This window comes from Pseudophryne corroboree, chromosome 10 (genome assembly GCF_028390025.1).
Source record: "Pseudophryne corroboree isolate aPseCor3 chromosome 10, aPseCor3.hap2, whole genome shotgun sequence".
NCBI classification, from domain to species: domain Eukaryota; kingdom Metazoa; phylum Chordata; class Amphibia; order Anura; family Myobatrachidae; genus Pseudophryne; species Pseudophryne corroboree.
In genome coordinates, this window is record NC_086453.1 from 367,302,496 (window position 1) to 367,446,674 (window position 144,179).

The window sequence follows — 144,179 nt, forward strand, 5'->3', positions numbered from 1 at the left end:
TAGGGTGTTCGGTGCCCTCCTGCAAACTATAAATTTGCATCCTCCCATATTTTACAAAAGGACAGCGTGCATTTAAAAAAGGGATATGGTCTCACCATTGCATGGCCACACAATTGTACACCGTAAAGTAGTACAATCTTATTCACATTACCCTGTGCCTAGTAGTGCTGCTTATACTCATATTGCATAGGAGGATACATACAAGTGTAAACCTCCTTGCATCCAGCAGCAAGTGATGCTTTATCTGCCCTGAGCAGGAAATGAGGAATGGCAACCATAGATTTTATCCTTGGCTGCCAAGGATAAAATTAGTCCCTAGCCCCCCCCCCCACACACACACACACACACCACCACCACCACCACCATTATCGCCTTCACCTCCTTTCTCTCTGTCTCTGTCTCTCTGGTAGAGGGTGGGGGTTCTGAATGACTGATGGGCACTGCGGAGGGGGAGGCGCAGGAGGAGGGGGAGGTTTTCTCACACTACTCTCTCCCCCTCACCCTTCCATAAACACACACACACACTTCACAAGCAGAAGAATACTTCTTTCTGTTCCTCTCTGACAGCCTGGTCAGGGTAGCTCTGCCCCCTCAGTGCTGTGAATCTCCGCACCAGTGCTGAGCAGGAGCACTGCTACTTTGTCAAGTGGGGGAGGACTTGAGAGTCTTGAAGCTGCCGGCATCGTGTCTGTCACACAGTGTGAAAGGCGCAGCAGTAGGCAGCAGCAAAGGAGACAGGCTCAGCAGCGGTGATGCAGAGAAGGGAGAGCACCTCTCCAGCCTGATGTCTCCCTGCTTTGCATTCCTGTGATCTCATTAGCACATCAAACAAAATAATAACTTTGGTGGTTGTGGTTAAAGTCTATACCGAGCAGGGTGCTATTCAGTAAACCTGCATTCCTGCTTACGCCACTATAGCAACTATGGGGGGTATGTCCCGTGGCAACAGGGGTGATCACAAGCAGAGGGGTTATTATATTACCCAAGTCCACAGACGACACTGTATGGCTCCTTTGTGCATCTTCACAGGATGGGCGGATGGCGATCTTCCTAGTCATTGCCTGGACTACCGCTATCCAGCGGGTCTTCAGCCTCTTCTGCTGGGTCCTCTTGCTGAGAGTACAAGCAGTTGCCCAGGTCACCGTGATCCCGCGGACCTCAGGGCTACTCAACTCTCTATCTCACCCAGCCGTTCTCTCTCTCTCTGCTCTGGTCCCTGGCTACAGTCTTCGGTTCAGCTGCATACACGCCACTCACTGTTGCTGCGGGAAGAACAGGATCCACACTAAGCTGCTGCCATCGCTGCACACACTGGCCAATGCTCCGCACTGACTCTCTTTCTCAGCAATACTTGCTGATACACTCCGCACTGACTCTGCACACCTTCTGCCCTGTGCAGAAGCTATTAAACTTCTCTGCAGATCCAGGGTAGCATTCTATAGCAGGGTTTCCCACCCTTAGGGCACCCAATCAGTTGCAAGCAACAGGCAATGTAGCTAGCAACATTGTTTAACCTGGAAGCCACATTAACCCTTGGTATTCCTGAGAGAGTAAAAAGGCTGTGTTATTACCTTTTCAGTTTTGGTTTATGCAATAGAGAAAGGAAATAACATTAGTCCTTCCCAGGCTTAGGAATATTCCTGGGGTGTTACAGAGCACTGTAAATGCTACACATTATATGGGTTTAGTATGAAATATCTACAATCAAAATCACGACGGTGAAAATCACGATAACAATAGATCGACTGTCAAAATCCCGACAAGGTCTAAATCCCGACATGGTCAAAATACCAACATTTAAAATATCGACAAGTTAAAATACCAGCAATTAAAAAGTTGACAGGGCAAAAAGTTGAAACTAGTTTTTCATTGGTTTTTTTTGGTGTATATGTCAACATAGGTCAACATGGACACTGTATAAGTGTACTGTGTCACCTCAAATGGCTCACTGCGCTTGACATGCTTCGTGCACGGTGCCCTGCTGCACTCGGCACCCTATTATATTCACCCTCCTCCGGGTCCACTGGGATGGTAAAGTATGAACAAGTTAGTTTCAATGAAAAAATCATGAAAAACTCATGTCAACTTTTTGACCTGTCGACATTTTAAATGTCGGTATTTTGACCTTGTCGGTATTTTAAATGTCAGTATTTTGACCAGGTCGGTATTTTGACTTTTGGCCAATGGTTGTCGGGATTTTGACCTGGATTTTGATTATAGGTAAATTGTCTGCATCCCTATTATATTGCACTCTCTAATCTCTGTGATCTTTCCCTGCAGGACAAATTAAGGGAGACCTTTTTATTGACATCAGTCCTGGATCCTTCATTCATCATCTCTATATAGCCTGTGGATATTTCAAACAGATCTGCGTGCTGAAGTGCTCTGAGAATTGTATTTTGGAGCTGAACAAATGGATTAACAAATGTACTGACGCATTTGATTGGTCTCACATAATTCCATATATTAAAAGCACAAAAGGAAACAGGTAAGAAAATTAATTTTCCAAAACATCTATCAAGCGAAAATCCACTGTCAGTACACAGTAAACTTTTTGAAATGCTTTACACTGGGCCCCATTTAGTCTGGGCTGGAAGAAATATCTCTGTTGTACAGCGCATGAAATGGTCTCCTGTTACATGTAGTTCAGCAGACTTTGCTTATATTACTAAACCCCTTACTGTTTAAATCTTTCATTTGAAATAAACAACTTGTCCAAATCCCTGAGTTCAATTTCATTCTTCACCTAAAACCATATGGATTCTTCTTCTCTTCTCTCCTGAAGTAGTACAATTGGTAAGAAGTGCATTGAAGGAGGGGGGAGTGCATTGAAGGGAGATGCTGTGAGGCGGACATTGAAAAGGTTACGGAGTGATGTGAGATTGACATTGTAGGGGGGTGCTGTGTGGGGTGGATAGTGAAGGGGGAGTTCTGTGATAGGTGCACAGAAAAAGGGGAGGAGTGCTTCGATGTGGACATGGAAGAAAGGAGATTGCCAGGAGGTGTGCATTGGAGGGGCAGGGGGGCTGTAAGGTAGTTATTAAAGGTGGGGAGTGCTTGGGATGAACAGTGGAGGCTCTGGTGGGAGTGCTGTGAGGTGAACATTGAGGGGTCGGGGTGCTGTGGGGTGGTTGTTAGAAGGGGCTGGGGAAGGAGGGGTGCTGTGAAGTGGATAGTAGAGGAAAAGTTAGGGCTGTGAGTTGAACTTTGACAGGGACAAAGGTGACATATGATAGACAGTGATGGAGAAAATAAGTGCAGTAAGGGGCCAGTGAGGGTGTCTCTGAGGTGGACACTGAGTGCTGTTGTTGGTATAGTGAGGTCAGTGTGCGCTGTGCAGTCAGTGAGTAATCTGTGGGGGAGGGGGTCAGTTGGTAAGCTATGAGATTAGTGAGTGCTGCAAGAGGCTCAGTGTTATATGGAAGGAACTGACTGAGACTGAGAGCTATAGAGGGGGTAATGAGAGACAGCTTTGGAGGGGAAAACTGAGGATATATGCAGGGAGGACTAAATGAGGCAGCTATGGAGGGGACAGTATGGGAGATATGTGGGTAAGTGCTCATAGGAAGCAGGTGCCAATTGGTTGCATTTTTTCCCAGGCTGAAAGTTGCCAGCCCCTGGATATAGCATTCTGCATTAGTGGGAACCAGTATATGAGGTAAGCATATAATCTGCACAGAATTTACAGTAAATATCTGTTTCCCCATTTATGTATTTAGTAATATCATAAATACTTTCTAGGTGGTGCTCCAAATAATGTTTTTAAAGCATGTGGCAACAAAGAAAGTATTCTCAAGGGTCCTCTGGCTCAGAGTCATAAGATGATCCCAGAAGTGCTTCTACATTTGTCTCTGTTACAGCCTCTAAACCTTAAGATCCACCACAGATTACACTGTGCCTGTATAATGAGTCCTTCCATGGCCTGAGACAGTAGTGCATCACATAGATGGGTCTCAGGCATAACTTGTGTCTTCAAAGTACTGGGAAAGCATCTAACTTCCATTCCAGACCAACACCTTCTGACCTCACCATAGGGACCCTCTTCATCATGAAGCATGCTAACTCTCAGTCTTGTCAGTACTGTAGACAATATAGAAATCTCTCTGGTACTGCTATCATGTATACAATTTATTGAGGTATGCTCTTTGTTGTGATCTACTGTAAATGATGACACCTACTAAAGATAATGTCCCACTGCTAAGTGCTTATTTAAGTGAGGAGGTAGTCTGTGACTGACTAAAAAATTTAAGGATTAATAAGCCACCTGGTCCCGATGTAATTCACCCAAGGGTTCTTATGGAGCTTCACTCTGAACTAGCAAGACCCCTATTTTTGATGTTCAAAGATTCAGTAATATCAGTTATGGTTCCCAAAGACTGGAGTATAGTGGAAGTAGTACCAATATTCAAAAAGGGAAGTAAAGCAAAACTGGGTAATTATAGACCAGTTAGTCTTACATCTGTAGTGGGGAAAGTATTGGAAGGTATTCTAAGGGATAGTATTCAGAAGTGCCTTGAAGCCAATAAGGTCATTAAAAGGAACAAACAAGGATTTGTGAAGGACAGATCTTGTCAAACCAACTTACTTGACTTTTATGAAACAGTAAGGGTGAACTTTGATCAGGGTAAGGAGATGGATGTAATCCTTTTAGACTTTGCCAAAGCTTTCAACATAGTACCACATATGCGACTTATCTACTGTATAAGCTACAAAATATAGGGCTAGGGAGCACAATATGCACTTGCGTCAGAAATTGGTTAGATAATAGGGAGCAGCGCGTTGTGGTAAATGGATCATTTTCAAATTAGACTGAAGTGCTAAGTGGTGTGCCACAAGGGTCTGTACTTGGACCACTATTGTTCAACATTTTCATTAACGACCTAACAGTAGGTCTAGAGAGCATGGTGTAAATTTTTGCAGACAATACCAAATTGTGTAAGGTAATAAATACGGAGGGGGATGCTGAGTTTCTTCATAACAACTTAGTTAAACTAGAAGCATGGGCAGCAAAATATAAAATGAGCTTCAACACAGACAAGTGTAAGGTAATGCACTGTGGTAGCAAGAACAAAAATAACACCTACATACTGAATGGGGTAATATTAGGGGAATCTGTACTGAAAAAAGACTTAGGTGTTCACATAGATAGCAAACTAAGCAGCATTACCCAAAGTAGGATTGCAGCAAAGAAACGTAATTAACCAAATTGGATAATTGCTTTGGCGCTAACCAAGGGACTCATCTCTAATAGCTGCTGCTATATAAGAAAAGTCAATTTAAAATGGCATACACAATAAAAAACAAGTAGCAGCGCTATTGAAAAACAGAATCAGACTTAGCATAAAATTATTATATTTTAATAAAATTGATATGAGCACGATGATAATTAAAAGTGTGTAAATTGGTAAATCATTTCTCACATAGGAACCTAGTGACCTGTACGATCGTACGGTCCAATAACACCCCTATAAACAAGGGGCATGGGCCACCCTTATTATCTACCCCATATCAACTTTATTCAACCAAGTGGATGTTTCTTTGGGTGACTCATATCACAATCCAATAATCTTTACGCTTATAGGTCCTACATAGAGACCATATTGAATTATAGCTCAGATGCATTATCCACAAAACACACAACAGGATTATTTTACAAAGATGTGTCTGGAGAGAATACAACAACAGGGCACTCGATGGACTAAACACAGGATTTATAAAAAGAGCAAGAGCAATGGCGCAAAGTCGTACGGTGGAATTACTGGGCCCACTACACTGCAACCTTTTTCATCAACATAAGCTAATCTTAAACGCAGTTGATTTGAAGATGAAACTCACCAGAAACAAAGACTCATTCTGCTTAATGTTAGCAGAGCCGGACCCCTTTAAAATTCAGATTGTCACGGCGTCCATGTTTGTGAAAGAGTTTAGGTCTCACCAGCCATCCGGATTGGACACGCACAGGCATTGTTAAACGGCAACACAAAATACGCAATTGATGGTGTTGGTATGAAAATATACAGCGTACCAGCGGGAAGTAGAGTATTTAATTTAGAAAATCTGTTTTTAGGCCAAGTACCAAAAACTGTTATAGTGGCGTTTGTAGATAATGAAGCGTTTTCAGGAGCTTAAGACAAGAACCCTCTGTGTTTTGAAAATGAAAACATAAACTTTGCATTCCTTTATCTGGAAGGAACCCCGCATCCAGCCAAGCTATTTCAATCCGACTTTGAACATGGTAATGTGGCTTGTGAGTACATGTCACTCATACAGATCACAAATAAGCAGAAATCAAATTCAGGTATACTAATTGACAGTGAATATTACCTCAACGGTTACGCGCTATTCGCTTTTGATCGTTCACCTGGACAGGAATTTGCTGAGGATCTCTTGCTAATCAGAACGGGGAATCTACGCACTGGATTCCACTTTGCTGAAGTGCTAGACCAGACAGTCAATGTAATAATATACTCATTGTTTGATAATATCATCGAAATTAATCAAAGGAGTGATGTGCTGTACAATTATCTATACATGAAATAAATAAAATAAATAATTTTAATATTAATCGCATATTTTAACACATTTATCGCTTATTTTTACAATTATCATTACACAACAGCAAGATGAACACATTGCAAATAAACTGTATAATGTACGCAGGCCCAATAACGTGGCTATTTTTAAAAGGGACCTATCTGTGTGATATGTTACCGACTGGTAAACTGATGCTATACCTCTGCGCATTTGCAATCAATATGCATAGCAGCAGACTTACGGGCTCACTCCTGACAGTGCCCATTTTCCAAAGACTATAATACAATTTTTAAACTTGAATTCAAAAAGTATTTATCACCAGAAAAAACAGTTGCAAAATTTTAAAAGTACTGTTTGCGGTCAATATTGTGAATAATTTATTTTTTTCATGTGTAAAAATTACAAATATACAGATGTGCTGGCCTGTTTTAGTGATTATACAAAACGTAATAATTGTTTTGTTTAAAATTTTGTAAGACGTCTCCCAAGAAGCCATTGTTTGAGTCATTATATGGATAAATATATACAGGCTTGTGTAACTTGTAACCAACATTGTGTTTGAAACATTTTATGTAAAATGCGTCATAACTATGATGATTTTCTAATAAACAATGTTGTTTATTAAAATGACTGTGTTTCTTCCATGTACGTCGATTAGAAACAAAGAATAAAAATTATGTTTTATAAATTAAAAGTATATTTTATTGATATATGCAAATTATAGTTACAGAAATATAGTCTTTGAATAACATAGTAAAGCTTTACATTTAAAACATTACATAACATTTTCTTGACACAATACAAGTTAAACATTGTGGCACAAAATACATTGTACAAAAATAGTATAAATTAGTTAAATGTTATAGTTTCAGCCACTGTGATTCTTGAAATAGATTTACAAATCTTTTCCTAGGTAGTAAGTAGCCATACGGTGATGTTAGTCCCAAGGAACTTAAAACATTTATTCAGCTTTTTTTTAAGGGTTTGTAGTGGTACGGGCGATGTTACATTAGCATCAAAGTCGTCCTGCTTCTCAGATTTTAATCGATCTAGGTACATTCTATTTACAGGATTGCCAAAGACAGTGGATGGGATATTTTATTCAGACATAGCACGCATTCAGGTCAACCGTTCAGTGTATTATGATTCAAAACACCGTGGTTTTGTGTGATGCTTCTTATTAAATTCAACAAGTTGGAAACTGGTACAGCACTGCCTTTATACAGAAACTCGCCTTCAGTGTTCCAGTCTGTGTTGTTTTTAGAGCGTGTCATTTTACTCAATAGTATTTCACAGTTTTTTTTATACCTAGCATTAACACCACTCAAAATTTCATGATAAACACCATCGGTAGCATCAGGCTGTGCAGAGTTATTTGGTTCATCAATAGCATTTGCAAAGGGTGAAAAAAGAGCTAAAGTTTACATTTCACTATCAGGCTGTTTACTTAACACCAGATACCTCTGCGACAATGCCGTATATCGTTTTGCCATTTCATACTCTGATAAATTGTTATTCTGTAGTATTTTCACGAACTCTACATCTAGACCTTGCATGGCTGTTTTTTACAGATGCTAATTTGCATATACCAATAAAATATACTTTTGATTTATAAAACATCATTTTTAGTCTCTGTTTCTAATCGACGTACATGGAAGAAACACACAATAACACAATATAAAGTTTAGTAAACAACATTGTTTATTAGAAAATCATCATAGTTATGACGCATTGTAAATAAAATGCTTCAAACACAACGTTGATTACAAGTTACAAAAACAATGCCGCATTGTACATAAAATGCTTCAAACAACATTGTGTTTGAAACATTTTATGTAGAATGCATCATAACCAATGTATATTATAAAATCATCATAGTTATGATTCATTGTACATCAAATGTTTCAAACACAAAGTTGGTTCCAAGTTACACAAGCCTGTATATATTAATCAATATAATGACTCAAACAATGGCTTCCTGGGAGATGTCTTACAACATTTAAAACAAAACAATCATTACCTTTTGTATCATCACTAAAACGGGCCAGCACATCTGTATAATTGTAATTTTTACACATGAAAAATATAAAGTATACGCAATATTGACCGCAAACGTAACTGTTAACATTTTGCAACTGTTTATTTTTGTGATAAATACTTTTTGAATTCAAGTTTAATTTTTTTTTATTATAGTCTTTGGAAATAGGGCACTGTCAGGAGTGAGCCCGTTAGAATAAAAAAAGTAACATTTGCACCATTTGTTAAAATAAACGGCCAACCAGTGTTCCCCCGGTTGTCCGCTGCTATGCGTATTGATTACAAATGCACAGGACTATTGCATCAGTTTACCGGTTGGTAACATATCGCACGGATTTTTCCCTTTTAAAATAGCCACATTATTAGGCCTGCTTACAGTATACAGTTTATCTGCAATGTGTTCATCTTGTTTATGTGTAATGATGATTGTTAAAATATGCGATAAATGTGTTAAAATATGCAATAAATATAAAAATTATTTATTTCATGTATAGATAATCATACAGCACATCACGTCTTCAATTGATTTCGATGATATTATCAAATAATGCATATATTATTACATTGACTGTCTGGTCTAGCACTTCAGCAAAGTGGAATAAAGAGCACTGATTCAACGTTCTGATTAGCGAGAGGTGATCAGCGCATTCCTGTTCAGGTGAAAGATCAAAAGCGAATAACGTGTACTTGTCGAGATACTCTTCACGGTCAACTAGGAGTCCTGAATTTGATTTCTGCTTATATGTGATCTGTATGAGTGACATGTACTCACAAACCACATTACCATGTTTAAAGTCAGGTTGAAATGGCTTGGCTGGATGCGGGGTAAAGGGATGCACAGTTTATGTTTTTATGTTCAAAATGTAGAGAATTCCTGTCATAGGCTCCTGAAAATGTTTCATTGTCTACATATGCCGCTATAACAGTCTTTGGCCTAAAAACAGATTTTCTAAATTAAATACTCTACTTCCTGCTGGTACGCTGTATAGTTTCATACCAAGATGATCAATTGTGTATTTTGCTTTGCCGTTTAACAATGCCTGAGCGTGTCCAACAGATGGCTGGTGAGACCTGAAATCTTTTCACTAACAGGGTCGCTGCGACAATCTGAATTTTAAAGGGGTCCGGCTCCGCTGACATTAAGCAGAATGAGTCTTTGTTTCTGGTGAGTTTTATCTTCAAATGAACTGCGTTTAAGATTAGCTTATGTTGATGAAAAAGGTCACAGTGTAGTGGTCCTAGTAATTCCACTGTTCAACTTTGCGCCATTGTTTTTTTAAATAAATCCTGTGTTTAGTCCATCCAGCTCCCTGGTGTTGTGTTCTCCAGCCACATATTTGTAAAATAATCCTGTTGTGTGTTTTGTGGATAATGCATCTGAGCTATAATTCAATATGGTCTCTATGTAGGACCTATAAGCATAAAGATTATTGGATTGTGATATGAGTCACCCAAAGAAACATCCACCAGGTTGAATAAAGTTGCTATGGGGTAGTTAATAAGGGCAGCCAATGCTCCTTGCAGTATCAGGGTGTTTTTGGACCGTACATAATGTTCAGTTCGTAGTAGTGCTTGCTGCTGGCCGCTATATAGAATTCAAGAGGTGCTGTCTCAGATAACGCCGCTAAAGGTTGAACTTCGACGTATAGAAATTTCTGTATGCTGGTTTGCATCGGGGGTATATCAAAAAGATCAAGCTCTGATTTTGCCATTCCATAGATTCATTGTGTATGAAAGACATGCTTAAAAAATATCACCAACCCTCCGCTTCAGGTTCCTTTTTTTATTTAAGTTGAGAGTGCCCCGGTGTATGTTTAACAGGTGCATGCACCAAGTCGGAAGTTGTGTCGAACACTTCTGTTTAACATAGATACATAGAAACATAGAATTTGACTGCAGATAAGATCCACTTGGACCATCTAGTCTGTCCCTTTTTATCTTTTAGGTAATCTCAACCCTTTTTGAACCTTAATTATTTGTAAGGATATTCATATGCCTATCTCATGCATGTTTAAATTGCTCTACAGTCTTAGCCTCTACCACCTCTGATGGAAGGCTACTCCAATTGTCCACTACCCTTTCTGTGAAGTAATTTTTCCTTAAATTTCCCCTGAACCTGTCTCTCTCCAGTTTCAATGTATGTCCTCGAGTTCTAATGCTCCTCTTCCTTTGAAGAATGTTTCCCTGCTGAACTTTGTTAAAAGCCTTGGTATATTTGAAGGTTTCTATCATGTCACCCCTTTCCCTTCTCTCCTCCAAACTATACATGTTAAGATCTGTTAGCCTTTCCGTGTAAGTTTTCTGATGTAGGTCATGCACCATTTTAGTTGCCCTTCTTTTTACACTCTCTAATGTATTTATATCCTTCTGGAGATATGGGTGGTCATTCCGAGTTGTTCACTCGTTGCTGATTTTCGCTATGCTGAGATTTGCTGCTTAATGCGCATGCGCATGGTATGTAGCACGCATGTGCTTATTATTTGACTAAAAACTTAGCAGTTTTGCTGTTGTTCGTGCGGTGCTTTTCAGTCGCACTGCTGACCGGTGAGTGATTGACAGGAAAGGGGCATTTCAGGGAAGTAACTGAGCGTTTTCCGGGAGTGTGCTAAAAAACGCTGGCATGTCAGGCAAAAACGCAGGAGTGGCTGGCCGAACGCAGGGCGTGTTTGTGATGTCAAAGCAGGAACTAAACGGACTGAGGTGATCGCAATCTAGGAGTAGGTCTGGAGCTACTCAGAAACTGCAAGGAATTATTTATTAGCAGTTCTGCTAATCTTTTGTTCGCTATTCTGCTATGCTAAGATACACTCCCAGAGGGCGGCGGCCTAGTGTTTGCAATGCTGCTAAAAGCAGCTAGCGAGCGAACAACTTGGAATGACCACCATGGTCTCCAGAACTGGACACAGTGTTCAAGATGAGGACGTACCAATGACCTATACAGTGCCTTGCTGAAGTATTCACCCCCTTGCATTTTTCATGTTTTGTTGCCTCACAACCTGGAATTAAAAAGGAATGTTTGAAGGTTTGCATCATTTCATTCACAGAACATGCCTACAACTTTGAAGATGTTTTTTTTTTTATTATTGTGAAGCAAACAACAAATAGGACAAAATAACAGAAAACTTCAGCATACATAAGTATTCACCCCCCTAAAGTCAGTACTTTGTAGAGCCACCTTATGTGGAAATTTTAGCTGCAAGTTGCTTTGGAAAAGTCTCTATGAGCTTGCAACATCTTGCCACTGGGATTTTTGCCCATTCCTCAAGGCAAAACTGCTCCAGATCCTTCATGTTGGATGATTTCCGGTTATGAAAATCAATCTTCAAGTCTGACCACAGATTCTCAATTGGATTGAGATCTGGGCTTTGACTAGGCCATTCTGACACATTTAAATGTTTCCCCTTAAACATCTCGAGTGTTGCTTTAGCAGTATGCTTCGGGTCATTGTCCTGCTGGAAGGTGAACCTCCATCCCAGTCTCAAATCACAGGCAGACTGAAAAAGGTTTCGGTCAAGAATATCCCTTTATTTACCACCATCCATATTTCCCTCGACGAGAAACAGTTTCCCTGTCCCTGCATAAAAACATCCCCACAGCATGATGCTGCCACTGCCATGTTTCACTGTGGGGATGGTGTTCTTGGGGTGATGGGATGTGTTGGGTTTGCACAAGACATAGCATTGGGTTTACACCAGATATAACGTTCAATTTTAGTCTCATCTGACCAGAGGACCTTCCTCCATACATTTGGGGAGTCGTCCACATGCCTTTTAGCAAACTCAAATGTGCCTTCTTATTTTTATCACTAAGTAATGGCTTTTTTCTGTTCACTCTTCCATAAAGCCCAGCTCTATGGAGTGTATGGCTTATTGTGTTCACATGCGCAGATACACCAGTCTCTGCCGTGGTACTCTGCAGCTCCTTCAGGGTTACCTTTGGTCTCTGTGCTGCTTCTCTGATTAATGCCCTCCTTGCCTGGTCTGGTGGCCGGCACCCTCTTGGCAGATTTGTTGTGGTACCATGTTCTTTCCATTTGATGATGATAAATTTGATGGTGCTCCGTGGGATCAACAAAGATTTGGATATTTTTTTATAACCAAACCCTGACTTGTATTTCTTAACAACTTTGTCCCTGACTTGTTTGGAGAGCTCCTTGGTCTTCATGGTATGATGCCTCTTGCTTCGTGGTGTTGCAGCCTCTGGGGCATTTCTTAAAAGGTGTGTTTATACTGACAGATCATGTGACACTTAGATTGCACACAGGTGGACTTCATTTCACTAATTATGTGACTATTGAAGGCAATTGGTTGCACCAGAACTTTTGATGGGCATTATAATAATAATTATGCACATGTCAATTTTCACATTTTTATTTTGAAAAATTATTTTTTATATAATTTTTTCTCATTTCACTTCACCAACTTAGACTTTATTGTGCAGATCCATCACATAAAATTCAGAATAAAAATAAATAAATGACAGGTTGTAATGTAAAAAAATAGGTAAAAAGCCAAGGGGGTGAATTCTTTAGCAAGGCACTGTACAGTGGCATTATTACTTATTTTATCCTGCTACTGGTTCCTCTCACTATGCAACCAAGCATCTGACTTGCTTTTCTCATTGCTTTGTTGCATTGATTTCCTGACTTTAAGTCACTTGAAATAGTGACTCCTAAATCCCTTTCCTCCTCATTAGTTTCCATTATAGTACCCTTGATACTATATTTAGCCTTTGGGTTTTTGAGACCCAAGTGCATCATTTTGCATTTTTTAGTAGTAAACTGTAGTTGCTACGTACTTGACCATTTCTCAAGCCTAGCTAAGTCATCAATCATTTGTTTTACCCCTCCCGGTGTGTCTACTCTGTTGCAAATCTTTGTATCATCTGCAGAAAGGCATAATTTCCCTTTAATACCATTTGCAATGTCACCAACAAAGATATTAAAGAGAACTGGTCCAAGTACAGATCCATTGGGTACTCCACTGGTAACATTTCCTTGCAAAGATTGCACTCCATTTACTACAACTGTCTATTTCCTATCCTGCAGCCAGGTTTTTATCCATTTAACTGTTTCATAATACACCCCCATGCTTTCAAGTCTATTTAGCAGTCTGCGATGTGGGATAGTGTCAAATGCCTTACTAAAGTCTAGATATGCTACATCTACAGCTCCCCCTTGATCTATTATTTTCATCACAGAGTCAAAAAAATCAATAAGATTTGATTGGTATGATCTCCCACCAGTAAATCCATGCTTTTTTTGGATCCTGTAAGTTGTTTGATTTAAGATTTTTGCAAAGTCAGCATTCCTACAATCCAACACCTTGGTGATCCCAGGTGCTCACACACATATATGTCTGATAACCTGCCACCATTTGTGAGAATTAAATCTAATGTTGAGTCTGTGTGAGTGGGCTCCCTTACCAATTGCTTGAGAGATGCTCTGTGTAAGAAATTTAGAAATTTGCCACTTGTAGCTGAACTTTCAAAAGACCCCTCCCAATTTACATCAGGTAAATTAAAGTCTCCCATGATTATGACTTCTCCCTTTAAAGCCATTTTAGTGATGTCCAACAATATATTCCTGTTAAAATCCTGCCCCTGGCCTGGAGGTCTTTATATCACCCCAATGCGCATAATATCCTTCTCCCGGTTTCTGTGGTGACCCAAAGGGCCTAAGTTTTGTCTTCAATATTTTGTATGAAAGTAGCATTTATGCTTTTTTTTCACATACATTGCTAACCCTCCTCCTATTCTTCCCATTCTATCCTTCCTAAATAAATTGTATCCTGCTATAGCTATGTCCCAGTCATGATTCTCATTGCACCATGACTCTGTAATTGCTACAATATCCAGGTTATCCCTTGTCATTATTGCAATTATCTCTGGAATTTTGTCTCCTAAGTTCATATCATTTGCACACATAGCTTTAAGAATTTTGCCTGTGCATCTGTTACTAGTAACCATGTCGAGAAAGTACAAAATAAATGACAAGTTTAAAGTTGAAATGACCTTTTTGGTGATGTTGCGCAGTGTTTGGTATTTATTTTTTACTAATCAGTAATCACACTATGTCCTTTACACCATGACTACACCTCACTAAATATAAAAATATAGTACGCCTGACCACAAATGGCCAAATGATCAAAAGAGGTAAACACCAGTCAGCATGCAATAATAAACTGTTTCACTGAGCAACTTCCCCACACATGCAATGACAATTACAAGCAAATCATTTCATCAAAAAACATACATTTGTTTGAATAAGAGAGAACTGTAGTGAGCAGATTGGGGATGCCTTTTCATAGGTTAAAAAGACAGATAGAAACATAGAATTTGTCGGCAGATAAGAACCACTTGGCCCATCTAGTCTGCCCATTTTTTTTACATTATTTTTTATCTCTGACCTTAATTGATCCTTATTTATTTGTAAGGATATCCTTATGTCTATCCCATGCATGTTTAAATTGCTCTACTGTCTTAGCCTCTACCACCTCCGATGGGAGGCTATTCCACTTGTCCACTACCCTTTCTGTGAAGTAATTTTTTCGCAAATTTCCCATGAACCTTCCCCCCTCCAGTCTCAGTGCATGTCCTCGTGTCCTATTGCTTCTTTTCATTTGGAGAATACGTAAGATAATATGCATAAGATTAATTACATACTTTTGAGGCATTAAGGCAGTCCATTTTAGGTAGTGTTGGTGTGTTGATGTTTCCCTCCTGTTTTCCTTCAGATTAACGCAGGTATAATGTTAATTTTATAATAACACTTTTATGTCAGTACTTCTATGGGAGCACTACCAGCCGATGGCTACCAGCCTTATACTTGACTTTAAATAGGAAAAATTGTCATGTGAATGCAATGATTGCAAACTCCTCCCAATACAATCCCACTTCAAAGCTAAGGCAATAAATTAGCATAGACAAACAAGTAGACAACTAAATCTTTACAAAGGGAAAAAATACAAAACTATTTATCAATGAACCTAAACTATGCAATCATGGTATTCATTTGAGATAATCAGCAGATGCAATACAACTTGCTGGTATGTGTAGTTCCATGAATTGTACCTAAACTATGCAATCATGGTATTCATTTGAGATAATCAGCAGATGCAATACAACTTGCTGGTATGTGTAGTTCCATGAATTGTACCTAAACTATGCAATCATGGTATTCATTTGAGATAATCAGCAGATGCAATGCAACTTGGTGGTATGTGTAGTTCCACAAATCATATCTGTTGAGGACAAGAAGTGATGAGTCAGTTCCCAGAGTTCACAATCGATAACAGCTGATAGTATAACTTAACGCAGGTATAACGCTAATTTTATAATAACACTTTTATGTCAGCACTTCTATGGAAGCACTACCAGCCAACGGCTACCAGCCGCCCCTTTCCTGATATAAATTAATATGGATCTGAAGTGTAGTTTCACATTAGCTTTCCCAAACTTAAATGCGATGTTCTCATTCTGGTCATTCTTTATCTCTATGGCTATTGTCTCAAAATGCGTTATGCACAGTGGTACGTAATCAGGATTCTCGTATCATATAATGACCATCTCGTTCTTACAACCCTTTATTTCAACAGTCCACAGCAGCGGTACATAACGGTCATCTACCCTCTTGTGCTCGATAATGTCTGTGTACACGTACAGTGTATATTGACCACCGTTGATGTCTGCGCACGGTTTTAAAAACTTGGTTTTAGGCTGTAACCCCAGTATTCTTGTCAGTTTAGCGCTGGTGATGATTTGATATAGGCTTGCTATTGAATGATACCGTTTGATCCAAGGGCTGACAGCGTAGTGTTAGCCCTCCCTCCAGTTTATGTCATGCAATTTCAGTGTTGATTACCTCGAGTAGCGCCTCAATTGTTTCATAAAAGCTGGGTTTCACCAACACGGTCATGATACGCACAATAGATTCATCCCATTTTGTTATTTACATCATACAATCTGTACATCCAATGTATTCCATGTGTGCGGATATTGTATTTCTGTAAGAGCTACTTCCCATTCACCGTTTAAGTCTATCGGCCTAGCCAACTTTGTCGTATAGTTAGAAATCTTCTTTTGTGGAAATGTAGCGGCTGAGGCTTTGTTTATATATCTTTTATCTCGTTACTGCGACCCAACTGTTACATTTTGCGGGGTATCCACGCCACTTGACTAACGCGTATTTCCAACGTCTGACCGTCTTAATTTTTCAAATCTTTACCACTTTGTAAATCCTGTTATAGTTGTTTGGTACGCCTTGAAGCTCTTTGGGGTAAAAACTGCCTGTAATAGTCTCACCGTAGAGATCATCCAATGTGTAAAGAGGCTTAAGACCTTTCGTGCTCACGCCGTGTATTATAAATATTTCCTTAGAAAACCTCCGTTCGTAGCCTTTCTGAAATATGTCCATATTTTGGAAATACAGATGTGGTCACCAAATCCTAAACAAACAGGTGTGGAGCGGGGGGAGAGATGTGTGATGAGCGGTCTGTGTTTAGATCACTCAGCACACTTCTCTACCGTCATTGCCCGCCTTTTGTTAGCAGTTGGGCAAAACCATGTGCACTGCAGGGGAGGCAGATATAACATGTGCAGAAAGAGTTAGATTTGGGTGGGTTATTTTATTTCTGTGCAGGGTAAATACTGGCTGCTTTATTTTTACACTGCAAATTAGATTGCAGATTGAACACACCACAACCAAATCTAACTCTCTCTGCACATGTTAAATCTGCCTCCCCTGCAGTGCACATGGCTTTGCCCAACTGCTAACAAAATTCCTGCTGCGATCAACTTGGAATTACCCCCTTAGTGTTCTTTAGTTTGCATAAAGGGTAACAATTGTTGCAATTGATTCTGGTATGATAAACTCATACACAAACTCTTATAGTGGGGCTATCAAAAATGTGATAAGTTTCCCCAAAAAAATTCATCACTTATTATTATAAATTATTAATTCATCAACTATTTTTTTGGCTTTTTGAAATATGTATTATTTTTTAAACCAAAAATATGTTTGCGATAAAAGCCCAACAATGAGATAATATCAGAATCTACTTTCCAGTGGTTTTATCACATCTCAAAAAAATTAAATGAAGTGCACATGCTCTGTTTCAGAGCTGGAAAAAAGGGATAGCTATTTTACCAGGGGACACTTTAAGAAAACAATGAAAGGGGAGTGGAAGGGAACTTTAAATAATACAATTCTATAAGTTATTCAAATGACTGATAACTAACATCATGTTAATAAGATAAAATTCATCTGGCCTTTAGTAATATCTGCTGTCTACTTCCAACAAACTATTGAGTCTCACAAACAAAAATGAATACACACACGCACACACACACATACACACATATATATATATATATATATACACACAGTATCTATCTATATATATATATATATATATATAGAGAGAGAGAGAGAGAGAGAGAGATAAATTTATATAAATACAGTATAATATAAATTTATAAGTATACATATAGTAAATATAAGTACAACATTTTTAAACTAGTTCAACATTTACAGTATATGTATAATTAAAACAAAAATATTTAACCATATACTTTTAAGTAAAAAACACATTTTACATGTGTAACTACAAGAACAATCATGGCCTATTGCAAAACTAACCAGTAAAGTTGGCAAAAAATAGTCCTGAAAAGTTTCAGACAATGGAGGTCATTCCGAGTTGTTCGCTCGCTAGCTGCTTTTAGCAGCATTGCACACGCTAGGCGCCGCCCTCTGGGAGTGTTTCTTAGTTTAGCATAATTGCGAATGAAAGATTAGCAGAATTGTGAATAGAAATTTCTTAGCAGTTTCTGAGTAACTCGAGACTTACTCCTACACTGCGATCAGCTCAGCCCGTTTCGTTCCTGGTTTGATGTCACAAACACGCCCTGCGTTCGGCCAGCCACTCCCCCGTTTCTCCAGCCACTCCTGCGTTTTTACCTGGCACACCTGTGTTTTTCCGCACACTCCCAGAAAACGATCAGTTTCCGCCCAGAAACACCCACTTCCTGTCAATCACACTCCGATCACTTCAACGATGGAAATTCTTTGTTCGGACGTGAGTAAATAAACTAAGTTTTGTGCTAAAATACTTAGCACATGCGCACTGCGTATCATGCGCATGCGCATTTTTGCCTTAATCGCTCCGTTGCGAAAATTGGCAACGAGCGAACAACTCGGAATGACCCCCCATGTACATGAAAAACCAATGATATATAAGGTTGCCATTAATTTTCAATAGAAGGTGGAAAAGTATGAAAAAAAAAACAAAAAGTAATATTTAGTAGGAAAAACCCAATAAATAAAATCTAAAAAATGTACATAGATTCAGCCGATACTTGCTTAATGCATAAGTGTAGAAAAGTGAAATTTAATGCAAATAACTGTTGATATATCAGGTCCAATACCTGAAGTATTTAGTTGTCACACAATGTATCTCTCAGTGGGGGTCATTCTGTGTTGATCGCTAGCTGCATTTGCTCGCAGCGCAATGATCAGGCTAAAAAAATGGCAGTTTTGCGCTTGCGTATGCGGCGCAATGCGCACGTGCGATGTACGGACACAACGAAATATGCAGTTTTGCACGGGGTCTAATGATGCATTTCAGTCGCACTGGTTGCCGCAGAGTGATTGACATTAAGTGGGCATTTCTGGGTGGCAACTGACCGTTTTCGGGGAGTGTTCGGAAAAACGCAGGTTTGCCAGGGAAAACGTAGGCATGGCTGGGCGAACGCTGGGCAGGTGTGTGACGTCAAATCCGGAGCTGAATAGTCTGAAGTGATCGCAAGCGCTGAGTAGGTTTTGAGCTACTATGAAGCTACACAAATAATTTTTGCATGCACTCGGCGATAAAATCGTTCGCACTTCTGCTAAGCTAAAATACACTCCCAGTGGATGGCGGCATAGCGTTTGCACGGCTGCTAAAAACTGCTATCAACTCGGAATGACCCCCAATGTCTGATATTACTATAGGTTATGTGGGTGGCTTTTATTGGGAGCATCTATAGTCACAGTCAGTTAATGTAGCTGCTATTTGATGATATATATAGTATACTACTGTATCCGCTCACTTTATTTCAGTAACAACTTAATTGAGTGAGTATGGAGTATGGAGCCCTATAGTGTCTCCTACTTCCACGTGACGGCTCATTCAGTCTTTAGCAGCGGTCTTTTGAGTTCTTCGGCCACGTCTCTCAGTGAACATTCTTACAGCTCCTTCCAGAGTATTATAGCCTAGCCCTAAGTTCTGTGCTTCAGTTACTCATCCTAGAATGATGAGTTATATGAGAAGGATTTACATCCAACCTCCCCAGTTCCTCCCTGCTTCCACAGCTACTCCTCCAGTGAACGCAGAGCCTATGGATTCTCTACTTCAGCCCGCTGTGACAGTAAGCACTGGCCCCATGGATCCGATGGGTGAGCAAGCGTCCAGAGGGGATGCAACAGCCGACATCTTGGTTCGTTTGGGCAAGCAGGAAGCTGCACAGTTGCAGTTAGTTCAATTCATGCTGAGCATGTCTGCTTCTTCCTCTTACAGCAATAACTACTCCGCAGGTTTCAGCAGCTACAGTTCCTCCACCTGCACCAGCTTTTCCAGTGCCAGTTTCTGTTTCACAGTTACAACTTCTGATTCTGAGCAAGTTTGATGGAACCCCAAACCTATGCCTGGAGTTCCTCAACCAGTGCGAAATTTAATTTGAATTGCAGGCAGCCAGCTTCCCAACAGCCCGTACGAAGATAGCATACATAATCTCCCTCCTGACCAGACAGGCATTGGAGTGGACATCACCTCTGTGGGAGAAGGCCGATCCCATTCTCTCTAATTACTCTAACTTAATATCCTCCTTCCGCAAGATCTACGCTGAACCGGGTAGAACTTGGTCAGCTTATTTGGAGATCCTATGCCTCCGCCAGGGGAGCCGCTCTGTCAGTCAGTATGTGATACAATTCCATACTCTCTCTTCAGAGTTGAATTGGAATGAAGAAGCGCTCATTGCTGCCTTCTGGAGCGGTCTCCCTGAAAAACTCAAAGATGACTTGACTACTCGGGATATCCCCGGGAAGCTTGACAGTCTTATATTTATGCAATAAGCTAGACCTACGGTACAGAGAGCAATGCTTGGAGAAGTCCAAAGGACAGTCCCAGGGCAGTCATCCCCTCCACATGATGAACCTATGTAGGTTAATTGGTCACGGCTTACCAACGAAGAATGCCAGAGACATCGTTAGGGGAATCTGTGTATGTATTATGGCTCAGTGAGCCATATTGCTAAATCCTGTGATCTTTGGCCGGGAAACTCCCACTCCTAGCTTATATGGGAGAGGTTAAGCTAGAAGTATTCTCTGAATCACCTCCAAGAAAGCACTCTTTTCTTATAATGCTTCTTGAAGTGCCTCCTACCTACCTCCACATCTCTGGTTTAATCGACTCGGGGCAGCAGAAAGTTTTATCACCTCTGACTTGGTCCGGCACCATAAGATCCAAACAGTGCACTTAGATTGGTCTGTTTTCGTTACAGCAATAGATGAAAATAACATTCCCAAAGGAGTGATTACCTGTCGAACCCTTCCCCTCAGGATGCTCCAAATTCCGAGAACCTTTCTTTCTTTGTGATTCCCAAAGCCTCTCATAGCATTGTTCTAGGATTCCCATGGCTATGAAAACATAATCCCCAAGTAGACTGGCATGCCATGGAAATACTCGCCTGGGGAGACTCTTGCTTCAAAGGTTGCCTTACTTCCGTGAGACCTCTTCGTTCTACCACATCTTCTGGATTGCCTTCTGCCTATCAGTCTTTTCAAGATGTCTCTAGCAAGCAAGGGGCAGATACCTTACCTCCACACCATAAATGGGTCTGTCCAATAGACCTGATGCAAGAAAAGGTACCCCCCAGAGGTCTAATTTACTCCTTGACCCTACCCGAGACATGGGCCATGTTGGATTATATCCAGGAAAATCTGGAAAAGGGCTTTATCAGACCGTCTTCTTCACCCACCGGGGCTTTTTTTTAGAAAAGAAGGATGGTAGTCTGCAGCCCTGTATCAATTACCGGGGTCTCAACCAAATTACCATCAAGAATCGTTATCCATTACCCTTCATGACCGATTGTTCTCCCGAGTGAAGGGGGGGCCACAGTCTTCACTAAGTTAAATCTACACGAAGCCTACAACTTAATTCGACCCAGGGATGAATGGAAGACAGCCTTCAATACACGTGATGGGTATCTCGTGATGCCTGTCAGGCTGTGCAGTGCCCCAGCGGTTTTACAAAACTACATTAATGAGCTCTTTAGAGATCTGCTCTACAAGTGTCTTTTGGTCTTATATTCTCTAAAGACCTTGAATCTCATTGTGCCCAAGTTAAGAAGTTTTGTCCCATCTGAGGAGTAATCAACTCTTCTACAAGCTGGAGAAATGTACTTTTGAGGTACCTTCTATACCTTTATTTCGATATGTTATTTGCAGAGTTAATCTTCAAATGGATCTGGCCAAAGTGCAAGCCACTTGGGATTATACTGTTCCCTCCACACTTAAAGACATCCAGTGCTTCCTAGGCTTCTCTAACTTCTACGGGAAGTTCATCAGGAACTAATCCTCCATTGTGGCTCCCCTTGCAGTATTAACTAGAAAGGGAGCAGACCCGGTGGCCTGGTCGCCAAAGGCAACTGAGACTTTCCTGACTCTGAAACAGGCATTCAAGTCCGCAACCATTCTCTGACAACCTGACTTAAGATGTCCATTTCAGGATGAGGTTGATGCATCTTTTGTGGGAGTGGGAGCCATTCTCTCAAATTTCGAGGACAAGAAAGTACGTCCTTGTGGATATTTCTCCTGGAGGTTCCTAGCAACCTTTTATTTCCCTGACTCCTCAGCCTGTGAAAATCTTCTTAGCTTCTAATCTTTGGAAGAAACTTCTTACTTGGGCTCATGCTTCTCCATTCATTGGTCAAGCTGGTGGACCTAAAACTCTCAAATTCATTTAGCAATCCTACTGGTGGCCACATCTCAAAACATATATGCAAGAATTCATTGCTTCCTGTTCAAAGTGTGCTCAACACAAGAGCTCAAAGGGATCACATCTGGTCTTTTACACCCACTGCCTATGCCCACCCGACCATGGACTCACATCTCTATGGACTTCGATACTGATCTACTATTGTCTAAAGGTCGGAATACCATGTGGATCATAGTAGACTGATTCTTGAAGAAGGCATATTTCATTCCCCTCTCAGGGGTCCCCTCAGCACCCCAGTTGTCTAAGTTGTTCATTGCAGAGGTCTTCAAGTTACATGGTCTACCATTGTTGGAGATAGTGTCCAATTGAGGTCTGCAATTCACCGCCAGGTTCTGGAGATCTCTTTGTACTTCATTGGGAATTAATATGAATCTCTCCTCAGCTTACCATCCTCAGACAGACGGGCAGACTGAGAGAGTAAGCCAGAACCCAGAGACTTTTTTGCAGTTATTCGTATCCTCTTCCCAAGATGACTGGCTGGCTTTTTTTCCATTGGCAGAGTGTGCCTACAATAATTTGTACCATACATCCTCCAAATCAACTCCGTTCTTCACTTGTTATGGTCGCCCCCCCACCCCCCCCACCCCCCCACCGGTGACATAGATTTAAGTTTTGCCCACTCTTGAGGTTCCAGCTGCAGATCAAGTTCTTCAACAATTCTCAGCCATGTGAGGGCATATACGTTAAGCTCTGACCATGTACAAGTTTGCAGATAGGAACTGAAAGGGAGTCCCAAGTCTCAAGGTTGGGGACCGAGTATGGGTGTCAACGCGCAATTTGAGACTTAGAGTTCCATCCAAGAAATTTACTCCCAGATTTATCGGTCCTTTGCCCATCAACAAAGTTATGAATGCTGTGGTGTATAAGGTGAGATTGCCACCCAACCTGAAGATACCCAATGCTTTTCATATCTATCTCTTAAAACAACTCTCAATCATTTTCTGGTTGCCTGCCAATACCTCCTAAAGCTTTGACTCAACTAGGGGAAGAATTTGAGGTCAAGTTGATCATTGACTCTTGCAAAGCGCTATGGACGTCTACAATACCTTGGAAAGGGTATGGTCTTCAGTAGAGGTCCTGGGTTTTCGTTGAGGATGTCCATGCTCCTAGATTGATTTGAATCTTTAATGCCAATAACCCTACTAAGGCTTGGGGGTGCCACCTTGAAAGGGGTATTGTACTGTCAGGCTCTGGGGGCATACCTCTGGAGCTGGGGTCCAGGGATTGCCCGTCCGGCTGCTGGCAGTGCTGGACAGACGTGGTGGAGCTGGCGGCGGTGATGGTGAGACAGGGGACCTGCTGGGTAAGAGGACGTGCTCCTGCATGTCTGCAGCACTGGGAGCCACCATGTTGGAGACCAAGGTTCTCTGTGTCTAAATGCTGTTTTCTGTGGAATGCTTAGTCCAATGGAAGGCAGCTTCCTCTTACAAAAGGGGTCAGCCCACTCTCACATGCTGCCAGTGCTTTATGTTACTGCCTAGAGCAGAAGCACCATCTCTGAGCTCCTCCAGGTTTCCCCTGTGGTTTCCCATGATCCAAAGGGTCTCCAACTCCACTGAGGCTGTCTGTCACCTTCCACTGCACCTCTGCCTGCGGCTTCTTTGTTCCACAGTCCACTGCTGTCCGCCACCTGGATGGCACCACCGCAGCATTCATTCTTCAACAATTATATTCAGTGTTCTTCAGTCATGCCTCCGTAGCATTCATTCTTCAACAGTTACATTCAGTGTTCTTCAGTCACGCCTCCGTAGCATTCATTCTTCAACGGTTACATTCAGTGTTTTTCAGTCATGCCTCTGCAGCATTTATTCTTGAACAGTTACATTCACTGTTCTTCAGTCACACCTCCGCAGCATTCATTCTCAACAGTTATATTCAGTGTTCTTCAGTCATGCCTCTGCAGCATTAATTTTTCAACAGTTGAATCCAGTGTTCTTCAGTCATGCCATTGCAGAATTCATTTTCCAACAGTAATATCTAGTGTTCTTTAGTTACGCCTCATTGGCATTCAGTCTTCAGCAGCGATCTTTTGAGTTCTTCAGCCACGTCTCTCAGTGAACATACTTACAGCTCCTTCCAGAGTATTATAGCCTAGCCCTAAGTTCTGTTCTTCAGTTACTCATCCTAGAACCTCGAGTTATATGAGTGGGATTTACATCTGGCCTCCCCAGTTCCTCCCTGCTTACACAGCCACTCCTCCAGCGAACGCCCAGCCTTCAAATTCTTAACTTCAGCCTACTGTGACACTTGCAGAGTGAAACCCAGCAATGAAGGAAGACACAGGAATCTAGGAAGACTGTAGCAAGCTGGATAAACAGTAATGCAAACAGAAGCCAAAGAGTCCTCACAGGGAATATGTAGAAACTGCAGAGCCCTTATTGGCTGATAGGATCAGCTGAGGCAGGATCACTCAAGCTGGAAGAAAGCAGTCAGCTGACAAGCTCCCAGATGGGGATGTCAGTACATCATGTTCTCAGACAGGGCAAGCAGAAATCCTGACCTGTAGGACAGATAGTAGAGGTAAGTAACACAATAATGTTCCAGAGTTACTGAATAAAAACAGAATAAAAACATATTTCAAAGTGACTTCAGTCTACAGTATCTCAGTAGCTGATACCTTTCCATATCATGAAGTTTCAATTTGGTACGCTTAATAACTCAATCTGACAATAGAGGCAGTCGCAAACGCAGGATTTCTAGAGGGGTGTTTCCAAATGCAATCCTCAATCTCCCTCTCTGTGGAACACTGGAGCAAGTGCGGGAATCTGGGGGAGCAGTAGAAGGTCCTAGTAATGACCCTGGACATTAATGTACACATTGGTCTTTTTATACACCGGATACTGTGTGGAAAACAGTATTAATATTTAACACTATATATGGTCTTTAGTATAAGCTGTATCAAACATTTTTAAATAATATAAATACGTGGTCTGGAAAATTTTAAACATACCATAATAAATAAATAAATAAATAAATACATACAAATAATAGAACCAGGACTGCCCTAAGTACACATTCTCCCACCTCATGGTAAGACTCCTACCTTTTATACTGTACCTGGCAGCTAATCTCTGGTCCAGTGCTGATTGAGGACTCAGATCCACACACACAGCAAACTTGGTAGAAGAAGCTGCTACCACCGAGCATGTGCAGCAGCTCTGCTCTGTCCCTTAAACTGCATGGTGTACTGATAGAAGTAGTAATCGTATTATGGCCCTCATTCTGAGTTGTTTGCTCGCTAGCTGTTTTTAGCAGCCATGTAAACGCTAAGCCGCCACCCGGTGGGAGTGTATCTTAGCTTAGCAGAAGTGCGAACGAAAGGATCGCAGCGCTGCTACAAAAAAAGATTGTGCAGTTTCAGAGTAGCTCCAGACCTACTCCTACCTTGCGATCTCTTCAGACTATTTAGTTCCTGTTTTGACGTCACAAACACGCCCTGCGTCCAGCCAGCCACTCCCCCGTTTCCCCAGCAACTCCTGCATTTTTATCTGGTACGCCTGCGTTTTTCAGCACACTCCCCGAAAACGGTCAGTTGCCTCCCAGAAACACCCACTTCCTGTCAATCACTCAACGATCAGCAGTGCGACTGAAAAGCATCGCTAGACCTCGTATAAAACTGCATCGGCTTTTGTGAAAGTATGTTGCACGTGCGCACTGCGCATCATAAGCATGCGCAAAAGTGCCGATTTTTTGCCTGATCGCTGCACTGCGAACGAAAGCAGCTAGCGATCAACTCGGAATTACCCCCTATATACCATTGCTATTGTTTATTGTTGTCATAAAATGAGCCACTTGCCAAGAGGAGGGGGGTTTCCGGGTATCCAGAACCCCCCCCCCCTTCCCCCGGCATTTGCCTATGAGAGGAAATTCCTAAGGTCAGTCTAGATGGAGTTAAAACAATCCACATACACAGTGACCTTTCAGGCATTCATTTGATAAATATACAGTATGTGATATCCTTCTTGATGGAGCTCAGCGTGACAACCCAGAAGATATAAATAGTGCCACATTCTCAGTATCCTCAGAATACAGATCATTAAGCACTATGGAAATGCATATACCACATTGCACATTTTTTTCCATCCTCCGTAGAGACATAAAAGGCAACTTGTCTGAATGGAAGACACTACAAATCATGTGGTTCATAACATACCTCAGCTGTAACATAGTAACATACAGTAGTTTCTGAGGTTAAAAAAAGACAATCTGTCCATCGAGTTCAACCTATTTGTGGTCTCCTACGCTGTATTATTTTAGGACTAATTTTGTCTGTTGCTGATGTCGGATGTTGTGTTTGTTCCTCTTTTTTAATAACTATAGTGCGTGACTACGCACCATAATCCTGTATAACCTTATCCATTCGTAATTTATCGAAACCATTCTTAAAGGTGTTGACCAAGTCTGCCATTACTACTCTCTCAGGCAGGTAATCCAAACATGTATTGTCCTTACTGTGAAAAAAAACTTTTTACCGCTTTGTGCGAAATCTCCTCTCCTCTAACCTAAGCGGGTGTCCACGTGTCCTCTGTGTTGATCTTACCAAAAACGGGGTTCGGGGTTCCCTGTGTTCCAGATGTTGGCCCCATAGTGTTAGGGACTTGCTCAACAAGAGGTCACCAGGAGGATTGGTGGGCAGGCTGATATCATTGGCCAACGATATACCAACAACCTCATATGATATACATTATTATATTTTATTATATTGTAATGATCATTTAGTGCATCTGCACCCCCTTTGTCTGTGTATACTTCTTTATTCTCAGTAGCATAGCAACTTTCATTACTGGAGGGTGTGCAATTTAGAACCATTTCCCCTACTATTTATATGTGTAGAAATATACACCTGAAGTCTGAGAATGCCTCAAATCTAGATTGGCACCCCCTCCCCCCACCATCCTCTATGTTTTTAAGCAGGGAACCAGAATGGACTGCTCTGTAACACAGGTATAATCCTAGGGAAGTCCTATTTATTTGTATATAGTGTCAGAAAATTTTGGGTTGGCATTTGGAAGTGGGTGTTATGATTCCTGTACTCCAGACCGGAGGAGATCTTATGGCAGGGATCTGAGTACAGGAAAATAAGCTGGTTGTGGGAGCTGGATAGCCTAGTAACCCCTGGCGCCCTAACTCCGTTGTCTCGCCCGTGTTATCAGAAATCCCCTGCGAGACTATGGTTGCTTGAGCCCATGGCAGCCGCGTTCGAAGGGCGGATTATGTCTGCCCAACCCCGATGCCCCCGCAGGTCTTAATGGGAGACAAGGGGAAGTCCGAGACAGGGTGATAACAAGGGGCCCTCTGACTAAGCAACCAGGCCAGGGGTCACAAGCTAACTAACTAAATCAAAAGGTATGTGCGGACTAGCCGCCAGGAAAAAGGACAACCAAGGATCCACTGATCCGACACTCCTATCCGGCACCGCCGGACACCAGAGTGGATCTGTGGAAGCGGAATCCTCCGCAAAGCTCCAGAACACAATTAAACAAAATAATAAACAGAAGCGGACAAGCCGCAACACACGGCTGCGCCGCGACTCACGAACACCACCAGATGTTAAAGGTGCTCGGTCAGACTCCAGGAACAGATGGTAACTTCCGAGTACAGGATCTCTGAGGACAGGAACAACCGAAAAGACCGGGACTGGGAACTCTCTGCAGCAGACACAGGCAAACAGGAAGCTATCACCGGCGTCTGTAAGAAGTCCTGAGGGTGCCTTTATTCAGGCACCCTCCAATCAGGATCCAGACAGGACAATCAAATAGAAATGCCGTGCAGCTTGCATGCTGCACGGCCAGCACATAATCAGGGTAATGAGAATAGACCCAGCAACGGGGAACGCGGCTGAACGTGGCGTCCCCGTTGCTAAGGTCAGAGCGGCTCCGTGCGCCCGGCGTCTTAGCGTTGCCAGAGAGCCGGCGGCTGAACGCGCACGGCGTCCCTGGTTGCTAGGCGCCGGGCCGCACGGCCAAGCGGACCCCGGCGCCTAACAGTGGGGTCCCCCGGGCTGTTCTGGCTGGGCTGTCTCAGGCCATCACCATTTAAATACACAGTCACTTTTATTTCACGTTTGTTTATTATTTATGTATGCACATTTTTTTCACATACAGATGGGTCCACCGTTATCTTCACTAGTTTTCTGTGCCTAGTCACAACATGATTTATTAGCATAAACCCTTCATCTATTGTTCTCAACTGCAATACAATACAGAGAACAATAAATCAGGGTATTAAGTCATTACAGCAGGGGATTAAGTCCGACTGGCCAGTCTCAGTTAATCCTATTAAAGGTCAAGATAAATGTGGACCCATCTGTACTCTCTACCTTTGAACACATAGTAGGGACCTTCACACACCTATACCTTACATTACTTCACTATCACTATTCTTCAGTGTGATACCCAGGAGGGCGTCCATTGCTGGATCATGTTTTGGGGTTCCCTGCATTCCAGATGTTGGGCCCATAGTGTTAGTGACCTGCTCGACAAGAGGTGAACAGGACAATTGGTGGGCAAGCTGATATCATTGGCCAATGATATACCAACAACCTCTTATGATATATTATATTTTATTATATTGTAATGATCATTTAGTGCATCTGCACCCCCTTTGTCTGTGTATACTACTTTTTTAATAGCAGCATCGCACCTTTCATTACTGGAGGGTGTGCAATTTAGAACCATTTCCGTTATTATTTTAAATTAGCAAACTACATAATTAAAGATAATACCATGAGAATAACAATAATTAGCATTATAAAATAAGTATATAGCACAGAAATCTAGATAAATGAGCAAGGAATTCCATTTAGGAACTAAAGTTAAAAATACAAAAGCCCCAGATAGGGTGTAAGGAAGAGACTCATGTGCATATGCGGCTGTGGGACAGCTACTGCACTTAATCTTAGAAGAAAAAAACATTTCTCAGATGATTTCTGCACTCCGACATACATAGTAACATACATAGTATTTGAGGTTGAATAGAGGCAAATTGACCATCGTGCTCAACCTGTTTTAAGGTGTGATAATTCTCCATACTTGCTGAATAATGTTTTATGACTATTTAGCTACTATAACTCATGTTAGCCCCGGATTTACCACGTTGATATTTTAAGTATTATAACCTTGGATAGCTTTTTCATTCAGAAATTTATCCATTCCTTTTTTAAATCCAATTACGGAGTCCGCCATTACCACCTTTCCTGGCAGGGAATTCTACATCCTGATTGCCCTAACAGTGAAGAACCCTTTCCTCCGTTGTGTTCAGAACTTTTTCTCCTCCAGTCGCAGCGAGTGCCCACGTGTCCTAAACTGTGTTCTTTTAATAAATAATTACTCTGATAACTCTTTGTGATGTCCCTTTACATATTTGAAGATATTAATAATATCTCCTCTTAGGCGCCTCTTTTCTAGTGTATACATATTCAGCCTAGTAAGTCTTTCCTTATAGTCCAGTCCCTCTAGGCCTTTAATCAATTTAGTAGCTCGCCTTTGAACACTTTCGAGTTCACTGATGTCTTTTAAATACAGTGGTGCCCAAAACTGAACACAGTATTCCAGGTGTGGACGTACCAATGCCTTATACGGCGGCATGATTACATCCGAGTCCCTTCTCTCAATTCCCCTTTTTATGAACGCTAGCACCTTACTTGCCTTCTTTACTGTGTTTAGACAACATTCTGTACGGTTATTAAGCCAATTATCAATGAATATCCCCAAATCTTTTTCCAACTCTGTTTCCCCTAGGCGTTCCCCATTTAATATGTAGGATGCAAGTTTGCTTTTAGTCCCAAAATGCATAACCTTGCATTTGTCTGTATTGAACCTCATTTTCCATTTAGATGCCCAGAGTTCAAGTTTAGATAGATCATTCTGCAAGGACTCCACATCCAATTCTGAATTAATTACCTTACACAGTTTATTATCATCTGCAAAGATTGAAACTGTGCTTTCCAGGCCTATTTTTAGGTCATTGATAAATATGTTGAACAGTAGTAGTCCGAGTATGGACCCTTGTGGTATTTCGATGACTACTGGGGACCAGGTAGAGGACTTCCCGTTGACCACTACTCATAATACCCTGCTATCCAACCAGCTACTTATCCATTTGCAAATAGTTTTTCCCAGTGCCGTAACTAGCCATTTTAGCGCTGTGTGCAAGAAACGACAGTGGCGCCCCCCATGCAAGACAGGGGCAGTGCGCGCCGCAGGCGCGCGCAAAATTTTTAGGGGCGTGGCTTCACGGGGAAGGGGCGTGGCCACAAAATAACAGCAATTCATACTACGGTGCACAATAGTCTACATTATTCAAATTACGCTGCACAGTAGCACCACTACACCAGGTAGAGCCCCTTTTATACATTACAGCAGACAGCGTCCCCCTTTTTACACATTACGGCAGCCAGTCCCCCTCTTTACACATTGCGGCAGCCAGGCCCCCTCTTTACACATTGCGGCAGCCAGGCACCCTTTTTACACATTGCGGCAGCCAGTCTCCCTTTTTACACATTGCGGCAGCCAGGACCCCTTTTTACACATTGCGGCAGCCAGGACCCCCCCTTTTTACACATTACGGCAGCCAGTCCCCCTTTTTACACATTGCGGCAGCCAGGACCCCATTTTACACATTGCGGCAGCCAGTCCCCCGTTTTACACATTGCGGCAGCCAGGACCCCATTTTACACATTGCGGCAGCCAGACCCCCTTTTTATACATTGCGGCAGCCAGGACCCCTTTTTACACATTGCGGCAGACGGTGTCCCCCTGAGAGAGAGAGAGAGAGAGAGAGAGAGAAAGAGAGAGAGAGAGAGAGAGAGAGAAAGAGAAAGAGAGAGAGAGAGAGAGAGAGAGAGAGACATACTTACCTTCTCCCCGCTGACAGGCTTCTCGTGCAGCTCCCTCTCGGTGCAGGCTGTGTGAGGTGAGAAGGAGGAGGAGGGAGGGGGAGCAGGGAGCCGCAGCAGCGCTATTTGATTGGTAGTAAGCGCCGCTGCAGCATCCCCCTCTCCTTCTGTATTGGTTGCCTGGCGCTGCTGTGGATGCTGGGATGAAGGAACCGCATCCCAGCATCCATAGCAGCGCCGGGCAGCCAATACAGAAGGAGAGGGGGATGCTGCAGCGGCGCTTACTACCAATCAAATAGCGCTGCTGCGGCTCCCTGCTCCCCCTCCCTCCTTGAACCCGGCGCTGGTCTCTCTCCTCCAGCGCGGCGCACGGCGCACACAGAGGCGGCATGTAATGAGTCAATTTGACTCATTACATGCCGCTGGCCGTTGCGCCCCCAGGGCAACTGCGCTGTGTGCCAAGCCCCCTTGGCACACACGTAGTTACGGCCCTGGTTTTTCCTAGGCCTTTAATTTGATCATGAGTCTCCTGTGAGGAACTGTATCAAAGGCTTTTGCAAAATCTAGGAAGACCACATCCACTGCTTTTCCTTGATCAAGATGATTGCTCACTTCCTCGTAGAAGCTAATTAAGTTAGCTGACATGACCTGTCCCTCACAAACCCATGCTGGTTCTTGCTAATAATCCTAGCGGACTGTAAATACTCCTGTATGCCTTCCCTTAGAATTCCTTCCAAGATTTTCCCCACTATAGATGTTAAACTAACTGGTCTGTAGTTTCCCGGAAAATTTTTGGATTCCTTTTTAAATAATGGCACTACCTCAGCTATACGCCAATCCTTCGGTACCATGCCTGATCTAATTGAACTATTGAAAATCAAATATAGGGGTCGTGCTAGTTGTGAACTAAACTCCATAAGAACCCTCGGGTGAAGTCCATCAGGACCAGGTGATTTATTAATCTTAATTTTGCTTAGTCTCTCCCGGACTACTTCTTCGCTTAAACTAGTATCTAACCATGAATCATTACTGTCACAGTTGTTATACTCTACTCCCACCATCAGTTCTTCACTGGTGAATACTGATGAAAAGAATTTCTTCAGTATTTCTGCTTTTATTTCGTCATCATTTATCAATTCTCCTAATTCATCTTTCAAACGACCTATATTCTCCTTTTTAAACCTTTTACCATTTATGTATTTACAAAAATGTTTAGGATTGGTTTTACTCTCTATAGCGATTTGCTTTTCATTTTCCATTTTAGCTGCTCTTATTGCTTTTTTGCGTTTCATATTACACTCCTTGTAATACTTGAAAGACTCCTCCTTTCCATAAGATTTAAATGCTTTGAAAGCCCGCTTTTTTATCCATTTCTGCCTTAACCTTCTTGTTAAGCCACATCGGTTTGAGTTTAATACTCCTGCGTTTACTGCCCATGGGAATAAAGTTATGAATATTGCTATCCAGCAACCCTTTTAAAACATTCCACATTTCCGAAGTGTTCTTGTTATTAAACAGAACCTCCCACTCTATGTCATTAAGTGCACATCTAAGCATACTGAAATTAGCCTTCCTAAAGTTAAAAGTTTTGGTGGAACCCCTGTAGCTATGTGTCGAATGTGATCATATAGTGATAACTGTTACCCAAAGTCTCCCCAACTTTAGTGTTTGATATAATGTCCACATTATTAGTAATTACTAGATCCAGAGTAGTTTTACCCCTAGTTGGGTCCTCAACTAATTGAGACAAGTAGTGATCCCTAAACATATTTAAGAAACTGCTGCCCCTCACTTTAGCACATGAATCGTTACTCAAGTTTATATCCAGGTAATTAAAATCCCCAATCACAAGGATGTCCCCCAATCCCGCAGCCATTTTGATTTGATGCAATAGTTGTTCTTCCTCATGTATGCTAATATCGGGCTGATTGTAGCACGTGCCTATGACTAGTTTTTTTGCATCAATTCCCCCACTTGAGATTTCTACCCATAGTGACTCCACATTATCGCCAGTCTCCTCATAGATAACCTCCTTTAGGTATGGTTTAAGTGATAATTTAACATAAAGACATACACCTCCTCCTCTTTTGTTAGCCCTGTCCCTCCTAAAAAGAGAATACCCCTCCAAGTTAGCAACCCAGTCATGAGAGTCGTCCCACCATGTTTCCGTAATACCTATAATGTCGTACTCAGCCTGATGCTAACAATTCCAATTCCCCCATTTTACCTGCTAGACTTCTTGCGTTTGCAAGCATACATTTTAGTTTATCGGTTCCTTTATTTGTTTGTTATCCTAAAGATTTCCCATCCTGGTTAACTAGTGCATCCGTAGAGTTACAGATACAGACTGTCCTTCTTGCTCCCTCTCCAATCCCATCGTACTTAGTATTGCCCACCTTACTTTTCTCTTTGGCCAACCCAATGTTCCCATCTATATTCACCGCCCTGACATTAGTATTTTCCCTTAAGTCCCATACAACATTTTCTATAGGCTGTAATGATGACACATAATTGTTATTATTTAATACTTCAGCAATACCTTTCTTAACACCCTTATTAGAACCCATGTAAATGCCCTTACCGGCTGCACTTTCCCTCCCCCTTCTCCACCCCCATTTATCTCACTACCACCATCCCTATTATACTCGCTGCATGACCCATAGTTTCTAGCTAAGCCCTCCCCCCAAGGCTCCTAGTTTAAAAGCTCCTCCAACCTACTAACCATCCTACCCCACAGCACTGCAGCCCCTTCCTCATTCAGGTGCAATCCATTATGAGAAAAAAGATGGCGCCTGACTGAGAAGTTCGCCCAGTGTTCCAAGAACACAACCCCCTCTGTAAAGATATGAAACAGAGGGTAAAACTGTATTTATGGCATTTCAATCTTTATAGCGTTTAATGTACTTTTTATTACTTCTGTTCCCATGTCTCTCTGGCTTGTGTCACTATTACCCCATGTGTGTGTTCATCCATTAGCCTATATATTCTGTACTATAATCTTACCCAGGTAAATACAGGTGGGCTGTGACCTGGCACCTAGTGCTGTCATGTATGTTATTGTAGGAGGATGCCAGTCTGGTATGAGGTTATTACAGGTTATCAGTGCTATGTCTATTGAGTCCATCCTGTGATCCTTATATGGTCACACAGGAAATACATTTGAGGACCAGGTAATGTCTCTTTGAAGCTTCTCCTCCACAGGGGACAATCAGGACTTAAAGCAATTTCCCTGTCATTGTTCCTTCTGTTTACTTTCCACTGTTCCATCCTGGTCCCTCACAGACAATAAGGAGCCTGACCCAGCATGTGGTCAGCAGGAGAAGGCCAGCTGTGGGAGGGAGTAGGGAAATACCTGAGGTGGGATACCCCCAATCAGGAACCTGCGTCTCCTCCCCAGGTGAGCGCTGCATGATGGGCATTTGGAAGGTTTTAAAAGAGGTTGCACAGGTCAGCTCCTGATGTTAGTCGCAGGACTCTGGCTAAGGGGTGATTCTCTGCCAGGATACCTTGTGGAACGCATCAACAGTGCTTTGTGGACTTATATGAACTTAATACTGCAAGGACTAATCTGCTATTACTGCTGTGTGGACTCAGTGATAGTTCTGCTGTATGGACTTGTTTATCTGGAACTTCTGCACGGAATTGCTGTGGACCTAAATCCTCTACTGGGACTTACTATCTGGACTGCTACCTGTATACTGTTTCTGGGCTATATTTACGTCTGTTTCCTGTGAATTATCTATTCCTGTGTGCAGTGAGAAATAAACCATCACTCTGGTTTCATCGGCTCTGTGTCTGAGTGATTAGAAGAACCCCGTATCCTCACATTTGGTGGCAGTGATGGGATCATTCAGACACCAACCAATGAGCCCAGAAAGCAGCATTGGAGTGAAAATTAACTATCCGCTAAGAAGGCAAGTCTTGCAAGGAGTATGGAAGTTGCCCAAGTCGGGACATATGTAGCAGAGATCCAGGAAGCAAGGAAGTTGGGTGTGGACCAGGAGCAACCCCGTATATTGGTGCTGAGTGATGGGGGCATGCTATTTGCAAAACCATCTGAGGTGGACTTTATTAAGGAAAGTCAGGAGAACTTCCCAGATGTGGTAGGAGAATGGTCCAAGGAAACTGGGGTGAGTTACTATACCACTTCACTGCCTGAGCAGCAGACATTACAGGAACCCTCAGACCTTGCTATACTGTTCCAGGAGCAGCCAATAGGGCTTCCTGAGATTGCAATGACTGTACGGAACACCCACACCGCAGGCCAGTCAGCAGGGCACAGTGTAAGCTATGACTCTGACCCGCTTTGTCAAGAATTGCAGGAAGTCCTTGGTCGGTGGATCCAAAAGAAAGGGCTAGAGCCAGTAAAAGCAAGGATGCTTGAGATTTTACCCAGCCTTCAAGAGTGGGTGTCCAAGTGGAAGCCACCACCGCAGAGAAAGCCAGAAAGTGTGCTGAATCAGGGGCCAAGGAGACCCAGCCATCGAGGATCAGATATACCACACTTCAGACAAATCTGGAAGCGGTGCCACCGATGTGGACAAGGGGGGCATCTCCGTCGGGAGTGTCCCAGAAAGAAAGGTCAATCCGACCATTCATCACCCATGGGGGTTGTTGGCAGGAGCCACCCCCGGGAAAACAAACACTACCACCCTGATGCGCCAGAGGCGAGGAGGGTATGTGCCACTTGCAATGTTGTAGCCAGTGGAAGGGAGAGCAACAGGCAGAGGAAGGACTTCCACCCCTGCACACCAGCGACAACCAGGTACCAGCAGCCTATTTTTTCTATTTCCGGGCCTCTGAGGGTGAGTAACCAAAACCATCCTGAGGGTGGGTTAGTCCTGGTGGGGGAGGAAAAGTTTAGACTTCAGGAAGCTCAGTTGCAAGATCCAGAACTAGAAGGCATGCAGCGTTTAGCAGATATGTCAGTTGAGAGAGGGGTGGAAGAGGATTGTGCGTGGGTGGATGGATTACTGTATACAGTGTCCAGCACAAATCATAAGTACAGGCTGGTAGTCCCACCTGAATATCAGGGTCGGTTCCTCGCTCAAGCCCATGGGTCAGGTGGTACCAATCACCGGGGAAAAGGGAGAACACTAGCCCTGCTCAGGCAGCATTTCATGTGGTTAGGATTAGCAAGGGATGTAGACCGCTACATAGCCAACTGTGCAGACTGCCAGAATAAGCTAGGACAGGGATACATCAGCAACAGTCAGACACAAGTAGAAGGTAGGCAGCATAGACAGCAGGACTGGGAAGACTGCGCACTGGTACTGTCAGTAGCCCCAGTAGTGGATAGGGAGCTGCAGGATTCCCGCAAGAAGCCGATCCATAAGTGGATGCAGACCAGGAAAATGGTCAACTCCAGAGCAGAAGGGAACTGGGGGAGATGGAGGCAGAGGCAGGTAGGACCCCAGGTAACCATGGAAAAGCAGTGGGGAGGTCACTCAGGCAGTAGGGCTCAGAGTAGCTGCTGGAGAAAGAAACCAGGACTTCCCACAGAGGTTCAGGGAATTGACCGGTGCTGGAGGCTGCGAGAATATAACACAGTGCCACAAGTGAATGCTGGAGGCTGCACACAGCCCAGCAGGAAATCGGTTCAACTTGCGGGGGACTACATAATACCTACCACAGTGTCTGCAGAAAGTACTGAGGCTCAGGTTTTAAAAGGTGATCGATGGGCAGCCTTGTACACAGGTGTTCTGGGCCCAAAGACAATTGCTACCAGGGACCCCTAACTGGGAATCTGGTGGAGTACTCAAAAACTGTGAACTGCTACTCATAATTCCACTAGATCCAAATGGCTGCACTAAACTCTTCCGGTAGCATGGCCCTCAGCACTTGTGATCCAGGTGAGATACTGGCTTTTGAGGGGGGAGCGCTGGCACAGGACCAGCCTGTGCTGGTGACTCCCCTGCAGCGACCAGCTGAATTGTTTCTGATGAAGGGTCCATCCTCAGCACTGGGTATTGAGACCACGTGCTGTACGGAGATTTGCCCGCCCCCTAGTTAGGGTTTGAGGAAGGAAGGACTGGACAGAGTTGCAGAAGTGCTGGGGGCAGAACCCCAACATTGGCCTGCCTTTAGGCAGCTGTTCCTTGTGCAAGGGGGGGAGGTGGAAGGTACACCCTGCCCCGTTGTGCCAGAGGCACAGGTTTTAGTACACCCACTAGGTGTGCCGGGTGTAAAAGTTTGCAATGTTGCGGAGTGGGGATACCCAACACCTGAATTGCTAAATCCCCTGCTTTTGAAAATGAATGTGTCATATTGTAATATTGTCCTTGCTGGTTGTTTAACACTACTGCCTCTTACCACATGGGTCTGGTGTGACATCACCCTGTGGGACTCAGGTGGTACACACATGCATGATATTCTCTCCCCTGCACCCACTGCTCCTGGGTGGTAATGTTTCCTCAACACTTCAGAACAGGAATAAAAAAGTAGAGGAAGGAATGTAAAGATATGAAACAGAGGGTAAAACTGTATTTATGGCATTTCAATCTTTATAGCGTTTAATGTACTTTTTATTCCTTCTGTTCCCATGTCTCTCTGGCTTGTGTTACTATTACCCCATGTGTGTGTTCATCCATTAGCCTATATATTCTGTACTATAATCTTACCCAGGTAAATACAGGTGGGCTGTGACCTGGCACCTAGTGCTGTCATGTATGTTATTGTAGGAGGATGCCAGTCTGGTATGAGGTTATTACAGGTTATCAGTGCTATGTCTATTGAGTCCATCCTGTGATCCTTATATGGTCACACAGGAAATACATTTGAGGACCAGGTAATGTCTCTTTGAAGCTTCTCCTCCACAGGGGACAATCAGGACTTAAACCAATTTCCCTGTCATTGTTCCTTCTGTTTACTTTCCACTGTTCAATCCTGGTCCCTCACAGACAATAAGGAGCCTGACCCAGCATGTGGTCAGCAGGAGAAGGCCAGCTGTGGGAGGGAGTAGGGAAATACCTGAGGTGGGATACCCCCAATCAGGAACCTGCGTCTCCTCCCCAGGTGAGCGCTGCATGATGGGCATTTGGAAGGTTTTAAAAGAGGTTGCACAGGTCAGCTCCTGATGTTAGTCGCAGGACTCTGGCTAAGGGGTGATTCTCTGCCAGGATACCTTGTGGAACGCATCAACAGTGCTTTGTGGACTTATATGTACTTGAAATACTGCAAGGACTAATCTGCTATTACTGCTGTGTGGACTCAGTGATAGTTCTGCTGTATGGACTTGTTTATCTGGAACTTCTGCATGGAATTGCTGTGGACCTAAATCCTCTACTGGGACTTACTATCTGGACTGCTACCTGTATACTGTTTCTGGGCTATATTTACGTCTGTTTCCTGTGAATTATCTATTCCTGTGTGCAGTGAGAAATAAACCATCACTCTGGTTTCATCGGCTCTGTGTCTGAGTGATTAGAAGAACCCCGTATCCTCACACCCTCTTTCCTACACCAGTCTCTGAGCCACACATTTACCTCCCTAATCTCCCTCTGTCTCCCTGGGCTAGCGTGTGGCACTGGTAATATTTTGGAGAAAATTACCTTAGATGTCCTTTTTTTTAGTTTCTGGCCTAAGTCCCTATAATCTTTCTTAAGGACATCACACCTACCACTAACTTTGTCGTTGGTGCCAACGTGCACCAAGACCACCGGGTCTTTCCCAGCCCCTCCCAACAATCTATCTACCCGGGCCACGATGTGCCGTACCCGAGCACCGAGAGACAACAGACCGTACGGCGATCACGGACCCGGTAGCAGATTGCCCTTTCTGCCTTCCTAATGATAGAGTCCCCTACCACCACCATCTGCCTGGGCGCCTCTCTAGCTTTCATCTCATCTGAGCCATTGGGACCACTCCTCCAGTTGCTAGAGTGAGCAGACTACTCCAACTCTGTCATTTCGTAGCTATCATCCACCGAATCTTCATCCAATCGGGCAAATTTGTTCGAGTTTGATAGATCCGAGAAGTCGTGCCTCCCCCACTTTTTCTTCCTTCTAACAGTGACCCAACTGCCTACCTGATTTTCCTCATCTACCAGTGACCCCTGCTGCAACTCCTCCACCGTTCTATCGAAACTTCGCTCGAGATTGTGAATATCCCTCAGTTGCAAAACGTTCTGCTCCAGGGCAACCGTTCGCTCACATCTCATGCATATGTATTCGACCTGGGTCGGCTGCTCCAGGTGCACATACATCTTGCACGACACGCACTGAGTGAGACTCTCAATCACGGCCCCTCACATTGTTTGAGAACTCAACTCCCTATTACCTTTCGAAAGTACAATAAAGAGAATAAAAACCAACTAGCCAATACAATCAATACACATTAAGTAAGTAATCAATACTTATCTGAGTGAAACCTCTCCTGCGGCACTTACACTCCACCTAGCAGTTGCAGTTGTTCCAGCTCACTGCACCTCCTTTTCACTCAGCTTCCAGCTCCTGCTGCTACTGATTCCAACTCACATACGCTTAAAAATCCAAGCTTCACTTTAAAATGCAAGCTTCCTTACAATGAGCAAAAGAGCTTCCTTACAATGAGCAGCCACTTACATTTCAAAATGCAAATATATTTGGTTTAGATTTGAAATGCCGGAAGACAGGATGTAGGCAGTCAGAATACTAACTGCAGCTTCCCAATGGTGTGAATCCTGACAGGAGCAAGGTAAGCATTCCCTCAATGCCCCCCTAACCCTCTGTTCCTGCCAGAGGCGTAACAAGGGTTTTTGCAGCCCAGGGCAAGATTATGAATGGCACCTCCCTTTCCCCCAAGATTCACAAAGTAAGCTATGTGCGCATGCCATAAGCATGGTCACGTAACATAGGGAGCATGGCCATGTAACATAGGGAGCGTGGCCACTGAAAATGGGGCATGCCAACATGACACGCCACCTGTTTCTTGTCACACTGGGAACATCCTTTTCAATTCCACATGCACATTTCCTTAATGATTGTTTCTCACAACGTGGAACCTCTGATGAAATGTATCCTCTAAGGTAGATGGCGTCTACAGTCGGTATCCGCTATTCATGGAGGAGGTCACAGCGTCCAGAAGATGCCTGGTCGTGTAGGAATGTTAACAAGGTCAACAGCATACAACAGTGATTCAACCAGACCTGTGTAACCTGTGTCACATTCTGCCCCTGCGTCTCTCAGCCACACCATCACCTACCCCCTACATTGTCTCTCAGTCACACCATCACCTCCCCCTGAAATGTCTCTAGCACACTATCACCTAACCCATGTCATCTGTCAGCACACCTTCACTTCCCCCTGTGCCATATCTCTGCACACTATCATCTCCCGCCCCGCGGTGGCTCTCAGCCAAACCATTATCTCCCCCTGCGCTGTCTCCCCATCAACTCCCTGTGCCCCCCCAATTATTTGCCTCTGTGTGTCTCCCCCACTCCCTTTCATTCTGTGCCTTAGTGTGTGCCCCCTTTATTCTATGCCTCTCTGTGTCTCCCCCTCCCCCTCTTTATTTTATGTCTCTGTGTTCTGTGTGTGTCAGAGGCAAATGCAGAATTTTTAGAGGGGGTTTCAAGATATGTGAGATTCGATAGATAGATAGATAGATAGATAGATAGATAGATAGATAGATAGATATAGATATATATTCGTATTGATAAGAAGCTGTGCATTCAAACCCACTACCCGGTGAAACAACAGGCGATACCTGCGGCTTTCATGGTCTGCTGTATGAGCCAGTGCGGGAGAGAGCTTTCCGCAGGCTCGGCCACCGCACGGAGAACTGAGTTTACCTACTAAAGCTAAGATGTATGTGAGCATGTTTTTATAATAAAAGGAATTGTAATTTTTTACTCATATCTGCGCCCTCTATCTTTCTTCTAATATATATGTATAAATATATATATATATATATATATATATATATATATATATATAAAAACCCCCATGTGTGAGAGTCACATACAGAGCCGTTAGGAACATGGATAGGGACATAGAGAGAGAAAGAGAGAGGAATGGAGAGAGAGGGAGGCATGGGAAGGAATAGAAAAGGGGGGGCATGGGGATAGAGAGAGTAAGAGGCATGGAGTGAGAGGGGGCATGGGGAGAAACATAGGGGGAACAGAGAGAGGGGGACATGGAGAGAGAGATTGGACATGAAGAGAGAGAGAGGGGTGACATGGTAAGAGATACTGTAGCAGGGGGGCATGGAGAGAGAGGCATACAGAGTGAAAGAAGGCATGAAGAGAGATGGGGCATTGGGAGAGAGAGAGGAGAGGGGCTTGGGAGAGTGAGGCATGAGGAGAAAGAGGCATATGGTGGGAGAGAGTGCAAGGGAGAGAGATTTCAGCAAGAGCACAATGTGGTGAGGTGCTCTGGAAAGCAGTTACAGTACCTGCAGGTTGGGAGGAAGCTACGTGGTCTCACAAGCTGGGCAACCCAGGATTTGCAGGGCTCTCGAATGCTTCCAGTCCCCGCAACCCAGCAAAACATTAGGCGGCCATGGGGGGATATTAGATAAGCGGGAGGAGGGTGCTAGCCAAAGACCAGAAGGAGGGGTACAGGCAGAGACATGGGAGGAGGAGACGTGAGAGGCAGGAGGAGGAGATGCGGGAGAAGGGCGGGAATTGGCAGAGATGCACAGCGGCTGATCCAAGATGGTAGAAGTCAGAAGAGGAGCCCACTTGCCTGTCAGGCTCAGGGAGCATGATGCTGGCACTTTGGTCACACTCCCTCCCAGCAGCAGCAGCACATGTAGGAGGGAGACAGGGAGCTGCATACTGTGCTGCAATGATAATGGGTGGGAGGATGGCAGCAGCGCAATATCGGGGGTGGCCAGGTTTGATGCCCTGGCCGGCAGCGTTCCCCTCTGCTAGGCCTGCAATGGCTCCTAGGGCATATGCCCTGCTCAACCCCCCTTAGTTATGCCTCTGGTTCTTGCAGCCTAATCCTAACCCCCCTCCTTGCAGCCTAAACCTAACCCACCCTCCCCGCAGCCTTAACTCTCTGGTGGCCTGGCAGTCACTCCTTCACAATCTCAGCTGTTAGAGTGCCGGTGCCAGGATTTTGATCCCATTCAGGATGCGGTGACGGCATTCCAAAGAGTGTTGGGATTCTGGCATCAGTATTTTGGCTGCTGGGATCTTAACCATCGGGATCTTGATTGTATCCTACATTTTCTTCTTTATCTTCCATATGCAACTCAGACACTGCCCTGACCCTAAAATCCTTCCACGTGCCCTCAAATCACACGGAACACAAATTCCCCCACATATAGGGGCTAAACTTCCATTAAGCAGGTTTAGGCAACTGCCTAAGGGCACTGGTACCTGAAGGGGCAGCCTGCTGAGGCTGCCTCCTTCCCTTTCCTTTCCTCCCCTTCCCTCTGGCACAGCCAGTTATGCAAACTCAGCCCCACAGGCTGTACAAGAGTGAGGAGCTGAATGAGCAGCAAGAGCCAGGCAAGTAATGGAACCTTTAATGGGTTCTTGGTGTGTGATTGAGGTTAATGGGTGATGTGAGAAGGGGAGTTAATAAGTGCTGGGGTGAATGGATTAATAAGTGCTAGGCGACCAGGTTGTTGAGCAAAAAAGGATAAATAGGTACTAGGAGGAGTGGAGGGTAATTTTTGCTGTGAAGAGGGTTAATGAGTGCTTGGAGTGAAATGATTAATATGTGCTTGGAGGGTGTGGGGTAGGCGGTAATTTGTGCTGTGGGGAGTTTAATGAGTACTCGGGGTGAATGGATTAGTAGGTGCTGGTAGCAGGAGAATAGGGGGTGCTGACTGTGCAGACAAATGTGTTAATGGGTGCAGTAAGGGTGAGTTGATAAATGGGTGTGCCTATGAAAAATTACTCCACCCCCATTGTCATAGACCAAGTGTGGTTTTATATAAATGGACTGAAGGATTGTATTGAGGAATTAGGGCAGTAATGTAAATCTTTGCCTAGGGTGCCTAGAAACCTCACACCAGCCCACATGCCGATCATAATTGTACATACCACTAAATGCCTCCACTATCCCAAAAGTGTCACAAATGCTCTGAGATCCAAATACACTACTTGTGTTGTATGAGGATAAGCAATAAAGAAATCTGATGCTCTGATCTTGTTCAGTCTTATTCTCTGCTTTATAGTTGATTCTAGCTGGGTTTTAAGCAGATAATAAGTCTGTGCTATGGAGTAAATCTGAGTGGAGGTAAGTGTCACAGATAGAGGTATCTACAGAGTACCTGTTGCCCACCACTGTAGTATAAAATGCACTTGGAAGATAAAAGGGGTGCCTCATTGAAAGTATAGAATAATGCCCTTTCTCTACCACTTTCGAGGAACCCTTCTATAAAACAAACAATGCCTCGCTAGATTATGCCTCCCCCACCCATTTAATGTTCATATAAAACTATATCTTATTTCTCACGTGGTGGCATGACTAGTCCTAGAACCCTATTGTGAACCGTATTGTGTTTGTATATTTCAGTGACCAGTGTCAGGACAAAGACATGACATTGAAGACAGCAATAACAAAGGTCATAAAATTTGACATTAACAATGAGAATCTCACAGGTCCGGAGGTGCTCCCACCAGCAGACTGTGTCTTCATTGGAATGATGTTGGATTTCATCAGCAAAGACCAAGATGATTATATAGGGAATTTCAGAAACTTTGTGAAACTGCTAAAACCTGAAGGATTCCTGATATTGTTTGGGCTTGTAAATACAACTTATGTGATGGTTGGGCAGGACAGGATGCATGTGTGCAAATATGATGAGAAATTTCTAAGAAAAGTTGTCAACGATGAAGGGTTTATTATTGATCACTGTGCAGTCCACACACGAACATCAGTGAGTGACCTTAAAGACTTTGAGGCAGTTATATTTATGACAGCTCATAGAGAGTAATAAGGGTCTGATTCTGAGTCACAGGATGTGTCCGGGTGAAGTTGAGCATTTTCTTTATACTGCGCATGTGTCTAAATCGCATTGTGCATACATTTTTACTGTGGGCTTAATTCAGATCTGATCGCAGCAGCAATTTTGTTCTCTAATGGGCAAAACCATGCGGCTCTGCAAGGGGGCAGATATAACATGTGCAGAGAGAGTTAGATTTGGGTGGGGTGTGTTCAAACTTAAATCTGAATTGCAGTGTAAAAATAAATCAGCTAGTATTTGCCCTGCTCAGAAACAAAATAACCCACCCAAATCTAACTCTCTCTGCACATGTTATATTTGCCCCTCCCCCCACCCCCCCTCGGCAGTGCACATGGTTTTGCCCATTAGAGAACAAATTTGCTGCTGCAATCAGGTCTGAGTTAGGCAGTTAGGCCCTGTGTTCGCACAGAGTTGAAGTAGCTTTGACACACGCACGTAGAAGTGTATTGAAAATGTATAAGGTATCCCCAGGGGTGTAGTAAGGTATGCTGGCGGTCGGGCTCCCGGCGACCAGCATACCGGCGCCGGGAGCCCGACCGCCGGCATATCGACAGTGTGGCAAGCGCAAATAGCCCCTTGCGGGCTCGCTGTGCTCGCCACGCTGCGGGCACGGTGGCGCGTACGCTATTTTATTCTCCCTCCAGGGGGGTCGTGGACCCCAACGAGGGAGAATAAGTGTCGGTATGCTGGCTGTCGGGATTCCGGCGCCAGTATACTGTGCGCCGGGATCCCGACAGCCGGCATACTGAAGACCACCCATCCCCAGGTGTGGTTTCAGAGAGGAGGGGGCCCGTATACAGGTTCCTTGTGGGCCCCCCTCCCCTCTCCTGCAGTGCAGTGGACTCTGGCTTTGTGCCATAGTTTGCTCTACATGCACAGGTCTCTGGGAACTTGGCACCTGTGCCTTGTTCCCAGGGAAAATATCTACTGTGCTTAGACACAACTATACCAAAAGAAGTGGCCGCAGCGTGTGACTCAGATCAGCCCCTACAGTTCTGTAAGTCTGAGATGCAAATAGACATAAATACACCAGATCGCCTGTCAATTTGCAAATGATAAACCTTAGTAAAAAATAATTCACATATATTACTGTAAATTTGTATTGAGCTAATGTTAAAACCTGCTCAATAGATAAAGTAATTGTCGCTTTTTGCAGTTTACTGTTTGAATAAAGAGTCTAAGATTCATGTGTGATCTCTGAGTGGTTCTGTAACCCAGCAGGGACTATTGTTGTCATACGCTCAGTAGACTTATAGTTACTACAATAACCAGTGGTGCAAGTAGAAAAAAAAAATCTTAGTGGTACTGTGTGCACACGCTGAAGGCACATGCAACAAAAAATGGGTGTGGCCACATGCCACACAAGGCATGGCCAAAGAAAGTGGGGGCGTGATACACATATGGGGGGCCAGATACACATATGCCCGCAGTAGTACCAGATACAGTGCCAGATACACATATGCCCACAGTGCCAGATACACAAATGCCCCACATTGCCAGATACACATATGCCCACAGTGCCAGATACACAAATGCCCCACATTGCCAGATACACATATGCCCCACAGTGGCTGATAAACATATACCCCACAGTGCCACATACACATATGCCCACAGTGCCAGATACACATATGCCCCACATTGCCAGATACACATATACCCCATAGTGCCACATACACAAATGTCCTACAGTGGTTGATACCCCACGCACCAGCTGCTTCTATGTCAGGGGAGGAGAGGAGAGTGCAGCGCAGTCCCTCAGTGTTTAGTTCGACTCCGGTTTCTGGTGGAGGCTTGTATCTTCTGAAATGAGGTGCCGGTTCAATAGCCAATCAGAGCTTGTGGACCGATAGCCAATCAGGAGCCGCAGCTGCTGGTCCGCAAGCTCTGATTGGCTAATGAACCGACACCTCAGTTGAGAAGATACATGCAGCTGCCAGAGACTGGAGTCGAACTGAGCAGTGAGCACTGAGGGACTGCGCTGCACTGCGCTATGTTCTCCTCCCCTGACACTGCAGCGGCTGCAATATTGGTGGTCGCCCAGACGGTACTGCATACTGGCTGGCAATTTCTTACCGGTATGCAGTACAGCCATACTTGCAGCACTAACAATAACCCACGTATCATTGTTTTATCCCACTGATATATGACATAGAAACAAGGAATAGATGAGGATTCATGTCACAGATGTAGCCAGGATTTCAGGCTATTAATACAAGTGTGTATAAAATGTATAAAATATATGTATGTACAGATATGTATAAGTTTTTATTATTATAATGTACAGTGAGTAGTGTATTGTGTACATATACATGATACAGTACTGTTAGGCATTTGGACCCAGTAGTGCTGTGGCTGCTTGGTTGTCAGAGTTCTGTGAAGCAGCAGCAGTTAGTGAGGAGAGAAGGTTCTGGAAGCCCCATGAGCGCATACAGCCGCAGCTCACTGGGGGGCATATTGCGCGGCAATGGCGGGAAGGAGACAGGGCGAGGACTGCGCGAGCCAGTCTAATATGGGGTATAAATATGGCTGACAGCAGCTGCAGAGCCAGTCTGCTGATCCCCGGGCTAGCATGTGCATTAAGTTTCCAGGGTGCTGCTGAAAGAGCTGTATGCTGTAAACATACAGTGGCGCTGCTGGGACTGGATCTCATTACCCAGGCTGGATTTACCTGAAGTCGGGGCAGAGACAGGGTGGCGGAGGCAGAGTGACAGGCAGGCGAGAGCCCCCACTGATGTGCAATTGGACCTCCGCCGGGAAATGCGGCAGGAGGAGGTGGAGACGCTCCTGGTCTGCAGTAGAGAAAGCAGTCTGAGCAGCGGAAGCAGTGGGGAGAGGCAAATGGCTCCAAAGCAATGGAGGCGAGGTATTGCAGTCCAGAGCTACCGCCTATAGCAGGGGACAGCCCAGCGCCATTGCCTATCACCTCCTGATGGAGGAGCCGGGGGAGTGAGAATGGAGGAGTGTAAGTGAGACTATGCAGTGCAAGCATGCTACAATTATGTAATTATCTCACAGACTATTCATAATATACAGCGCCAGCCAGTGCAGGATAAAGTGGCAGAGGTAGACAATATATACAACTACCCTGGCAGCATGCATTACAGAAAGATTATAGTGAGACTGTAAAGCTTAAGCTAAGAGCTAATTCCCTGAAGCCATGCTTATATGAAGTTATAGTGAGAATGTACCATTTAAGATGAGAGCAGGGATCCTAGAATATATTGTGGGATAGGAAAGACTAATCTGGGAGCCAATCAGCAGCAGCTCTGCTTAAGTAAAGTAAAACCCAGTATTTACCTGTAAAGGAACCTTAACTGGACAAAGAAACACTGCATCATATTTGTATTTAATATACATGTATACACACTGAGACTGAAGGACAAAGTATATACTGCATTATAGAGACTGAGAATACAGCTATTGTGCTAATTTAATATAGGAATAAGTATTTTCAAGGAGCAGCGATATTCTACTTAAAAAAACCAAAGTGTAAAATAGATAATATTACTACTGTAGAATAGACTTTTGTTAAAAGGCATGCAAAGTTTATGAGGCTGCAGGGTAAATGACTGTGAAATCCAGGTCTCATCAAGCACATCTCATATACCAGGAGAAAGTTTGGATATCAAAAGCATAAATATATCAATATATCTGCATTGGTTATTGAGGAGATACAGATGAAATCTGACTAGTTTAGATGATATACTGTATCTTTCACTTGAAACAGTTTAGTGAGACTGTAATAGCTACAGAACACAAATTACACATTGTTAGAAATGATCCTGCCAGCTGGAAAAGAAACAAGTGCAGCAAAGTGCTGAGTTCTACACAGACAATGCAGATAGGGAACTGAGCCATTATATCTTTCTGTATTAATATACTGAGAATATCCTAATTCAGGAAGCAAGGATAATAAATTTGTCAGGATAGCTTAGTGACTGCTAAAATAGTGGTGCAGATGTAGTGATATATTTAGGAACATCAAACATTAAAAAGGATATTTTTTTCTAATGTGAAAGCAGGACTAGCATCATCAAGGGACTTATCCTTTATACTACCTTGGATACAACTATATATATATATATATATATATATATATATATATATATATATATATATATATATATATATATAGTTGCAGAAAGGAGGCGGCACTCAGAGTCTCCGGAATATAGTGAAAAACCGACCCGTGTTTATTTCAACGTTTCGGGGGACGGACCCCCGTCTTCAGGAAACACACAACCGTTGTGTGTTTCCTGAAGACGGGGGTCCGTCCCCCGAAACGTTGAAATAAACACGGGTCGGTTTTTCACTATATTCCTGAGACTCTGAGTGCCGCCTCCTTTCTGCAACTGTATTAGGAGAATCACTCCGCGAGGAGGGCACCTGAGCAAATACCCAGGTGGAGAGAGAGAGTGCCGGACTGCAGCGAGGAGATTATATATATATATATCATCTCTATGGGCCTCAAGATGCGCACTTCAGATTTTAGAGTACCCGAGTTATTCATTCCCGTTTGAGAAAAGGAGAGTTTTTTGTATTGCATGCAATAATTACCTGTATAGGTATAAGGGGAAAATATTAAATGTATTGTATTAGTTTATGTTTGCCTGAGACTATTACTATGCAACGCTAAAGTAATATTGTAGCTTTAAAATATTATACTTACCATTTACCTTGTGATGTGGAATTCGATCTCTGGAATCTGGAAAAAGAAAGAACACGTATAATATAAATGGTGTATACTGTCTAAATGAATAAGAATACCCATATACAATTAGTGAAAGGCTTACCCAGGCAGGCCAATATTTAGCTTGGGTGGAGGCACATTTAAATATTTATATACTGTAACTACTTCCTAAACAATACATACTAAGGGATAGGGAAGAAAGGAGGGTTACACCGAGAACAAGAGACTCTTTGTGGATTACTTGTAATGTAACCTTATAACATTTTACTGTAGAACTTTGATTCTTCTAAGTAACTCCCCGATTCTTCCAGCCAGACCTAAAGTCTTTAATAGGTCCCACCCTGCTAGGTAGCTAGAATCAGGACTGTTCCATGAGACGTGGGACTGTAAGGGGAGTATGATATTACTTTTATTTTGGCTGTTAATTTACCACAATTCAGTTAATTTACTGGCACATGTTAAGTGGTGAATTCATGTGAGTCTGTTAATTATTGACACAAAACAAAATGGTGTTTAAACACAATTTTTGCCCGTTGGTCTGTATTGGGCAACTCAATTTAAGTCCCATTTTTGTCATATGAAAACTGACCCATTTTCTTGCAAAAACACATGTATCAGGGATAAGTTGCTACATCTATGTATTTTCATGGGGTCGATTGTGAAAATGGGGGGTCATTCCGAGTTGTTCGCTCGGTAAATTTCTTCGCATCGCAGCGATTTTCCGCTTAATGCGCATGCGCAATGTTCGCACTGCGACTGCACCAAGTAAATTTGCTATGCAGTTAGGAATATTACTCACGTTTTTTTCATCGTTCTGGTGATCGTAATGTGATTGACAGGAAGTGGGTGTTTCTGGGCGGAAACAGGCCGTTTTAGGGGCGTGTGGGAAAAAACGCTACCGTTTCTGGGAAAAACGCGGGAGTGGCTGGAGAAACGGAGGAGTGTCTGGGCGAATGCTGGGTGTGTTTGTGACGTCAAACCAGGAATTCCCCCATGTTACTGATGGTGAAACAATATCCCTAGGAATGGTGAAGTGAGTGCATTCAGGTTACACAGGGAGAAATAACCACCCTTTATTCCAAGTCTGTGGACAAAAATCTCTGTTAGCCTGGCTGAGCGAGGTCATCCAGTCACAACTGGATGAAAAAAAAAAAAGAACCCATGTTTTTTAATGAAATCACTTGACTGCAGTGTTGGCTGCAAATTCCTGGGCTGCAGCACCGACTACCTTATGCAGGGGTCCAACATTAATCACTTGCCTCACATGGTCGCACAGAATGTGACCAGTCAGATAAACTGTGTTAGCAGTGGCAGGGAAGGGAAACTTCCCTCCGCAGCTGCTGTCAGAGGAACCAGAAGGTCCCTCTGCCTTCCTGCACCCTCCCCCAGTGTTTGCCATGCTGCCAATCACTGCTGATTGGTCAGCACAGCAGAATCCCCCACCCTCAGTGGCTGCAGGCAATAGCAGCCACTGGGGAAGTGTAATCCAAGCCCCCCAAGCAACCACCAGCCCCCCCCCCCCCCCCCCTCCCTGTGTGCATGGCAGCTGTCCAGGCTCTAAAAACTAAAGTCATGCTGGTCACAATGTTACAGATGTTCCGATGGTCACGTTCTTCACCTAATTCACTCATAAAAAACCTCAACAATTTCTGAGCAGTTTTTTTTGGGGGGGGGGGATCATCAGTTCAGTGGTTAAGCATATATAAACATATATGTGGATATTGGCAGTGGTCTGGCACAGCAACATGGAAGAAATGTAACACTGGGTGCCCTCACAAGGTAAATGGATACAACGCAGAAATGGCGCTGCACTCCAATGATTTGCAAACAGGGTAAGTATTGGAAAAATAACCTTTCAATGCCTTTAATCATGTGGCATTTTCATCAGGTTACACAGAATAAACAAATCTCACCTTAAAAAGGAAGCATCACCCAGTGTGGCGCCAATCCGTGGTGGGACTGCATACCCGGACGGCGGCGCACTCATAGTGACGTCATGATGCTGAATGAAATTGCACCCCGTGTCACTTGACCTATTCATCACCATAGTAACAGCTAATAATACAGAAAATCCAGCACAGACTTTAAACACAATCGGTCTGAAGATGTAAATACAAGTATAGATAATAAATAGACAGTCTGTAGATATACTAACGGTATAAGTATATATATATATATAGAAGAAAAACATGTATAACTTTTTAATTATTAGCAGCCAGCAAATTAATCCCTGAGTGTTTATTTAAGCTAGTGATGAGCGAGGAGCAACCGTGCCAAGATGGAAAATCTTAACAATTTAAGTCCACGATTGCCACCACGTAAAGATGGTGGCTTGTGTTCAAGCATTCTATATTTAAGTGATGTAAGGCTATGGGCAGGTATCGAAAAGTGCCTGGCCAATGGCTGATCGCTTTTGCCAGTGATCAGGGCAGCTTTGATAGACAAACGGTGGGCTGCCATCCATTCTTTAAATGATCGTTCAGTCTTCCCTACATACAGTAGGACAGACTGCAGGGACACACTATCTGGTAGACTGTGAATTTGGTGTTACAGGTAAGTCTATGATGTATATACAAAGGTTTACCAGTATGCGGATGGTAGAAAGTGTCACCTGGGATCAGGAACCGACTGTCACGATCCGGGTAATTGGACGCCATTACTTACCATCCAGATGTCTCCTGAGGTTGGCTCGGCGTTCTGGGGCCGTGTCTCGGCGGTGTTGCTGAGATCCACACTCTACATTGCCCTCCTGTCATCCCGCAGTGCTGTTACAGCGGCCTCATGTGAACTTCAGATTGGCGTCTACGGCCCGCCGCGGCCTCTGCCGCCGCTCCTATGTTTTCACTTTACAGATTCGTCAGAGTAACGTCTCCTGCTTGTTGCGGCTTCTGATGTCAATTATGTGTGCAGATTGTCTGTATGGCGTCTCCTGTCCTCTGCGGCATCCGCCGCCATTACTATTGAATTTCCACATGGTTTTCCCAAACTAACTTTTCCCTCCAAGTGCTACATGGGCGCAGCCATGTTGGTTTCAGTCACATGTCTTAGTTACACCAATCCACTTCTCCACTGGAATCTGCTTAATTGCTTGGCCAATGCCTGCCTCCCTGCAGGTATAAATATCCTGTGCCTGAACCAGGAAATTGTCAGTGCTTTGGTTGTCAAACCGTGTGTTATCAAGTCTCTCCTTTCTGTGGACGTTTCTGTTACAGGTTCCCTGCTCCTGTTTCAAATTTCCACTAGAGACCCGCACCAGCCTACCACCTTGCGGTGCAGCCTGACTCTGCATTGCTCTGTCATTGTATTTCCTGGCTATCATTTCACCAGCTTGCAGCGCCAAGCTTCCAGTGGTGTTTTGTTTCTAAGCATTACCGGTGCTCCGCCACTGATTATCTTCTTACCATCGATTTTAATATACATCGCACTCCAGCATCATTCAAGCACAGTATTCTACACTTCATTATCTGGCCGGCTCCATCCGGCACACTCCGCAGTTTATCACATTACACAGTATTGCCAGCTTCCAGGTAACATCTGCTGGTCAGTTCCTAATCTTCATTTCAGTATTCTGCAGACGGGTTCCTGGTTAAGGACATTCCAACTCCTGGTCTATAAGAACTGTACCTGATATTACCAGTACCCTGTGACATCCGCTATCCTGCAGTTCTCCAAGGAACTATTGCTGTGTACTTGTTTATTGCATTCTCGAAAAGTACCACTGCTGTTGTAACAGAACTGTGCTTAATAAAATCCATAAGACTTGTATCTCACTTGTCGTGGTCACGCCTTCGGGCATTTGTACTGCATTCCACCTGCATGTCTAAGTGTCTGATTCAACCCTCAAGGTCCAAGTACATCTCAGCCCCTACAACTGAGGCTTCCTCTCATCAGCCCAAGCCCTCAGTTGTGACACCGACATGTTACACAAGTGCAGTGGAAAAAACCAACCCTACCCGAAAAAGATATTGGGCTCAGACTCGGCAATGTCTGATTTTACCAAAATGTCACGTAAATTATGACCCTTTTCATAACAGGACAGATATGGGTGTTGGACAATGTCAAATCAGGGTCTGATTGAACACTGGGCCATAATCTCTTTGAGATCTTATTGATCACAGGACTACCCTGTGTAAACTGTGAAACCCATGGTAGAATGGGCACATCTTTTTTAATTTTAGGTTCCAACAGAGTTAGTCTATCTAAGATCAAAACTTTCTCCTTCATTTGTTGATGATGGTAAAGATCATAGCCATGTGATAAAAATTTCTTTAACATGACATCAATCTGTACCTCAACTTGAACAATGTCAGACGTAATACTGTACATCTAGCTCGGACAAACTGGGAAAATGGTAATCCCTTAATCAATTAATTAGGATGGCAACTACTCAACAATAATAGATGATTTCTATCTGTTGGCTTGGAGTACAAATTGATAGAAATTAACCCATCTCTAACAGAAATAGCAACGTCTAAGAAATGAACGTCGTAAGAACTCATAGTATAAGTGAACTTTACTGGACTATCACTGGAATTATGTTGATCAATGTGATTAACCAAATCAATGCTATCACCCTTCCAAAATACCAGTAAGTCATCAATGTAGCGACAGAAAAAGATTATCCGGTTGGCTATGGATGGTTCTGATAAAAATTCTAATTCCTCTCCTCAATATCGAACATAAAAATATTTGCATTTCTTTATTGTACAGAAAAAAAAATGGACAAAATTAACTAAGAGTTCAACCACAAAGTTCACATCAGGACCGTTGTACGCCACCTGGCCATCCAAAACCCTCTGATTGAAGATAATCCCAAATTGTGTGGTATAACAGTATATAAAGTAGTCACATCTATGGTAAACATACACACATCCTGGTCCAATTTTGAAAGTGCTTGTGTAGTTTGACGTTGTTTCCAGAAGATAGCGTGAATGGTCACAAATATAAGGATGTAAAATACTGTCAAGATACACTGAAGCAGGTTGAAAAAGTCCACCACGGGCTGCAATGATGGGTCTACCCTGGGGATCAACTAAAGATTTGCATAAATTAAAGGGTTAAAGGATTGTGGATTGAATGTAGGACATGGTAGCAATTTTGACAGTTGAATAAGTAATACAGGTTCATCAGAAGAAGCACTGTCATGCTTACCATAAAACTCCTTCAATTTAAGATGCCGCTGGAGTTTAAACTGTTCAACATGCCAATCTAGTGTATTCAATCGGGAAGATGGCACAAAGGATAAACCTCTTGCTAAAACATCTGTCTCAATTTGATCATATGAAGAGAGGTTCACAATTAGGTTTTGATCGATAGTGGCGGTCTTCTGCCATGACACCTGCCTTTTCCTTTGGCCGCCATGCCTGGTGTAGCTGTGTTTTCTTGGGAATACCGTGCCTGAGTCGTAACCCCTAAAGGGTGTTGCTGGTGTTGATCATGTCCTTCAGATCCACTTCTGCCATTATCACATACTGAAGAATTAACATCAGCAGATGAATCAGTCTGTCACCCACCTTTCCTACTATTCCATCTAAAAAAGGGTTTCTATAATCAGAGCCCCTGGAAGGGTAAGTCCATTGATAGACTGTATTGAGTCCATAGTCTGAGTCTACTTTGTCCCAGTTTTTTGAACTTGATCAAGTCTCTTTTATAAATCTGGAGCTGAGCGTTAAGCTTAGTATACCAATCTGTTACCGAATCATTAACCAAACTTGGTTTGTGAAATATTTCAAATGCATCAATTTTCTCTTTCATAACAGCAACTTCTTTAGTAGAAAATTCAATGATCAACAACATATGATCAAATAAGCACTTATTGGTTATTGAGACCCTTTTTTTGCAGAAGGAGGGATCGTGTTTTCCAATTGTAGGGCCATAGCGAACTTGTGGGCCCCTAGGGAGCTTTTTGGGCTCTATAGTAGTCGCTGAGTGACAAATCATGATAATGGTAATCAATCTCTGTCCTCTTAAATCTCAATAACTCGCGGTAAATGTCTTTCAGTATGTAAGTAATATATGTGCTGGCATGTGTCCGAGATTGGCAGCAGCGCTGTTTACTATAGCTGCCAAGCAGAACCGTAGGACTCGCAATTAGGATTCCCTTTCCTAAGCCAGCCCTCAGACTCTCTCTAGCTAGTTCACAGGAGTCTGGGGGCAGGCTTAGGAGAGGGAAGCCTAATCTCCAGATCATCTCACACTGACACATGGCCATCACCTGATCATTTCACAGTGACACATGGCCATCTCCTGATCATCTCAATCTGACACATGGCCATCTCCTGATCATCTCACACTGACACAAACCCATCTCCTGATCAACTCACACTGACATAAGGCCATCTCTGTCATCACACACTGACACAAGTCCATCTCCATATCATTTCACACTGACACAAGTCCATCTCTTGATCATCTCAAACTGACAAAAGGCCATCTCTGTCATCTCACACTGGTACAAGCCCATCTCCAGATTATCTCACACTGACGAAAGCCCATCTTCTGATCATCTCACACTGACACAAGGCCACCTCCAGATCCTCTCACTTTGACACAAGACCATCTCCTCATCATCTCACACTGACACAAGAACATGGGCCTAATTAATTTTTTTTCCAAAATGCAGTTGCAATTATCTAAGTTATGAAACTGCTAATAGCAAGTGAAGCTGCCACCTAGAAAAGAAAAGAGTCACCAACCGGAGCCATCGCAAACTCACTCACAGTTACAGTAGGTTCACATTTGTGACTTACAATGCACAAATAAGAGGCACATCAAGGCTAAGGGCAGCATATAGCTAAGTAGACTGGATATAGCAGCAGGAACTCATACACCATGTTTTAGCATGTATGAGCTCACAGGTGACTGCATATACATGGCCTAAAAAAGGCCATGACATGCCTGCGTTTTTCCTACCACTCCTCATTAATGACTCCAAACAGTCACTTCCTGTCAATCACTTTTCCCTAAAATCCTCATTGTGAGAAAGATCCCAGCGGCACCTTGGCACGTGGGCATTGTGATTGCAGCACATGCAACGTCTGCTGATAATCACTTCATTGCATGAACATCGGCCATAGCATACAAACATGAATTAGGCCCCATATTCTGATCATCTTGCACTGACACAAGACTATCTATTGAGCATCTCCTATTTACATCAGATCATAACCTTATTATCGCATACTGACAAAAGTGCAGTTGCTGCTCATCACATATAAATACAAGATCATCTCATGATCATCTCAAATGTACAGAAAACTGTCTCCTGATAATCTCACAATGACAGAAAATAACCTCCTGATCATCCATCTGATGCTGACACAAAATAACCTCCAGCTTATCTCATAATTACATAGGAAAATCATCAGATCATCACACACTGACACATGATCAACTCCTGATCTCTTGGTACATATTTGTATGTTTGACAATATCTATTGTGCTAAGAGGGATTGTCTATCACCTGAATTACTCACATTCCTGTGGGATCAGCTACCTACAAGGGAGAGGAAAGCAAAGCCTGTATACTCTTCAGCAGCAATGGTGGCTTAGATTTATGGGTTTTCCAGGCTGCCAAATAATTTAAAACTGTCGTCTGCCAAGTGCTCTGAGCTCTAATGCTGGATAGTGGCCAGTGAGTAGGCCAGAGTGTGCTGGGAAGCATGGTAGGAGATGGCTGCACTCCAGGGCAGCAGAATGAGACTCTGGTGATGGGTTGTTTGAGTAAACCTCTTTATTTAATTGCTATGCCTGTTTTCCAGGCTACTGTCTGTATTTGATGAAGTCCAGTGTCTGCTTCCAGATAAAGACACTGTTACACCAGGAATGTGCGTGTCGTGTGTTATTTCCCCAACCCTGTTATACTATATGACAGGCATCCCAGGTTATTGAGTAAGAAATATATTTTTTTTATAAAATATATATCAGAGTCTTCATAATTTCCAAATAATGGACACCAGCTCTTGTAATGAGAATGAGGTGCTTTCTGAACCTTTTTATAGAATAAATACAGGGTGGCCAAAAAATAGGTATATACTACTGATATTTCATTATTGTTTCTTTTTTGATAGAGAATTGGAATGATGGCAGGGAATCCTAGTGAAGTAAAACAAAATACACTATGTAGTGTAAATATACAGCAGTATAAATATCTATATATTAATAGAAGACTGACGACTATTAGGAGTGACATATTTCTATTATGGCATTGTCTAAACAGGTCACTTCTCATACCAAATTAAAGGTCATTGGCCATAGATTTACAGAAAAATATTGGCATGGTAATTGGTTGTTTAATTTCAGAGTTATGTGGCAAAACGCCCACCTGCCATTTACATGCATCACCATTGTGCTCTGGAAAATGTGACAGTTGGTGAACTCTTCCTATGCACCTGCTGGGTGACCTGGAACATGTGACCTGCTGAATGGTCTGCAAACTGTGTGTTTGCAGCCACTCACTAAGCAGAGATTATTCTAAATTCGACTCTTAAGGGGTTGAAAAAGTATAAAATTTTTTGCCCAGCAAACCTTTGCCTAGTTGAAACTAGGCACATCAGCCAGTAGTAATATATATATATATATATATATACACAGTCAAGTCACATTATTATGGCCACCTCCTACATTTGATGTCGGGTTGCGTAGCCCATGAAGTACGTCAAGTGTTGTGAGCTGGCTTGTTGGGTATATAAGGTGTGCGATAGGCATCTGCACATTATTATTATTATTATTATTATTATTATTATCCTTTATTTATGTGGTGCCACAAGGGATCTGCAGCGCCCATTACACAGTACTTAATCAAATGAGCAAACAAAAAACGTCACTTACAGTACAAGACAATATAGGACAGGTATAGAAAACCCGGGGTTAGGTGCCATCAAAAGGGGTCATTCCGAGTTGATCGTTAGCTGCCATCGTTCGCAGTGCAGCGATTAGGTAAAAAAAGGCAATTCTGCGCATGCGTATGGGGCGCAGTGCGCACGAGCGTCGTACTTTCACAAAAGCCGCCGTAGTTTCACACAAGGTCTAGCGACTCTTTTCAGTCGCACTGCTCGCCGCAGAGTGATTGACAGGAAGTCAGTGTTTCTGTGTGTCAACTGACCGTTTTCAGGGAGTGTGCGGAAAAACGCAGGCGTGCCAGATAAAAATGCAGGCATGGCGGTGAAACGGAGGTGTGGTTGGCTGAATGCAGGGCGTGTTTGTGACGGCAAACCAGGAACTAAACAGTCTGAAGTGATCGCTAGGAACTATTGGGGTGTAGATATGGATCTGGATCCAGGCACCAACAGGCAAAGCTTTAGCTATCCCAGAATGCATTGGGGAACCTTTTCTATAACCAGAGCCAGATTAAGCCCTTGGGGGCACAGGGCACCCAAGACTGGAGTGCCCCCCGCCCAAACCCACATACCCTACCCCGCCGATCACCAGTACCCCCCGGCTGCACGCACTGCTCACCTGCCCCTGTCACACAGGCAACGGGAGCCACGCTACAGTAGTGAGAGAAGACACTAGGTTACCTGGGCAGGAGGTATCCACGCTGCTGGGGTAGGAGTGCAGCTGTGTATGTGGCTTCCTCCCCCCTCCTCTCGGGCAGCACAGTTGGGGACTGAGACAAGCAATCTCCAGCCTCCGCCACCAGCAGCAACTCTCCTGACAGCAGCGAAGGGTGGAGATTGTTTGACTCAGTCCCCGACCGTGCTGCCCGAGAGGAGGGGAGGAAGCCGCATGCACACACTCCTCCCCCGGCAACGTGGATCTCTCCTGTCCCGGAAACCTGAATAATGGCAATAGAGCTCTGGCTGGGGGGCCCTTAAGACAGGGTGGCCCGGGGTACTGACCTCTGTCAAAGTCAGAAAAATATCTCTATGCACACTACCATATTTGCACCTCACACAGGTCCGTGCTGCGCATGCGTACGCTCTCCCGTACGTGCGCATACTCACAGTCGCGGGCACCCGCAGGCGCACGGTATGCGTATTTACGGTAGAGTTTATGTGATCGTAGCGTGCGACTCAATCGTTACATATTTTCACTATATAATGTATTTTGTAGATCATGGTCCCTTTGATAGATTCTGAAAGTTTGGTTAATATAGAATGTTCATGAACAGAGAAATCCCTCTTTGTTTGATACGAAGGGTCAGACAGGAGTAATACAGTGGTGTTTAGTATCCATCGGAAGAATATTTAATTAGCAATATTCCGGTGTTGGTTTGAAGCGGATCAATCGCTCGTGCGAATAGTTATGGACATAAGAAGTTTATGAACATTTACTTTATTTGCACTTTATTACCCATGCGGCGGGAAACCCAGTTTCCCTCCCACCTGAGCTGTTGGAAATAGTCACAGCCCACCTGTATGAATCAACCTATGACCTTTTGTTATAATGCGAGGAGGAATTCCTGTGTCCAATGAACAATGAGATTGTAGGGACCATTGAATTGCATTGTGTGTGGGGCATAAATAGAAAGGCCGATCACATCCAGCTCTCACTCTTCAACGGTTATCATTGCTGAAAATCGGGAGCTGGATGTCCAGAGGCGCATGCGATCGTTTCCTTTGTGCGTAAGTGTTTCTCCGCAACCATATTGATCTCCTTGTTATTATGAGCCATTTCTCTCTCTCTTCTCTTTCTCTCTTATTTTCCCTTAGGTAGTAATTGTATTGTATTTCCTGTGTAGTTATCTGGTTAGGTAGTCTATGTTATATTGTAGTGTATGATTTGTATTTGTATTAATTCTTTTGCAAGTATATCATTCAAAATATATATATCTTAGGCGTTGGACCCTAAGCCCAGGTATCTGTGTATTTCTTATAGTGTCTAGTATTCTCAGAGCGTCGGTGACGCTCAAACAGCTTTTAAATTAATAAGGTTACACTAGGTTGCATCTACACCCTATCTCTACACTAAGGCTTTACAGCATATTACATTGTTTCTGGTTTAGATATAAAGGTTTAAAATGGTGAGCGTCAGCGCCGCTCGTGATCTCCTCGTGGTCTTGAGCGTCCGCTACGCTGATAGCGTAGCATTACGGTAGTCGCTCACCTATAAGTGTGCCCGATACCAACAGCGTATTCTCGTGAGCGTCTGTATCGCTCGAGCTGCCCGCTCCCGATACAGCGTCCGTTACGCTATAGTGAACCATTACGTTAGTCAGCAGCCAATAGTGTGCCTGCCTGTGATCTCTTGGCCGTGAGCGAACGTGACGCTTGAGCGTCTCGACTACGGCTAAGCGATTGTCACGCAACGAGCGTACCCTTACGGTACTTCATACGTAAATAGCGTACAGTGTTCTTAGACCTCACAAAGGGTTTTTATATACGATAAATATTCAGCTTTATCAATTGGCGGCTCGCCCGTCCTTCACATATCTGCACTAGGTAGATACAGCAGACATTATCCATCAGCAAAGGGCGGGAGGTTATATTCCTCGTAGTGCTGTCGGGATAAGCGTCTGCTTCTCTTAGTAAAGGGTGCTGAAGGAATCCGGGACCGGAGGTAAGAACAAAACGATAGTCTCTTTTAAAACTGTTTATTTTTCTGTCTTGCGTACACACGCACGCACATATATATCTGCATTTCTTTTTCATTTGTGTATTTTCGTATATCACTCTTCTGTTTGCCTTTTTATAATTGATAAACGTGCTGAGAGAGATTTGCCGCTATTTCAATAGTTTGAGTAAAGGTAATATAGTTAAAGTATAGACAAACACAGCTGTGCCCGAGAGACAAGGAGGTCAGTGTGGTGCGCGGTAGATGATCGAGGATCATCTACATTGATAAACGTATAAGTTGTGTTACGGTGGATCTTTGCTTTGCGTACACGTGTCTCTAACAAAAGACTGAGACTTGTGTACGCAATCCAAGGGCCGACGCACGCAGCGTATATTACGCAACGGAGCGTACGGGTACGCCCACGTAACTCAAACCACAAGTGTTATTTTTAGAAGGCGATAAATAGCGCAACGCGGTAAATAACGCAAGGCGATAAATAGCACAAATTGATTTCAGTTTTTCCAAAACTTAGTTTAAATACCTTACTTTACTGTAACGCCTCTGGGGAGAGCTATCAGACTACGGGAAATGATTTTTCTGATCAGAAAACTATAAGAATGATAGTGGGTTGAAAACGGTATGAGTGTATTGAATCCCGCTTTGTGGACTTTGTGATCTATGTGATAAAACGGTATTGAATTCCGCTTTGTGGACTTTGTGATCTGTGTGATCTTTGGTGGAACGTGATGAGCACGATCTGAGTGAAAACGTGCAACAGAGTGTGATAAAATTACGCTCTGGCTGTTTTGGAGCACAGTAGGGAGACTCCAATGATCCTACCATTTATGGGCAACAAGTGTCTATAAGTGGTACGATTGGACCGCACGGTTGTATGTGTGACCAATAACGCAACGTGATATGAGGTCGTATATCCATGCGTAAATCTTGCCCTCATACGTGTTGTAGGGAGCACATGCAAGCGTGATTTGTGTAAAGAAAAAGGAAGGGAATTTTCTCAGGAAAATCTCTAGAGATAGGGCCTGCAACGGCTACACGTGTCTGCTAGAAGGCGGACCGGAGATACTCGGAGCAGAAGAAGCTGGTGGAAGAGCTTGGAGAACTCCCACCGTAGACTACTGTGTTTGGTGCATTTAAGGAAGTTTTTCTGTGTTAAAGAGGTCCACAATGGCAGCCAAGTGCACAACACAGAGACGTTCAGCAGTCAGGATTCAGACTCCAGAGGCTTGCAGACCCCGAGGGTCTGCTCGGTTAGTAATGTGGGGGAAATATGGTCCCCACACTGAGACCTTTTGTGATGAATGGACACGAATGACTGCGGGGGATAAGGCACCATTTCCCGGGATAGGTAGTTTTGACACAGAGGTGTTGCATAATTTAAGGCGGAGGATCTGTCTCATAAAATTCTGGAAACAACGAGTTAAACATTATGATTGTTTGCAGTTATGGCAACAGGAAAGTGAAATGCAAAGAAATGTAACTTACACACCTAACTTTCATCTTGAGAGGAGAGACATGGCAATGGAGAGGATTGTGGTTGCGGAGAAAAGCACAAGGGTGAACAATAAAAACGCTCTTAGCAACTGTAGTATAGATGATAAGAATAAGTGTAATAAATGTAACAATGATAATTGTAATTCTGTTGAATGCACAACTATTAACCCATGCAAGTCGCACCCCATGTTAAACTTTCCTCAGGAACAACAACAAGAAAGTGAGCCCAGCACAATGTCGGAGCCTTTTCCAGAAGCCATTACACAAGACATCCAGGTGGACACGACCAAATCGGTAAAGACTGTAATCAAACCCCCTAACGGCGGGTCAGGTGAGGTCGTGTCCACAGGTACGTATGGTATTATACATCACGCACAAACAAATGTACCTTATATCGTAGAATCAATTCAGAATGACGTTACTGGACTTAATCCTGTCAGGGTAATTGCAGTACCAAATGGGAAAACTGACTCTTCAGGAGTCACTCCCGTCAGGAACATCGCCATGTACTGCCCCTTTTCCCGGACAGAATTAAGAACAATTCTGTCTGAATTTCCTGATCCCAGGAAAGACTTAGTTGCTTGTCAGAAATACATTAAAGTGCTAGGAAACACTGCAGAGCCAAATAACAAAGATTGGAGGACAGTTTTGAGGACATGTTTACCCCCCGATGTTGATTCATTGAAATTTATCGCTGATTGTAAACTAGATGAGGAAGTGCCACTAACAGATGAGTATAACCAAGATAATGTAAAAAGAATTAATCTGCAGTTGGAAGAATATTTCCCTACAGTAGTAAAGTGGAATAAAATCTTTACAATAAAACAAAAAGAAGGTGAATCCGCATCAGAGTATTTTCACCGGGCTCTGCAGGATATGACTAGGTACACGGGTATAGATGACATTGACACTAACGTACACCACAGAGAGGTAGCTGTGTCTGTATTAATGGACAGCTTAAAAGACACACTAAAAATCAGGGTACAAACCTCCATACCACACTGGAGAGGCATCTCGGTGGCTGCATTAAGAGAGTCCGCTATCGAGCATGACCGCAATATCCAAAGAACCAGGGAAGCGCAGGGAGAGCGGTTGATGGCGATGAGCATCCGAGCGTTTGAGGAGGCATCAAATCAACCAAGACCTCAGGTCATTGACACTTGGAGGAAACCAAGGATTTGTTATAATTGTAGAAGAGAAGGGCATTATGCCAGCAACTGTAATAACCCACATAAAGTCAGACCCCCTAGACCAAGAAATGAGCAAAGTTATAACACACAAAATCATAATCAGGGATCATATAGGAAAAATTTTGGCCCACACCCATAATGTGCAGTCAGGAAAGGTGATCATTAGGACTGATGGTAAGCCTGAGGTTATAGTTAATAAATTGGGAGGTCATTCCCTGAAGACACAGGAATGACCGGGTGAAACGTTGTAAATGTATCTGTGAAATGTTTCTTTTTCTCTCTCCCCATCTCTGACGATTATTGGTAGGATTCAAACATTGCATATATACTTGGTCTTTGCAGAAGTCTACCAAACCCCAGCATGACCTATCCGCATCAATGTATTCTGGCCAGATACAGACAATGGAATATGGAAGTGCTGGGGGGAGGGACTGCGCAGGGAAACCATTGGACATGTAGATATGACAGCCTGACGATCTGACAATGTTTTAAAATGTTTGAAAAATGTTTTTTTTTTCCCTTTTCCTATTGATGGTTATTGTTGATTTAGGTAATATACACATGCACATAAATTGTTCTCTCTCTCGTTTTTTTTTTTTTTTATGTTTTCTCTCTTCTTTCACATGTTTTCATGATTTAAAGATGGTATGTCACACATCAGTTAGACAAATGGTAATGCAAGATTTTTGCTCCTTACAGAGAGATCGCTGATTTGGAAAGAATATTGCATCATCGGAATGTTCGTTTGGAAGACTGAAGGACAGCACCTTTGAGATGACAACAGAACAAGAAGAACGACAAGACTAGAGAACTTAATTATCGTAACAAGTCTCTCTCCCCCTCAAACTGATTTTTTGTACCCCCATTACAAAATTTCTTCTTTTCTCCTCCTGTAAGATGGACTTGCCCCAAGAGACTGTGATATGGATTTTCCTGTTGACCATGATGTTGACCAGAGCAGTCTGTTTCGGTGAGAGTATCAGTGAGGTCGAGATCCAGAAAGGTCCTGATGATAAAGATGGAGGTGTAAATTTCCAATAACAACCCAATCACCAAGCAAAGGCGAGTACCGGAAACGATCTAGCAGCCATGTTATCTGTAAACATTTTCCTTTAAGGATTGTTAGCTGAAGAAAACTGTATCTGTAGGCTCTGTGATAATGCCATTGAGGATGGGTGCATAAAGAAATGCCAATCCAGTTTTAATATCCACATGAACAGGCATCCCTTGAGTGACTATCACTCTTTAGTGGGTAGTGTGTTAAATAAAACAGATTGTTGGGTATGCTCTCAAGTACCTCAAGGTCATAGCAAATCAGGGCTAGTACCATTTCCTTTAACGATAGGGGAGGTACTTGAGCTAAAGGGTGGGAGACCGGTGGACAGAAGGTTTAATATCTCCAGCCCTCCTAGTTTGAAGCTCCACCAATACCATGTGGATAGGTCCCTATTATGTTTCAACATCTCCAATCCCCGAAAGCCGGGAAATTGGGAAGTGTCATGGAGTAACCACACCATGACCTTTTCGCATAGAGCAGATAGAATGCCTACAGATACAGAGCTTGTACGCCACATAGCCAATAGAGGAAAATCTTTCCGGTATAGGTATACCTTAGGAAATAGGATTACTAGAGTTGGAGAGGTATCACCAGGATACTGTGCACATATCGTACAACCTGATACGTGTACTAAGCAGATGGAAGAATTAGGGTTAGGAGATTTCACATGGAAGGTGTGTAATATGGTTATGTCCTACTCCGTCCCATATGTTCTCCCCGATGATGCATATTTCATATGCGGGAGAAAGGCGTACAAGTGGCTTGCCCCAAACTCTGAAGGATTGTGTTATATTGGAAAAGTACTGCCCGAAGTAATGACTGTATCACATGACAAAATGAAAGACATACACCGTGGTGCCCAAGCTCCCTATACTCACACCCATTACGAGCACGTTGTTAAAAGGCACCTGATAGAGAAGACAGAGCATCCGGCCTCTGATCTGATAAGTGAATCCACCGGGATTCAATTCTTAATCGCGTTAGATTTCACCCGCACCGCCAGAGGAGTGCTGAATTATAAATACATATCGGCGCTCGCAAATTTGTTAGATAATATCACTGAAATGTATGATGACACATTTAGGTATACTGGAAGGGAACTTCAAGCTTACAAAACAGAACTGGTACAGCATAGAATGGTTCTCAACTACCTCACAGCAGTGACAGGCGGATATTGTGTCACACTGGCAACACAATACGGCGTGAAATGTTGCACATATATTACGAATAGCACCGAGGATCCGGTCGAGGTCATAGACCAAAAGATGGACGATATTCTCCAATTGAAGTGGGAATTTCGCAGGAGACACAATCTCACTCTTGCTGCTGTAGGTAATGAGCTGACTGGTTTGGTGTCATGGTTGAACCCGCGAAATTGGTTTTCTGGTTTAGGAGACTGGGCTCAAGGAGTCATAATGGATGTTGGGAAGTTTCTCCTATGTATCTTAGGTGTTGTCATATCGATTGGATTGATATTTAGATGCGGTCAGGCTTTAATGAAGTGCAAACATCGTACAAGGGTAATGAGTTTGAGGAGTGAGGAAACTGTAATTCCAATGGACTTGATTTACGACCCAAATGTAGAAACAATGATGTGATGAAAATGCGATTTCTACGGTCCGTTTCTTTCACCTGTTTTTCCGTTTTCTCCAAGGTAACAAGACTCACTTGGACGAGGAATTTGATGAGCCGATATACAGACAACAGAGGGATTAAAGAAGAAGTTTGACAACCTGATACACAGATTTTTGATGAACTATGCCATGGATCCCCAGTTTCCCTAGAAATTTTAAAATTACGCTAGCCCAACACTTTTGTAAATCTATGGACATTGACAGCTTTTGCTCGCACCTTATGGGCAAAAGCACAAAGAAGACTGCATTCAACAGACACCAAACAAGACCTCAATCGACGAATGTTCATTTACCTGACATAGAATACCACCTCATTTACCGTAATTATGTCTTTTCTTCATTTCTACAACCCTCAGGTAATGACACACATAGTCGATAGGGAATACAGGCACAGATATCAGCAATCACATATCACCCCCATTCATGTATCATCAACTAAAATGTGCTCCCCCATTTTGTTACAACCAAAGCCGAAAAGAGCTCGGTAAAGTTTGACAGCCCATCCACAGACCCGTACCGCGGGATAAGAAGGAATTCAAATGTATACTTCGCAATACCTCGAAGCTTGATTTAAAACACGTACGGCACGATGATACATGACCCCCAAGCATGGATTCATACACACATGCTTCTGCTATCTCACTAGGTCATACCCTCTTCACACCTTCTCCTCTCTCCTCCTTTACCCAACCATGTAAATGTATTAACCCCTAACATATATTTTTCTCTTTTTGAAATGTTTTCAGGAAGTGGCAGTTATTGTTGACTGCCAAAGGGTGGACTGTCAAAGTCAGAAAAATATCTCTATGCACACTACCATATTTGCACCTCACACAGGTCCGTGCTGAGCATGCGTACGCTCTCCCGTACGTGCGCATACTCACAGTCGCGGGCACCCGCAGGCGCACGGTATGCGTATTTACGGTAGAGTTTATGTGATCGTAGCGTGCGACTCAATCGTTACATATTTTCACTATATAATGTATTTTGTAGATCATGGTCCCTTTGATAGATTCTGAAAGTTTGGTTAATATAGAATGTTCATGAACAGAGAAATCCCTCTTTGTTTGATACGAAGGGTCAGACAGGAGTAATACAGTGGTGTTTAGTATCCATCGGAAGAATATTTAATTAGCAATATTCCGGTGTTGGTTTGAAGCGGATCAATCGCTCGTGCGAATAGTTATGGACATAAGAAGTTTATGAACATTTACTTTATTTGCACTTTATTACCCATGCGGCGGGAAACCCAGTTTCCCTCCCACCTGAGCTGTTGGAAATAGTCACAGCCCACCTGTATGAATCAACCTATGACCTTTTGTTATAATGCGAGGAGGAATTCCTGTGTCCAATGAACAATGAGATTGTAGGGACCATTGAATTGCATTGTGTGTGGGGCATAAATAGAAAGGCCGATCACATCCAGCTCTCACTCTTCAACGGTTATCATTGCTGAAAATCGGGAGCTGGATGTCCAGAGGCGCATGCGATCGTTTCCTTTGTGCGTAAGTGTTTCTCCGCAACCATATTGATCTCCTTGTAATTATGAGCCATTTCTCTCTCTCTTCTCTTTCTCTCTTATTTTCCCTTAGGTAGTAATTGTATTGTATTTCCTGTGTAGTTATCTGGTTAGGTAGTCTATGTTATATTGTAGTGTATGATTTGTATTTGTATTAATTCTTTTGCAAGTATATCATTCAAAATATATATATCTTAGGCGTTGGACCCTAAGCCCAGGTATCTGTGTATTTCTTATAGTGTCTAGTATTCTCAGAGCGTCGGTGACGCTCAAACAGCTTTTAAATTAATAAGGTTACACTAGGTTGCATCTACACCCTATCTCTACACTAAGGCTTTACAGCATATTACATTGTTTCTGGTTTAGATATAAAGGTTTAAAATGGTGAGCGTCAGCGCCGCTCGTGATCTCCTCGTGGTCTTGAGCGTCCGCTACGCTGATAGCGTAGCATTACGGTAGTCGCTCACCTATAAGTGTGCCCGATACCAACAGCGTATTCTCGTGAGCGTCTGTATCGCTCGAGCAGCCCGCTCCCGATACAGCGTCCGTTACGCTATAGTGAACCATTACGTTAGTCAGCAGCCAATAGTGTGCCTGCCTGTGATCTCTGGGCCGTGAGCGAACGTGACGCTTGAGCGTCTCGACTACGGCTAAGCGAATGTCACGCAACGAGCGTACCCTTACGGTACTTCATACGTAAATAGCGTACAGTGTTCTTAGACCTCACAAAGGGTTTTTATATACGATAAATATTCAGCTTTATCACCTCCTGGGCACTAATCTTAATCTGGCTCTGTCTATAACCCCACTTCCAGGCACTGTGAGCTCAGTTTTGTAGTTGGTGTCTGTAGTAGCAAGACACTAGACAGGGGGGCTGCTCAGGCAACCCTAAAAGCTTTTGTCTTTTTTTACAAGGAATTACATTTTTTCTTTATGAGCTGGATGTGCTGTAAGTCAGGGTAACTATAGCGCTGCAACTCCAAAACCTCCCAAGTGGCTCCACATACTCCCACTGGCTTGCCCAGGTACTTGCGGTGCGAATGTCTGTGGTCATAGGCACAGCCATGGAATGCTCCATGGGTTCATGAGGCTGCTACCGGGAAGCAGGTAGGAGGATCTCCTAGCAGGACCCACCATTAAATTGCACACAAATTGGTCTGGGGGTACGAGATGTCTGATATATCTTCCAGTCTCTTGTTGTCCTGTGATATAGGGGTCCATTGCAGTATTAATGTGATATAATCTCTGTGTTGTGTGTGACTGAGTGACTCTACCTGCTGTCTGGTTTTACTTTCAGTGTATCTCAAATATATCTCCCTATTATTCTATTCCCTGGGCTGTGTTGCATTTGGTTTAGAATATAAGTAACACAGGTTTTATCTATATGCATATAGTTTATTAATCTGTGTCACAGTCTCATTGTACCCTGTACTGCTTGCATTAAGTATTCTGTACTGTTTACATTGCATTTATCGTACTGTATAAGTCCAGTTGTTTCCATTGCTGTATTAATGTCTAGCAGAGTGTGCTCAGCTGGTCTGGCTGAAGGGGACATATTACATGGCGGTCTCTGTACTGTTTGTTATACTTATGTCTGCCAGTCAGTCTGCTGCTTCTGCCCACATGGGCAGCATTTTCATCATTACTGGATACTCTGGTAGAACGCTTTGCTCCCTATGAGTCCACCTGTGGCACTGCATCCTCAAATTGTCCATAATGTGAACATACCGTGGGTGGAAAATTCATTGAATCAATTACAGCAACTTAATCAGTCGCTGGCTAGGCAGAATGCACCCACAGGGCAAACATTTCTCTAATCCCTCCAAGCGGGCTACTTCTTCTCTCTGACACAGACTCATGTGTTGCAGATGAGGATTATGCTATGTCCATAGATGTCCCTGCACAGGTAATTGCTATTAAGCATATCCTCCAACTCTCTGAGGAGGATTACACTACAGTGGCTTAAAATACTGACAGGTTTAAAAAGCAGAAGGTGGTTAAAACTGAATTACCCCATTCTGATCATTTATTGGACATCAGATGGGAACCCTGGACTACCCTAGGCAAAAATTTCCCTGTCTCCAAAAGGGCTTCAGCTCATTATCCTCTCCCTGCAGAGCTGTGTAACAAATGGAAAAATCCGCCACCGGTGGATTCTCATTTCACCCGCCTTATGGTGTCATCCATGCTGCCAGTTACTACAGTCACATCTTTGAAGGAACCGACTTATAAATGTATTGAAGGGTGTCTGGAATCTATATACTCCTTTACAGGAGCTGTTCTCAGACCCACTATAGCTGCTTATTGGGCTGCAAAAGCCATAGAAGCTTGGGTTCAGATGCTGGAGGATGAGCTACCAAGCATATTTCTGAGGAAGGCAGACTATACCTCTCTCACATTAAGATGGCTTCTTATTACAAACAAGAAGTGTCATCTGAGGGAGGAGGGCTGTCTGCCAAGGCATCTGCTACGTCCATTCTGGCATGCTGCATTCTGTGGTTGAGACCGTGGTAAGTGGATTTAGTTTCCAAGAAAACCTTGGAAATCCTCCCCTTCACTGGGGACATTCTGTTTAGGGAAGACTTAAATAAAATAGGGTATGAACTGGTAGCTGCCAAGACAGCTTTTCTCCCCACTACTAATCCTTCTCAGAAGGCCAAGAATAACACTTTTCATTCCTTTCGGCCTCAGGGAAAAGCTATAGGTCAGTCATACCGTAGACAGTCTCGCAACCCCAAACTCTCCAAGCCCAAGGCTAAACAGCCCTGAGCAGCCCATCAGCCTGCCAATAAGCCTGACAAGCCTGCAGCTTGACAGGGCGGGCCTCCCCTTGGGGGACCCCAGGGTGAAAGGCCAACTTCTGCACTTCACCTAGGTCTGGCACACGACCACTTCAGATGCTTGGGTGCTAGAAGCTGTCCCTCATGGGCACACTGTCTCATTCAAGGGAGGTCCCCCTCACCAGTTCTTCACCACGGGCCTTTCATTGGACTCGCTGAAGGCTCAAACTCTGCAAACTGTGGTCTAGTCCCTCCTTCATACAGGAGTGATTGTGCTGGTTCCTCAGTCCCAAAGGGGAAGGGGTTATTACTCAACCCTGTTTTTGGTACCCAAACCCAAAGGATCACACTGGACTATACTCAACCTCAAATCTTTGAACAAGTTTGTGAGAGTATCCAAGTTTCATATGGAAACTTTTCACTCAAATGTTCTGGCTATTGAATCCGGAGACTACTGTATATGGTATCCCTGGATATACAGGATGCATAACTGCATATTCCTATTGCCAAGTCACATCAGCAGTTCCTGCCAATTGCTATTGGCAACCTACATTACCAATTCCAGGCTCTGCCATTTGGACTAGCAACAGCTCCTCTCATCTTTACCAAGGTAATGGCTGTTATGATTGCTTACCTCCATCACCAGGGAATCAGAATCCTGCCATACCTGGACGTTCTTCTGATCCTGGCAAATTCACAGGAAGTTCTCATCAGTCATCTCCAACAGATGGTAACTTTCCTTAAAGCCCATGGGCGGCTGATAAATTGGAGAAAGTACTCCCTGACTCCATCTCAGAGCATGGTACACCTAGTGGCACTTCTGGAAACCCATAGACTGTTTCTTTCTCCAGACAAGTTCCTGAAAATTCAGGACAGGATATGACTCTTCCTTCATCACCCCAGAATGTCAGTACACTCGGCGATGCAAGTGCTTGGTCTGATGGTGTCATCATTTGACATGATAGAGTATGCTCAGTTTCATTCTCACCCTCTACAATGTTTAATCCTCTCCAAGTGGAATGGCCTACCTCATTAGATCAGATCTCAGATGATCTCCTTGACTACGGAGGTTAGCTCGTCGCTGTCCTGATGGCTACAGAACCAGCAATTGAGCGTGGGCCGTCCCTTCTCGATCCCCATCTGTGTACTCCTAATAATGGACACCAGTCTTCGGGGTTGGGGAGTGGTAACAGAGCAGCACTCCTTTCAGGGTCATTGGACCAGGGAAGAATCCCTGCTTGACATCAATATTCTGGAATTGAGAGCAGTGATCAATGCACTATCATTGGCTCTTCCACTGGTACAGAACAGGCCTGTACAAGTACAACCAGACAAAGCCACCACGGTGGATTACATCAACCATCATGTCGGTAACAGAAGCTGGATGACAATGTTAGACATGTAAAAGATCCTTCAATGGGCAGAATGCCATCTACCGACCATATCGGCAGTGTTCATTTCAGGCTTCCTAAACTGGAAAGCAGACTTCCTCAATCGCCAGGACGTTCACTTCAGAGAGTGGGTCTTCATCCCTAAGTCTTCCAACTCCTGGTAGACAAATGTGGCCTCTCAGATGTGGACCTCATGCGTATCGCCACAATCACAAGGTTCAAGTCTTCGGATCACGAACCAGGGAACCTCAGGCGGCGTTCATGGATTCATTGTCAGTCCCGAGGAACTTTAGTCTGCCATACATATTCCCTCCAGTGTCTATTCTGCCCAGGGTCCTTCGGAAGTACAAACAAGAAGGAGGAAATCTCATTCTGATCGCTCCAGCTTGGCCAGATGTCACTGGTTCTCAGACCAACAGAGACTCTCGGCAGAGTGACATCTTCTGCTTCCTCAGTAACAAGACCTTCTACAGCAGGGCCCTTGCCTGTATCCAGACCTGATCAGACTGGTTTTCACGGCGTGGCTCTTGATGCATCACTCCTAAATACCAAAGGGTTCTCTGAGGCTGTTATTCAGACTATGCTGAAGGCCTGCAAATTGGCATCTACCTGGATTTATTATAGAGTGTGGCATTCCTACTTTACCTGGTGTGCTGCTAAGAAATATGATGCCTATAAGTTCAGAACTTCCACAGTTCTGGATTTTCTCCAGAGAGGCTTGGACTTAGGACTTTGGCTAGCCTCTCTCAAGGTACACATCTCTGCCTTGTCGGTATGGTTCCAATGCAAGATTGCCTCCATATCAGTACGCACATTCCTTCAGGGTGTGGTACATATTCAGCCTCCCTATGTCCCTCCAGTGGCTCCATGGGACCTGTCCATTGTACTGAAGGCTCATCATGAGAATGCACTTAAGTTTCTTTGGGCTTGTATGGCATAAGCCGCTGGTTCTTTCTCCTGTCGGTGAGAATGTGTTCTTATGTGACTAACATCTACCTTCTCTCTTGCCTGCTTCCTGCATTGGACTGGTTAACAAAACTGGGCTGACAGTGCCTATAGGCGGGGTTATAGAGGAGGCCGCAATGCATCCTGGGACAGCTTAAGCTTTGACTGTTGGTGCCTGGATCCAGATCCACCTCTACACCCCAATGTTTACCTGTGGAACCGATGTACCTTGCAGAAAAAGAGTTAACCATGGTATGTCTACCATAACTCTTATTTTTATTGGGTTATCCCAGATTCTGTGCTGAGCTTGGAAGGATATATAGAGTTATTGGGATGGTATCAGGATCCCGGCGCTTTGGATGCCGGCAGCCATATTACAAACAGCAGCATCCCAACGCTTAGGATCCCGACACCTTGTAGGTAGATGTTCTATCCCTAATCCATAACCTCCCTAACCCTTCTTTTCAGCAACCTGACCGTATCCCTCCCTCCAATGCCTAACACTAACCCTCCCCGGTGGTGTGTAACCCTAACCCGACTCCCCAAAACCTAACACTAACAATCCACCCCGCAGACTAACCCGAACCCTCCACCACAATCTAAACCTAAACCTCATCCCCCCCTGATCACTTGACCACAGCCACGGCAGACCTTCATTCAGCACCGGGATTGTAATCCATGTCAGGATTCCGGCATCAGTATTCTTACTGCCGGGATCCTGACCGGATCACGAGTTATAATATCTTTTGTGAATCAAGCACATTCTTATAATTGTACATAAAGTTTGTGTAATCCCGCACCAGTTTTTTTTTATATAATTTTCTTGTGTATACAGTTCAAATGTATTGTGGTAACTTCTGCATTACTGAAAATATCTTGGGTTTTCTCGACCCTGTATGACCCTGTACGCAGGTGCCCTCCAAATGCTTTTGAGTCCTAGACTCACATGAAGCTACCAAAGAAGAAAGAAGAAAGAAGCATTTTCTTGGACGCACTCAACCACTACTTGTTTACTTAAAATGTCTATTCTTTATCAGATATACATTAAAATTTCAAGGAATTGGTGAAATATTAAAATATAGTGTGAATAAGAAAAACAGAATGTGATAATAAAAACTACTAGTTTCCGAATGGTGATCCCTCAAAGTGTTAACTCAATAAAGGCTATGTGGGTCATTCCGAGTTGTTCGCTCGCCAGCTGCTTTTAGCAGCTTTGCACACGCTAAGCCGCCGCCTACTGGGAGTGAATCTTAGCTTATCAAAATTGCGAACGAAAGATTAGCAGAATTGCGAATAGACACTTCTTAGCAGTTTCTGAGTAGCTCCAGACTTACTCGGTATCTGCGATCAGTTCAGTCAGTTTCGTTCCTGGTTTGACGTCACAGACACACCCAGCGTTCGCCCAGACACTCCTCCGTTTCTCCAGCCACTCCCGCGTTTTTCCCAGAAACGGCAGCGTTTTTTCACACACTCCCATAAAACAGCCTGTTTCCGCCCAGAAACACCCACTTCCTGTCAATCACATTACGATCACCAGAACGAAGAAAAAACCTTGTAATGCCATGAGTAAAATACTTAACTGCATAGCAAATTTACTTGGCGCAGTCGCACTGCGGACATTGCGCATGTGCATTAGCAACTAATCGCTCCATTGCGAGAAAAAAATAACGGGCGAACAACTCGGAATGACCCCCTATATTGCCTATAACACAGTATCCGTGTCTTTTATTGATATTGTCCTGTAAACTGCTTTTTAATGGGTACAACAGGCTAGCAGTATTATTGTTTATCCTTTTGCAACACTTTCAAGTATGCTCTTATACATTGTAGCTACTTTGCTGTTCTTATAAATTGTAGCTTTTAAATGTTGCTGGCTTTATTCCAAGGATGTGTCACTGCTAGTCTTTCATGTAGGGAAAATGATTCCTCCACTGATTATCCTTGATTAACGCAACACTTGCAGATATATTCTTATATGTTATAGCTACTTAATATTAGCTTGATTTTAATATGTATTGCCCGGTTATCTGTGATTAACACACCATTCTTTCTACATTACTCAAGGGATATCTTTCCCACCATATCCAGTGTGTTATCTTTTAAGCTATAAGCAATCTGTTAGCCTGTATATATTCACTATCACAATTCCATCCCATCAGAGAAATTATATATATTAGGCAGCCGTGCACAACACTGTTATTTTATTACAATCCCTCAGTATCAGTAATATTTCCTTTCAATTCGTTTATTATCCTGTCTGATAATACTGATTGGTTGTAGATAGCAGGGACGTGCAGTCAGGGGAGGCAGTGCCTCCCCAGCCATATTCTGGTCTGATGATTAGAATAAATCAAAGAAGATATTTATAACGCAGATTCTGTGTTACAAGTAACTTCTCTGTATTATTCTAGTGATTTTTTTCTGTAAAAAAAACTAGCTTCACTGGATGGGAGGCAGCGAGAGCGCTGCGCCCACTGACAATATTAAACTGTATGAAGCGGGGGTGGGGCCACGGCCGTGGAAAAGGCCATTGAAAATAACGAGGGGATGAGGCACCTCTCTTTCTGCCTCAATGACATGACTGCAGGGACGGATCAAGAGGGGGCGTGACACACTGCTGTCTGATCCGCCCTGATTGGATGGACTGGTTTCTGCTGACCAGCTCCTCTGCATCCGCCCATACATAACTACTTTGGTGGGGCTCGGCTGCCCGGTCCCTATATCCTCATGCTCCCCCATTCTGTGTCCTCCCCTGCTGCCTCCACTCCGTGTCCTCCCCTGCTCCTCCGGCTCACCCACTCTATGTCCGCCCCTGCTGCCTCCGCTCCCCCGGTCAGTGTCCTCCCCTGCTCCGTGATCCTCCGGCTCACCCGCTGTATGTCCGCCCCTGCTGCCTCCGCTCCCCCGCTCTGTGTCCTCCCCTGCTCCGTGATCCTCCGGTTCACCCGCTCTATGTCCGCCCCTGCTGCCTCCGCTCCCCCGCTCCGTGTCCTCCCCCGCTCACCCGCTCTGTGTCCTCCCCTGCTGCCTCCGCTCCGTGTCCTCCCCTGCTCCGTGATCCACCGGCTCACCAGCTCTATGTCCGCCCCTGCTGCCCATTCTGTGTCCTTCTTCGTGCTGCAGAAGTGGAGCGCCGATCATCATCATCAGCGCTCCTTCCCTTGTGAACTAAAGCTATGGAAGGGGATGGCAGTCCTAGCTGACAGAGGAGCCAGAACAGGACAGGCTTGCAGAGGGGAAGATATTGTGACTGTCCCTGCGGATGGGAGTGAACTTCTGTTACTGTAAGTTCAAGCCCCAAGGGAGTTGGGAGGGGGGGAGGGGGGGATGGGATAGGGCAGGAGCTGAGGAAGGAAGGGGGCATTGAATATTTCTCATCACTTTTGATTGAGTGATGTCACTCTCATGTCAGTGCTGAATTCAGGGATGTGTCCTGGTCCTGTCTCCTCTCTCTCCTGTCACCCCTGTGATGGCCCTGTCTCCCCTCTCTCTTGTCCCTGTCACACTTGTCCTGTCCCCTCTATCCTGGCCCTGCCACCCCTGTCTTGTCCCCTCTATCCTGGCCCTGCCACCCCTGTCTTGTCCCCTCTATCCTGGCCCTGCCACCCCTGTCTTGTCCCCTCTATCCTGGCCCTGCCACCCCTGTCTTGTCCCCTCTATCCTGGCCCTGCCACCCCTGTCTTGTCCCCTCTATCCTGGCCCTGCCACCCCTGTCTTGTCCCCTCTATCCTGGCCCTGCCACCCCTGTCTTGTCCCCTCTATCCTGGCCCTGCCACCCCTGTCTTGTCCCCTCTATCCTGGCCCTGCCACCCCTGTCTTGTCCCCTCTATCCTGGCCCTGCCACCCCTGTCCTGACCCGGTCACCTCTGTCCTGGTACTGTTAACCCACTCTCCTATCCCTTTGGTTCTGGCCCTGTCCTCTCTGTTCTGGTCTCCCTGTCCTGGTTCTGCCTCTGTCACATCTATCTTGTCCCTGTCACCACTCTATCCTGTCCCCTCTGTCCTGACCCTTTCACGATATCCTGGTCCTGTCCCTGTCACCTCTATCTTGGATCTCTATCTTGGTCCCGTCCTTTCTGTTCTTCCCCACTGTACTGTCCCTGTCATTTCTGATTTGGCCCTGTCAATTCTGTGCGGGCCCTGTTACCCCTTTCTCCTGCCCCACCCACACCGAGCAGAGCCTCCCCAGCCATTGACCTCACCGCACGTCACTGGTAGATAGTGATTGAATTTATTACTTGGCTTATATGTATTGTGATCACAGCACCATGTAACTCTGTAGGCTGTGATCACTGATATTACAGGTGAGCACTAGAAACCGGTCGCCCGTCTTAATACCGCTGGCCGCACTGAGCTCAGCGTGTGTGCGCCCTGAGGAAGCCTAAGGTGGAACGGCCGTGGGCTGCTTCCGAGTGGTGTTAAAACTCAAAGTTAAACAAAAGAAAATAATGTGTCTATAATTGTATTATAATTGTATTGTCCTCCCACTGAGATAAGCAATTGACTCTAAGATCGCTCCATCTCACGATCTCCGCTGCCGGCAGCGGCTTCGTGTGTGAAGCCGTCAGACGGAGAGAGAGAGCGGGGAGTCCCGGCGTCAGCCCGCACACACGCTGAGCTCAGTGCGGCCAGGGGTATTAAGACGGGCGGCCGGTTTCTAGTGCTCACCTGTAATATCAGTGATCACAGCCTACAGAGTTTACATGGTGCTGTGATCACAATACATATTAGCCAAGTAATAAATTCAATCACTATCTACAACTAATCAGTATTATCAGACAGGATAATAAACGAATTGAAAGGAAATATCACTGATACTGAGGGATTGTAATAAAATAACAGTGTTGTGCACGGCTGCCTAATATATATAATTTCTCTGATGGGATGGAATTGTGATGGTGAATATATACAGGCTAACAGATTGCTTATAGCTTAAAAGATAACACACTAGATATGGTGGGAAAGATATCCCTTGAGTAATGTGGAAAGAATGGTGTGTTAATCACAGATAACCGGGCAGTACATATTAAAATCAAGCTAATATTAAGTAGCTATAACATATAGTTACCTGCTATTGTGTTTTTGTTTTGTTTTTTTTTGTTTTTTTCTTTCCTCTTCATTGCTCGCTTCCACCCCACCATGTGTTTTCCTGTAATGTTTACCTCCACTGATTGCACACCTTTCCATTGTGCCCTACATGCAGGGTACATCATACTACTACATAAGCATAAGTTTTCCCATATATGAACTTGGCCCTTGTATGGCTCACCTTCCACAGTGTAACCTCCAAAGTGCGCCCAACATGGCTGCCCCATATGGTACACTTGTGGATGGGATGAAAAATACATGGACCTTGTGGTTTTGTTGGAACCCTACTCTAAACTGTAGGACTCTGAAATCGCCCCCATTTTGTGTCATCTCTTCTAAAGGTAGACTATTCCACCCTGGGTAATCCTACGCGGAGCGCCCAAGATGGCTGCTGCACTTGGTACCTATGAGGGTGGAATACACAACCCTTGGAAGTTATTACCCAAAATATCTGCACCAATCCTGCGTTATGCTTTCTGTGGGCTTAAGGTTTTTCTTTTATGTCTGTGTTGCTTGTCTATTGTTGTATTACTCAAATCCTCTGTATCATGTGTATTGTTTTTGATGTCTGTAAAGCGCCTTGAGTCCTGTTGGAGAAAGAGCGCTATATAAATAAAATTATTATTATTATTATTATATCTGCAAGTGTTGCGTTAATCAAGGATAATCAGTGGAGGAATCATTTCCCCTACATGAAAGACTAGCAGTGACACATCCTTGGAATAAAGCCAGCAACATTTAAAAGCTACAATTTATAAGAACAGCAAAGTAGCTACAATGTATAAGAGCATACTTGAAAGTGTTGCAAAAGGATAAACAATAATACTGCTAGCCTGTTGTACCCATTAAAAAGCAGTTTACAGGACAATATCAATAAAAGACACGGATACTGTGTTATAGGCAATATAGCCTTTATTGAGTTAACACTTTGAGGGATCACCATACGGAAACTAGTAGTTTTTATTATCACATTCTGTTTTTCTTATTCACACTATGGGGGTCATTCCGAGTTGTTCGCTCGGTAAAAATCTTCGCATCGCAGCGATTTTCCGCTTAATGCGCATGCGCAATGTCCACACTGCGACTGCGCCAAGTAAATTTGCTATGCAGTTAGGAATTTTACTCACGGTTTTTTCTTCGTTCTGGCGATCGTAATGTGATTGACAGGAAATGGTTGTTACTGGGCGGAAACAGGCCGTTTTATGGGCGTGTGGGAAAAAACGCTACCGTTTCCGGGAAAAACGCAGGAGTGGCCGGAGAAACGGGGGAGTGTCTGGGCGAAAGCTGGGTGTGTTTGTGACGTCAAACCAGGAACGACAAGCACTGAAATGATCGCAGATGCCGAGTAAGTCTGAAGCAACTCAGAAACTGCTACGAGGTGTGTAATCGCAATATTGCGAATATATCGTTCGCAATTTTAAGAAGCTAAGATTCACTCCCAGTAGGCGGCGGCTTAGCATGAGCAAATCTGCTAAAATCCGCTTGCAAGCGAACAACTCGGAATGACCCCCTATATTTTAATATTTCACCAATTCCTTGAAATTTTAATGTATATCTAATAAAGAATAGAAATTTTAAGTAAACAAATAGTGGTTGAGTGCGTCCAAGAAAATGCTTCTTTCTTCTTTTTTCTTTGGTACATTCTTATAATTGCTATCAGATGGCTAGCTTCAATTTTAGTAGTGAATTCATTAGCAAAGGTCACACCACAGAAGAACGTAACAGCATTTTTCCCGACAAAATGGAAAATAACCTCACTAGAAATGTGGGTTGCCACTCGCTTAATATGAGTGGGTTCTCTCAGCAGCTGCAAACAAATGGATAGTCAATGCAGACATAAAAGATATGCAGAAAATATACAGCGCTATAAAAGGTATATGCAGACAGGTATAGGTAATAAAAATAGTGAAATTTATTGAAATATATATTTTTCAGTATTTCTCAACAAAAAATAAACAGCTGAGACATTAAAAGATGGAGCTATTCATAAAAATTAGTAAAAACCAGTCTCTGGTGATATGGACATATAAGGACAATGGTTTTATAATCCAGTGGTAGGTGGACATGAGAGATGTTTTGCCTCTTAACTGGGATTGGGTTTTCCACAATATTTACCACTCTTGAAGATGAATTATTCCCTTAGCGATGGTTCAGATGGCACAGACTCCAACGCAAAGATGGAGGGATTGAAGAAGTGGATAACCAACAGGATGGCACCCCATGAACTGAGTCCCAGGTTAAAGTCCACTGTCCGATATTCTGGATGTCCCTAATAAAGTCCTTTAATGGTCCAAGGTGTCAGTCCTGATGCATTTCGCTGTCACAAGGGACAGCACCTAACATCAGGTGGGAGAGTGACTTCAACTCACTTAAATCGTATTTACAAAAATGTGCAAGAGTCAGTACCGAACCTAGGGTTTTTGTCACCAGAGGAAAGGCAGTAATTTGATGACCTTCCCCCTGTGTCTCTGCAGCAGCCTGTGCCCCCCTGTTGTCTTTACAGCAGTCTGTGTTCCCCCTTCCTATATCACTGCAGAAGACTGTGTCTCTCCCCCCATATATCTGCAGCAGCAGCAGCAGCCTGTGTTTGTGCTACCCCTCCTCCAATTGCCACTTACTGTACCTGTATCTTCTCCTTGTTCCTCCTTGAGGCAGTGACAGCAGCATACTCCTTACACACTGTTCTTCAGTGCATGTGATGTTATGACACCATGTACACAGCATAGATAGGGAAAAATACTATATTGTGCCAGGTGATCCCAGTTCCTTTATGCCTGCGCTCTGCTGATTAGTCCAGAGGTGAAGGTATAGAGCCTGGTTACAATCATCAGACCGTACATCAGCTAAAAATGGGTCGGGAGAGCTCTGGCCAGTAAGCCCCCAGAGAGAGGGGTCCTGGGGGCACTCACCTCCTGTGCCCCCCCTTAATCCAGCACTGGCCTATCCTCTAAAGCATACCTCCACCACCATGGCATGCTTCTGACTCATCACAGGTTTCCCACTTTTTTTCTTTGACCATCTCAGCAGCACACCCCCTGTCGAAGTCAAAATTATTACATACACACAACATACAAACTCCAGAGAGGTCTCTGTTCATGGGCATACATGCAGCGTGCACAGGATATACGGTAGCATACCCATTCACACAGACAAGCCACAAAGATATATTCAACACATATTTCATACAACATATAAATTACACATATACAAAACATGTCAAGCACCAGACATTATAATGTATTTATATAATAGAGTGTAACATCAGATATATATGTATTATTGGAATGGAACAAGTTAATTATATCATGCTTAGTGTCAAAATGATTACGGGAATGTGTGTATTAATTTGATAGCTATGGGTAAATTGTAGCACATTGCAACGATTAGTTATGACCAAATGTATGAATACAAAGGACTTTCTGAGACTTGAAACTAGCTTCACAGCATGACCCTGGGGGCAAACACATATGTTTGCAACATAGGACAAAAGCCCTCACACTGACCTATGAGCCATCGAGTTCTTGAGAGGTCTGGCCTCTGGACAAATGGAAGAAGATGAAACCCACTGTTGTATACGCCCATTATTTTACTGTATAAAAATAGGGAACCAGAAGCAGGCAGATCTCTGATACATTCTCATTCACTCTCACACACATATACTCTCACACACGCACACTCAATCACACACACACACACACACACACACACACACACACACACACACACACACACACACACACACTCACCCTTATTAGAAGTCTCCTACCTAATGACTAGCTGCCTGATTCCAGTGAAACTAAGTATATGTATATTGTCTGTAACTGATTCTTGTGTAACTGCAACTGCTTCTTGTGTAATTGTAACTCTGTACCCATATATATACATGTTATACCTATTGATATACTGTACATATGTAATTTTGTATGCATACCCTTTCAATATCAAATATATATATATATATATATATATATATATCTAGCTGAGCATTGGACCTCAGCATACAATGCGTGCGACTGCTTGCTTTCTCTTAAGGGACATAGTGTTGCGAAGTTCAGCGCACTTTTATCAAATATGGTAATAAGATGCACCTTGCGTCCACAGTATATATTAACGTTGGCATTGAAATGTTTATTTAAAATAGTTAGAACTTCACAGTTGGGGGCTTGCAGCCAGGATATCATGTACTTAATGATGCACAGTACAGAAACGTTGTGGTCTACCAGCTAAGGAAGGACGCATCTAGATGCTGCTGAACCGCATATGTTTTTTTGCGTTATCAGTAAGTCGCTGATATGAATCAAGGGATGTTAAATTTGTTTAACTTACAGGAAGAAAAAGCAATACCTTAAATACAGAAATGTTCAGGCTGCTGTAACTCTCTAAGCGTGTGTGTGAAACCCCTATGAAATGCGTACATGTTGCGTAAGCACACCGTCACGCTGTAAGCACAAAGTAGCTACACGTGCGGCGTAATATACTTTAAAACAGCTAACAGGAAAGCAATGCGACACCAGTTGTTATGTAATGTTGTGGTCCAACCCAGCAACAAATATTTACTTAAAAGGGGGTACAACAGAAATGCAATAACACAAGAGAAAAGCTACAACCAATAGATACATACGTTTGTTCTCCTGCGCAACCTGGTTCCGGTCCTCAGTCAATCTGGATAGATGACCTTCAGAGTAGAGACTGAGGCCAGCCAGGAGGCTTGGTTTTACACAATGGTCCAAAACATGAAACAAAGGAAACTGTAATCTTTTCATTTATAGGTCAAAGAGCTGGTCATTTACAGTACATGATGGATCATAGGTTGGTTTGAACAGGTGAGCGATTCTTAGTCCAGGTGTTCTTGCAGATGTCTTCCACTGGGTTCCCGCCGAATATCAAGAGTACAGTACATACAGTGTGATATTAGTAATATATTCCTGCGCATATCTATGCGCAGGAGCGTGCTACTTTCTGCAAACTGCCATCGGAATATTGCCCTTGAAATACTGTACAACTGGATACCAAACACCACCTCCTAACCTAATTCTGTCCCCTCATATCCTGTAAAGTTGAATCCTTCTGTTGTTCCATTTCTAAAGTAAATGAAACTTGCTGGTGTGGTATGTGTGGGCTATGTGTAATTATGCACTAAGTGGATGAAATTTCAGTTATGTCTTTGTGGCTTTTCCATGCGAATGCGTATGCTACCGTATTTACTCATACCACGCGCTAATATGCAGGGCATTATGAGCCAATGTACACAGCGTGCGGGCATGTGCACGCATGGCAGAACAAGCACACGCACGGAGGCCACTCTGTGTGGTGTTTGTACTTGATGCATGTGGGTATAATATTTTCGACTTCGACAGGGACAATAGATTTCTTTGTTGCGTGAGTATGACAAAAATGCACAATATTAGAAATGCTACAGTGTACTTTTTTTGTTGCTAAACGAGGTTCAATAAGTCATATTGTGTTTGATTCAGATTGGATTGTTTATTTGTTAAGTAAATTTAAAGAGTATTTTTAAAGTTGGTGCACAGTATGGATATAGCTGTGTTAGCATGCTGCATCCTATTCGCATACTGCTAACATAGGCCTGAAGTAGCAAAGCTTTGTTCATGCTGAAAAAGTAGCGTATGGAAATTTTTGTTACCATGCAGTGGGAATTGTCCATTAGGGTGACTTCCAGTGCTTGTATAATTTGTGATTTATTTGTGACAAAGGATAGAGTGTTTGTATTCTGGCCGCATGGCGTGGACACCATTTTGTCCAAGCACATGGCTTGGGAGGGGGAGGAGCAGTGGCCATTTTGGGTCTAGTGTAAGGTACAGTCTGCATTGGTCTTAAAAGCCACATAACATAAGGTCACTCCCTATCAATCTAGCTAACAGCTGACTTCCAGCTGTTCCTGATAGTTTGTTAAACAACCTGTAGCCTTTGTCACAATGTAAACAAATATATATACAAATCCATCATCATTTAAAAGCTACCAATGAATTTAACTAACCCATGTCACAGTCAATTATAAATAGTGTTTCAATTGGGCCTAGTGAGAGTAATAGTGAGATAAATACTTTGCTTGATGTAAAAAAAAATATTACACACAAATGAGGGTTTTTTTTTTTCTCCAGGTTTTGTTTTAGACTTGGAAAATACTGAGTGTGTAAAATAGCCCTCTGCTTGTTACAAGATAGGCAATTGAAATGTTAATGTACCTGTTCTACCACTCTGGAACAGCAAGCATTTGAACATCTGTTGAGATGCAAATTAGAGGCTCTGTGGAAACTACATTCATTCAGTATGTGTGTATAAATACATGTGCTGTGTGTGGGTTTCATGAGAGTCAAATAATGTGTGTGTGTATATATGTATATATATATATATATATGTATATATATATATATATATATATATATATATATATAATGTCATATTACTATTATTATATGGATATTTATACCAGTGTATGTTCTGCAAGATAGCTATCAATTCTGAATCATAGCATTTAAATTATAGTCAATAGCCATATTATATTGAAGTGTTTTAAAATTGATTGTTAAAGTGTTATTGTTAACAAAAATTCGCAAAATATTTGCATTTCATAAGTGAAGCTCCGTTCCTGCCTAAAAGTTTAGGTAGCACATAGCAGAAGTTATCCGACAGGGGACTTCCGATGCTCGAAGGGAACGTGGAAGCATTTATCTAACTGCTACAATAGTACAGTGTTTTTATTGTATTACTAGAGTTGGGTAAGAGAGTGTGGCAAGCTGCGGGCAAGGTACGCAGCGATACACATTTGCGTATGCAAGTATACACGTGTCAAAGTACAATAGTATGTGGACGCGTATACAGCGACGCACGGGTACACACATGAACGCACAGAAGTTGGGAAATGTGAGTGCATATTTATGCAAGCGAAAGTTAGCTGCATAACATAAATTGATTGTTAAGGTGGGATAAAACACATTTTAAAAGGTAACTATCCGATTTTAAAGCAAATTTCTATAATACTTTGTTTAAAGTGTAATACCTCTAAGGTGATGTTATCAATCACTGGTAAATGGCTTTTTTTCTGTACAGAAAATCTAAAAGTGTGGGTTGTTGAAAAGTACTGTAAGTGTGAGTGGATTGAACCCCGAAAAGCGGAACCTCGTCGGTGAGGCACTGAGTTAGCAGAGGCTCGGTGGCGTGGAGGTTAGCGACCTCATGTATTAATTGGTATTGAGGCACGTAGTGTGTGTGTTTTTAAAGGTTGGGTTTTGATTTATTGCTGTTAATACTTCATACTTCCAGTGCTGAGGGGTCTGTTAGGGTCCTCACTGGGTAAGCGGGGCGACCACTACTGGAGTGGACCATGGTACTGTCCAGCGGAGACGGAGCGGGTGAAAAGCGCTCGGAGGATCTTTTCACCATCGTTTCACGTGGGCCACTTGGTGTTTGTGTTTAAGAAGTCCACAATGGGAGCCAAGTGGGCACACGAGGGACGTTCAGGAGCCAGGGTTCAGGCTGAGGAGCAGAGGCTGAAAGGGTCCGCTCGGTATATTAGGTGTAAGAAGTATGGTCCTTACATGGAGGCATTTTGTAATGATTGAGTACGTATGAATGGTGAAATATCATTTCCAGTGATTGGTGGTTTTGATCCTAAGGTATTGCAGGTAGTATGTTTAACCAATGTCATATAAGACAAGAACAAAAACATAATAACTGTTTGAACTCGAAGCAACAATAATTAAGTAAAAAGAGAAAGCAAGTACACTGTCATATGTGGATTTGGAAGCAGTTACATCCAGTATACAAACTATAGAAAATAATAAAAATAAAAACATGAAAATTATGAATGTAACCTATACTGTATATGTACTAATGAATGTCAAAGTTTTATTTAGGAGGAGATGGTAACCCGACTGGTTTCAGCCATTTCTCATGCACTCAGAGGAGTAATATCCAACCGGTAAAAGAGGAGCTGTAGCCTGCAGGGGAAGTGGCTGAGACCAGTGGAACTGGTAAGTATGGAGCCATTCAAGTACATATATAGTAAGAAAGATCACAGGTAAATTCTAATTCAGCAAATTGGAGTAATGAGATAAGTGCAACATTACCCTTTGACAAAACCTGCTGAAGTTACGATTGGGCCTTTATGATGCTAAACCCTTTTATTTTCTCCTAGCAGCAGTGGCCCCTGACTAACTTAATCGACAGAGATTTTGTTGTGTAAATTGAAATGTGAAATACATATATGTACTCCCGCTCAGGAAGTACAAGGTATGTTAGATACTCCTCAAAGACTAATGTTGCATTCCACTGTTCTAGATTCATGTCCATCACAGGTAGAGGAAATTATCTCACAGATACCGAGTTCCCTATGAATTTAGGATAGACAAGACACTGGATTAATGGCTGAGGTAGTCCCAGTAGTGACACAGCAAGCACAAGATTTAAGGGTCTAGACAAAGTAGTTAATCAATTCCCCGTAGTGCCCAATCCAGTTGTCATTTTAATAAAATCCTTTCCATCTCTACAAACTTTACTGTCACTAACCTCTATTCTGTTTTCTTCAGTTTCCTCTTCATCTTTGCTTTCACAAAGGGGGTACAATACATGGACCCGATTCTCCCAAGGTTTCAAGTGACAGCCTGAGTATTTTCTCCCAAGCCCTACATGACTGTTTACAGTCCTTTCAGCATGAGAATGGGTCGGTGCTGATACAATATGTTGATGTCCCTGGCAGATACTAAACAGTTTCTGTTTCATCTCTTCCAGACAGGACACAAGGTCTCAAGGGATAAACTGCAGTTGTGTGGGACAAGGGTCAAATACTTAGGATGTAGTAATGGTACATGATTTGACAGTACATACACCACATGCCATATTGGTCCTTCAAAGTTCTGACTGAACCCGGAAAAGGAGGTCTGGAAGGCAAAGGGTTATGGTCAGGGGTCCTCAGGACTCTGGAGAGATGTAAAAGGTAAGCCAGTGACCCCAGGGTGTATCTCCCATGCCTAGCTGAGGCGGCACATGGTTTGACTCACCTAGGGTAAGGAAGGTATGTGCAAATTGATAAGAGCTTACTGGCGTGCACCAGGGTTCTCTTCCCAGGCAAGCAGGAAAGCAATGACCTGTCTTACTTGCATGAGGAAGAACATTGGTAAGGTAGTACCAACAGAGCCATCCCATACTCCTCCTGCAGATGGACCTTTTTCAGGTAATACTAATCGAATTCGTACAGTTAACACCATGTAGGAATTTGAAATATGTATTGGTGTGCAATGATGTTTCATCAAACTGGGTAGAGGCATTTCCAGCCACCACAAATACTGCTGTGTTTACCGCAAAGAAAATTGTACAGAAATTTATGTGTAGATATGGTATCCTTAGGACTAGGAGCAAAGTGATGGCTGAAACTGGACTAATGTGGTCATAGACACTGCCACTAGTGTTATGTAGCATCGGAACCACTCCCAGATCCCCACTTAATGAATCACCCTCTTTGAAAATTTTTTTTTGTTGGAAGACAACCTCATGTCATGATCGATCTGCACCATGATCAGAATTACACCAATGAGGTGACAGTACCTTATTGAGATGAGCCAGCATTTGAGAACGTAACAAAAGAACATGAAACTGTTGAGTCCTGATATGCCAACTACAAACTTTCTTGATTGTGAACCAAGAGACTGTGATTATTCTTACACTCAGGTTGCCTAATAGACAGGTGGGAAGGACCGTACCAAGTTTTGATGACAGAACGATTTCAGTGAAAGTAGCTGAGAGAGAGACTTGGGTCCACGAATCCCATCGCAGGAAAGTTGCTAGTCTGGAAGAAACTCGTAAAGGTAGTGAAATCGCAGAAAAATCACTTGAGGATCTGTTCTGTGAAGACTGAGAGTTGGCACTGTTGAAAACTACCTGAGCGTACTAAAGGATTACAAAAAGTCCAGTCATAGTAATGGATTTGCTATAAGCAAGATTTGTTTTGTTCTATCTTTCTTTTTTCCCGTCTACAGAATATTTCAGGAACCAGCACATGGGTAATTATACATCACCATCTCCCTAAACTTTTTATTATAAAGCTGTGACCACCTTTTGCGGGACTTTTTATTCAATTAATCACTGGGACGCCAGTGTTGTTAATTTTACTTATCAAACAGAACCAACCAACTAGTTTTAATATATTGTTTGTTATACCAATTATTGTGGTTAATACAGATTAGATATTTGTTGCAAAGTATATGCTGCTTGCTTGTTAGAATCTGTTACTTTTTAAAGATTATTGAATATAAACGGATTTTTATGTACTTTTGGAGTCTTACTGAGTCAATTATGTTACATGACAGACTGCACACTCTAGCTTGATACAGTGTACATTTAGCGCAGAGTTTTCTTTTTCTTTTTAATAGTAATGGATTTGCTGTAAGCAAGAATTGTTTTGTTCCATCTTTCTTTTTTCCCAATGACAAACATTTTTTTCAGGACATTCTATTTTTGTGAGGTTTCATGAGGAGACGAGTGTGGGACTGGACCTGGTTCTGGAGAAAGAAGTGATGTCTTTATAGGATCCCAGGATCAGCATGTCACTTTGTTTAAAGCCAGAGAAAATCAAAGGTCTAGTAGTTACGGAGTTCGGAGATAACGTGATAGGCTATTGTCTGAGGGGGAGTAGTATGGTATGCCGGCGGCTGGGCTCCTGGCGACCAGCATACCGGCGCCGGGAGCCCGATTGCGGCATACCAACAGCGTGGCGAGCGCAAATGAGCCACTTAACGAATCACCCTCTTTAAAATTTTTGTTTTGTTTTGGGTTTTTTGGAAGACAACCTCATGTCATGATCGATCCGCACCATGATCAGAAATAGGCTATTGTCTGAGGAATACTGTATTTTGTAGTTATTGTGACCCTATAATTGAAGATGAGTGCATCCAGAGATGTCAGTCAATTGGTAAGGTTGAATTTGACAGACATCCTATGAGTGATTACCACTCACTAGAGGGTAAGGTCTTAAACCAAACGGAATGTTGGATGTGCTCACAGGTACCTCTAAGACAAAATAATGCAGGATGAGTGCCATATTCTTTAGAGTTAGCTGAGGTACTTGAATTACATGGAGGGGGGTGTGACTGGTGGACAAGGAATATAATATAACTAGACCCCCTAGTCTTAAGATCCACCAGTACCATAGATACTCCCTGGTATTTTTAAATCTTACCAATATCAGGAAATTGGTTGGTAATCAGGAACAATCAGACAATGGCTTATTCACACATAGCAAATGAAGAGCTCACTAATATATGTGGAAGAAAAGTTTACGAGTGGCTCTCCCCGAACTCCGAAAGTTTATGTTATCTAGGAAGGACACTACCTGAAATAATAACCCTTGTTCAATGATGAAACAGACCTAGCATATGATCCAGGAATGGAAACAATGTTCAGGGAGTGATAGGAATATATACCATGGAAATTTTATATGTCTCTTTCACGATTTGTTTGTGTTTTTTCCCTCTACCCAGCAAAACCTCTATCAAATCTGAACATCAGTGTGCAAAGACTTAGGTACATGTATGTATGTAACGTTTGTTCAAGTCAGACATCATAGGCTATAGCACTGTCCCAGCATACTCTATAGGTTGAATGTCATCCTACACCCAACCAGTGGTCCCGTGACCGCCGAGCACGTATAGAGGATGTCCCATCCTCCTCCCTGTCTTCCCCATGGTCAATGTTTGATTTGCAAAATGAATACATATGTGTGTCTCGGTCACCAATTTTTGTTTGAAATATTTTTTTGTAATTATGTTTAGTGTGACAGTTATGACAGTTATTGTCTAGTGTCAAACGGTGGACTGTCAAAGTCAAAAATATTACATACACACAACATACAAACTCCAAACAGAGAGGTCTCTGTTCATGGGCATACATGCAGCGTGCACAGGATATACGGTAGCATACGCATTCACACAGACAAGCCACAAAAATATATTCAACACATATTTCATACAACACATAAATTACACATAGACAAAACATGTCAAGCACCAGACATTATAATGTATTTATATAATAGAGTGTAACATCAGAGATATATTTATTATTGGAATGAAACAAGTTAATTATATCATGCTTAGTGTCAAAGTGATCAAGAGAATGTGTGTATTAATTTAATAGCAATAGGTAAATTGTAGCACATTGCAACGATTAGTTATGACCAAATGTATGAATACAATGGACTTTCTGAGACTTGAAACTAGCTTCACAGCATGACCCTGGGGGCAAAAACATGTGTTTGCAACATAGGACAAAAGCCCTCACACTGACCTATGTGCCATCAAGTACTTGAGAAGTCTGGCCTCTGGACCAATGGAAGAAGACGAAACCCACTGTTGTATACACCCATTATTTTACTGTATAAAAATAGGGAACCAGAAGCAGGCAGGTCTCTGATACATTCTCATTCACTCTCACACACACATACACTCTCACACACACTCACACACACAACCTTATCAGAAGTCTCCTACCTGATGACTGGCTGCCTGATTCCAGTGAAACTAAGCATATGTATATTGGCTGTAACTGATTCTTATGTAACTGCAACTGCTTCTTGTGTAATTGTAACTCTGTAACCATATATATACATGTTATACCTAATGATATACTGTACATATGTAATTTTGTATGCATACCCTTTTAATATCAAATATATATATCTCTGAGCGTTGGACCTCAGCATACAATGTGTGCGACTACTTGCTTTCTCTTAAGGGACATAGTGTTGCAATGTTCAGCGCACTTTTATCGTATATGGTAATAAGATGCGCCTTGCATCTGCAGTATATATTAATGCTGGCATTGAAATGTTTATTTAAAATAATTAGAACTTGACAGTTGCAGCCCTGAAAGAGTAATGTTTGTTTTGGGCTTAGAGTCTGCATAGGAATGGATTTATAATAATGCTTACCTCCCATTATCCAAAGGTCTGCAGGAAGGATACCTTGTGCGGTGAAGCCGCATGCCGTGGGAAAGGGGGTGTGGCCTGTTTTAAAGGGGCTTGGCTTTGTGTGACTGAAATGCTTGCGAGTCACGCCTCCCATTTTTTCTACAGTGGGAGCATGGCCAGCACTCTGTGAGCTGCTGGCCATGCCCCCAGTCCCCCCGGCTCACTGGAATAGATGGTGTGCACATACGCACAGCATCTATTCAGTGCTACTCTGCTCTGAACTAAGCAGAGCAGCAAGTGATGGGAACCTCCCAACTGACCCCCCCCCTCCACCGTGGGACACTGCAGCCCACAGAAGGGACAGCCCAAAAAAGGGACTGTCTAGCAAAAATCAGGACAATTGAGATGTATAATAATGTATCTGTATTTGTTCAAATGTATAGAGATACCCTGCAAGAGTACAATGGTATTTAATGACAATTGAGAGCTATTTTAAACAAGAAAATTGTCCTAGGGTGACTGAGATCTCAAAATTTTCCTGTTTTCCAATTAGTCAGAACCAATTTACAAATAGAATGGGGAACATGTTTACTTAACTGCTCACAATACCCAATGTCAGTGTTGGTTAAACACATTCTATTGGTCATAGATGAATGTGACATGGAGATTGAATTCCAATAAAATTAGAAGTTTTGCAGAAAGACCAATGTTATCAAATGTGTTTTGCAAAACTAAATAAGGTTTACAAGAATATGAGCAGATGATCATTTAGAGAAAAGGCAGAAATTTGCTAGAAACAAATGGAACTTCACTAGTAGAAAGATTTTCAGATAGAGTTGCAATTCTAACAGTGAAGCCCCAATACCCTGCAACAATCAGTACTTGTCTAATCTAATGCAGAGGAAACAACAAATTCCACCTCTATCACCTCAGGTCTATCTTGTTTAGAGATTCCTCAGGGAACCAAAGAAAGGTATCGGACACTCAGATGCTGTGCATTAGGGGATCCAGTCAGGATTTTGGCCGTCAGAATACTGATGCCAGACTACTGACACTACTTGGAATGCCGACACCGGATTCCCGAATAGAGTTACCAGCCCGCCACCAGGATCCCAACTGATGGGATCCCGAATGAGCCTCTGCCAGCCGCTGGAGAGGTAAACCGCGCGGGGGGGGGGGGGGTAGGTTTAGGATGCAGGGGTAGGGTTAGGGTTAGGCTGTCACCCAGCGGCATTAGGTTTAGGCTGTGGGGAGGGGGGAGTAGGTTTAGGCACCCCAGGGAGGGTTAGGGTGAGGTTGCAGGGGGTGAGGGTCAGGTTTAGGCTGTGGGGAGGGGGGAGTAGGTTTTGGCACCCCCAGGGAGGATTAGGGTGAGGCTGCGTGGGGGGGGGGGGGTTAAGTAAAGGCAGTGGGAAAGGGGAATAGGTTTAGGCACCCCCAGGGAGGGTTAGGGTAAGGTTGCGGGGGGTTAGTTTTAGGCTGTGGGGAGGGGAGTTAGGTGTAGGCACTCCCCAGGGAGGGTTAGAGTAAGGCTGCAGGGGAGAATTGGGTTTTTGATGCAGGGAGGGGGGTTATGTTTAGGCACCACAGGGGAGGGTTAGGGTTAGTCAGCAGGGGTGGGACGGTTTGGTTTATGAGGCTAGAAGGGTGGGTTAGGGTTAGTGGGCCAGAGGGGGAAGGTAAGTATACTTACCTTCACCTATTAGAAATCTGATCATAGGTGTGCAGCAATCGGTATTATGACTGCTGGCATCCTAATCACTGGCATTTCAATCCCAACCCATGCATGAGAAGTGGAAGGAAGAACAAGCGAAGAAAGGCTATGGGACACACCAATTCCCCAGCACCAATCACAAGGGACCAACAGAGGAGGAGGACCAACAGGAGAAAATAGGTGACAAAAATTATTTACAGGTGATCAGTCTTACTAGGATTGTGTTTACACCTTACCATATATCAGTCTTGCAAAAGGGACTAATTTTCTCTGCCACTAATATATTTCATCGATTTGAAAGGGAAAAGGACCTACACCTATTTGGAAGGAAATGCCTGCTTACTAAATTATTTGTGAATCATAAGAAGGAATTTACAACCTCAGCACCTACAGTATGAACACTGACCCCCTCAAGGAGACTAACAGAACCCTGAAGTATCTGGGGTCTATGGGGCAGATATAAGAAGCCCGGAGAAGTGATAATGCAGTGATAAGTGGAAGGTGATAACGTACCAGCCAATCATTATGGGTTTGAAAAGTGACAGTTAGAAGCTCATTGGCTGGTGCATTATCACCTACCACTTATCATCATCATTATCATTATTATTATTTATTTTTATTTATATGGTGCCACATGGGATCTGCAGTGCCCAGTTACAGAGTACATAAACAAATAGGTCATGCAAGAAAACAGTTACTTATATAGGACAATATAGGACAAGTACAGGGTATATAAACATAGCTGCATCAGCAGACAATACTGAAATGAATATCATGGCAGCAGAAAACTGGGAGATTTGGTGCCATCGAAGGGAGTATTGAAAAGAAGATAGATTAATTCAGAGATGGAAAAGCTGTTAGGAAAGAGGGCCCTGCTCATTAAAGCTAATATTCTACAAAGGAGGGGCACACATACAGAGGTGACACAGATGGGGCCAAAAGTGAATGTGGGACAGAGGGCTTAGGATAAGAGATAGATGGGTTTAGTGAAAAGTGGGTTTTGAGATCCCGTTTGAAGTTTTGTCGAGAGGTGGAGAGTCTGAGGGATAGAGGTAGAGAATTCCAGAGAAAGGGAGCAGCACATGAAAAATCTTGGCGGTAGAGGTGCATTACCAGAATGAAGAGGACAGGTGGGAGTGTAAAGGGAGATAAGGTCAGAGATGTAAATAGGAGAGGAGTGGGTGAGGGCTTTGTAGGTGAGTGAGAAAAGCTTGAAATGGAATCTAAAGGGCTTGTAAGGGGGGGAGGGGTGCATGCAGAACGTTTGGCGAGGAAGATGAGCCGGGCAGCAGCATTGAGAATAGATTGGAGTGGAGAGAGGCATTTGTCAGGGATGCCAGATAGGAGAAGATTACAGTAGTCCAGTATGGAGATTATCAGTGAGTGGATAAGGGTCTTACTGGTATCCTAGGTGAGAAAGGATCTGATCCAGTAAATATTTCTGAGATAAAAACAACAGGTTTGAGAGATGTGCTGAATGTGTGGTTTCAAGGAGAGGGAGGAGTCAAGGATTACTCCAAGAAAACATACTTATGGGCTAGAGGAGATAGTAGTGCCATCAATAGATAATGAAATTGTGGGAGGTGTAGATAGTGCGAGAGGGTGGGAAGATGAGTCTCAGTCTTAGATATGTTAAGTTTAAGAAAGCACTGTGATATCCAGGAAGATATAGTAAAGAAACAGTTGGATACACAAGTGAGGAGAGCAGAGTAGAGGTTAATGGAGGAAAGTTAGATTTGAGTATCATCAGCATAGAGATGATATGGTAAGTCAAAAGAGGCAATGAGCTCACCTAAAGACATATATAGAGAGAATAGGAGCTGACCAAGAACAGACCCTTGGGGAAACCTACAGTCAGAGGTGTAGCTAGGCCCCATGGTGCCCAGAGCAAGTGTATGTTTTGGCACCCCCATCCCCTGTACTGAATTGTGGGCTTAGCCAACATGTGATGACATGTTACATTTGAAAAGAAACAATATTTAAAATTCCTAAATTGGTGACAGTGCCGGTTCTAGACCTTGTGGAGCTCAGGGTGAAAGTTTCCTTTTGGTGCCCCTCAACAATATAGGGGAATGGAAGTATAGCTGATGCAATGCTTAGCATTACTGCCTCACAGCACTGAGGTCATGAGTTTGAATCCCACCATGGCCTTAACTGTGTGCATTTTGTATATTCTCCCCGTACTTGCAGGGGTTTCTGCCGGGTACTCCGGTTTTCTCCCACAATACAAAAATATACTAGTAGGTTAATTGGCTCCGAACAAAAATTAACCGTGTGTGTGTGGTAAGCTTCCATGAGGCAGAGACTGATGTGAATGGAAAAAATACTCTCTGAAATAATAGTAATAATAAATAAATAAATAAATAAATAAAGGATTATTTGGGAAGGTGCATGTCCACAGAATAGTACCAATTCACATAACACCGCACAGTAGTGTCTGTTATTCACATTATATTACACAGTAGTACACCTTATACATGTTACACCACACAGGCGAGCCCCTTATACACATTACACCATGGCAGAGCCGCTGTGGAAGTAGCTGTACTTAACCATTTACTTGTTTAATTCAAATACAGCATCTCAGATAAATTAAAAAGGGAAGGGGGTGGCGGCGGCAGTGCGCCCTCTAACTTTTTTGGCGCCCGGAGCTCACGCTCCACTGGAGCCACCTCGCTACTCCCCTGCCTACAGTTAGTAGAAGTTGGGGGGAGGTGGAGTCATGAGAGGAGACAGAGAAGGAACAATCAGAGAGGAAGGAGGATAGCCAGGAGAGGGTAATATCATGCAGACCAGGGGAGTGAAGGATTTGCAGAAGGAGTGGGTGGTCTACAGTGCCAAAAGCAGCAGAGAGGTCAAGGAGAATAAGCAGAGAGTAGTGGCTCTTGGATTTAGCAGAAAGGAGGACATTTCAGACTTTCGAGAGGGTAGTTTCAGTTGAGTGGAGAGGATGGAAGCCAGACTGGAATGGGTCAAGCAGTGAGTGGGAAGAAAGAAAGGCAGTAAGGTGGTTGTAGACAATATGTTCAAGGAAATTGAATGCAAAAGGGAGGAGTGAGGGAGGAGAGAGATGGGTCAGTAGTTGGAGAGAGTGTGTGGATCAAGGGTAGGTTTTTAAGAATAGGGGAGATGAGTGCATGCTTGAAGCAGAGGGGCATTGCCTGGAACAGGCAGAAAGAGAGAGGTAGTGGAGAAGGTGGGAGGGGATAGGGTCAAGTGGGGAGGTGGAGGGAGGGAAACAGATGAGGGCCATGACTTCCTCACCAGATACATGGGAGAAAGATGTCAGAGTTGGTAATAGGGATGCGGAGGAGTGGTATAGGAGAGGAGGTGGCCAGTTGCTGATGGTTTGGTTGAATGTGATGTCCTGACATATGGAGTGATTTTTGGAAGTGAAGTAAGTGGCAAAGTCAAGAGCATAGATTGAGGAGGGTAGCAGGAGCTGTTCTTGGTGCTGGCAAGCAGTGCCTGCGCCCGGGGCGCTGCGGCCTGGTGGTGGGGTCGCAGTCACCCTGCAGGTACCCACCGCCTACCCGCACCCCACTCCCCGGCTGCAGAAGATGCCGTGGGCTGTTTGGCATCCACTGCAGCCGGAGCACCTGTCAAACGCTAGAGGTCATTATTGACCTCTAGTGTCTGTGTGGCGCTGCTATGGGAGAGACATCATGATGTAGCAGCAGCGGTCGGGAAGCAGTAGCGGGGCAGTGGTAAGTATTGTTTTGTTTTTTTGTGTGTGTTTGTAAGCGGCTTCTAAGGGCCACAGAAATGGGGCACAACTACTGAGGGCACAGCGACAGGGGGAAAAACTACAGGGGCACAACTACAGGGGGCATTGCTATAGGTGGCGCAACTACTGAGGCAAATCTACTGGGGGCATAGCTACAGGGGGCAAATCTACTGGGGGCAAATCTACTGGAGGCACAGCTACTGGGGTAAATCTACTGGGGCAAATCAACTGGGGCACAACTACTTGGTGCAAATTTATTGGGAGCACAGCTACTGGGGGCACAACTACTAGGGGCATAACTGTGGCCACTCCCCTCCTCTATGAAGCCATGCACTTATTTTTTGGCACACACCTTTGGCGCGCACTAACTGTTTTACCACTGGGGGGGCACCAGTGGAAACTTTTGCACTGGGCGCCACATGTTGTAGAATCGGCCCTGGAGGGGAGACAAGGTGGGGGTGGGCAGAGGAGGGAGTTGAGGGTAGCAAAAAGGTACATAGGGGGTGGAAGACTGGAAGGAGATGAGGTTCTTGAAGTATGACTTTAATGAGGGAAAGTGCAGCACTGAAGGAGGATAGCATAAGTTTAACATGGAGGAAGTCTGCCTTAGAGCGTGATTTCCTCCACTGTCCCTAAGTAGTACGTGAGCATTTTTTCAGATATCTGGAGCATTTAGTGTGCCAGGGTTCAGGTGTTGATCTGTGAGGGTGAATGGTGGTATGTGGAGTAACAGAGTAAAGAGCAGAAGTAAGGGAAGCATTGTATAGGTAGTGGCTTGTTCAGGGCATGAGAGAGACAGTATTGGAGAGAGAAGTGAGTTGAGCAGGGAGTATAGGGAAGTAGTATTGATAGCCGCAATGTCACTTCTTTTTTACTATTTTATCACTTGTCCAGGCGTACATCTACCTCTATATTAGCCAACCAACAGCTGATTACTTCTACTGAGGAATTTGAAACCCTGGAGGAATTTAAAGGAGCTTCGCTGAATTTTAATTCCATAATGACAGGCCCAATATCTGTATACAGTATGTGTATTGAAAAATAATTAGTATGATGATTTATTTTGCTTTAGGAGATGATTACACTGTCACCTGCATTCCCATGACATCTCCTGACGCTGATAAACAATCATGTGATAACACTGATATCCTGGTTACTGATGAATATAAATAATTGGATCCTGGTGAATATAAACAGAATTATTGAGCCAGTAAATTAATAGACCTCAGCGTCAGATAGCCTGTGACACAGTAATACAAGATGGATTCCAGCTCACATAAATTCTATCCTGTACACAGCATTGATTCTAGAGAACATCTGGAAACATATTTTTCTAACAAAGCAGACATGGCCTTTGGAGAAGATTCAATTAAATTTCCAATGGAATGTTTACACCGTGCATTCAGTGAGGGTATGTATATTATACTGACAGTATATATACTGTACTGACCAACTTACCCTAGTGTGAGTGATTGCATGTGTACAGGTGTGTGTTAGGGAATTTAGACTGTATTCTCTAATGGAGTAGGAACTGATGTGCATGATAAATATATTCTCTGTACAGTGCTGTATAAAATGCTCAGACTATATAAATAAATAGTAATAATGATACTTTATGATGGATCTAAGATTATATATTTCTATGCAGTTGTTAAAGTGAAGAATTACTTTTTTATTTCCTAAATGCAATGCCTATGACTCTTTCTTTGATGACGGAACATGACTGTGTACAGTACATACTGATTGCCATTGAGTGTTAGGAATATGCATTACATCATTATATCTGTCACTGACATACTGTAGTTACTGTATAATGAGTGTGGATGACAGAATCCTGTGTAATCACACTGTCAGATGATTAGGAATAGCAGGGGCAACAGTTTGTTTCCATGCCGAGTTCTGTTGTGCTTCGTATACAGTCACACACGGATATACAGTGTTGCATATCATATTAATCAGCATAGTCTCCTGGTACGGGCTAGGTGCATTGCATTGCGACTGACGCTAGCAGAGGGAACTGGTAACTCACACACACCAGGCATCAGTGATATCTAAGTGTACATGTTTCCTAAGAGTTTACATTATGGCACATTATAGACACTTCTGAGGTGTGTAAATGTCTGGGTGTTTATGCTGGAAAGGTGGCCTCAGTTACTGGAAATGCTGATCAAAGAAGTTCTTTCATACCTCATACATTACAGTGAAGCAGCAACAGGTGTGTTGTGAGGAAGTGGCTTACCTGTATCTAGGGATGTGCGGGTTCTCACTTGTGTTGGATTAGCAATAAGATAAATCTGGATAAATCTAAACTTGCAATAAATGTGGCAAAAATGAACGGAGTAAATCTGAACCCGCACATCTCTACCTGTAACAGGACATTACAGAATGATGTATAGTAGAGTACTGTAGATGCTACATATTACAGTATATTACACTCTGTAATCACTGGGATCTTTCCCTGCAGGTCACATTAAGGGAGACCTTTTGATTGACATCAGTAGTGGATCCTTCATTCATCATCTGTATACAGCCAGCGGATATTTCAATCAGATCCTTGTGCTGAAGTGCTCTGAGCAATGTATTATGGAACTGAACAAATGGATTAACACACATACCGGAGCGTTTGATTGGTCTCACATAATGGAATATATTAAATGTACAGAAGGAAACAGGTAAGAAAACATATTTTCCAAAACATCTATCAAGCGTAAACCCAGTGTCAGTGCTCAGTAAACTATTCCAAATGCTTTACACTGGGAGTCATTTAGCCTGGGCTGAAAGAAATATCCCTGTTGTACAGCTCATGACATGGTCTCCTGTTACATGTAGTTCAGCAGACTTAGCTAATATTACTAAATCCCTTACTGTTTAAATCTTTTATTTGAAATAAACAACTTGCCCAAATCCCTGGGTTTCAATTTCATTCATCGCCTAGATCCATATGGATTCTTCTTCTCTTCTCTCCTGATGGAGAGCAATAGGTAATAATAAAAAAAAACTTTAGTGAGGGACATGAAGTTGCACCTTGTATTGTATAGACATGAATTAATTACAAGGAGCCTTGTAGCACATAACCATTGTGAGTCTGGCTGCAGTAAGAGAAACCATTCTGTTGGCTGTTCGTTATTAATCTCTTGTAGTCAATGAATGAGCATATTATTATGTCAGATTGATTAAAGTGCTGGCATCTACTTTTATAGGTGGGATGCAACCAGTGGCGGGCTGGGACGAGGGGCATGGTGCCATAGATTTTGAGCTCCTGGGCCACCCGCAGCCACACTCTGCTTGCACATGGCTGGCTGTGGGAGGCAGGAAGGAGGTAGGTAGAGAGGATGCTCCCCACCTGGCTGCTCTGCACTATAACACAATAAGAGTAGCTGGCCGGGCAGCTCTACCACCCTGAGCTCCTCTCTCACTGACAGTCAGGTGTGACTATGCATGTGCATTGGGCTGCTGTGTGCCGCTGCTGGGGAGCTTGCCATCATCGGACAAGAAGAGCTGAGCAGACACTGGAGACTAGGCAAAAGTAGAGCAGGTAAGTTTGTTTGTGCTGCTGAGGGATGGTTATTGGAGGAGCCAGGGAGATTGCTGTAGACTGGGTGAGGGAGAGAGTGCTGTGGGGTGGACACTGAGGGTGCCCGAGTAAGGGGTTGATGTGTGATGGTTGTTGAAGGTGGAGAGTGCATTGAAGGGAGATGCTGTGAGGTGGACATTGCAAGGGTTAGGGAGTGATGTGAGATGGACATTGTAGGAGAGTTCTGTGTGGGGTAGATAGAGAAGGGGGAGTTCTGTGATAGCTGGACAGAAAAAGGGGGAGTGGTGCTTTGACGTGGACATGAAAGGAGGGTGAGTGCCAGGAGGTGTGCATTAGAGGGGCAAGGGGGGCTGTAAGGTAGTTATTAAATGTGGGGAGTGCTTGGGATGGACAGTGAAGGCTCCGGTGGGAGTGCTGTGATATGGATGTTGAGGGTCCGGATTACTGTAGGGTGGATGTTAGATGAGGCTGGGGAAGGGGGGGAGGTCCTGTGAAGTGAATAGTAGGGGGAAGGGGAGGGCTGTGAGGAGAACTTTGACATGGAGAAGGGTGACAGAAGAAAGTGAATGCTGTAAGGGGACAGTGAGAGTGTCTCTGAGGTGGACAGTGAGTGCAGTTGTTGGTACAGTGAGACCAGTGTGTGCTGAGTGGTCAGTGAGGGAACTGTGGGGGAGGGGGTCAGTGGGTGAGCTATGAGGTCAGTGAGTGCTGCAAGGGGCTCAGTGTTATATGGAAGGAACTGACTGAGACCGAGAGATATGGAGGGGGTAATGAGAGACAGCTTTGGAGGGGAAAACTGAGGATATACTGTATGCAGGGAGGACTAAATGAGGCAGCTATGAAGGGGACAGTCAGGGAAATATGCGGGTAAGTGCTCATAGGAAAGTAGGGGCCAATTGGTTGCATTTGCTCCCCAGGTTGAAAGTTGCCAGCCAGCCCCTGGATGTAGCACTCTGCATTCGTGGTAACAAGTACATGAGTAAAGGATATAATACACACAGAACTTACAGTAAATGTCTGTTTCCCTATTTATGTATTTAGTAACATCATAAATACTTTCCGGGTGGTGCTCCAAATAATGTGTCTAAAGCATGTGGCAACACCGAAAGTATTCTCAAGGGTCCTCTGGCTCCGAGGCATAAGATGATCCCAGAAGTGCCTCTTCATGTGCAGCAAATCTCTGTTACAGCCTCTAAACCTTAAGAGCCATCACAGATTCCATTGTGCCTGTATAATGAGTCCTCCCATGGCCTGAGTCAGTAGGGCATCACGTAGGTGGGTCTCAGGTATACTTGCCTACTTTTAAAAAACCATTTCAGGGAGATTGTGAAAGTAGCACCTATCACATACACTCCAACACTGCTGTGTCGAAAACCGGTACAAATTTGGAAAGGGGGAATGGCTATGGGTAAAGGAGGTGTGCCCCAGTGATGCTCCAATAGGAATGTATAGGATTGGGAGTCACCAAAACCCAGTGCAAAGCTCTTTTTGGACAGTACAGACCATTAAAAAATGGTACTGTACTGGCCAAAAAGGTACAGTTGGAGGGTATGCTATCATAGCTGATGTGCAGAGCCGGCCCTAGGCAGAGGCAAACTAGGCAATTGCTTAGGCCATTTGACAAGTCCAGGGGCAAGCCTTGCAAGCATAGATATGGCTCAGCTGACAGCAGTGGTTTGTGGCTCCACTCTGGCTGTCTGCTGTGATCAAAAGTCTCAGCTCAGCTCCTATTCCGCAGCAGTAGAGACAGTGGGGGCAGAACTAGCCACAATGAAGTGCCCGCGGCCGGTGGCATTATGCAAGACAGCCAGGTACTACAATGAGTCAGCCGCACCACAGACCATTGCTGAGGAAGGAGGGGAGGCTGTCCGGCAGGTGGAGTGTACCTTTCCCCTTCTCCATCCTCCAGCATGATTGGATGCTTCTTGCCTCCTGAATGGCTGGATCCACCCCTGGGACCAGCCACCCTATCAAGTATAAAGTGCGGTTGACTTCTGGCTGGGGAGGAAGGGAGAGAGAGTGGCGGAGGATCTGAGTACTTTCCTGGCTAAAAACCCCTGCGGCGGCTGCAGCCTGTGTATTGCAGCAGCTCAGGCAGCCACGGAGGATGTAGTGAGGGGAGAGGGGGGTTCACCAAGCTTGACCCAGCCTGCTCTGCCGGGTCTGCTCCTAGTACCCTGCATGCACTAGCCGGCAGCAGGGCACTGCATACCGCAATTCATGGGTATTTAGGGGGTGGAGCTTAATGTCATAAAGAGCCTGCCCCCATTAGAGGCCTGTGCCTGAGCTGCTGTACTTGGTAGTGTATCTCATGCTAGTTCCTCCTCTCTCTCACACACTCTCTGTCTTGTTCCTCTCTCTCAGTCTCCAAGACTCTCTGTCTTGTTCCTCCTCTCTCTCTCTCTCTCTCTCTCTCTCTCTCTCTCTCTCTCTCTCTGACACTTTCTGTCTTGTTCCTTTATATCTAACTATTTCTCCAACACTCTGTCTTGTTCCTCTCTCTCAGTTTCCAAGACTCTCTGTCTTGTTCCTTTCTCTCTCTCTCTCTCTCTCTCTCTCTCTCTCTCTGTCTCTGACACGTTCTGTCTTGTTCCTCTATATCTAACTCTCTCTCCAACACTCTCTGTCTTGCTCCCCTCTCACTTTCTCATGCACCTCTCACTCTCTTTACCTGACACTCTCTGTCTTGCTCCTCTCTCTCTCCCTGACAAACTCTCTCATGCACCTCTCCCTCTCTCTCTGACACTCTCTTAAATGTGCCTCTCCCCCTCTCTCTCCCTATCTCTCCCTGACACGCTCTCTCTCTCCCTGACAATGTTTTTCTGTCCCTCTCCCTGACACTGTCTCTCTCCCTCTCTCTTTCTCTCTCTCCCTGAATCTCTCTTTTTTACTCCCTTCTTTTTCTCTCCACCTCTCTGGCACACTCTCACACCAGCTCACTCCCCTCATTCTCTCTTGCTCCTCCCCCCTCTCTCTGTAACACCTCCTCTCCCCTCTCATCTTTTTCTCCCTGACACCCTCTCTCTCTTTCCCTCTTTTTCCAAGAAACCCTCACTTTCCCTGACTCCCCCTCTCTCTCCCTTGCTCCTCTCTCTCTCTCTTCCCCTGATACCCTCTTTGTCATGTAAAAAAGGAATAATATGAGACAGTGTAATGTGAGAAAGGAGTGATACGGTGCGGTGTAATGTGTATAAGGAGTCATACGGTGTCATATAATGTGAATAAGGTTACATTACTTTGTGGCATTATTTGAATTGGTGTTCTAAAGTATGAGCACACCCCTTCCCAGCAAGAATTTGCGATTTTGGTGCCCATTTACCCTATGTGAAATATGGCGAGATGGGGGTGCCAATACTTTTGCTGACACAGGACACCAAAATGAGGATTGCTATGAGGGGTGATGAGTGTTGCTGGCTGCTGCTGTGAGCTGTGCTGCTGGGCACTGTGCTGGGAGAAGGGGGCTGGGTCAGAGGTAGAATTAACCGATGGTGGTAGGGGGCACCAGCCAAAATCTTGCCTAGGGCATCAAATTAGTTAGGGCCGGCTCTGCTGATGTGTCCTGCTAAATCTGAAAGGTGTGTCATAAAAATGACTTACATCCAAATGTAAATGAGCTCTTAAGTTAGTAAGATCTACATGTTGAAGAAAAGACACTGATATTTTACAGGATTTGTTTGTGTATTGTATTTTACAAGAGGCTCCATATACTGTAAGTGGCCACATTATTTAGGAATCATTTAGGTAAATGTATGAACTGTTGATATAAGGGAATCGGTGTCAGCGCATGTTATGTGCGTTTTACCGCTTCCTCCCGATGTATGATAGCCGTGGTGATTGTCCAGTGACAATGGGGGTCATTCCGACCCGATCGCTCGCTGCAGTTTGTCACAGCGCAGCCATCGGGTCAGAACTGCGCATGCGCCCGGCGCATGGCAGTCATTGCTGCCTAGTGATCACCTCTGAGACAGATTCGGTCGCTCGGCTGGAGGGGGATACGGTCCAGAGAACGCAGGTGTGGCCGGACCATTTGGGAGGGTTGGCCATGGCTGCTGCACAACGTCACACACAGCCGATGTGTCCAAAAACATGGTGGGTAGACGCCTGCCTCGGCAGGTACAAAATCATCGCCGCTGTGCAATGTTTTCACATGTCTAATAGGGGGGGCAGGACCCAGCATGTGGGGTGGACTTGCCCTGTGCTGAGCATCCCCCCGCATGCCTAAGATTTTGATCATAGATGTGTGTTTTTTCGTACATCTACGATCAGGTCTGAATTAGGGGTGGTATTCATGTGACCGGCAGTCAGGAGACCGATGGTCACATGACCTCCCCCAACATCCCACCCCCTCACTATACCGATAGTCGGCATGCCGACCAAGAGGGACTATTTCCACTCGTGGGTGTCCACGACACTCATAGAGTGTGAATAGTACCCATGGAGACCGTAGGTTACCACCGAGCCCGCAGCATGGTGAGTGCAGCGCAAGCCCGCAAGTGGCTTGCTGCACTCGCCCTTCCCACTTTCTGGGATTTCATCATCAGTATGCTGCCGGGATCCCGGCGTCGGCCATACCACACCCCTGAATTAGGACCATAGTAACAATAGCTGCAAAATGAATGTGTAGACTGCAATAAACAGCTGACTAGTATATACTCACTCACTGAAGTTGTTACTGAAATAAAGTGAGCTTATACAGTAGTATACAGTATATCATCAAATAGCAGCTACATTAACTGACTGTGACTATAGATACTCCCACTAAAAGCCACCCATGTAGCCTATAATGATATCAGACATTGAGAGATACATTGTGTGATAATAATAGAACACTTCAGATACTATAAGATTTTGTGTACTAATCTGTCACACCAGAACCAATTCCAACAATTGTTACCCCTTATGCCAGAACACTAATAGGCATATGGCCGGTATCCGAACTGTAGACACTAAAAAGGTCTACAGTCAATAGGTCAACCACTAATGGTAGACATGCATTAGGTCGACATGATAATGGTTGACACACATACGATAGACACAATTTTTTTATGTTTTTTTTTTTTATATTTCAGCCTTTTCAAACTTTACCATCCACATGGACTACAATTGGGAATAGTAACCTTACCCGAAGCATGGCAAGTGAAGCGAGCCATGCGAGGGGACACAGGACACTAATTAGGCTTGTTTGTGGCAGAAAAGTGACACAACACCCAAAAAAGCGCCTACCTTTTTGTGTGTCGACCTTTTCCATGTTGACCTTTTGACCCTATCTACCTAATGCATGTCTACCATTAGTGGTAGACCTATTGAGTGTAGATCTAATTCCACACCCATATGGCCTTAGTGGAATAGAAAAGCAATGAGATCATTTGTGAAAGATAACAGCCTAGAAATACATAGTACTGCATCCAGTATAATAGAAATAAGGTATGTGAACCCGCTGCTCGGGATGGCGAATGTCAGTATACCAACATAGGCATCCTGAGCGCTAGAATGCAGGCAGGGGGGGTGAGCGCAATGAAGCCCCTTGTGGGCTCACTGCATTTGTTACGCTGCGGGCTCAGTGGAGAACTTAGCTTAGCTTACCACAGGTTCTGTTCTGTTGAGGACACCCACAGAGGGGGAATCACCTACCTCGCTAGTATTCCAGTGGTGGTATAGTACCCCCGTCGGGATTCCGTGTCAGTAATGAGATAGCCGGGATCCCGACGGGTGGTATGTTAACCACATACCATAGAAATATTTAGTAATAATAAGCCCAGTATAATAAGAAATATATTGTAATGCCTCCAGTCTAATAGAAATATATTGTAATGCCCCCAAATTTAATAAAAATACATAGTAATGCCCCCATTATATCATGAATATATACTGTAGTAGTGCCCCCAGTATAATAGAAATATATGTTACTGTCCACATTATTTTGATAAATTAATGACCCCACACAGTAAAGCCAGAGACATACCCGGCCTGTGAAGTACAAAAGCTGCTCAGTGCCGATGCATCACTCGAGCCGAGTGAAGATAAACAGCTGGACACAGTGGGAAAAGATGCCCAGCCCCGTCCCCAGACTCCCCTCTTCATGACAGCCACGGCCGACAGGAGAGGTAGCGTGATGTGATCTCATGACATCACCATCACGCTCCCTGCAGCCCTGACAAAGTAGGAGGAACCATCATGCTGCCAAACAACATGGTCTTGTTTCTCGGCAACGCATTATAATTGTGGTGATTGCAGCAACAGGAGCAAAGTGTGCAGTGGGTGGTACTGCGTACCTACTGCCAAATTCTTAAGGGTCCTCCATACCCGAGCATACCCGCATACTTGCACCACTGCCTATAAGGCATATTCTCAAAAAGTCATGTAAATAAAAGTAAGAACTTACTGCCTGGTAAGGGCTAATATAGCATCAGTTGTCTTGTCAGATCCTTCTGCTTTCTCCATGATAAGAGTCCTCCTACTTGGTGACTTGATAGCTCTATACTTTTAAAAGCTCCTTTGCAACCAATAGTTCTTGCACAACCATATACTGTATATGATGCACAGTAGAGAGTAAACTAGCAATATATAATGGTAGCTGCTCAAGCAATTTAGTAACACTTTTCAGTAGAGATGAGCAGGTTCAGTTCCCAGAGAACTGAACCCCCCTGAACTTCACGCTCTGAGCCGGCTCAGGACTTACCACCAGACCAGGAAACCAGAAAGAGGCAAAACGTCATCATCACACTGTTGGATTCTCGCGGGTTTTGGATTCCATACAAACAGCCGTGCATTGCTGCCATTTTCACTCTGGACTTGGAGAGTGAGGGAGACAGACCTCTGTCTCCCTGTGGGTGGTGGCATTGGGTGGGGTCAGTGTGTGCTCTGTAGGGGTGCTTCTCCTGTCACTGTGGCGTACCTGTGCTGTTAGGGGTGCTGTCCTAGCTGGCACTGGTGTTTCATGTGCTGTTAGGGGTGTTGCATCTGTACATGGGTGTTGCTGTCCTGGGTGTCACTGTTTTGTAAAGGGGCAGAGGCACTGTCCTCCTGTATGCTGAAAATTCAAGGGTGCTGTTGTTAAAATAAAAGCACACTGGTCCTGTATGCTGTGAAAATAAATGGGTGCTGGCCTAGTCTTGTATACTGTAAAAATTCATGGGTGCTGATTTTGTTAGAATAAAAGCACACTGGTCCTGTATGATGTCAAAATTCAGGGGTGATGTTGTTAAAATAAAAGCTCACTGGTCCTGTATGCTGTGAAAATACAGTGGTGCTGGCCCAGTCTTATATGCTGTAATAATTCAGGGGTGCTGCTGTTGTTAAAATAAAAGCACACTGTAACTGTATGCTTTAAAAATTCAGGGGTGCTGTTGTTAAAAGAAAGCACACTGGTCCTGTATGCTGTGAAAATACAGGGGTACTGTTTTTAAAATAAAAGTACACTGGTCCTGTATGCTGTAAAAATACAGGGGTGCTGTTTTTAAAATAAAAGTACACTGGTCCTGTATGCAGTAAAAATACACGGGTGCTGCTGTTAAAATAAAAGTACACTGGTTCTGTATGCTGTAAAAATACAGGGAAGCTTTTATTAAAATAATGGCCATGGGATGAGAAAGACAATTGTCATGCCTGGGCAAAATATCAAAAAAGCACTCTTCGGTGTGGAATTATTTCTCGACAAATATGGACAACAAGTGTCAAAGCTGTATGGGAAGAGGAGGCTCCTCCCACTATTTGAATGCCCTCTGCAAGTGCTGGGAGGAGCACCACCAGTCCAGTTGCTGATATTGAGATTGAGAATGTCACTGTAGAAGTACACCAGCATGAGGAGGATATGGGTGTAGCTGGCACTGAGGAGGAAGTTGATGATGAGGATTCTGATGGTGATGTGGTTTGTTTGAATAAGGCACCAGTGGAGACAGTTGTTGGCCATGGGATGAAAAAGCCCATTGTCATGCCTGGGAAAATACCAAAAAAGGCATCTCTTCGGTGTGTGGAATTATTTCTCTACAAAAAAGGACAAGTGTCAAAGCATGTGTTGCCTTTGTCAATCCGTAATAAGTAGGGTTAAGGATGTTAACCATCTAGGAACATCCTCCCTTATACGTCACCTGCAGCGCATTCATAAGTCATTGTCATGTTCAGAAACTTTGGATAAGAGCGTAAGCAGTCCACTGACACCAGGGGCATAGCCCGAACTTTGTGGCCCCATAACAACATTTTGAAGGGTCCCCCCATCCCAATGCTTATTTAGAGAAACTTCCCTGCAGCAGTTGTTCATTTTATGCCCTATAATAGTTCCCTAGTTAATTTTCTGAACCATAGTAAAGCCTTATTTAATGTTTTGCCCCATAGTAGTGCCCTAGTTTATTTTATGAATCGCAGTAGTGCTTAGGGTCACCCAATGTCACATTTCAGAGCTGCCAGAACACATTATGCAGCACAGTACGCACAATTTACATTATGATCAGATATATAATGCTCCCAGTTCACATTGTCAAACAGTGCCCTGGTTCATATTACGTAACATTCAAATGCCCTCCAGTTCATTCTATACCACACTACAATAAGCAGGTCCAGGGACGTAACTAGATTTATTGCAGGCCCCAGGAAAAAGTTTGAAAGGACCCCTACGTACCACCCAATGGCAAAAAATGTATAAAACACATGTAACTTTGACAGGGAAGGTGGGCCTCTCTCAGCTCTGGGCCCCATAGCAGTAGCACTAACTGCATTTATGGTAGCTATGCCCTTGACTGACACCAAAATATCTTGTTCCTGCTGTAACCAAGCTCCGGTAAGTCACACCACCAACTCCCTCAACGTCAATTTCCTCCTCAGTCAGAAACGTAAGTATTTTTTATTTTTTTATTTTTTTATTTATTACCAGTTATTTATATAGCGCACACATATTCCGCAGCACTTTACAGAGATTTTTGCCCATTTACATCGGTCCCTGCCCCAGTGGAGCTTACAATCTATATTCCCTACCACAGGTACATGAGCACACATTCATAATACAGTTAATATGTGTTGGGATCCAATTGACCTACCAGTATATTTTTGGATTGTGGGAGGAAACCGGAGTACCCGGAAGAAACCCACGCAAGTATAAAAACATATTTCAATGTGTCTTCAGTCTACAGTATCTATGTAGCGGATTCCTTTCCACATCATGATTTTCTAATTCGGTATGCTTAATAACTCATTCTCACAATGGGGGTAATTCCAAGTTGATCGCAACAGGAATTTTGTTAGCAGTTGGGCAAACCCATGTGCACTGCAGGGGAGGCAGATATAACATGTGCAGAAAGAGTTAGATTTGGGTGGGTTATTTTATTTCTGTGCAGGGTAAATACTGGCTGCTTTATTTTTACACTGCAAATTAGATTGCAGATTGAACACACCACACCCAAATCTAACTCTCTCTGCACATGTTAAATCTGCCTCCCCTGCAGTGCACATGGTTTTGCCCAACTGCTAAAAAAATTCCTGCTACTATCAACTTGGAATTACCCCCATGGTCTCCTGTTACATGTAGTTCAGCAGACTTAGCTAATATTACTCATTATTATTTATTATTATATATATATATATATAATATTATTACAAATCCACAGGAGAGTCCAATTGGGGTAAGCCATTCTGCGATGATCTCCCTCAGTTGCCGTAAGAGGTTTTCAGCTGTGTGCCTCTTATGGAAAGCGGTGATACAAAGCGTAGCCTGCCTAGGAACGAGTTGGCGTTTGCGAGATGCTGCTACTGGTGCTGCCGCTGCTGTTCTTGCAGCGGGAGGCAATACATCTACCCAGTGGGCTGTCACAGTCATATAGTCCTGAGTCTGCCCTGCTCCACTTGTCCACATGTCCGTGGTTAAGTGGACATTGGGTACAACTGCATTTTTTAGGACACTGGTGAGTCTTTTTCTGAGGTCTGTGTACATTTTCGGTATTGCCTGCCTAGAGAAGTGGAACCTAGATGGTATTTGGTAATGGAGGCACACTACCTCAAGCAATTCTCTAGTTCCCCGTGAACTAACGGCGGATACTGGATGCACGTCTAACACCAACATAGTTGTCAAGGCCTGAGTTATCCGCTTTGCAACAGGATGACTGCTGTGATATTTCATCTTCCTCGCAAAGGACTGTTGGACAGTCAATTGCTTACTGGAAGTAGTACAAGTGGTCTTCCGACTTCCCCTCTGGGATGACGATCGACTCCCAGCAGCAACAACAGCAGCGCTAGCAGCAGTAGGCGTTACACTCAAGGATGCATCGGAGGAATCCCAGGCAGGAGAGGACTCGTCAGACTTGCCAGTGACATGGCCTGCAGGACTATTGGCTTTCCTGGGTAAGGAGGAAATTGACACTGAGGGAGTTTGTGGTGTGGTTTGCGGGAGCTTGGTTACAAGAGAAAGGGATTTACTGGTCAGTGGACTGCTTCCGCTGTCGCCCAAAGTTTTTGAACTTGTCACTGACTTATTATGAATGTGCTGCAGGTGACGTATAAGGGAGGATGTTCCGAGGTGGTTAACGTCCTTACCCCTACCTATTACAGCTTGACAAAGGCAACAGACGGCTTGACACCAGTTGTCCGCATTTCTGTTGAAATAATTCCACACTGAAGAGCTGATTTTTTTTTGTATTTTGACCAGGCATGTCAATGGCCATATTCGTCCCACGGACAACAGGTGTCTCCCCGGGTGCCTGACTTAAACAAACCACCTCCCCATCAGAATCCTCCTTGTCAATTTCCTCCCCAGCGCCAGCAACACCCATATCCTCATCCTGGTGTACTTCAACACTGACATCTTCAATTTGACTATCAGGAACTGGACTGTGGGTGCTCCTTCCAGCACTTGCAGGGGGCGTGCAAATGGTGGAAGGCGCAAGCTCTTCCCGTCCAGTGTTGGGAAGGTCAGGCATCGCAACCGACACAATTGGACTCTCCTTGGGGATTTGTGATTTCGAAGAATGCACAGTTCTTTGCTGTGCTTTTGCCAGCTTAAGTCTTTTCTTTTTTATAGCGAGAGGATGAGTGCTTCCATCCTCATGTGAAGCTGAACCACTAGCCATGAACATAGGCCAGGGCCTCAGCCGTTCCTTGCCACTCCGTGTCGTAAATGGCATATTGGCAAGTTTATGCTTCTCCTCAGACACTTTTAATTTTGATTTTTGGGTCATTTTTTTACTGATCTTTTGTGTTTTGGATTTTACATGCTCTGTACTATGACATTGGGCATCGGCCTTGGCAGACGACGTTGATGGCATTTCATCGTCTCGGCCATGACTAGTGGCAGCAGCTTCAGCACGAGGTGGAAGTGGATCTTGATCTTTCCCTATTTGTTTAACCTCCACATTTTTGTTCTCCATATTTTAATGCGCACAACTAAAAGCCACCACAGGTATACAATGTAGATGGATGGATAGTATAGTATTATATTACTTATGGACGACGAGTGCACTGACGACACAGAGGTAGGTACAGCCGTGGCCTACCGTACTGCTATATATATATATATATATATATATATATAATATACTGTATAATAATAATAATAACGGACCTGGTGGACACTGTCAGCAGACTGCTAAACTAGTATGAAGAAAAAAAAAACCCACCACAGGTTATATACAATGTAGATGGATGGATAGTATAGTATTATATTACTTATGGACGACGAGTGCACTGACGACACAGAGGTAGGTACAGCCGTGGCCTACCGTACTGCTATATATATATATATAGTACTGTATAATAATAATAACGGACCTGGTGGACACTGTCAGCAGACTGCTAAACTAGTATAAAGGAAAAAAAAACCACCACAGGTTATATACAATGTACATGGATGGATAGTATAGTATTATACTACTTATGGACAGAGGCGGATTGTCCATAGGGCTTACAGTGAAGATTCCCAGTGGGCCGACGCACCAGTGGGGCCTGTTTTGTTTGAGGACATGTGGTCCTTTTTGTAGACATAATGAATAAGATGCAAAATAATTTGCATATATGAAAATGACTTTGCCACTTAGCCTGTGATTGCAGATGATCTAGTGTATGCTCTGTCTGCCTGCTTGGCTGACATATAAGATTGAGTGAATAGTGATTGGGATTCGGTTGGTGTAATAAGCAAGAAAATATATATTTCTAAAGAATGATATAGTTTCCTAATTTCTGAAGGTGTATCATACAAATTATTAGTATTTTTCATATACTTTATTCAGACAAAATTCTGGTTTAAACGTAAGTATGACAGGAAAGGCTCTGCCTCACCTGCCTCTCCCCATCGCACGTCACTGGTGCTCATAATATGTAATTTTATTTATTTTTAACTTCCCCCTTGATGCTGGACATGCCCACTATCTGGAAAGTCTTGGGGGGAGGGTTCTGCTGCCAGGGCCCATGGCTAGACCTTACACCTCTGGTGCTGCCCATGTGGGGCCACTAGTACAATTTTTTCCAGGGCCGCTTTTTGTTCCCAATCCGTCCCTGCTTATGGACGACGAGTGCACTGACGACACAGAGGTAGGTACAGCCGTGGCCTACCGTACTGCTATATATATATATATATATATATATATATAATACTGTGTAAATGAACTCAGGCACTCCAAGTTTGGCTACATGTACCTTGCTCCGGTGCCTTCCACTCAGGGGGGATGCCCCAGCGTACACCAAAAACAGAATGAGGCGGCACTCAGAGACTGGTGAATAACAATCCTTGTATTGACAAACAGGTTAACGTTTCGGGGACGTGCTCCCCTTCCTCAGAACAACTTACAAATGTGACAGGAAACATTTAAATACACTTCACTTACCCCCCAAAAGCCTCCCACCAGCGGCGTCCTCCCTCTGCACGTTGCCCGCAGCTCCGTACTGTCATTTCCGGCTTCCGGCGGCGAGGCGGTGATGATGCGACAGGACACTAGACGGTAGCCATGGCAACACCTCGCCCGGCCAGCGCTCAGCTCCCATGTTCTCACCACCCACCTAGACGTCGGGTGGATATGACGTCCCGGGACCCGGCTCTGTTGTCAAGGGGACGCTGTAAATAAACACACATAAACATCAATTAAAAATACACTTCAAATTGCCTGCAGTGCGGTGCACAACATACTCAATATTAAAACTACTACATATAGACATGTATATATATTAATAAAAAGTGAAAATACTAAAAAACATATCTATAAAATAACAGTATGCAAAAAATCCTTATCAGACATGGAAACCATGCCTACTAACACCCACCACTATTGCGACATAATCAGTGTAAATAGTGCACTCAGCCTATAATTCATCAGAGGTGTGCTCCATCGGAATGTATCTAAAAAATATACTAAAAAGATATATATATATATATATATATATATAAAAAATATATATAAAAAATATATTTAGTGTTTTAAGAAAAACTTTTACATTATTTACTATCATACTACCACCAGGCCACTTTCAGATGTAGGGACACGTTCGTTCTCTGCATATGTGTGTGTCATATTAATATATCCCCACTCAGGAATAAAGGATAAAAGATTCTAAAGAGTTAAATTCTGCAATGCTACTGCCACTCATAAAAAATGAACAAGGCCCAATGTGTCATTCAGTCCTTTTGGACGGAGCGTCTGTAATTTAAAAATCCACTTAGACTCTAGTTGCAACAATTTTCTCCCCCTGTCCCCTCCTCTAATGGACTCGGGGACATGGTCAATAACCCTATGCCTAAGCATTGCCATATTGTGTTTTTGTTCTAGAAAATGCCTAGCTACCGGCTGCTCAGCCACCCCTGAGTTCAGGGCATTACGGATTGCCTGCCTGTGTTGTGCCATCCGAACTTTAAATTGGCACTCAGTTTTACCAACATAATAGGCACCACACGGGCACATAATGACATACACAACGAACTTAGTGCTGCATGTCAGGGGCCACTTGATGGGGAATCTTTTCCCTGAATAAGGATGCGTAATAGAATCCCCAGGTGACATAAAGGTACACGTGGTGCATCCAAGGCACTTATAGCATCCATTCTTTCTGGTAAGAAAATGTGTGGATGCACCCTTAGCTCCTGTGAAATTTGTAATGTCTGTTCTAACTACAAAATCCCGTATATTCCGTCCCCTCGTATAGCTGGGCATTATTCTTTTTTTATGCAAATTAGGGAGATCTACGTCAGAAGACACAATGGGCCACAGTTTTTTGGCTACACTGGTGGTCCTGGTGCTGGCAGAATTGAACTCATTAACCCACGTGATGGCATTACTGGTTTTCTGTTTAACCTGGGGATTAAGTAAATCATGTCTATTTTTCAAAAGTGCCTTCCTACGCGCCGTGGCCAATAAATGACTAGGATACCCCCTTTGCTTAAATTTCTCTTCCATAGCATCCAACTGGCTATCTCTATCATTGATCTCACTATTAACCCTGCATACCCTCAAAAACTGGGAGTAGGGAAGACCTTTCCTAGTTGGGACAGGGTGGAAACTGTCATGTCGCAATAGCGTATTGCGGTCAGTTGGTTTAGAGTATAGTTTAGTACTGATCTTGCCTGTCTGTACTCTAATGTGGACATCCAAAAAACAAATCTCCTCACGACTCATGGTCAAAGTGAATTTAATTGGGCTGGATGATCTATTGTGGGAAAAGATGATATCTTCTAATTGTTCTTCTGTGCCCTTCCACATGACCAGCAGGTCATCAATATACCTATAATACAGAAAAATATGGTCTGCAATTTCTGGTATTTCAAAAAACAGACTACGTTCAACATCCCACATAAATGTGTTGGCAAAGGATGGGGCCACTGAGGACCCCATCGCACAACCAGTCAGTTGTCTATAGAATTTACCGTCAAACATAAAATAATTATGTGATAGTGTGAACTCAAGTAAATCCAGAAAAAACTCCACATCCGGCCCAACATACGTGGTATTCCCAACCAAAAGCCTCTTTACAGCCTGTAGCCCTGACTCATGTGGAATACAGGTGTATAAACTGGCCACATCTAATGTGGCCAGAACCATGCCATCAGGGACTGTGTCCACCGCCAAAAATCTTTTTAGTAACATGCTAGAGTCTTTCAAATGCGTAAAAGTCTGTTGTACACATGGCTGCAGATAAGAATCCAAGTAAATGGCCAAGGGTTCGCACAGGGACCCGCGGGCAGACACAATGGGCCTGCCCGGGGGTCTCTGCGCGTCCTTGTGTACCTTGGGAATAGTGTACAGAATGGGAATAATGGGATGTCGGGCAAGCAACTTTTCATGGATCGCATGACCAATAATGCCCTTATCCTTTGCTGTGTCCAACAGTTTAGTCAGTTCTTGTTTATAGGACTCTGTTGGGTCCTTTTCAAGTAAACAATAAGTCTCTGGGTCTCTCAATTGCCTCAAGCATTCATCTCTTTACATCTGCAGATCCTGTACAACTATGGCTCCCCCTTTGTCCGCACTACGAATAACTATGTCTCTTCTATTCCCTAAACTCTTTAATGCCTGGTATTCTTCTTTGGATAGATTAGAGTGAAATGTGCGGAAATCTGTTTTGTTGCCTTCCGCTTCAAGCAACCGGTGGAAGGTTTTAAGAGAGGCATTATGTGAAACAGGATCGAACTTGGAACTAGGACCAAGCTTTTGTATGCGAGAGGGTAGAGACTCTTTGGCATTATTTGAAGGTGTTTTACCAAAAAATTCCTGTATCTTAAGCTTACGATTCAACTTAAATGTATCCACCTTCCATTTAAAGGGACAAGTCGGTTGGTGGGGACATAAGAAAGTCCTTTACTTAGAACTTTTACCTCAATCGGTGTGAGAGGGGTAGATGATAAATTGAAGAGTTTCTTCCCCTTGGGGGGTTTCTTTGCCCCTTTGCCTTTGATTTTGTCGCCCTCTTCGTGTGTACTTGCGTTTTTGCCTGTGACCCCTGCCCGGGTCTTGATCCCTAAAGGGATGGTACGTAGAGTGGAAGTACTGGTGGTGCTTTGATCATCAGATTCACTCGCCGAAGTGCAGTGAAAATTCACCCGTGGTTTACGTCTGGCGAATCTCGGGGTCTTACCCCGTGTATCAGTTGGATTGGAACCACCCAGCCATGTGTACACTCTATGTTGTGCATAGTCCATCTGTACCTTGATTAATTTCTCCCTTTTAAATTTTAACAATTCCACTTTGTATTGTTCCACCTGAGTGGACAACTTCAGCAGCCATGCGTCGACTTGATCAGCAGCAAGGATTTTCAGATGTTCTTTCTCGAACTCAGAGATTTTTTCTTTGACTGCATTATATTCTCTGGTGGATTCCTCAATAACGAGGAGAATTAAGTCCATGGAGCATTTGTTCAATACAGAAATCCACTTTTTACAGAAATTGGCGTTATATCTCCCAATGGTAGGGGTATTGTGGACCCTGAATCCTCTGGGCAGTTGTTTCGCCCTATAGTAGTCTGATAGGGTACGGCTGTGATACAAGTAATCCAGTTCACGTTTTTTCATTTTAAATAATTCTCTGTACATGTCTTCTGCATTGGCACAGGACTTTTCCGTGAATGCTGGTTCCTTATGTAATATAGATTCAGCCTCCAAATCAGAAAAACTAAAAGTGTCCATGGTGTCACATTGCAACATAAACGACATGTGCTCTCCTCCGTCAGAGGCCATGGTAGCCATAATACCGTGAAGACACACTAAAGTGACTGTGCCAAGTGTGCAAAAAAGTGCTGGTGCTCAAATAAAGTGCTGGTGATCAGGAAACTCCTGAGGTAATGAGGAGAAAAAACCGGTGGGTGCCTTGAGAAAACCCCTGTGTCTGCCCGACACGCTGAGGTTTAAATATTCTGTAAATGAACTCAGGCACTCCTAGTTTGGCTACATGTACCTTGCTCTGGTGCCTTCCACTCAGGGGGGATGCCCCAGCGTACACCAAAAACAGAATGAGGCGGCACTCAGAGACTGGTGAATAACAATCCTTGTATTGACAAACAGGTTAACGTTTCGGGGACGTGCTCCCCTTCCTCAGAACAACTTACAAATGTGACAGGAAACATTTAAATACACTTCACTTACCCCCCAAAAGCCTCCCACCAGCGGCGTCCTCCCTCTGCACGTTGCCCGCAGCTCCGTACTGTCATTTCCGGCTTCCGGCGGCGAGGCGGTGATGATGCGACAGGACACTAGACGGTAGCCATGGCAACACCTCGCCCGGCCAGCGCTCAGCTCCCATGTTCTCACCACCCACCTAGACGTCGGGTGGATATGACGTCCCGGGACCCGGCTCTGTTGTCAAGGGGACGCTGTAAATAAACACACATAAACATCAATTAAAAATACACTTCAAATTGCCTGCAGTGCGGTGCACAACATACTCAATATTAAAACTACTACATATAGACATGTATATATATATTAATAAAAAGTGAAAATACTAAAAAACATATCTATAAAATAACAGTATGCAAAAAATCCTTGTCATACTGTATATATTATTATAATACTGTATAATAATAATAACGGACCTGGTGGACACTGTCAGCAGACTGCTAAACTAGTATGAAGAAAAAAAAAACCCACCACAGGTTATATACAATGTAGATGGATGGATAGTATAGTATTATATTACTTATGAACGACGAGTGCACTGACGACACAGAGGTAGGTACAGCCGTGGCCTACCGTACTGCTATATATATATATATATATATATATATATATATAATATACTGTATAATAATAATAACGGACCTGGTGGACACTGTCAGCAGACTGCTAAACTAGTATGAAGAAAAAAAAAACCACCACAGGTATACAATGTAGATGGATGGATAGTATAGTATTATATTACTTATGGACGACGAGTGCACTGACGACACAGAGGTAGGTACAGCCGTGGCCTACCGTACTGCTATATATATATATATATATATATATATATATATATATATATATATATATATATAATATACTGTATAATAATAATAACGGACCTGGTGGACACTGTCAGCAGCCTGCTAAACTAGTATGAAGAAAAAAAACCCACCACAGGTATACAATGTAGATGGATGGATAGTATAGTATTATAATACTTATGGACGACGAGTGCACTGACGACACAGAGGTAGGTACAGCCGTGGCCTACCGTACTGCTATATATATATATATATATAATATACTGTATAATAATAATAACGGACCTGGTGGACACTGTCAGCAGACTGCTAAACTAGTATGAAGAAAAAAAAAAGCCACCACAGGTATACAATGTAGATGGATGGATACTATAGTATAGTATTATATTACTTATGGACGACGAGTGCACTGACGACACAGAGGTAGGTACAGCCGTGGCCTACCGTACTGCTATATATATATATATAATATACTGTATAATAATAACGGATCTGGTGGACACTGTCAGCAGACTGCTAAACTAGTATGAAGAAAAAAAAAAGCCACCACAGGAGTGTTTTTCAGGCAGACAAACGTATACTGGACTGGTGGTCACTGTTAGCAAAACTGTGCACTGTACTCCTGCTATAACTGCTCCCCAGTCCCCACAATTAGGCAGTGTGAGCAGTGCACTCAGCACAGATATATGCAGCAGTGCAGCACACTGAGTGAGCACAGATATGGTGGAGCGTTTTTTTTCAGGCAGAGAAACAACGGATTAAACTCACTGGTGGTATAATCAAAACCCTGCACTGTACTCCCTAACAGCTGCTCCCCATCCCCAATCCTCCCCACAATTATAAGTCACTCAGTCTTTTCTACTATAACGGAGAGGACGCCAGCCACGTCCTCTCCCTATCAATCTCAATGCACGTGTGAAAATGGCGGCGACGCGCGGCTCCTTATATAGAATCCGAATCTCGCGAGAATCCGACAGCGGGATGATGACGTTCGGGCGCGCTCGGGTTAACCGAGCTAGGTGGGAGGATCCGAGTCGCTCGGACCCGTGAAAAAAAAGGTGAAGTTCGGGCGGGTTCGGATCCCGAGGATCCGAACCCGCTCATCACTATTAAATAGTGACATTTAATGTTTAATAAATGGGACAAACATATTGTAAGAAAAAGTACTGAATAAGTTATTGCAGATGGTAATAAAAAATCACAACAAATGTAATAACATGTGGAATAACAATTTCAGCAAGAGCCTACATTGTGTAATACATTCTCAGATAAAGATATTATTGCATTATTTCACATTTATAAACTGCGTGAATAAAGAAAATTCCATGAGGATAACAATAATTAGCTTTATTAAATCAGTAGATGTTACAGAAACCAACATAAATTAGCAAATAATTCAATTTAGGAAATTAAATAAAAATACAAAAGCCCCAGATACTGTAGGGTGTAAGGAAGAGACTCTTAGGGCCACATGTAATGGAGGCAGGTGTAGAATTTGGGGATATGTTATTGATTAAAACCTTGTGACTAAATCACTGAGATGTCACAAACTCCCCAACCCGCAGGCTGTGACATGTGGCTGACAATGATCATAAATTCACCAATAACTGGATTTTTTATTTGGAACAATTAAATGTCCCTCCTGTCTAATAGTGAAACTTTGTCAGAAATAGATTGGCGTGTGATATTACTAGAGATGTGCGGCGGACACTTTTCGGGTTTTGTGTTTTGGTTTTGGATCTGGATCTCCGTTCATGTTTTGGATCTGGATTGGATTTGCCAAAACCACCCTTTCGGGTTTTGGTTTTGGATCTGGATTATTTTGAAAAAAACATAAAAACAGCTAAAATCAAAGAATTTGGGGGTATTTTTGATTTCAGAGGCACACACAATCAGGAACAACACACAGGCTTTCACTCCACTCTTGTATTGATGTGGAACTGAAAGATCTTCAACCAAGCAAATATATAATTACCACATTACTGGACAAACTGAAAACTAGGGGCCAAAGCCTCTGAATTTGTACCCCCTTCTCCATTTTCAGGTATTAAGATAATCTCAGATTTATTGCTGGGATGCAAATAAACTGGTGTATATCACAGGATCAAGATTGGATAATTTCCCCTCCACGGAGTCTGGAGACTTATTTTGTGAAAATCTTGTGGATTTCTTTCTTTCCATTTTTATTTACATATTGTGTGGCAGATGCTTTATTTTCATTTTTCTCTGCTCCCAGTTACACACATGTGAGCATACCTGTGTGTCCCAGTTACATGCATGTGAGCATACCTGTGTGTCTTGTTTATTTTATTCATATTTTATTTTTAAATAAAGCAGTCTCTTAGATGTTTTAGCAGCCCCTCCTGAGCCCCCATAGCAGCCCCGGATCGGGCAAGTTGAGTTCGGGTGGGTTCGGTAAAGTACTAAGCAGGACTGTGCAGTGAATTGTTTTGTTATTGAGCCCCTGCCCTAGTGGAATTTACCACTCTACAGTCCAAACTCATTTCATATTACAAGTGGGATTGTGGGAGGAAGCAATGCTAACCTCTGTGTCACCATCATGCCTCAGCCTGGCAAGACAGATATCTTCCTGGCTATAAGCCACCATGAGACTCCATACTGGGCCATATTCAGTAACTGTTTGTTCCTCACAGGATCTCCTTGTCCATCTAGTGCTGCCGTGCAATGGAAAGCTGATGCAATGCAAAATCACTGAAACTCTGTTCTTCTAACACCATGACGTCTTGCGATAACCCTATGCAGCCCTTAGGAAAAGAACCTTGTACAACAAATGTGCATTTTGCAAATAAATAATCCCAAAATGTGGAACATTAATAATAAATCAAAATAAAGGTGACTAATTGGAGCCATTCATTTGAGTGAGTCCCTAACATGAAATAATTGAGAAGAACCTTTCTCTATTGCTCTGTCAAAAAATCTCTCTTTTACCTCTGTGGCAGTTGCTCTGGATTATGATTCTGTCGCTTCTGAGTCTGACTGACTTTGGCCACAAATGTGGTCTCATTGGAAAACACTCCGTCAAAATTTCCACCTTTGCAGCTATGTTTTCTCAAATCTGTTTGTGCTGTTGAAGCTTGTTTCATATTCTGCTTGAGGCTTTAATTTAAACCTAGGATCAATTACAGCAGTAAACCTGGAATTATACGGCAGCACCCCTGGACTTATACAGTATAGTCAACACCCCTGAAAAATTACACAGTACGAGCAGACAAACAATGGTAGTTGTTCGGTCATTCCTGTAGATAATTATATATCAGGTGCTGGAAAGGGGGAGGGGTCACAGATAGACAGAGAGGGGGGGTTGCAAATCCCACCCCTACATTTCCCTTCAGCACACTAAAAATTTCCTGTAACCATACCTGAACCTATCTGGTAATAGAAATTCAGAGAATTAGTTTACACATGTTTGCAAACACATGTTTAAGCTGCTGAGACACTTCAATTCTTCTCCGATGTCAGCAGTCCTAACACTACATAATAGCAGTGCCCACATAGGGCCATGTAATTTGTCACAGTAGGCCTCATGATAAAGGCTATTACTAAAACACATCCAGACGGAGAGCTAACTTACCCAGGAGCCACCCCCAGGATCTCCCATTGGCATTACAAGGAACAGCATGCCTTCCAAATACTGGTGCCATTCAATGCCTCTCGCACACAAGCAGACAAACAATGGTAGTTGCTCGGTCATTCCTGGAGATAATTATGTATCAGGTGCTGGAAAGGGGGAGGGGTCACAGACAAACAGACAGAGAGGGGGGTTTGCAAATCCCACCCCTACATTTCCTTTCAGCACACTAAAAATTACCTGTAACCATACCTGAACCTATCTGGTAATATAAATTCAGAGAATTAGTTTACACATGTTTGCAAACACATGTTTAAGCTGCTGAGCCACTTCAAGGCTTCTCCAATGTCAGCAGTCCTAACACTACATAAAAGCAGTGACCACAAGGGGCCATGTAATTTGTCACAGTAGGCCTCACGATAGAGGCTATTACTAAAACATATCCAGACAGAGAGCTAACTGACCCAGGAGCCACCCCCAGGATCTCCCATTGACACTACAAGGAACAGCATGCCTTCCAAGCAAACAAGACATGCACACTTTAACAAACCAATTATTTCAGTGACAGGGTCTGCCACATGACTGTGGCTGAAATGATTGGTTTGTTTGGACCCCACCAAAAAAGAAGCAATAAATCTCTCCTTTCACAAATGGGCTCTACAGAGGCAAGATGTCATCCTCATCCTCAGATTCCTCCCTTCAGTTTTTACATCCTCATCCTCACAGAGAAATAATATTTAAACAAACCACATCATTTAGATGTCAGTGGACAGTTTATGCTATTACCCAAAGTTTCTGAACTTGACAATGACTTATGAATGCGCTACAGGTGACATATAAGGGAGGATGTTCCTAGGTGGTTTACATCCTTAACCCTACTTATTACGGATTGACAAAGGCAACACATGCTTTGACACTTGTCCTTTTTTTGTAGAGAAATAATTCCACACAGAAGAGATAGCTTTTTTGGTATTTTCCCAGGCATGACAATGGGCTTTTTCATCCCATGGCCAACAACTGTCTCCACTGGTGCCTTATTCAAACAAACCACATCACCATCAGAATCCTCATCATCAACTTCCTCCTCAGTGCCAGCTACACCCATATCCTCCTCATCCTGGTGTACTTCTACAGTGACATTCTCAATCTCAATATCAGCAACTGGACTGGTGGTGCTCCTCCCAGCACTTGCAGAGGGCATTCAAATAGTGGAAGGAGCCTCCTCTTCCCAGACAGTGTAGTAAAGGTCAGGCCTACACATCGCAACCGCAGACATACTTGGACTCTCCTTGGGGATTTGTGATATCTCTGAACGCACAGTTGTTTTTTCCTATGCTCTAACAAGGTTTACTTTTTTTATTTTTTGAGAGGGAGGAGGGTTTCCATCTTCATGAGAAGCTGAACCACCAGTCATGAACATAGGCCAAGGCCTTAGCCTTTCTTTGCCACTTTGTGTCGTGAATGGCATATTGTCAATATTACGTTTCTTATCAGATAATTTCTTTTATTTTTTGTATTTAATTTTTGCTTCTTGGGTTTTACATGCCCTCTGACATTGGGCATTGGCCTTAGTAGACGACGATGAAGGAATTGCATCGTCAATGTTATGACTGATAGCAGCAGCAGCTTCAGCACTAGTACTAGGACCTGGAAGTGGTTCCTGATCTTTCACTATTTTTACTCCAAACTTTTGTTCTCCATTTTATGGGACAGAACCCCTTTAATATTTCATTTATTTTCACAACACCCCTGTATTTTTACAGCATACAGGACAGTGTCAGCACCTCTATATTTTCACAACACCCTTGTAATTTTACAGCATACCAGACAGGGCCAGCACCCCTTTATATTCACAGCACCCCTGTATTTTTACAGCATACGGGACAGTTCCAGCACCCCTGTATTTTCACAACACCACTGTAATTTTACATCATACAAGACAGGGCCAGCACTCCTTTACATTCACAGCACCCCTGTATTTTTACAGCATACAGGACAGAGCCAGTGTTCTTTTTTTAATAACAGCACCCCTGTATTTGGGTCAGTGTTCTTTTAATTTAACAAAAGCACCCCTGTGTTTTTACAGTATACAGGACAGGGCCAGTGTACTTATATTTTAACAACAACACCCCTGTATTTGGCCAGTGTACTTTTATTTTAACAACAGCACCCCTGAATTTTTACAGCATACAGGACAGGGCCAGTGTACTTTTTTTCATTGCACCCCTGTATTTTTACGGCATACAAGACAGGGCCAGTGTACATTTATTTTCATTGCACCTCTGAATTTTTACAGCACACAAGACAGGGCCAGTGTACATTTATTTTCACTGCACCCCTGATTTTTTACAGAATACAGGACAGGGCCAGTGTACATTTATTTTCACTGCACCCCTGAATTTTTACAGCATACCAGACAGGGCCAGTGTACATTTATTTTAATTTCACCCCTGAATTTTTACAGCATAAAAGACAAGGCTAGTGCACATTTATTTTCATTGCACCACTGTATTTTTACAGCATACAGGACAGGGCCAGTGTACATTTATTTTCATTTCACCCCTGAATTTTTACAGCTTACAAGACAAGGCCAGCACCCCTGTATTTTCACAGCATACAGGAGGACAGTGACCCTGCCCCTGTACAACACAGTGACAGCCAGGACAGCAACACCCATGTACAGCTGAAGCACCCCTAACAGCACATGAAACACCAGTGACAGCCAGGACAGCACCCCTAACAGCACAGGGACACCACAGTAACAGGACAGCACCCCTAGAAAGCACACACTGACACTTCCCAATGCCACCACCCACAGAGAGACAGAGGTCCGTATCCCTCATTCTCCATGTCTGGAGTGAAAATGGCGGTGATACGCGGCTGTTTATATGGGATCCAAAACTCGCGAGAATCCAAGAGTGGGATTATGACATTTTGCCTCATTCTGGGATCCGAGTCTGGTTGGAAGTCCCAAGCTCAGCTCAGATCATAAAGTTCTGGTTGGGGGGGTTTCGGTTCTCTGAGAACCAATCCCGCTCATCTCTAGTTATTACTGCCACCAGGTATATATAGGGCTCCCCACTCACTGTATGGCAGTTCTCCATCACTACCATCTAAAATACTGTACACCTGGAAGAGAAAAGGGTGCCTCATAAAAAGTATAGAATACTGCCCAATCTCTACCACTTTCGAGGAACCCTACCAAAAAACAAACAATGCCTCTCTAAATTAAACCTTCCAACCTCTTGGATCTCCATATAAAATGACATCTTATTTCTCATGTGGTGGCATGGCTAGTCCTAGATCCCAATGACCCTTATTGTGTTTGTATATTTCAGTGACCAGTGTCAGGACAAAGACATGACATTGAAGACGGCAATAACAAAGATCATGAAATGTAACATTGACCATGAGAATCTCACAGACCCGGAGGTGCTCCCACAAGCAGACTGTGTCATCAGTGCATTGATGTTGGATTACACCAGCAAAGACCAAGATGATTATATAAGTAATTTCAGGAAATTTGTGAAGCTGCTAAAACCTGAAGGATACCTGATATTGTTTGGGATTTTAAATGCATCTTATATAATGATTGGGCAGGACAAGGTACATGTGTGCAAATATGATGAGAAATTTGCAAGAAAAGTTCTCACTGAAGAAGGGTTTATTATTGATCACTGTGCAGTCCACAAAAGAACATCTGTGAGTGACCTTATTGACCATGATGGAATTCTGTTTATTACAGCTCATAGAGAGTAATAAGGGCCTGATTCTGAGTCACATGCTACACTATGTCGGGCGCATTTGAAATTTTTTTTATACTGTGCAAGTGTCTGATGCATCCTTATTGTGTTTGTATAGAGTTGAAGTAGCGATTTTTGACACACGCACTTAGAAGTGTATTGAAAATGCATTGGTTTTTCCCAGGGGTGGTTACAGAGAGGAGGGGGCCATTTTCAGGTTCCGTGTGGGCTCCCTCCTCTCCTATGGTGTAGTAGACTCTTGATTTGTGCCATAGTTCACTCTGCATGCACAGGTCTCTGGGAACATGGCACCTGTGCCTTGTTTCCAGGGCCATCTCTTCTGAATGTGCACAAATCAATAGGATAATGGTCACGGCGAGCACTTTCCCTGTGATTTCTGCAGCCAGCGCCAGGACAATAGAGTGATAAGTATAATTATATGGGTGCAGGGTGTGCGGTGTGTGGGCTTGAAAACAGGAGGCGTGGCTCATGATTACATCATTCTCATGAAGCCATGCCCCTTTTGTGAGTCTATATCCCCTTTTTGGCTCAGGAGTCCCTACTTCACCATGGAGCATGTTGGGTGGAATGTACAGTATGTGAGTGTCATGGAAGTGTTGTAGGCATGTTACTGAAGTGACTGCGTACACAGATGTTTAGACACTCACATTGGAGGTCACACTCACTTGGAAACTCTGCACCTAACATGGGGCTGGGGCAAGTGTCTATGGTGTGACTGATTGTGACATGTAAAGATGTACTGAGTGGTGTTACAGTGTCTACAGATGCTGGAGGTCAGCGTCTCATTCCTGGCACAGTCAGACGCAGCTGGTACACCAAGGGAAGGGCTTTTACCTGCCGACGCAACTACACCAAAAGAAGCAGCCGCAGCGTGTGACTCAGATCAGCCCCTACTGTAAGTCTGAGATGCAAATATACAGAAATATACCAGATCTCCCTGACAATGTGCAAATGATAAACCTTAATAAAAAATAATCAGATATATTACTATAAATTTGTATTGAGCTGATGTTAAAACCTGATCAAGAGATAAAGTAATTGGTCATTTTTTTTCAGTTTACTGTTTGATTAAAGAGTGAGATTCATGTGTGATCTGTGAGTGGTTCTGTCACCCACCAGGGATCATTGCTGTCAGCAGATTTGTCGTTACTACAATAACCCACATATCATTTTATTATCCCACTGATATCTGACATAGAGACAAGGAATAGATGATAATTCATGTCACAGAGAAAAAGAGACTATAAATGACTTTATAACTTAGGGGGTCATTCAGACCTGATTGCATGCCAGTTTTTTCACTGCGCTGCAATCAGGTCAGAACTGCGCATGTGAATGCACTGCAATGTGCAAGTGCGTCGTACGGGTACAAAGTGGATCGTTGCTGAGCAATGGATTTAATGAGGAATCCATTTGCACAGCCGATCGCAAGGAGATTGACAGGAAGAATGCGTTTGTGGGTGTCAACTGACCGTTTTCTGGGAGTGTTTGGTAAAAATGCAGGCGTGTCCAAGCATTTGCAGGGCGGGTGTCTTACGTCAATTCAGGGCCGAACAGGCTGAAGTGATCACAGCGGCTGAGTAAGTTCTGGGCAACTCAGAAACTGCACAAAACTTTTTTGTACCGCTTGGCTGCACATGCGATCGCACACCTGCAAAGCAAAAATACACTCCACTATAGGCGGTGACTATCTGATCACAGCGCTGCAAAAAATAGCTAGCGAGCAATCAGGTCTGAATGACTACCTTTGATCCTTCAAAATAACGCCCCGATTCTTCCAACCAACATATATTTACAGCAAGACCCCACATCTTTCTAATAGGTTCCACCCTGCTAGGCAGATGGAATCAAGACTGTTTAATGAGACATGGGTCTGTCAAGGGCAGGGCCAGCAATATATATATATATATATATATATATACTGTATATATATATATATATATATATACACTGCTCAAAAAAATAAAGGGAACACTAAAATAACACATCCTAGATCTGAATGAATGAAATATTCTTATTAAATACTTTGTTCTTTACATAGTTGAATGTGCTGACAACAAAATCACACAGAAATTATAAATGGAAATCAAATTTATTAACCCATGGAGGTCTGGATTTGGAGTCACACTCAAAATTAAAGTGGAAAAACACACTACGGGCTGATCCAACTTTGATGTAATGTCCTTAAAACAAATCAAAATGAGGCTCAGTAGTGTGTATGGCCTCCACGTGCCTGTATGACCTCCCTACAACGCATGGGCATGCTCCTGATGAGGTGGCGGATGGTCTCCTGAGGGATCTCCTCCCAGACCTGGACTAAAGCATCCGCCAACTCCTGGACAGTCTGTGGTGCAACGTGGCGTTGGTGGATGGAGCGAGACATGATGTCCCAGATGTGCTCAATTGGATTCAGGTCTGGGGAACGGACGGGCCAGCCCACAGCATCAATGCCTTCGTCTTGCAGGAACTGCTGACACACTCCAGCCACATGAGGTCTAGCACTGTCTTGCATTAGGAGGAACCCAGGGCCAACCGCACCAGAATATGGTCTCACAAGGTGTCTGAGGATCTCATCTCGGTACCTAATGGCAGTCAGGCTACCTCTGGCGAGCACATGGAGGGCTGTGCGGCCCCCCAAAGAAATGTCACCCCACACCATTACTGACTCACTGCCAAACTGGTCATGCTGGAGGATGTTGCAGGCAGCAGAATGTTCTCCTCGGCATCACCAGACTCTGTCACATCTGTCACATGTGCTCAGTGAGAACCTGCTTTCATCTGTGAAGAGCACAGGGCGCCAGTGGCGAATTTGCCAATCTTGGTGTTCTCTGGTAAATGCCAAACGTCCTGCACGGTGTTGGGCTGTAAGCACAACCCCCACCTGTGGACGTCAGGCCCTCATACCACCCTCATGGAGTCTGTTTCTGATCGTTTGAGTAGACACATGCACATTTGTGGCTTGCTGGAGGTCATATTGCAGGGCTCTGGCAGTGCTCCTCCTGTTCCTCCTTGCACAAAGGCGGAGGTAGCGGTCCTGCTGCTGGGTTGTTGCCCTCCTACGGCCTTCTCCACATCTCCTGATATACTGGCCTGTCTCCTGGTAGCGCCTCCACTACACTGACAGACACAGCAAACCTACTTGCCACAGCTCGCATTGATGTGCCATCCTGGATGAGCTGAACTACCTGAGCCACTTCTGTGGGTTGTAGACTCCGTCTCATGTGAATACTAGAGTGAAAGCACCGCCAGCTTTCAAAAGTGACCAAAACTTCAACCAGAAAGCATAGGAGCTGAGAAGTGGTCTGTGGTCACCACCGGCAGAACAACTCCTTTATTGGGGGTGTCCATCTAATTGCCTATAATTTTCACCAGTTGTCTATTCCATTTGCACAACAGCATGTGAAATTGATTGTCAATCAGTGTTGCTTCCTAAGTGGACAGTTTGATTTCACAGAAGTGTGATTGATTTGGAGTTACATTGTGTTGTTTAAGTGTTCCCTTTATTTTTTTGAGCAGTGTACACATATATATATAAATATATATATATATATATATATATATATATATATACAATGTAGTAGAGTTCCACACTCACATCTCAAGTCCATCAGAAGGGTGCACTAAGCCAGTTAACACCATCTGTGTGAATCCAGCGCAATTTACAGTCTCCAATAAATAGGCACTTACCAGTTACTTTTTATATTTGCATATATAATTTAATAAGGGTTTTCAAAGTTCAAAAGAAACAGCAAGGTTCCAAATAATTTCCAAGAGCATAGAATTGCAACGTTTCAGTCCATAGTGACCTTTGTCAAGCATTACATCATACCAAGCCTTTAACGATATACATCAACAGTCTTCAACTGCGATGGCTCTGCTGGTGTATATTTTTGAAGGCTTGGTAGCCTTGCATGTTCTCTTGAACTTTGAAAACCCTTATAAAATTATATACTGTATGAAAATCTAAAGGGTTAGTGTCTATTCATTGGAGACTATATATATATATATTATATATATATTATATATATATTATTATGATGCTGAAATTAGGTCACAATTAACTGACCATGTAACTTATACACTTGTTGATTACAATCCCATCCCCAGAGTTACTGTAAATGTGTTGTTGATGCCTCCCTACACTCTGCTTTGCAGAATGCATGGATCACCGAGGATACTCTTGAATTTCTTACAGTCAAATTTCCAGTTTGTCCTGTTTTATACACGCTCCCTAAGGTCCACAAATCTACCGTTAAGCCCCCAGGGCACCCCATTATATCAGCTCGTGGTTCGCTTCTGCAGCCACTGGCTATATTTGTTGATCATTTTTTACAGCCCTGTGTGAAATCCATGACTAGCTACGTTAGAGACACCAGTGACTTTTTAAAGGGAATAACCTCATTGTGTAACATTTCCTCTGACTGTTACCTTGCCACTGTCGACATAAGTTCACTTTATACTGTCATACCTCATGAGGAGGGTTTAGCAGCTGTGAGGGAGGCATTAGTGAATGGCCCTTATCAGGGACCACCCATTGAGTTCATGTTACATCTGATTGGTCTTGTTCTATCACACAATCATTTTCAGTACCAGGATGAGTACTATATTCAGTGGACCGGGACCGCGATTGCATCGTATTTGTCTCCGGGGTTCGCCAATTTGTACATGGCCAAATATGACATTGAGTACATTCAGGTCAAGTTTGCACATCACCTGATTTATTACATAAGGTATATAGACGACCTGTTCATGGTTTGGAAGGGCAGCATTGAGTCTTTTGAAGACATGGTCAGTGAGCTTAACGGACTGGACATCCCAATCAGATTTACTGCAGCTATAGATGACGTGTCTATTAATTTTTTGGACGTTACCATTTTTAAAAATCCTCCATGCTTGGAGTATACTCTGTTCAGGAAACCCATGGACCATAATACCTTGCTATGGGCTACTAGTCACCATCCAGAGAGGTTCAAGTCCAACTTATCTGTCTCACAGTTTTTAATAGTTCTTAGAAACAACTCTGATGGGAGTGTGGAAGAAAAACATCTCAAGGAGTGTGCCGAGCGTTTTGTGGAATGCGGTTATAAAAAGAAAGTTATATCTGACTGTCTGGTTAAAGCTCATAAACTGCATAACACAGGAGATACTACTGCTCACAGAGCTACTGGGTCCGAATGCATCATCTTCAAAACTATTTGCAACTCTAGATTACCAATTGTGCAAAAATCGGTAAAGAGGAACTAGCATATCATTAAAAGTGATCCCAAATCCAAGACCATCGGTTCGGCGCCATCCCTATTAAGTATACAGCGTGGGAGCAATTTGAAGGATATGCTCCTCAGACCAACAATGAAACCCGCTGTGTCCAATAAGGACCAATGGATGAATAATCTATATGGCTGCTACAGGTGCTTGCAATGTACCACTTGCAGATCTATGACAACTGGGCAGTTCTTCAGCCACCCGCTTTATGGCACGAAGATAAAACTCTGACACCAATTGACATGTTTGATGGATCACATCATCTATTTTCTGACTTGTCCCTGTGGGAAGATGTATGTCAGTAAGACTATCAGACCATTCTGTGAGAGAATGAACCAACACAGATCCTCAATTCATTTGGCATACTCAACCTGCAAAACCGACAAACCTGTCGCAGCACACTTCTTGCAACTTCAACATCAACTTTTAACTCTAAGATGCATGATGATTGACTGGGTTCCACCATTAACCCGGGGTGGTGAAAGGGGCAAGCTCCTATTAAAGAGAGAAGCCTACTGGATCCACTTCCTCGGGACAATGTTCCCTAAAGGACTCAATGAACAGAATCCGCTCCATATGTTTATATAGATCTACGTCCATTTTCAATAAATTTTTACTCTATTTTTCTATTTTTTCTATTTTTCTGTTATCCTGACAGTGCTGGCTTGTTCTGGTACCGTTGAGCTTGCTGGCCGTGGTTACTCGGCACCCCTTGACCCACAGGCTTTAATATTTAGTATTTATTATTTGATTTTTTGTCCTATGATAATTGAGTTTTTGTGTTTTTATATCTTTGAACACAAGGACTCATCTGTGTGGTGTTTATATGTACTCACTTGACTAAGTATTTCTTCTCTGAATTTGAGCCCTTGGAATGCTTTGGAATTATGGAGCTATAAATACCGTGGGAAGCCTATATAACCACCGATATAGCCAGTGCATTTTTTATCTCGCAATTATACACTAAATTTTAGTTGTTCGATATATTGTATTATTATTTTTGATGGCAGCTATGCATGTCAGTGTGTATTTTCATGAACTATTTTGGGTAGGGTGTTATTTTGATAGCGCCAGCCCTGTCATGTTGTAATGTTGTAATTCTGCAATACTACCCACTGCTACACCTATCCCCTGCCTCCAGCGCCAGAGCAGACATTGCGTCCTAGTGAGACATGCCGGGCTGGTTGATAGGAGACACGGGATGACGTACAACCAGAAGTGCGCGATCTGAGACAGGAAGTGCGATGCGTTCCACGGCGATGGCGTGCGTTCCACCGCTGGGAACAGCTTTCATTTATCTTTTTTATGGTTATTTCATTATTGCCTCTTTTATTTCTTTTTGCTGCTTGTAGTTATTAACCTACACACACTGGCCTTGGCTTTTTGATGGACACTATACTAGTATTTTGATGCAAATAGTAGATACGAGCTCCCTATTGGTTAGGTATTAATTGGTGGGCTGTCCCTTATGGTATTCATGGCTCCACAGGCAGGATGTGTGCAGCGGAGATGGCAGCCTAAAATTTTGGTCTTGACAAAGGTTCCATAGAGGACCGAAATGTTGACCTGGACCCTGTAAATTATGTGAGCTGAATTAAAGAAATCTTATTTTCACTATTGAAGAAGACTGGTGGGTGCGTTCCTTGTCACTTTTTCTATGTTTGAGACAGCTTCTGGAGGGGACTGATCTCTGGCTATTACACCCCAGCAGTTGTGACAGTTCAGTATGCGAGTGCATCTTCTCTGGATCTATATATATAAATATATATAAATATATATATATATATATATATATATATATATATTAAAGCACAACGGAATTTGCTGCGCCATGTAAAATCTGTTAATGAATAAATATATGTTTATTTATTTAAACACATATATAAATATATGTATATCTCTCCACCCTCCCCCACGCACACCACAGTCTGTGTCTCCCTCTTTCCTTACTCCCACATACCCTACAGTCTGTCTCTCCCCAATGACTCCATGCTGCATTCCCTGCTCCCCAACCCTATTCCTGTATCCCCTGACCAATCAACTCTAAACCCACGGAGAGACTCACCTGCACTGCACTCCTCAGTGTCCAGACCTAAACACCAAACAGCAGTTGCCATGTGGCCCTCACACTCCACTAGAAGATGCCATCACAGGGCATGGGAATCCTGGCCATCAGATCTGCTGCCATGTCCCATAACTACCTGCAACAGAGCAGGAACTGGAAGATCAGTCGCACTCATGCCACACAGTCAGTGTGTGCGAGGCTCCTGTCTCCTGATATTTCGTACAGCTCGCTGCACTATTTGGACAAGACAGCTCACATCCCTGCCAGGCAATAAGTAGCATATCCTTGGGGCCCCTCTGATCCATGGTGCCAGGTACAAGTGTCCCCTTTGACTGCCCCCCCTGTCACTGGCCCTGGTCAGGGGAGTATGCCATTAACTTCATCTTGGCTGTTAATTTACCACAATTCTGTATGTCAGCCAACAGTAAATTTACTAGCACATGTTGTGTTAATTTAAAGAATAATCAGCTCCAAATCATCTACATGCTGTGTTCCATGTTACTGATAGTGACAGTGAATCCCTGGGAATGGTGAAGTGAGCACACTCAGGTTACACAGGGACAAGTAAACACCCTTTATTCCAAGTCAGTAGATACAAATTTATAATATATGGATGAGCGAGGTCATTAGGTCACACCTTCTGGGGAAGAAGAAGAACCAATGTTATTCAATTAAATAACTTGATTCCTAGAGAAAAGTCTATAAGCAGGCCACATGGGGACGTTTGTGCAAGCAAAGCATCACATAGGGTTTAGGGCCCCTCAGCCCCTGCATCTGGCTATCAGGGTGCCTGGGATAGGACAAAATAAGGAATTAAGGGGGGAATAACCTCTGGAAGTATGATTATTAATTATAGTAAACACCACTTATTAATTGTCTCATATATACAGTAATTGTGTTTAATACTGGTGGTGCTGTATGTGACAACCTATATTAATAAGAACACAAGAAAAGAAGATATGATTGTCATGTGTTGATGCACAAAAAGAGGATAGTAATTAAAAAAATACTATTTATCAATAAAATATATACATTACCAGCAAAATATAGGGGGTAATTCCAAGTTGATCGCAGCAGGAATTTTGTTAGCAGTTGGGCAAAACAATGTGCACTGCAGGGGAGGCAGATATAACATGTGCAGAAAAAGTTAGATTTGGGTAAGTTATTTTGTTTCTGTGCAGGGTAAATACTGGCTGCTTTATTTTTACACTGCAAATTGCAGATTGAACACACCACACCCAAATCTAACTCTCTCTACACATGTTATATCTGCCTCCCCTGCAGTGCCCATGGTTTTGCCCAACTGCTAACAAATTCCTGCTGCAATCAACTTGGAATTACCCCCATAGTGATCAAAATACAATGTGTAGAGATTCTGAAATAAAGATAGAAAAGTTATTAAAACAATTCTCATTATTTGTTACATTTATGCTTTTATCCTATATTGAACTATAAAATCTGAATTATTAATAAGTAAATGTAACTCCAATATGTGTGTGTACGGTATATAATAAATAATATCAATGGCCACAGTTGACTGACTCAACAATAATGATTAAATGTGTCCAAACGCCCAACTATATTTATATACCAGGTTCTCAGTACGGGTTCACTACGGGTGGCCGGCGGTCGGGCTCCCGGTGACCAGCATCCCGGCGCCGGGAGCCCGACCGCCGGCTTACCGACAGCTTGGCGAGCGCAAATGAGCCCCTTGCGGGCTCGCTGCGCTCGCCACGCTACGGGCACGGTGGCGCGCTACGCGCGCCACACTATTTTATTCTCCCTCTATGGGGGTCGTGGACCCCCACGAGGGAAAATAAGTGTCGGTAAGCCGGCGGTCGGGCTCCCGGCGCCGGTATACTGAGCGTCGGGAGCCCGACCGCCGGCAAACAGAAGACCACCCCTCAGTACTAAGTACCTAAAGCATGAGGTTAGTCCAAGTGTATATATTTACTGGTAATATGTAATTTATTGTCTCCATTGGCCATATACAATCATAATGAATCAGTTACAGTAAATACCACTTCTGAATATAGTATAATCTCCATTTCATGTATCAAAATGTACAGTAAGTGTAGTTTAAGTGAAAGTAAGTTCGCCATGGGAAGATTTATTATGTGGAGAGAACCATTTTTGTAATGTTGTGTTCCATAGAGAGTTGGTAACTGAATCCAGCACATAGTTACTCAGAACTTTTTTTGCTCTGTCTTGAAGGTTGACATATTTTTACCACAACACATTTTCAATATTTCAACATAATAGTACAATAATGAGTGATCCGTCAACGTACGTTTCACTATATAAGCTTTATCAAGCCTAACCCGATTGTGTTACTGAAATGTATTTTATAGGCTTTACAGATCCACTTCCTCTACTGTTTGGTGATCACTTGACTAATTAATTCAATCATGAGTGGGTCCTATTCAGAACATGGGGCTCAAGTACTCACTCAAATAGCATTGATGAAAATAAAAGTAACTGTAGTGATTTAAACTGTGGTAAGTTTTTACCATTTACAATAGTGTGATATGAATTCAATATTGTGTGATATATAAAAGTGATTGTCTTGAGTAATATTAAAGTTGGTTACACTATTAATATAATAATGTTATATTGTCCACAGTGCAAAAAATATAAGGAATTAAAAGAAAATAAAGCAAAATAAAGAATTGTTATTAAATAATAAAAATGGGAATAGGCATTATACTTGGAGCATGAGGAAAGTCTCCATTTGAGATATCAACATGTAAAAACGACATGAAAAAAAAAATACAGAAATTATATAGCACACACATAATCCGCAGCGCTTTACAGAAAGAATATTTGCCCATTCACAGCAGTCCCTGCCCCAGTGGAGATCATAACGTATATTCCCTACCACAAGTACAACACACACATTTATGCTGGGGTAATTTTGTTGTGCATCAATTAACACACCAGTATATTTTTGGACTATAGGAGGAAACCAGAACAACCCACACAAGTATGGGGAAAACATGCAAACTCCAAACAGTTAGGGTCATGGTAAAATTTGAACCCATGACCTTAGTGCTGTGAGGCAATTATTCTAACCATTACACTATCCGTGCTGCCCTAATGGCAGATACTGTCTATTTTGTCAGTCCCATGCCTCACAATTTCTGATGGCAGCCCTGCTGGTATTTATAGCAGGATGAACTTGAGAATGGCAGATTTACCTGGATAGTAACATAATCCTGTATCAGACCAAAGCCAGGAACAGACACAGAAGCAGCAAAGCTATCCCAAGAAACAAAACAATTACAGATGTGTCCTCATATAATGTTGCTGTGATGTGTACACACAGGCACATGCATCATCAGAACATTATGAGTCACCTGGCTGTGTCTGCATGCAGTTAAACAGTAGACAGAAAAGTAAATTCTCTTTGTTGGGGCACTCTTTTTTATAATAAAATATAGCCTTTATTCAAAGTTGCATTAAAATAATAAACATGCCATTCTTTGTTTACATTAGTCATCACATCAGCTACATTGTAAGACTACACAGGAAGTACACTAAAATGTGTCAATAATTGATTTGTAACAGTTTATTATTTATACTGTGTATCCTTCATGAATGATGAGTTGCCTTGAAATATATCCTTGTTGTTACAGTATATATGAATACAGTCAGTCTATGTATACAGTAGATACAGTTTCTTAAATAAAGGAGTGTTACAGCCAGTGATCTCTATGATTTCATTCCTTGGATAACGTGTTATCCTTCAATCATGTAAGTGTCACGGCTATGTTTGCTCAACACTACATACATACATATGTATACAAAACAATATTCTTATTTCAACATGGTATTAGGTTCATAATTTACAGGTGGATATATACATGTGTACATAACATGTTGTCTATTGTACCTGGGTGATCAAGGGTATGAACCTCAGGTATCCATGACGGTGGTGGACCTGACACAAATAAAATAATTCAGTGTATTGAAAAAAACTTTTTCTAAAGTATGACAAATTCACAATTTAACAATTTACAGCTGAAAAAAGAAAGAAAGAGCTCATATTATCTCTCCCTGGCTCCTGCTGCCTCCCTGTGTGCCGGGTTAAGAGATTGGACAGGAAGGTGAGGGTGAACAGGGAAAGATCAGGGATGAGGAAATTGATACTGTAGATGCTACTTGATACTGTTGGCCCACCTACTCCTCTACGGATCATGTTCCAGACTGTGCACTTGAATTTTGTAATAGGCACAGATGCGCTGCACACTGAGCCGGAACATGGGGGTAGGAGGGGATCCGGTCTCTAGGTCGACACTAAGTGGGTCGTCAATGTTTAGGTCGACCACTATTGGTCGACAGTAAGTAGGTTGACAGGGTTTCTAGATCGACAGGGTCTCTAGGTCGACATGTGCTAGGTCAACAGGGCAAAAGGTCAACATGAATTTTTTTTTAAAAACAATTTTTTTAACTTTTTCATACTTAACAATCCACGCGGACTACGATTGGGAATAGTAACCTGTGCCAAGTGCAGCGGTAGCGGAGCGAGGCTCCTGGCCCAAAGTATGGCGAGTGAGGTGAGCCATGTGAGTGGACACGGTTCACTAATTGGGGTTCCCGGTCACTGTATGGAGAAAACAACACCAAAAAACCATTAAAAACTCAAGTCAACCTTTTAACCTGTCGACCTAGACCATGTAGACCTAAACACTCTGTCGACCTAGCATCCCTGTCGACCTACTTTCTGTTGACCAATAGTGGTCAACCTAAACACTGTTGACCTACTTACCATCGACCTTACATACCACACCCGGGTAGGAGACACTATGACACAGAAATGTGATCATATTCTCTATGGTATGGGGCCTACTTCAGACCTGGTCACTGCAGCAGCACCGTATGCAGGCTGAAGCCCTGTGCCATGTGCGTACGTGCAGCAGCCGCACTTCGCATGCGCACACAGTGAGATGTGACCCATCTCACTTGTTCGATCGCCTCTGCCTGATTGACAGGCAGAGGCGGTCATGGGGCGTGTAGGTGGCATTGCAGCTGAATTTTGGGGGCGTGGTCTGTACAATGCTGGCATGTCCGAAATGTTTGCGTCACACACAGCCGCTGTGGCCAAAAACATGGTGGGTAGCCATCTGTGACACTCTATTACTGAATAGAAACCGTATAAAACATATTTCCATGTGTCTTCAATCTACACTGTATCTCTGTAGCTGACACCATTCCCACATCATGATTTTCCAATTCGGTACGCTTAATAACTCTATCTCACAGTAGAGGAGATCCCTAAGGTCAGTCGGGATCCAGTCTTTAGGTCGACAGTACTAGGTTGACACTCATTGGGTCGACCACTATTGGTCGACATGCATTAGGTCGACATGGCAAATGTCACCACATGGAAAGGTCAACATGAGTTTTTCTTTTTTCTATTCTTTTTTTTTTACTTTTTCCTACTTTACGATCCCCGTGGACTACGATTGGGAATAGTAACCTGTGCCGAGCGCAGTGCTAGCAGAGCGAGGCACCTTGCCCAAAGTATGTTGAGTGATGCGAGCCATGCGAGGGGACACGGTGCACTAATTGGGGTTCCCGGTCACACTCTGAAGATAACGACACCAAAAATTATATAAAAAAACTTATGTTGACTTTTTTTGTGTCGAACTAATGACAGTGTTGGCATATTTCAGGTGTCGACATATTCACTGTCGACCAATAGTGGTTGACCTAATGACTGTTGACTTATTTACTGTCAACCCTGTGATCCACACCCGGTCAGTCTAGATGGAGTTACAACAATCCGCTTACACAGTGACCTTTCAGGCATCCATTTGTCAAATATATGTAATATCCTTCTTGATGGAGCTCAGTGTGACAACCCACAAGATATAAATAGTGCCACATTCTCAGTCTACTCAGAACACAGATCATTCAGCACTATGGGAATGCATATACCATATGGCACATTGAGGGTAATTCCAAGTTGATCGCAGCAGGAATTTTGGCCCTCATTCCGAGTTGTTCGCTCTGTAATTTTCTTCGCATCGCAGCGATTTTCCGCTAATTGCGCATGCGCAATGTTCGCACTGCGACTGCGCCAAGTAAATTTGCTAAGAAGTTTGGTATTTTACTCACGGCATTACAAGGTTTTTTCTTCGTTCTGGTGATCGGAGTGTGATTGACAGGAAGTGGGTGTTTCTGGGCGGAAACTTGCCGTTTTATGGGAGTGTGTGAAAAAACGCTGCCGTTTCAGGGGAAAACGCGGGAGTGGCTGAAGAAATGGAGGAGTGTCTGGGCGAACGCTGGGTGTGTTTGTGACGTCAAACCAGGAACGACAAGCAATGAACTGATCGCACTGGAAGAGTAAGTCTCGAGCTACTCAGAAACTGCACAGAAAAATCTTTTCGCAATATTGCGAATACTTCGTTCGCAATTCTGCTAAGCTAAGATACACTCCCAGAGGGCGGCGGCTTAGCGTGTGTACTGCTGCGAAAAGCGGCTAGCGAGCGAACAACTCGGAATGAGGGCCTTTATTAGCTGTTTGGCAAAACCATGTGCACTGCAGGCGGGGGCAGATACAACATGTGCAGAGAGAGTTAGATTTGGGTGTGGTGTGTTCAATCTGCAATCTAATTCGCAGTGTAAAAATAAAGCAGCCAGTATTTACCCTGCACAGAAACAATATAAGCTATCCAAATCTAACTCTCTGCACATGTTACATCTGCCCCACCTGCAGTGCACATGGTTTTGCCCAACTGCTAAAAAATTTCCTGCTGCGATCAACTTGAAATTACGCCCATTGTTTCCATCCTCATGCCAACATACCTCAGCTGTCAAATGAGAATATTGTTACTCAATCAAATTGGGCAGTGGGTTTGATTGCCAGCATGGCCCTTTGTGGAGTTTGTATGTTCTCCCCCGACTTGCATGAGTTTCCTCCAGGTGCTCCGGTTTCCCCTCACACCCAGAGCCGGCGCTAGCCACTCAGCAAGGGTATGCAATGCAGGGAGGCGTTAAGCTGAAGAGGTGCTCTCCCTGCTCTGCTACCCTGCTGCTGCCAACTGCCGCTGCGCCTATCAGACTGGATGACAGATAGCGGCACTGGCAGTGGGTAGCGCGGCTCCCTCCCCCTCCTCCTCCTCCTCCCCAGACAGACTTCTGGCAGTGTGCCACGCACAGCTCCGCTGCCGCCGCCAACATCCCATGCTGCCAATTTGTTTGGGGGCGTGGCCTAATCACAGAAGGAGTGGCCACGCCTTCTTTTGAAAAAAGTATAAAAAAAAACTTTGTAGTGCCTGAGCCCTAAGCCACAGCCCTCAGCCAGGGTCAATTCGGTGGGGAAGTGTGATCTCCCCCCCCCCCCCCACAACACACCTGTACAGGAACAGGCAGGGGCTCAGCATTAGCAGCAGCTTCTCTGCCTAACTGCAGCATGTGCTGTCATCCCAGGATGAGAGCTTATGCTGCTTGCCAGTAAAGAGGGATGGTAGTGGGAGTGCGGCAAACCAGGGTCCCTGCTGGGCCACTCCATTAGTCCCAGGCACAGGAAATTTAGTACCCGCTCCCTCATCACTGCCGACATCCTACAGCCTCTGCTGCTGGAGTAACGGAGCCTGCGAGAACCCGGAGGCGGAGATGAGAGAGGAGAAACAGCGCACGAGTTAGCACCTCCTGCAGGTACTGGGGCCGCACTGTGGAGGAAATGAGGGCTGTACCTGGCATAGGGGGGTTATACACAGCCAGATCTGCGTTCATCTCTGCACATGCTAAGGGCCGCCCAGCACAAAGCAAGGCCACCCAGCATGTTTGGCGCTGCCTCCGGATGCATCCGCAATTTGATTGAGGACGCATCTGATCTAAGGTTGACCCCTGGCAGTGCAGCCTGCTCAGCAGCCATTTTTTTTGGGAGTTGCTGTGTGTGACGTCCCGGCCCTCCCCCATTTTTCCGGTGCCACCCACGCAACACCTTAACCCCGATACGCTGTTTCCTGTCAATCACACTGTGGTTGCATCCATCAGGGAAGCAACTGCAATGTGTGTGGCCTCACGCCCTCTGCGCATGCAGTTTGCTGCCACTGGCAAACTGTGCTGAGGGCCGATGTTGCGGTGGGGTCTCAAAGACCTTCATAATGTGTATAATGGGCTGTATCCAGCATAATGTGTATAATGGGCTGTATCTGGCATAATGTGTATAAGCGGCTCTCCTGTGTGGCATAATGTGTATAATGGGCTGTATCTGGCATAATGTGTATAAGCGGCTCTCCTGTGTGGCGTAATGTGTTTAATGGGCTGTATCTGGCATAATGTGTATAAGCGGCTCTCCTGTGTGGCGTAATGTGTATAAGGGTTCTACTGTGCAGTGTAATGTGACTAATGGACACTGCTGTGCGGTGTAACGTGACTAATGGACACTGCTGTGCGGTGTAACGTGACTAATGGACACTGCTGTGCAGTGTAACGTGACTAACGGACACTGCTATGCGGTGTAACGTGACTAATGGACACTGCTGTGCGGTGTAAGGTGACTAATTGACACTGCTGTGCGGTGTAATGTGACTAATGGACACTGCTGTGCGGTATAATGTGACTAACGGACACTACTGCATGGTGTAATGTGACTAATGGACACTGCTGTGCAGTGTAACGTGACTAACGGACATTGCTGTGTGATGTAATGTGACTAATGGACACTGCTGTGTGGTGTAACGTGCCTATTGGACACTGCTGTGCATTGTAACGTGACTAACGGACACTACTGTGCAGGGTAATGTGAACTGGTACTATTCTGTGGCCCTATATTTTTTGGTGGCCAAAGGAAACTGTTGCCCTGAGCTCTTCAAGATCTAGAACTGGCCCTGTCATCGATTTTAAATGTGAAAAAAGGGCACTATTATGAGGCGTAATATGAATCAGGGGCACTACCTTTGGGTTTATGTGCATAAGATTGTAATACTGTGTGGCATAATTTGAATTGTGGGTACCATTGTGGTCACTCCCCTTCCTTTTGTGACCACACCCCTTTTTGCAGTGACCCTTTTTTACGGATGGGAGGGCGCAAATTTATTATTTGCAGGGGGGCACCAAACACTCTAGCACCGACCCTGCCCACACCCCAAAAAATATATTTGTGGGTAATCTTGCTCCCAAACAAAATTAGCCCTAGTGTGCATGTGTGTGTGTGTGTGTGTGTGTGTGTGTGTGTGTGTGTGTGTGTGTGTGTGTGTGTGTGTGTGTGTGTGTGTAATTTCAGCAGGTATGGTAAATCAAACTTGTTATTTTATAATGTATTTTATTATATTCTCGGCATTTCTCCATTTACTATGACCGTATCCAACAATTATATTCTTCCTGAATCAGATCTACAACCTAGAATGAAATTAATAGGTTCTATGCATTTCCTGAGTAGAAATTAGGCAGAATTAGCAATCCGCCAATCTGTGGGAAATGCCTCCTGATGCTGTTATGGTCGGGATGTGGTTTTATGACCGGCGGTCAGGAGACCGGCAGTCACAGTACTGACGTCAGGATCCCACTGTTGGTATTGTGACTAAAGGTCTCCTGACCACCGGTCACGCATACCCAACCCATTATGGTCACCTCACAACAGGAGGCAATCACAAGACCACCTGTCGGGATCCAAGAGATCACAGTGTTGACATTGGAATCCCAAAAGGTGGTGTAATGCCACCAACAGAATACCGGCGCAACAGGCTTTTCTCACTGTGTCCACGACACCCGTAGAGGGAGAATATGATCTGTGGTGAGCGCAATAATCCCACACGAGGCTGTCTAGTTCTCGCTCTGCTGCCGGCATAATGGAGGCCGGGATGCCACTGTTGGTATCTTGACAGCCGGCGTTCCAGCCGTCAGTAACGCGTATGTATTCCCTCACAACATATTCACCTTTTCTTTGTGTAAATAGTGCCATTTAATATTTATAAATGGGACAAACAAGAAAATATACTGAATAAGTTATTACAGATGGTAATAAGAAATCACAGCAAATGTGAAGAATATCAAGTTCAGCAACAGGCTACATTGTGTAACACATTTTCAGATGACATAGCAGATAAATTAAATTAGTTTTTTCATCGGTATTCACAAGAGAAGACCAGATGTAGGAGGTAACACACAACCTCAATAAAGATAATGTCCCACTCCTAAGTGCTTATTTAAGCGAGGAGGAAGTCTGTGACCAATTAAAGAAAACTAAGATAAATAAGTCACCCTGTCCCGATGGTATTCACCCAAGGGTTCTCATGGAGCTTCACTCTGAACCAGCAAGAGCACTTTTTACGATCTTCAATGACTCACTTACATCAGGCATGGGGGGATATTCTGACCCATTCTCACGCAGCAGTTTATCGCTGCGGTGCAAACGTGTGTGGAATGCGCATGTGTGGCTGCCGCAGTGCACGTACGCGACGTTGCCCGGCGACAGAGGTTGCAGGGTTACATCGCGTCTAAAGAAGAAAGCGGTCGCAGGACGGACAGCAAAGAAGATTTACAGGACGAAGGCGAGGCATGGCTGGGTGGAGCCGTTTTCGGGGAGTAGTGAGTATAACGCAGGGGTGTCCAGCAGAACGGAGAGCGGAGGAGTGACGTCAAAGCCGGGCCCATCATCGCTGGATCAGGGTAAGTATGTCCAGGCCTAGTCTATTTTTGCTTGAAATTTCTTTCGCTGAACAGGGCTGCACAAGCGATGGCAGCTCTGCTAAGCTAAAATACACCCCCCCCCATAGGCGTGTACTAGTTGATCGCAGCAGCAAAAAGTTGCTGGCTGCGATCAACTTGGTATGACCACCATGGTTCCCAAAGACTGGCGTATAGCCGAGGTAGTGCCGATATACAAAAAGGGAAATAAAGCTGAACCAGGTAATTATAGACTAGTTAGTCTTACGTCTATAGTGGGGAAACTACTGGAAAGTATTCTAAGGGATAGTATGCAGAAGTTCCTTGAAACCAATAAGGTTATTAACAAGAACCAAAATGGATTTCTGAAGGATAAATCATGTCAAACAAACTTACTAGGCTTTTATGAAACAGTTAGTGCTAACCTTGATCATGGTAAGGAGGTGGATGTAATCTTTTTAGACTTTGCTAAAGCCTTCGACACAGTACCACACATGTGACTTATCTATAAATTACAAGAACTGGGGCTGGAGAGCACAATATGCACTTGGGTTAGTAATTGGTTGGATAATAGGGAGCAGCGCGTTGTGGTAAATGGAACTTTTTCAAATTGGTCAAAAGTACTAAGTGGTGTGCCACAAGGGTCTGCACTTTTTTGCGCAGCACAGCGAACAGGTTACTACTGCGCATGCGTATGCACCGCAATGCGCAGGTGCATCGTATGGGTACAAAGCGGATCGTTGCTGAGCAAAGAATCCATTCGCACAGCGGATTGCAAGAAGATTGACAGGAAGAAGGTGTTTGTGGGTGACAACTGACCGTTTTCTGGGAGTGGTTGAAAAAACACAGGTGTGTTCAAGCATTTGCAGGGAGGGTGTCTGACGTCAATTCCGGCCTTAAATAGGCTGAAGTGATCGCAGCGGCTGAGTAAGGTCAGAGCTACTCAGAAACTGCACAAGCTGTTTTTGTACAGGGCGGCTGCACACGCATTCGCACACTTGCAAAGCTAAAATACACTCCCCTATAGGTGGCGTCTATCTGTTCGCAGTGCTGCAAAAAATTGCTAGCGAGTGACCAGATCTGAATGAGGGCCATGGACCACTGTTGTTCAACATTTTTAATAACGATCTAGCAGTAGGCCTAGAGAGCATGGAGAATGAGTTTCAATACAGAGAAGTGCAAGGTAATGCATTTTGGTAGCAAGAACAAAAATAACACATACACACTAAATGGGGTGAGTTTAGGGGACTCTGTACTAGAGATAGACTTAGGTGTTCATATAGATAGCAAACTGAGCAGCAGTACCCAAAGTAGGATTACAGCTAGGAAGGCAAACAAGGTACTAGCATGCACCAAGTGGGGAATTGATGCAAGGGATGAGAGTGTTAAACTCCCATTATATAAATCCCTAGTGAGGCCACATCTTGAATACTGTGCACAATTTTGGGCACCATACTACAAA